This window comes from Ranitomeya variabilis, chromosome 3, assembly GCF_051348905.1.
Source record: "Ranitomeya variabilis isolate aRanVar5 chromosome 3, aRanVar5.hap1, whole genome shotgun sequence".
Classification (NCBI taxonomy): Eukaryota; Metazoa; Chordata; class Amphibia; order Anura; family Dendrobatidae; genus Ranitomeya; species Ranitomeya variabilis.
Window position 1 is genome coordinate 511,641,107 of NC_135234.1, and position 144,179 is coordinate 511,785,285.

Sequence of the window (144,179 nt, forward strand, 5' to 3'; positions counted from 1 at the left end):
CGATGCCAAGGTCCCGGGTAACCAGGGTAAACATCGGGTTACTAAGCGAAGGGCCGCGCTTAGTAACCCAATGTTTACCGTGGTTACCAGCGTAAAAGTAAAAAAAAAAAACCGTACATACTCACATTTCGGTGTCCTTCAGGTCCCTTGCCGTCTGCTTCCCGCTCTGAGTGCCGCCGTACAGTGAGAGCAGAGCGCAGCGGTGACGTCACTGCTGTGCTGTGCTCTCACTTTCCGGCCGGCAGACAGTCAGAGCGGGAAGCAGACGGCAAGGGACCTGAAGGACACCGAAATGTGAGTATGTACGGTTTTTTTTTTTTTACTTTTACGCTGGTAACCACGGTAAACATCGGGTTACTAAGCGTGGCCCTGCGCTTAGTAACCCGATGTTTACCCTGGTTACAAGCGAACGCATCGCTGGATCGCTGTCACAACGATCCAGCGATGACAGCGGGAGATCCAGCGACGAAAGAAAGTTCCAAACGATCTGCTACGACGTACGATTCTCAGCAGGGTCCCTGATCGCTGCTGCGTGTCAGACACAGCGATATCGTATGGATATCGCTGGAACGTCACGGATCGTACCGTCGTAGCGATCAAAGTGCCACTGTGAGACGGTACCCTAACTCTAATTCCAACCCTAACCCTAAGGCTATGTGCCCACTTTGCGGATTCGTGTGAGATTTTTCCGCACCATTTTTGAAAAATCCGCAGGTAAAAGGCACTGCGTTTTACCTACGGATTTACAGCGGATTTCCAGTGTTTTTTTGTGCGGATTTCACCTGTGGATTCCTATTGAGGAACAGGTGTAAAATGCTGCGGAATCCGCACAAAATTGACATGCTGCGGAAAATACAACACAGCGTTTCCGCACGGTATTTTCCGCACCATGGGCACAGCGGATTTGGTTTTCCATAGGTGTACATGGTACTGTAAACCTGATGGAAAACTGCTACGAATTCGCAGCGGCCAATCCGCTGCGGATCCGCGGCCAATCCGCTGCGGATCCGCGGCCAATCCGCTGCGGATTCGCAGCCAAATCCGCACTGTGTGCACATGCCCTAACCCTACCCCTAATTCTAACCCTAGTTCTAACCCTAACCCTAGTAGAAAAAAAAATAAAATATATTTTATTTATTTTTATTATTGTCCCTATGGGGGTAATAAAGGGGGGTCATTTACTATTTTTTTTATTTTGATCACTGTGATAGGCTATATCGCAGTGATCAAAATACATCTGAAACGAATCTGCCAGCCGATTCGGCGGGCGCAGTGCGCCCGCCATTTTGGAAGATGGCGGCGCCCATGGAGAAGCCGGACGGACACCGGGAGGCCCGGTAAGTATGAAAGGGGGGTGATCGGATCACGGGGGGGGGGACCGGAGCACAGGGAGGGGGGACCGGAGCACGGGGGGAGTGGACAGGAGGACAGAGGAGCAGACAGGACGACTTAGGGGGGCGGACCACGTAACGGAGCACTGGGGAGATCGGTGGGTGTGGGGGGGGGACAGATTAGGTTTTCCAGCCATGGCCGATGATATTGCAGCATCGGCCATGGCTGGATTGTAATATTTCACCGTTTTTTTGGGTGAAATATTACAAATCGCTCTGATTGGCAGTTTCACTTTCAACAGCCAATCAGAGCGATCGTAGCCACGAGGGGGTGAAGCCACCCCCCCCTGGGCTGAAGCACCACTCCCCCTGTTCCTGGAGATCGGGTGAAATTGGAGTTAACCCTTTCACCCGATCTGCAGGAGCGCGATCCCTCCATGACGCATACGCTGCGTCACAGGTCGGATTGGCACCGACTTTCATGACGCAGCGTATGCGTCAAAGGTCGGGAAGGGGTTAAGATTGTATAGTGTTGCAGCCATTTTCAGACATTCTCTTGATTGGATTTGGGCCCATACTAAATTTACCAACACCCCATTAGATGAAGCAATGTCTGGACTGATCAGTCTTCCTGCCTTACTCCATTTACAACAAAATAGAGTTCCTGCAGCAATCAGGGATAATGCTCTGCTTTGGTCCGTGGTATTGGCATGGCGTCATGCTAGAAGGATCAGCAGACTAGAGCCTTATACCTGTTTTCCTTCCCTTTCAAGGTAACCCTTTCTTTTTACAAGACAGACCACCCCCAATTTACCGAGTTCTGGGGAAGAGAGGGTGCAGACTGGTCTGCAATCTTCTGACAACTGTTCAATGTCTGGACGGTATTTTCTCCAAATATCCACTCTTTGTGGGTAATATTTTTAGTACTACTCAGATTAAGCATTACATTACATTGACTCGGTCTTCCGAGGCATACCAGACAGTGTCAGGACCTGTCCTCTCCATCTGATCTCCCTTGAGCTCATGCAGGAGTTTATTCCCTAAGTCTTATCTATTAATCAATCAAACCTTCTATTTCATGGTCAGATTCTTCACCAGGCCCGGACAGATGGGTATCACAACTATTTAATTATAGACTGACTGATCTTTTGAAAGCCACTCTACGTTTAAACTCTTTATTGCCATATGACAGGTACTCAACTATGGCCCTCATGATTTTCCATAAGGCTTACATTTCCCCGGAGGTCAAATCTAAGATGTCTCTATCGGCTAATCCCTCTTGTCCCAAATGTTTACACTCTCCAGCTGACATCTTTCATTGTCTCTGGGATTGTCCAATGATACAGGAGGTTTGGGATATGCTTCTTCGCCATCTCACCAACACCTTCAACATTCGCTTTACATTACCTCCGGAATGGACGTTATTTAATATTCTCCCACGGGATCAACTACTCGGACTCTCTGCTCAGCAACGACGTGTTTTAACTATTTGGGCGCCGGCTACCCGCAAGAGTATTCTGCCTTTTTGGGCACAGGACGCAACCCCTTCACTAAATCTAATTTCTTCAAGGTAACACATTTGTTTAAAATGGATTGGATCGAGTCCATACTTCATAAGGAAAGTCATACGGAACATTTTTTCCTCACATGGTCCTTCTTTATTGATCTGCAGCCACTATCGGTACGTCAAGCATTACATGGTTGCTTTCAATTAACTGATTGGTATATGAGAGCTTATATCTGGTAACACACCTAATAGGCTTCCCTGATTAAACCTGCGGGGTTTCAGATGTGCTTGGGGGGCGGGAGTTGGGGTCGGGCGTCTTCTTTTGAAGCTTCCAAGCTACACTTTCTGGATATTGTTTTATCCTTCTTTTTCTTTATATGCTATGTATGTTACTGATTCCTATTTTGTTTGCAGACGGTTATAGATATATAAAAAAAAACATCTGAGGCTAAGGAGCGGAGTGCTCAGTCAGAAAGCTAATGCATACAAATAACAAAAGACTGACCGTCACATCCAAACATAAATTGGGCCTGAACAGGTGCTTACCTAGAGTCGCCAACTCATAAAATCAAACAAAAAAACAGGATTGGCATTAGGTCCTGGCAATGAGAATCGCCTTAACGTTGCTACCAGGTGCAGTAGTGCAATTCAATTTCCACATTTCATGTTTGCCATAGTGCTACAGTGTGCTACTTTTTGTTTGATTTTATATGAGTTGGCGACTCTAGCTAAGCACTTGTTCAGACCTGACTTATGTTTAGATGTGACGGTCAATTTTTTTGATATTTGTATGTATTAGCCTTCTGACTGAGCACTCCACCCCTTAGCCTCAGGCTTTTAATTGGAACACGATCCTACCCCTCCATAGAGATAGATGTTGTGAATTCTGCTCTTGGGTTCCCTCCGGTGGTTGTTGGTAGTAATGCTGTTGTCCCTGGGTTGCAATCCTGGGCAGGTGTCCCTGCTGATTGCAGCTCTGACTGGGATATTTAGGTGTGCAGGATTCATTAGCCCTTGCCAGTTGTCCATTGTTCTTGGAGGTTTTGCATCTCTGTCTGGTTCCTCCTGCCCTGCTGCCAAATCAGCAAAGATAAGTGTCTGGTTTTGTTTCTACAGCACACATGCTGTGTGCTTTACAATTCAGTACTATTCAATGTTTTTTCTTGTCCAGCTTAGACTGTGTTTGGATATTTCAGTCAAGTTGGATTCTCAGGAGATGCAGATATACATTCCATGTCTTTAGTTAGATGGTGGAATTTTTGTATTATCTGCTGTGGATATTTTTAGGGTTTTAATACTGACCGCTTAGTATTCTGTCCTATCCTTTCCTATTTAGCTAGTGTGGCCTCTTTTGCTAAATCCTGATTTCTGCCTGCGTGTGTCTTTCCTCTAATTCTCACAGTCAATATTTGTGGGGGGGCTGCCTAACCTTTGGGGTTCTGCTCTGAGGCAAGATAGAATTCCCATTTCCATCTATAGGGGTATTTAGTCCTCCGGCTGTGTCGAGGTGTCTAGGATGTGTTAGGTACACCCCACGGCTACTTCTAGTTGCGGTGACAGTTTAGAGTTTGTGGTCAGTACAGGTTCCACCTACTCCTGAGAAAGTCTCATGCGGCTCCAAGGTCACCGGATCATAACAGATAGAGTTCAGTCCAAGAGAGGATTCATATCCCATAGAGATGTAGACTGTCTAAGAGAGAATCACCTTAACGTGGCTGCCAGGTACACACAAATTGGCCAATTTGTGCGCTAAGCTTTCTCAATTTTTCATATTTCTAGTGCAGTAGTGCAATTCAATTTCCATGTTTCATATTTTATGTTTGCCATAGCGCAACAGTGTGCTACTTTTTGTTTGATTTTATGAGTTGGCAACTCTAGGTAAGCACTTGTTCAGACCTGATTTATGTTTGGATGTGACGGTCAGTTTTATTGATATTTGTATTAACTTTCTGACTGAGCTCTCCACCTCTTAGCCTCAGGTGTTTTTATTTGCAGCAGAATCCTACTCCTCCATAGAGATATAGACTTCAGTCCAAGAGAGGATTCATATACCATAGAGATGAAGACTGTCTAAGAGAGGATTGGCATTAGTTCCTGGTAACAAGAATCGCCTTAACGTGGCTGCCAGGTACACATGAATTGGCCAATTTATGCACTAAGCATTCTCAAATTTTCATATTTCTAGTGCAGTAGTGCAATTCAATTTCCATATTTCATGTTTGCCATGGCGCTAGTGTGCTACTTTTTGTTTGACCTGAAACATTCATCATCATTGTTGTTTCTGGAGTAATTTTCTCTCCTTTAAGGCTATGTGCCCACAAAGCAGCGTATTTTCGTTGTGTTCTAATCACGCAGCTAAATCTGCATGTGTTCAGTGAACTATGCAGATTTACCCCATCTAGTGAATGGCTATGAGTGAAACTACGCAGTGGAGACTAGTGTCTCCACTGCAGATAGTTGACATGCTGCGGCTCGTAAACCCACACCACGGGTGAGTATACGCAGAGTTTAAATAGCTCAGTGAGCATGGGACTTCTATAAATCCCATCCACTGTGGCCAATGTAGAAAGCAGCATTTTGGACGCAGCGCAGGTGAGCTGCATCCAAAATCCTGCTCTTGCTGATCGTGGACACGTGTCTGTAACTTCTTTAGTATTTGCTCCTTATTTTCTATAAGTTCTCTGCCATTAAGTCTGTTCTGATTTTTCCACACCAACTTTGCCTATCCAGATGTTTTAGACTATTTCATGAAATGCAACTTTTAGTGTCCTTGCAAACAAGTGTCCGAGTTTCATCTAGAAAACTCGCCTTATTTTCACCCATCTGATTTACCGTATACGCTCGTCTGTGTAAGTCCAATGTAATTTTTTTTAGGGACCTATCTCACTATAGTCACTGCCTTGAGTAAAGTTTCTGGGTTTGTTTTTTCTCTATATATTTTTCACCTATGCCCAATTCTTCTTTTAATTTGCGCTTTGTTTTAAAGTTTATTTTATACCTGTTCGTCTGCTATTGTTTTTCTATATTTACGATTGTTGGCATACTTTATGATTTCCGGATGTTTTTAGCTGATTTATCAGTTGCAACTTTCGAAAAGTCACAACATTTGTTATAAGCATACTCCAGATCCCCCTGGGGCAATTTTATGTAAGCCTGGTATTTGGTTACAAATTTTGTGACTCTTTTCACTAAAAAGTCTCACAAAAAGGTTAAAGACGTAAGCAAAAACCATTTTTTGAGTTTGTGTAAAATTAATGAACCATGTGCACTACTTTGAAGAACTTAGGGCAAAAACAGTAACGAATACCACAATATAAAAAAGAACAGTAACTTAAAAATAGATGATTCTCAGTCAAAACATTGTTTTTATGCAAAATTCATGAACCATTTTGACGAAATTGGCACAAAATGCTCAGCCAATACCACAACACTACAAGAGGGACTTAATTCGAGACCACTAAAGGGAACCTGTCTCTAATGCTGTAGATAAGCCCCCGATGTATCCTGAAAGATGAGAAAAAGAGGTTAGATTATTCTCACCCAGGGGCGGTCCCGGCTCTGTTCTGGTCCAATGGGCGTCGCGGTTCGGGGCCTCCCATCTTCTTACGATCACGTCCTCTTCTTGTCTTCAGGCTCCGGCAGTGCGCTGGCGCCGGGAAAGGTCAGAGAGGCCCAGCACCTTCGCACTGCAGTACTTTGTTCTGCCCTCAACGGGGTAGACAAAGTACGCCTGCGCCAGAGCCTGAAGCCAGAAGAGGACGTCATCCTATGAAGATGGGAGGCACCGGACCACGACACCCATCGGACTGGACCAGAACCTGTGTGAGTATAATATAACCTCTTTTTGTCATCTTTCAGGATACATCGGGGGCTTATCTACAGCATTACAGAATGTTGTAGATAAGCCTCTGATGCTGGTGGGCTTAGCTCACCTTTGATTTTGGGTGTGACAGGTTCCCTTTAAATCAATGCAGATTTCAGCGCTGAACCGGGCAGAATTGCGAATGCAGCTCTGGACTATAAGTCAGGCGGTAAAATTGAGGCTAAGCACAAAATAGAAGTAGTTTTGCAGTAATGCTTAGAGAGCAGAGCTGGAAGCCTTATTAGAAAGTGCGAGCAGCCAGGCGTAGCAGTGAGTGTACTAGAAAGCGTCGCACCTGCCGCCATACAGATGGGCACTGATACAGGGCAGACACCCGAGCGCACAGCCGCAATCCCGGCGCATCCCTGCGTGCAGGGAGGGGAGGAAGGGATGGACACCAGGGAGGAAGTGGAAGAGGAGGAGCGGAGGAAGCCAGCGAGCAGTGTCAATACAATAGGCTTCTTGTGTGTGGATGTGTGCGCCTGCTGGGAGGACAGGCTGCAGCTCCTCAGCGCGGTGACCGGCCTGTCTGTGCTCTGGCGTCTGTATGGGCAGCGCTCAGGACTGACGGGGACGTGACACAATAAGGGCGGACGAGCGCCGGAGAAGGTGAGAGCCTGCTGCGCCCGTCCTGCAGGCCGTGCCTGCCCTCCATACATGCGGTGCTCTGCCTGTCCGTGTGCCGGCAGCTGGCGGCGGTGCAGTGCCGCTGTAGTGTGTGTCTGGTCAGGAGATGCGGTCCGCACACTGCCCGTCTGTCACCTCAGGCGGCGCCTCCTCCTCCGCGCGCACTCTCAGCAGCTTACACTGAAATTTGGCGCCAAGGCTACCTCAGGACAAGCGCTGTCAGGGACCCCGTCCTGTGACGTCAGCTCTGCCCCTCTGACCTGCACGGTGCCTTGTGTATGGCTCCTGTCAGCCAGAGTCTGGGCCTCCTCCCATCCTAAGCACTACTGTCCAGCAGGCAGTGCAGACATGTCCTTTGTGGCTGTTCAAAAAAATAGCATAAGCACCATGAATGTGTTAACCAAACAGAAGAGAAAAGGTCATGTCCATATAAGTGGGAGCTCCACAACCATATGTCAAAAAACTCAAGAAAATCAAAAAGGTAAGGCTTTTATTGATAAACAACACAGCAAATGACAATGCACACAGACAACACAATTAAAAACATTTAAAAGTGCAAAATGCAACACAGAAGAACACTGCAGTCATCTCCTAGTATAGGGAGGATGACCAACCACATCCCTACCCTCTCCAAAACTAATAAATATAAGGTGCAATAACTTGGACTGGAATAATAGAGCCAAGAGCACTTGATGATTGAGAATATATAAATCAATGTTACACTCTGAAAACATGACATGAGCAAAACCGAGGCACATGTGTACAGGGCCCCTTTGTATCACAGTACCACATTACCACTGGGTGTGCCAAAGCAAAGAAGGTATCAGCAGACATCTAATAGACAAAGATAAGCACAATGGTGGTCCGTGCCTGGGTAAAGGTGTGCATATGCCCCATAAATCCCCAAAAAGGCATAGCAGATGTTGGTCATGCAAACGCTACAATGAAAAAACAGAGCAACGGAGGAGAGGGGAAAGGATGTGGGGTGCAACCCACGCGTATCGCCGCAGCTGTGGCGGCTTCCTCAGGGACAAAAAATGCTACTTCAATCAAGTGCTCTTGGCTCGATTATTCCAGTCCAAGTTATTGCACCTTATATTTATTAGTTTTGGAGAGGGTAGGGATGTGGTTTGTCATCCTCCCTATACTAGGAGATGACTGCAGTGTTCTTCTGTGTTGCATTTTGCACTTTTACATGTTTTTAATTGTGTTGTCTGTGTGCATTGTTATTTGCTGTGTTGTTTATCAATAAAAGCCTTACCTTTTTGATTTTCTTGAATTTTTTGACATATGGTTGTGGTGCTCCCACTTATATGGACATGACCTTTTTTCTTCTGTTTGGTTATCTCCTAGTGCTTTACTGTCCATGGTGAGCCCCAATTTCTTATACTTTGGGGGTCCCCACCGCCTCCTTGAATTTACACCATGAATGTGTTACTTCATTGAAAAATTTTCCTTGTTTCTTTTGCCTCTGCCCCAATTGTTACATAGTTTTAAATATAACACAGGCTAAAGTATAACAGTGTGTGAGAGACGCTGCGAAAAGTCCAAACTAAGGCCGAACCTAAGAACAGGCCAGTCATGTCTGCAATACAGACTAAGGTGTGATTCATCGGGTTATGGTCGGCACAGAGACCTGAACGAGCCCTATAGCCGGGGTCAGACAGGTGTATTTCCCAGTCCATATCCGGACCGCAATGCCCAAAATGACAGTCTCAAAGCTGTGCGGTCCGTTCGGGTGCCGTGCGGTTAATTCGTACATTGTAGTTAGGATACAGGTAGTAAAATATGACTGTCTGAAGCAAGATTCTAGAGCAAGAGATTTTTTTAATTAAAATAGTTTCAGAATTTTTTTATAACAGGTGTACACAGCATGTCGTCACTGAGTCCAGCAGACAAAGGGTCGCCCCACACCCGATGCTTTAAGGCTACTTTCACACTAGCGTTGTGTGACGGACGTCGCAATGTGTCGTTTTGGAGAAAAAAACGCATCCTGCAAAGTTGCCTGCAGGATGCGTTTTTTCTCCATAGACTTGCATTAGCGACGTATGGCCACACGTCGCATCTGTCGTGCGACGGATGCGTCGTGTTTTGGCGGACCGTCGGCACAAAAAAAGTTCCATGTAACGTTTCTTTGTGCGTCACGTCCGTCATTTTCAACCGCACATGCATGGCCGAAACTCCGCCCCCTCCTCCCCGGACATTACAGTGGGGCAGCGGATGCGTTGAAAAACTGCATCCGCTGCCCCCGTTGTGCATTTATTTCACAACGTGCGTCGGTACGTCAGGCCGACGCATGGCGACGGCCCCGTACCGACGCTAGTGTGAAAGTAGCCTAAGACCCGGACCATACGTTGCATGACAATGGTGTACATTTTGTCCTTGATTTTCCAAAAATTCCACAGTTTCAGAAAAATGCAACAGAAAATGCAGTGTGTCCACATCATGTGAACCTGACAGATGATTCTTGCTACCCATGGTTCAGGCAGCAAGAATCAGACACTGGCTGGGTTATTGGCGTCAGGTATATTGTGCTTTGAAAACCTGGCCTGGATCATGCAGATGACTATCCCTGGTGACTTTTTCACTCCCTCTCTCCTAGACTGACAGGTCTTTCCTTAGGTATGGGTATAGTGAGAACATAGAAATGGTGAAAATGGAATCACAGGACCCGGTCCAGCGACCACGCCAGTAGTCTGTGTCCACTACACAGGAGCCTTGCAAGACACTTTCTATTTGCAAGCATACACAGCACTTCTTTTGATTAGCTGGCCTGATCTTATCTGTTAAATAGCCAATCCTTCTTTTGCGTACTGGTTCAGTTTCAAGGGGAACAAAATGGATGGCTATTTAACTGATGATTTTTCCTTAGACTTAAATGTAAAAAAAAAACAGATCCATTTGAAAAAAAAAATTTGAGCTGGACAAAAAAATTGTCTGTACAACTTTTTTGTTAATGAATTGTTGCTCTATCCATTCTAACCAATGATTACTGGACATATGAACGTAGCCTAACTTAAAATCCGTTTATCACATGGTCAGACCAGAGGCACAATACGACCGCCCATCTGTAAATTGTTACCTGTCAGCGGTCGTTTGAGTGCCTTTTTACACTGTCAGAACAAAGTAAACTGAGTAGGCTGTCATAATTCTCTGCAGTGTGAGTCAGTTTTACACAGATCGATGCAATGCCAAGAATTATGATTTTTGTGTTGCGTAAAAGGTGACCAGTTGATTCTTCTGGCGACTTGTGCTTGGAAGCTGCTGTTGTATTATGTGTAGTTTGTAAACAAAAATGCCACAAAGCACTCTGTCAGCATTTTCTTGAAGCTTCTAAGGCTACGTCCCCACGGTCAGTATTTTAGGCAGTTCTTTGGACGCAGCACATGTCCGCTCCGTCCAAAGCGCTGCCGGCTATTGAACACAGGTGGTTCTGCATGTGTTCATTGAACCATGCGGAATCACCTCGCCCAATATATTGTACGGGTGATCTTTATCTTGCGGAGACTGAGCGTCACCTCAAGATAAATTGACATGTTGCGGTCTGGAAAGACGCGCCGCATATCCGTCTCCGCAGGGAAGCCGGAGGCATCCGTGCACGCATAGTGGAGATGGGATTTCTTGAAATCCCATCCACTATGCTGTAACTTCTGGCCGCTGTGGGTTGGACGCTGTGGATGTACGCAGCGTCCAACCTGCAGCGTTTACTGACCGTGGGAACGGTTCCCTGAAAATTGCCCACATGGAAAATTGCCAATTGCAGCATCACAAAGTTTCAGATCTATGGTATTTGAGGTGAAAGGTGAGGATGTTCACATGATATGTGATCAACTTGTGATTTACAGCTGACCTATTGCAGAACTGCAAACATGCTGAAGATCTGTGGTTTGTAGTAGTCTGCCATTCTCAGCAATAGATAGATCTAGTCTGCTCTAATCTCTCACTGATTCTGCCTTACTCCTCCCACCAGCCCAGAACAGCAGCACATGCAGAACCAGCAGCAGTGTGATCCAGAGGAGCCATCACTGCTATCAGATAATACAAAAAAAATCACTGTATTATCTGTGGAGTTACATGGGACTGCAGGTCAGATCTAATACATTATCATCTCAGTGGGTGCCCACCAAAAGCAGGGTGCTGCTGGCTGAGATAGATGGTCCTGGAAGCCCAGAAGGCACAGGAGAAAAGTGAGATTCTGTTATTCTGTTAGAATCTGTCAGAAGAGCAGAAGTGCCATAGCAGCTCCGCTCTCCCATTGACTTCAGTGGCAGTGAATCTGGCGCCTGCACTTCCTTCCCTGTCCACTTATGACTACCAAGAGTAAGCGTGAACAGACCCTACCTAGTTATGTATCATACACATATACTGCAGGCGCAGGCAGGCATAGGATGGAAGGAAATGCAGAGTGGATTTGAATAAGGCTATGTTCACACGTAGAATGATCCTCTGTGGATTTTTTTTTTTGATAAATCCGCAGGGCAAAAACTGCGCGTTTTTCCTGCGGATTTACTGCGGAATTACCGCGGTTTTTCTGCGGATTCTACTGCGGTTTTACACCTGCGGTTTTCTATTATGGAGCAGGTGTAAAACCGCTGCGGATTCCGCACAAAGAATTAACATGCTGCGGAATGTAAACCGCTGCGTTTCCGCGCGTTTTTTTCCGCAGCATGTGCATTGTACAGTACACGCATGGGAAACGCTGCGGATTCGCAGCAAAATCCGCAGCGTGTGAACATAGCCTAAGGGTCTCTAGGCCCAGACACACCACAATGAGAGTAGAATTATTGTTAGCACAGTGGAATGACAACTCCTAAGAACAGAATCCGTACTCTGGGACTAGGGATGAGTGAACCGAACCTGTAGAACCTGGAGAAGTAAACTGGGCCCAGAGACCTTTGCTGAAATCCATTCGGCTTTTTCTTTGCTGCCTGTGTTGTGCTGTATTGTATTTCAATGGAGCCCATGGAAGTCCAGGACAATCACCCGGCAGCTAATTATTTGCAGGTGTGCAATGATTGTTTAATAAACTTAAGTTATTGTTGTTGTTAGAACTCCTTAATAAACTGTTCTTAATAAACTTGTTGGTAGTTTTTTATGTGGGCAATTTTTGCCGACATTCTTCTGTGCTGCAGAGCATCTCACCTATAATTCTATACTATTCTCTGTTCTGCAGCGCATCTCACGTATACCTGCATACTATCCCCCTGTCCTGCAGAGCATTTGACCTATGATCTTTGCTATTCTCTATCCTGCTGAGCAACTCACCTATAATTCTATATTATTCTTCTGCCCTTCAGAGCATCTCACGTATACCCGTATTATTTCCCCTTGACCTGCAGAGCATTTAACCTATATCTCTTTGCTATTCTCTGTCCTGCAGAGCATCTCGCCTATAATTCTATATTATTCTTCTGCCCTGCAGCGCATCTCATGTATACATGCATAATATCCCCCTGTCCTGCAGAGCATTTAACCTATATATCTTTGCTATTCTCTGTCCTGCAGAGCATCTCGCCTATAATTCTATATTATTCTTCTGCCCTGCAGAGCATCTCACGTATACCTGCATACTATCCCCCTGTCCTGCAGAGCATTTAGCCTATATCTCTTTGCTATTCTCTGTCCTGCAGAGCATCTCACCTATAATTCTATATTACTCTTCTGCCCTGCAGAGCATCTCGCGTATACCTGCATACTATTCCCCTGTCCTGCAGAGCATTTAACCTATAATTATATATTCTTCTGCCCTGCAGAGCATCTCATGTAAACATGCATATACTATCCCCCTGTCCTACAGAGCATTTAACCTATAATTCAGCCTGTGGGCTATTTTCTGTGGGCATTCTTCACCTTGCACCTCAAATATCATGGATCTGAAACTTTGTGATGCTGCAATTGGCAATTTTCCATGTGGGCAAATTTCCGTGTGGGCAAATTTCCGTGTGGGCAATTTTCCTGTGGTTATTTTTCCTGTGGGCATTTTTCTGGTCACCCGTGGGAACATACCTTTACAATGAAAACTATGCTGGTATGCCGTTATTGTGTACTGAGTAATTGCAGCAGATTTTTTACACCGAAAATCAAAGTTTTGACAGGAAAAACAATGCATAAAATATGCTTATTTTTTTCAACGTTTACATGTTTTTCACCATTGATTTTGATGGGTGTTAAAAAAATGCTGAAAGAATTGACATGCTGCAAGTTTTGAAAAATGCTTTGATTCAGAGCCACAAAAAAAAAAAATGCAGCGTGTGATTGCAGAAATCTCATTCTCTTAGCAGCTGCTGTAAAGTGAAACTAAAATTGGCCTACCCCTCCACAATACGCCATTTGGTATTTACACTAGGTTAATTAAAATAATCAGATAGCACTCTGAGGCATCCATGTGTCATCCTAAGGCCATGTGCACACGTTCAGTATTTTTCGCGAAAAAACGCTTACATATGCCTCCCATTATTTTCAGTGTATTCCGCATTTCTTGTGCAAATGTTGCATTTTTTTCCGCGAAAAAATCGCATAGCAGAAAAAAAAGCAATATGTTCATTAAATTTGCAGGATTGCAGGGATTTCGCACACCTAGGAATGCATTGATCTGCTTACTTTCCGCATGTGGCTATGCCCACCATGCGGGAAGTAAGCAGATCATGTGCGGTTGGTACCCACCGTGGATGAGAGGAGACTCTCCTCCACGGACTGGGCACCATATAATTGGTAAAAAAAAAAAAAGAATTAAAATAAAAAATAGTCATATACTCACCTTCGATGGCCCCCGGAGTCTTCCCGCCTCTCAGCGGTGCATGCTGCCGCTTCCTTTCCTATAGATGGTGTGTGAAGGACCTGCGATGACGTCTCGGTCACGTGACCGCGACGTCATCAAAGGTCCTGCACACACACACCATCTATAGGAACGGAAGCCGCTGAGGAGATCGGCTGTCTGCAGGTGAGTATAACCATTTTTTTTATTTTTTTTATTATTTTTAAACATTCTATCTTTTACTATTGATGCTGCATCTATAGTAAAAAGTTGGTCACACTTGTCAAACACTATGTTTGACAAGTGTGACCAACCTGTCAATCAGTTTTCCAAGCGATGCTACAGATCGCTTAGAAAACTTTAGCATTCTGCAAGCTAATTACGCTTGCAAAATGCTTAAAAAAACTGCGAAAAAAACGGGGGAAAAACGCAAAAAAAAAAAAAAAAATGCTGATTTCTTGCAGAAAATTTCCGGTTTTCTTCAGGAAATTTCTGCAAGAAATCCTGACGTGTGCACATACCCTAATAGTGTCTGCTTTTCACTAGCACTTGATAGAACAGTTGACTTTTTTCCATACAAGAATAGATGCTACATGGATAGTAAAAATTGATAAATGCATAAAAAAATACCATTATTACAAGTGAAACAGGAGAAATTGAACCATACAATTGTTTTGTGCAATTTCTCCTGAGTACGCCGATACCACGTGTGCAGAAAAACTACTGTTAGGGTGCACATCAGGGCTCGGAAGGGATGGAGCACAGTTTGACTTTTGGAGTGCAAAATTGGGTGGAATAGATATTGGATACCATGTCGTGTTTGCAGAGCCCCTGATGTGCCTAAACAGTGGAAACACCCCACTATTGACCCCCCAGCTTGTAAACTAAACCTCTAAAGGAATTTATTTAGATGTGTAGCGAGCACTTTGAACCTGCAGGTGCTTCACAGAATTTTTTTTTAAGTTGAGCCGTGAAAATAAATCAAAGTTTCCCCACAAAAATGTTGCTTTAGCCCCAAATTGTTCATTTTCACAAGGGTAACATGAGAAAATGGACCATACAATTTTTTTTTTTTGTGTGTGTGTGTGTGTGTGTGCAATTTGTCCTAGTTCGCCAATATCCTATATGTGATTGGAAATTACTTTTCAGGCACAGTGCAAAGCTCAGAAGGGAAGAAGTGCTATACTAAAATGCAAATTTTGCTGGAATGGTTTGCAGGTGTCATATCACATTGGCAGAGCACCTGAGGTGCTAGAACAGCAGACCCCCACAAAGGTGACCCCATTTGACAAACTGCAACCCTCAGTGAATGCATCTAGTTATACAGTGAGGTTATTGACACTACTGGTGTGTAGCAGAACTTTATGCCATTAGGCGGTGAAGTACTGATTATTACACTTTTATCTCTAAATTACTGGTTTAGCCCCAGATTTTTCATTTTCACAAGGGGAAATGGGTAAAAAGGCCCCATAAGTTGTCACACAATTTCTCCTGGCAATACACCATTTAAGGCTTTACAGTGCTGTTTATAAACATGGTAGGGATCAGGAGGGAAGGAGCGCTGGTTGACTTTTGCAGTGCTGATTTTTTGAATATAGTTAATGGACTCTAGTCACATCAGGGGCTATGCAAATTAAAAGTAGAAACCCTCCTGAAGTAAACCCTTAATAGATTAATTCAATGTTGTAATGGTGACTTGTGATTCTATGGGCGTTTTCCAGAAACATGCAGTGGAAGTGGCAGAGTGAAAATTGCAAATATGCCAGTGCAGTGCCCAGCTTGTGCATCTGGAGCCAGGCACCCCTAGCTAAGTGGGCTTTTCTCACTACATTAATGTCAAACAACTGGACGCTGGCTGTGGTTTAGGCACGTTGTGGGACTTGGAACCGGAGGTAGTCGGTAGAGGAAATGGGATATCGGGGGGCGCAGATTTCACTAGATTTCTTTTGGTGGGAGCCATGTCGTTTTTAAAGAACCTTTGTTCTACCAGTAACTTGGACACGCCTTATACTTCGGTTAACAGATAACAGTCCTGAGCTGGGACTTCTTGTTTTTTATAGGCTGAGTTAAAGCTTATTGGTGACAATTTGGGGCACTTAACATTTTTGTGTCAGTTCGTATTTATGCTGTGCTGTATGCTGAGCACTTTGGGGTTTCCATCTAAATATCTGAAAGACGTGATTCGGATGAAACCTCCGATGGATCCGTTCACTATAATTAGGCAGCAGAGTTACTCCACACTCCGTTTGGCCTCTGCTCAGCATTGTCCGGCTTTACATAGGTGCACAAAACTGTGGCTAACTGTGCTTTTGTGCACACTTAAAAAGATCCCTAAACAGATGGCTATCGCTTACTCATAGGCCAGACAGTCTGCAGTGTCTCCATCTGCCTCATTATAGGGAATCTTCCGTCCAGGGTATCTTCTGAATCGCATATTTCAGAGATTTACATGGAAACCACGATGTAAGCACTTAGCGTAAAGTGCAAATGTGCATCGAGCCTTATTGCTATCTTTGGGAGGCAGAATAAACAAATCAACAGCAGATGAAGAATTGGTGTTATTTATTTTGTACACCGGTACTCGTGCCGTATAAGTGATTAGACAACTTTATTTTTCTGGTGACAGATTTATTTTTTTGTTTTGCCACGATCGCGCTCTAGAATTTTTTTTTTTTTTTTAGAAAAGGTTTTGCATTTCCATATGAGAGGTATAATTTTTCTATATTTCTACTAACAGTCATGTGAGAGATTTGTTTTTTATGGGACGATTTGATGTTTCTATGGGTGCCATGTACAGGCACATATGTTTTGATCGCTTTCTATTTTTGGGAGGTAGAATGAACAAAAACAAGCAATTCAAGAATGTTTTATTTTACTTTTGTATTTAAGGACTTTAACTCCTTCACCCCCCCCCCCCCCCCCCCCCCCCCCCGGAGCTTTTTTGGTTTTGCGGTTTCGTTTTTTGCTCCCCTTCTTCCCAGAGCCATAACTTTTTATGTTTCTGTCAATATGGCCATGTGAGGGCTTGTTTTTTGCTGGACGAATTGTACTTTTGAACGACTCTATTAGTTTTACCATGTCATGTGCTAGAAAGCAGAGGAAAAAAAATAAGAGTGGTGAAATTGCAAAAAAGTGCAATTCTATACTTGTTTGTTTGGCTTTTTTACTAGGTTCTCTAAATGCTAAAACTGACCTGCCATTACTATTCTCCAGGTCATTACGAGTTTATAGACATCAAACATGTCTAGGTTCTTTTTATGTAAGTGGTGAAAAAAAATTCCAAACTTTCTTAAAAAAATAAGTAAAAAATTGCGCCATTTTCCAATACCCGTAGCGTCTCCATTTTTCGTGATCTCGGGTTAGTTGAGGGCTTATTTTTTGTGTGCCAAGATGACGTTTTTAACCCCTTTCTGTCATTAGACGTACTATCCCGTCGAGGTGGTCTGGGCCCCTATGACCACCGACGGGATAGTACGTCATAGGCGATCAGCCGTGCTCACGGGGGGAGCGCAGCCGATCACCGCCGGATGTCAGCTGATTAGTACAGCTGACATCCGGCACTATGTGCCAGGAGCGGTCACGGACCGCTCCTGGCACATTAACCCTCGGAACACTGCGATCAAACATGATCGCAGCATTCCGGCGGCATAGGGAAGCATTGCACAGGGAGGGGACTCCCTGCGTGCTTCCCTGAGACCCTCGGAACGACGCGATGCGATCGCATTGTTCTGAGTTGCTCCTCTCCTTCCGGGTCCTGCAGGGAGGTGGCTTTCAAGCGCCTGCTAAGAGCAAGCGCTGGCTAGCCTCCAGCACTGCCTAGTTCCAATAAATACATTTCTTTATGTAAATAAAAAAATAAAATAAAAGTACACATATTGTATTGCGACCCGACCTATAAAAGTGTCCCACTAGATAACACCTTCAGTGAATGCCGTAAAAAAAAAAAAGAGGCAAAAAACAATGCTTTATCATCAAACCGCTAAACAAAAAGTGGAATAACACGCAATCAAAAAGACGGATATAAATAAACATGGTACCGCCAAAAACGTCATCTTCTCCACAAAAATCGAGCTGCCATACAGCGTCATCAGCAAAAAAATTAAAAAGTTATCGCCCTCAGGATAAAGCGATGCAAAAATAATTATTTTTTCTATAAAATAGTAACTCAAAAAACATTTTTTGCAATAAAAAGCATCTTTTAGTGTGTGCCAGCAACCAAAGATAAAAACCCGCTATAAATAGTAAATCAAACCCCCCTTTATCACCACCTTAGTTAGGGAAAAATAATAAAATAAAAAAAATGTATTTATTTCCATTTTCCCATTAGGGTTGGGGTTAGGGTTTGGATTTACGGTTGGGTTAGGGGTGTGTCAGAGTTAGGCTGCCGTCACCCTAGCAGTATTTGGTCAGTATTTTACATCAGTATTTGTAAGGCAAAACCAGGAGTGGGTGATAAATGCAGAAGTGGTGCATATGTTTCTATTATACTTTTCCTCTAATTGTTCCACTCCTGGTTTTGGCTTACAAATACTGATGTAAAATACTGACAAAATACTGCTAGTGTGACGGCAGCCTTAGGGGTATGGTTAGGGTTGGGATTAGGGTTAGGGGTGTGTTGGGGTCAGGGGTGTGGTTAGGGTTGGGATTAGGGTTAGGGGTGTGTTGGGGTTAGGGTTGGAGTTAGAAATGGGGGGTTTCCACTGTTTAGGCATATCAGGGGCTCTGCAAACGCAACATGATGTCCGATCTCAATCCATACAATTCTGTGTTGAAAAAGTAAAACGGTGCTCCTTCCCTACTGAGCTCTGCCGTGCGCCCAAACAGTGGTTTACCCCCACATATGGGGTATCAGCGTACTCAGGACAAATTGGACAACAACTTTGGTGTCCAATTTCTCCTGTTACCCATGGGAAAATACAAAACTGGGGGCTAAAAAAATCATTTTTGTGGAATAAAAAAGATTTTTTATTTTCACAGCTCTACATTATAAACTTCTGTGAAGCACTTGGGGGTTCAAAGTGCTCACCACACATCTAGATAAGTTCCTTAGGGGGTCTACTTTCCAAAATGGTGTCACTTTTGAGGGGTTTCCACTGTTTAGGCACATCAGTGGCTCTCCAAACGAGACATGGCGTCCTATCTCAACTCCAGCCAATTTTGCATTGAAAAGTCAAATGGCGCTCCTTCCCTTCCGAGCTCTGCCATGCTCCCAAACAGTGGTTTACCCCCACATATGGGGTATCGGCGTACTCAGGACACATTGCACAACAACTTTTGGGGTCCAATTTCTCCTGTTACCCTTGATAAAATAAAACAAATTGGATCTGAAGTAAATTTTTTGTGAAAAAAATTAAATGTTCATTTTTATTTTTTTTAAACATTCCAAAAATTCCTGTGAAATACCTGAAGGGTTAATAAACTTCTTGAATGTGGTTTTGAGCACATTGAGGGGTGCAGTTTTTAGAATGGTGTCACACTTGGGTATTTTCTATCATATAGACCCCTCAAAATGACTTCAAATGAGATGTGGTCCCTAAAAAAAACATTGCAAAAAATGAGAAATTGCTGGTCAACTTTTAACCCTTATAACTCCCTAACAACAAAAAAAATGTAGGTTCTAAAATTGTGCTGATGTAAAGTAGGCATGAGGGAAATGTTACTTATTAAGTATTTTGTGTGACATATCTCCGTGATTTAAGGGCATGAAAATTCAAAGTTGGAAAATTGCGAAATTTTCGCCAAATTTCCATTTTTTTTTTTCACAAATAAACGCAAGTAATGTCAAAGAAATTTTTACCACTATCATGAAGTACAATATGTCACGAGAAAACAGTGTCAGAATCACCGGGATCCATGGAAGCATTCCAGAGTTATAACCTCATAAAGGGACAGTGGTCAGAATTGTAAAAATTGGCCCGGTCATTAACGTGCAAACCACCCTTGGGGGTAAAGAGGTTAATGATACCATTTTGGTGCAGATACGATCTTTTAATTGCCCGTTATTGCATTTTAATGCAATGTTGCGGCGACCAAAAACATAATTTTGGCATTTTGACTTTTTTTTTTCTCTCGCTACACCGTTTAGCGATCAGGTTAATCCTTTTTTTATTGATAGATTGGGCGATTCTGAACCTGGCAATACCAAATATGTGTAGGTTTGATTTTATTTTGAATGCGGCGAAAGGGGGGTGATTTGAACATATATATTTCAATTTTTTAATATTTTTAAACTTTTTTTAAAACTTTTGGCATGCTTCAATAGTCTCCATGTGAGACTATAAGCTGGCACAACTCGATCGGCTCTGCTCCATAGAGGCGATGGTCAGATCGCCTCTATGTAGTAGAATTGCTGACTTGCTATGAGCGCCGATCACTGGGTGGCACTCACAGCAATCCGGCACTGTCAACCATAGAGGTCTCCAGGAGACCTCGGGTTGTCATGCAGACACCGGTGACCCGCGATCATGTGACGCAGGTCACCGGTGTGCATATTTCCGGCGCGAATGCCGCTGTCAATTTGACAGCGGCATTTAACTAGTTAATATCCACATGTCAGCTGTTCAAAACGATATATATATAATGTGTGTGTGTATATATGTATATATGTGTGTGTGTGTATATATATATATATATATATATATATATATATATATATATATATATATATATATATATATATATACATATATATATATATACACAGTGCCTAAAAGTAGTATTCAACCCCCTGCAGATTTAGCAGGTTTTGAGTGCAAACCTCCTTCCATCAGCAAGGGCATTGAAGATGAAACGTTGCTGGGTCTTTCAACATGACAATGATCCAAAGCACACCGCCAGGGCAATGAAGGAGTGAAGCATTTCAAGGTCCTGGAGTGGCCTAGCCAGTCTCCAGATCTCAACCCTATAGAAAACCTTTGTAAGGAGTTGAAAGTCCGTGTTGCCAAGCGAAAAGCCAAAAACATCACTGCTCTAGAGGAGATCTGCATGGAGGAATGGGCCAACATACCAACAACAGTGTGTGGCAACCTTGTGAAGACTTACAGAAAACGTTTGACCTCTGTCATTGCCAACAAAGGATATATTACAAAGTATTGAGATGAAATTTTGTTTCTGACCAAATACTTATTTTCCACCATAATATGCAAATAAAATGATAAAAAAACAAACAATGTGATTTTCTGGATTTTTATTTCTCAGTTTGTCTCCCATAGTTGAGGTCTACCTATGATGTAAATTACAGACGCCTCTCATCTTTTTAAGTGGTGGAACTTGCACTATTGCTGAATGACTAAATACTTTTTTGCCCCACTGTATATAGATATATGTAGATATGTAGATATATAGATATATATCTCTCTATATCACGACGGGGGCAGGCTTTGTAGCCTTGAGAATCTCTCCCACCCCCCCCCCCTCATGTGCTCACTCACCTATCCACTCTGTCTATCCCCATGTGCTGACTTCTCCCGTCTGTGCTCTCCTCCTCCCGTCTGTGCTCTCCTCTTCTTTGACCTGTCTACCCCATGTGCTATCCCCCTTGTCTGCTGTCCTTCTCCTTCCTGTGCTTTGCTGTCCTGTTTGAGCTGTCTCCCCTCTGTGCTCTGTCTCTCAGCCCTGTACGCTTTCTCTCTTCCCCATCTGCTCTCTTCTCCTCTCATGTTATCTCTTCTTTGACCTGTGTACCCCATGTGCTCTCGTACACGGTCAGACACAGACAGTTTTTAAAACAAACTTTCGTTCGTGGGAATACCCCTTTAATGTGACCGGCTTCCTCTGCCTGTAGACACGTCGTGCATCTGCCGCTGGGATCAGCCGAATGATTCACTGCACCTGTGCGGAATTCACGCAGGCGCAGTAAATAAGACCGCCGTCATCTTTGTGCAGACAGATAGCGGCAGTCACATTAAAACTGCGCATGCGCTCCTGCTGTACCAAGATGGCGGCGGTCAGTGAATCATTCAACTGATCCCAGCAGCTGCGTGTTCGCAATGGTGTTCCGTTGGTGGTACCGTGCAAGAGGCTGCGTTCAGTGAATACAATGTGTGTGGTGCGTACGGCATATACAGTGTGTGTGTGGTGCGACTGTGTTCAGCTGGTTGTACCGCGCAAGAGGCTGGTACCACCAGCAGTTTCCATATTGAGACACCCATCACTTGGGTGTCCCAATATGGCGGTCGGTGAACCTCCGCCGTTTGGAATTCTGGAATCCAGACACATCTGTACGGAACAGGATGTGAAGACATTACAAGGTAAGTATATATTAAGATAGACGTCCAATTTTCTTTGAGAAAAAAATAGTTGGTACAGAGTCGTTTTATAGGTTACGAGGTAGTGTTTAAAAAAAAAAAAATGAACAGCGGTGCCATGTCAATTTTTAGCTAGTTCATTAGGGGGGGGTACTTTGCGGTGTTAGTGACGTCTGTTTATCTTTTAAAAAAAATAAGTTAGCGCCAAGTAACTTTTACAGGTAGAGCATCAGTGTCGTGAACGTCACTGTAATATTTTTATACAAACTTTTTTTTTTTTTTTTTTTTTAAGTCTGACTTTTCTTTTAGGCCGGGCTCACACTTGCAACTGCAGTTCGAGAAACTCGTGCGATTCTCTTGCCTCAATACCCGGCACTGCTGCTGGCACTTGGGACCGGAGTGTGCGGCTGCATGTATTGAGGCGATAGACTCGCGCAAGTTTCTCGCATTGCAGTTGCAAGTCTGACCCCGGCCTTATTTATGGTTCTTCTAAATTTTTCCTTTTTACTTTTCTTCCCAACTTTTTTTCTCTCTACTTTTTATGATAAATACCCTTTACACAAGCCCCACACAATACATGTGTGAAAAGACGACTTAAACACATATCTCCAGTGTTTTGCAGGGCTGTGTTTGAGTTAATATAAAATGGACCGACTCTGACTCCAAACATATATAATAAATTAGGTTCAGTAGTACAATGCAGGATGTGCTGTAAATGTTTTTCATAAGGATTTGTGAAGGTTCTGAAATATCCTATAAATGTCTGTTCTGTTCCTGATCTAATGACCTAGGCTTTTAGTTGAGATCAGTCTGTGCTACACTTTATGCACATGCTCAGTAGTGGCAGTGCTATGGAGTCTGAATCAGAGAAATTGAGGAGACGGAGGTTTGGCTTAGGCTTCTTTTACACTTACCTGTTTTTTTGCTGCCCGTTATTGCGGGCCGTATTGCTGCAATAACGGACCGCAAAAAACTTGCGGATCGCCGTTTTTTTGGGTTTCCAATAATATGGGAAAAGTACTGGAAAAAAACGGCGTTCCACAAAACCGGAAGTCACGGTGCACCGCAAAAACAATCTTCCATTGTTTTTGCAGCCCCATTGATTTTCAATGGGGGCCATGTCCGTAAGCCATGAAAAAGATCGAGCAGGCTCGATATTTTTTCACGGCTGTAAAGCGCTCCGTGGAGTTATTGCGGCCCGTTTTTGCAAAAACGGGACCCAAAACCACGGTAAGTGTAAAAGGAGCCTTACCGACTCCATAGCCCTGGTTTGAAGAATAAAATAAGAATGGCCCATTTGTCAAGAAGATGCTATTTACCAGAGGAGGCATTAGCTTTCCGTGAGTGAGAAAGATACCACATTTCTCTATTTCCCTTCCTCTGGTCACCCTCTGGTCACCCTAGGACCCTGGCAACCTCTTCAGCAATTGCCCCCCTGAAAATTATCAGCCTGTTATTCCAGAATTCATTAGCAGCTCAGGAATCCAATTTGACGCTACAGGCCTCACTGAAATTCTTTTTCAGCAAGGAAATAATCGATCTTATGGTGGCTCAGACGAATTTTGTATGGCCATCAATTTTTAACCCAAAATTCTACGTCCTCATACTCCAGATGGACCCCTGTAAATTCAGCAGAGACGATGACATTTTGGGGCATTGTGCTACATATGGGCACAGTCAGAAAACCAGAGCTTCTGCAATATTGGAGTACTGATATGCTTTACATCACACCGGTATTACCTATGGCCATGACAAGGATACGATTAGAAGCGATCCAAAACTTTTTGCATAATAGTGATAATGTACAGTGTCCTCCCTGTGATGATTCTAACTTTGATTGTCTATATAAAATTTGGCCAGTAGTTGACCACTTCAGCAGAAATTTGCTTAGGCGTACAACACCCAAAGGGACATAGCTATAGATGAACCTCTGGCTCTTCTCAAAGGGAGGCTAAAATTCTGCCAATACTTGCCCAGTGCGGAATTAAACTGTACTAGCTGTGTCGAGAGCACATCGGGGCACGCACACAGATTTGGGATCTACGAAGGCAAGGACACCCAGATTACCGCCCCCCCCCCCCCCTTCCCAAATGCACCCCTGTCCTGGGGGTGAGTGGGAAAATAGTGTAGGAGTTGCTGCACACAACTGCTGGATAAGGGTTATCGGCTCTATGTCGATAACTTTGATAACCTTTACACCAGCGTCCCACACTTCAAGATCCTCTCTGTCAGAGGTACAAGTTGCATGTTGCACTGAGTAAAAATATAATTAATTGGGTGACAGCAGATCCCAATGCATCGACAACATGCTGGTGGTCATGTATAAGGACAAGAGGGGATATCTTTGTCTTGACCACCATACACAGTGACAACTGCACCCTTGTCACTATCCGAGGTACCATAACACATGTCCCAAATCCAGATTGTATCCTGGATTATAATAAGTACATGGAGGGTGTAGGTCTCTCAGATCAGGTCCTCAAACCATACACTGCCATGCAAAAAGCTAAAGTATGGTACAACAAAAATTGGTCGTTCACATTGTACAGATGACACTGTACAATGCCTTTGTGCTGTTTTGATGTGCGCGCTCGTGAAGGTGAGGGTCCCAGTACTTCTGAAACTTATAGTGCCTGTATCGTACCAGGTCTACATTTTCCCAGAGAGGTTCCCCAAGCAGGGAAGATCACAAAAAACATGCAGAGTATGCTCCTAGAGGGGAATCCGGAAATAAACAAGTTACCATTGTGAAACCTAGCCTTTGCTGTAAGGATTGTTTCAAAGAGTACCACACATCCATAAATTAACCCCTTCCCGACCTGTGACGCCACGTAGGCGTCATGAAAGTCGGTGCCAATCCGACCTGTGACGCCTATGTGGCGTCATGGAGGGATCGCGTCCCTGCAGATCGGGTGAAAGGGGTTAACTCCAATTTCACACGATCTGCAGGGACAGGGGGAGTGGTACTTCAGCCCAGGGGGGGAGGCTTCACCCCCCCCCCCCCCCCGTGGCTACGATCGCTCTGATTGGCTGTTTCACTTTCAACAGCCAATCAGAGCGATTTGCAATATTTCGCCTATGAAAATGGTGAAATATTACAATCCAGCCATGGCCGATGCTGCAATATCATCGGCCATGGCTGGATACCCTGATCTGCTACCCCCCACAGCCACCGATCGCCTCCCCAGTCCTCCGTCCTGTGCTCCGCTCCACTCCCCCGTGCTCCGATCCCACCCCCCCGTGCTCTGATCCCCCCCTCATACTTACCGAGCCTCCCGGTGTCCGTCCGTCTGCTCCATGGGCGCCGCCATCTTCCAAAATGGCGAGCGCATGCGCCGGCTGATTCATTCCAGGTAGGTTTTATCACAGTGATCAAAATGTATCACAGTGATCAAAATAAAAAAAAAATAGTAAATGAACCCCCCCCTTTATCACCCCCATAGGTAGGGACAATAATAACAATAAAGAAAATATATTTACTTTTATTTTTCCACTAGGGTTAGGGTTAGAACTAGGGTTAGGGTTAGAACTAGGGTTAGGGTTAGAACTAGGGTTAGGGCTAGGGTCAGGGTTAGAATTAGGCTATGTGCACACGGTGCGGATTGGCCGCTGCGGATTCGTAGCAGTTTTCCATCAGGTTTACAGTACCATGTAAACCTATGGAAAATCAAATCCGCTGTGCCCATGGTGCGGAAAATACCGCGCAGCAATGCTGCATTGTATTTTCCGCAGCATGTCAATTCTTTGTGCGGATTCCGCAGAGTTTTACACCTGTTCCTCAATAGGAATCCGCAGGTGAAATCCACACAAAAAACACTGGAAATCCACGGTAAATCTGCAGGTAAAACGCAGTGCATTTTACCTGCGGATTTTTCAAAAATGGTGCGGAAAAATCTCACACGAATCCGCAACGTGGGCACACAGCCTTAGGTTTAGGGTTGGAATTAGGGCTAGGGTTGGAAATAGGGTTAAGATTAGGCTTGTGGTTAGGGTTATGGTTAGAGTTAGGGGTGGGTTGTAGTTAGGGTTGGGATTAGGGTTGGGTCTAGGGTTAGGGGTGTGTCGGGGTTAGGGGTGTGTCGGGGTTAGGGTTGTGATTAGGGTTATGGCTAGAGTTGTGATTAGGGTTAGGGGTGTGTTGGGGTTAGTGTTGGAGTTAGAATTGAGGGGTTTCCACTGTTTAGGCACATCAGGGGTCTCCAAACGCAACATGGCGCAACCATTGATTCCAGCCATTCTTGCGTTCAAAAAGTCAAATGGTGCTCCCTTCCTTCCGAGCCCTGATGTGCGCCCAAAGAGTGGTATACCCCCACATATGGGGTACCAGCATACTCAGGACAAACTGGGCAACAACTATTTGGGTCCAATTTCTCCTGTTACCCTTGCTAAAATAAAAAATTGCTTGCTAAAACATAATTTTCGAGGAAAGAAAAATATTTTTTTATTTTCACGGCTCTGCATTGTAAACTTCTGTGAAGCACTTGGGGGTTCAAAGTGCTCACCACATGTCTAGATAAGTTCCTTGGGGGGGTCTAGTTTCCAAAATGGGGTCACTTGTGGGGGAGCTCCAATGTTTAGGCACACAGGGGCTCTCCAAACACGACATGGTGTCCGCTAACGATTGGAGCTAATTTTTAATTCAAAAAGTCAAATGGCGCTCCTTCCCTTCCGAGCCCTGCCGTGTGCCCAAACAGTGGTTTACCCCCACATGTGAGGTATCCGTGTACTCAGGAGAAATTGCCCAATACATTTTAGGATCCATTTTATCATGTTGCCCATGTGGAAATAAACAAATTGAGGCTAAAATAAATTTTTTTAGGAAAAAAAAAGTACTTTTTCATTTTTACGGATCAATTTGTGAAGCACATGGGGGTTCAAAGTGCTCACTATGCATCTAGATAAGTTCCTTTAGGGGTCTAATTTCCAAAATGGGGTCACTTGTGGGGGAGCTCCAATGTTTAGGCACACAGGGGCTCTCCAAACGCGACATGGTGTCCGCTAAAGATTGGAGCCAATTTTTCATTGAAAAAGTCAAATGGCGCTTCTTCCCTTCCGAGCCCTGTCGTGCGCCCAAACAATGGTTTCCCCCCCCCCCATATGGGGTATCGGCGTACTCAGGACAAATTGTACAATAACTTTTGGGGTCCAGTTTCTCTTTTTACCTTTGGGAAAATAAAAACATTGTTGCTAAAAGATCATTTTTGTGACCAAAAAGTTAAATGTTCACGTTTTCCTTCCATGTTGCTTCTGCTGCTGTGAAGCACCTGAAGGGTTAATAAATTTTTTGAATGTGGTTTTGAGCACCTTGAGGGGTGCAGTTTTTAGAATGGTGTCACTTTTGGGTATTTTCAGCCATATAGACCCCTCAAACTGACTTCAAATGTGAGGTGGTCCCTAAAAAAAAAAAAATGGTTTTGTAAATTTCGTTGTAAAAATGAGAAATCGCTGGTCAAATTTTATAACTTCCTAGCAAAAAAAATTTTGTTTCCAAAATTGTGCTGATGTAAAGTAGACTTGAGGGTAATGTTATTTATTAACTATTTTGTGTCACAGAACGCTCTAATTTAACAGAATAAAAATTCAAAAGTAGAAAATTGCGAAATTTTCGCCAAATTTCCATTTTTTTCACAAATAAACGCAAAAATTATCGACCTAAATTTACCACTAACATGAAGTCCAATATGTCACGAAAAAACAATCTCAGAACCGCTAGGATCCGTTGAAGCGTTCCTGAGTTACCTCATAAATGGGACACTGGTCAGAATTGCAAAAAACGGCCAGGTCATTAAGGTCAAAATAGGCTGGGTCATGAAGACGTTAATAAAATTTGGTTTTACCCTGTTGACACAACACTTATAATCTGATGAACTCCGCACAACTTCCACATACCACACCACATTATAAATTCATACACCAATAAAACAAAAGCATTATAATCGTTACTATAACTATGCATCCAGATAAATTCCTTGAGGGGTGTAGTTTCCAAAATGGGGTCACTTATATGGAATTTCCACTGTTTAGGCACATCAGGGGCTCTCCAAACGCGACGTGGCGTGTGCGGACTATTTAATCAAAATCTGGGCTCCAAATAGTCACTCCTTCTCTTTTAAGACCTGCTGTGCTCCCAAACAGTAATTTTCCCCCACATACGGGGGTATAGACGTTCCCAGGAGAAGAAATTGAACACAATTATTGAAGTCCATTGTCTGAAAAAACATTTTTGTGGAAAAAAAGTGATTTTTCTTTTTTTGTTTCATAGCTCCACTTTATAAATTTGTGTGAAGCACATATATCAAACTGCTCATCATTCTTTCAGATACATTCCCTGAGGGGTCTAGTCTCCAAAATGGGGTCACTGGTGGGGATTTTCCACTGTTTAGGCACATCAGGGGCTCTCCAAAAGCGACATGGCGTTTGCTCTCGATTCCAGCCAATTTTCCTTTCAAAAAGTGAAACGGTGCTCCTTCCCTTCCGAGTCTGCCATGCGCCCAGACAGTATTTTCCTCCACATATGGAGTATCGTTGTACTCAGGAGAAATTGTGCGACACACTTAGGGGTGCATTTTCTCCTGTAACCCTTGTAGAAATAAAAAATGTGGCGCTAAAGTAAAAAAACAGTTTGTGAAAAATGGTAAAATGTTCATTAATGTTCAATATTGCATTAATTCCTGTGAAGCACCTGAAGGGTTAACAAACGTCTTTGAAATTTGGTTTTGAGCACTTTGAGGGGTGCAGTTTTTATAATGGTGTCACTTTTGGGTATTTTCTGTCATATAGGCCCCTCAAAGTCCTTAATATTGTGATGTGGCCCCTGAATGAAATGAATTCACAAGTAAACTACATGTGAAAGGGACATGCAGTGGTGGAAAAACCACAGTGTGTATAAGCGCAGCATTTGAACACCTTTTGCTTTTCTTACATTGACATTAATTTTTGTAGGAAATTGATTTGTGCGGATTTTAAGTCCATGACATGTAATTTCTTTGAATTTTCACCATGGATTTTTATTGTGTGCAATACTTAGGTGAAATCCTTTTAAAATCTACTTCAAGTTCTGCAATATTATTTCCACCACAGGTGATAGTAGCTGAACAGTGGCAGTAAGGGCTTTTATAATTGTTTTTAGTGTATTGTGTACATAGTACATTTTCTTTATATCAACACTGGAGAAGTCCCAAGATCCTTATAAGCCAATTTGTGTAATAGGCATGTAACGGATTTGTTTTCTGTTGGTCTATGGAAACATACTGTATTGTTTGGCTGTTAAGAAATATCAGTTATCTAAATTTCCCCCCCCCTTTTTGTAAGCACAGGTGGGAAATGCATTGCGTGTGCCAGGACGGTAAACTACCAGCAACATGAGCTCTGTCATTTGTTCAAATAAGGGTTGTAGATTTTATGCCTTCTTTTCAGACATTTCTCTTGTATTTTTTGTTGTTGTTTTTTTATATAAATGATTACTGACCTCTTTGGTGTGTGTGGTTTCCTGGGTGTTCTCTAGATGTTTCTGCTACCCTGAAATCCTCTTATCCCATACATTGCCTGCGTAACGTTATAATGACACACACTACAACAGTGCTATCCTTGGGCATTACCCGACAAGCCTGTTCTCAGATTTTCATCTACATTCATATTGTGACTTTCATTCTGCTCTGCTGTGGCCAGATCAGTCTATTTTAAGGGACAGCAGTTTCATCAGCTGTCATTTCAGTTTAGATTTGATGCTTATAGCAAACTGTCTGCATTCACTTGAGTGAGCCAGCTTTGTCCATTATACAATACAAAATCTATTGTACATTTATACACAACACAAAAAAAATTCTTTAATTATGTTTTCTAGTTTGTAACTGCGATTTGAAATTTAGACTGTAAAATATATATATTCAAATGAGAGAAGTCAGGTGGATGTGGTGATTAGGATGTCTCAGTAGTAGTAAGGCTGTGTGCACAAGTTCAGGATTTTTCGCGTTTTTTTGCTATAAAAATGCGATAAAACCGTGAAAAACGCTTACATTAAGCACCCTATTATTAGAATGCAATCCGCAATTTATGTGCACATGTTGCGTTTTTTTTTCCGCGGCGGAATCGCATTCCGGAAAAAAAACGTAGCATGTTCATTCTTTGTGCAGAATCGCGGGGATTCCGCACACATAGCAATGCATAGATCCACTTACTTTCCGCATGTGGCTATGTCCACCATGCGAGAAGTAAGCAGATCATGTGCGGATGGTACCCAGGGTGGGGGAGAGGAGACTCTCCTCCAGAACCTGGGAACCATATAATTGTTGAAGAAAAAAAAAAAAAGAATGAAAATAAAAAATTGTGATATTCTCACCTTCCGGCGTCCCCGGCAGCCATCCCGCTCCTCGTGATGCTTCCGTTCCCAGTAATGCTTTGCGGCAATGATCTCGCGATGCTACAGATCGCTTGGAAAACGCTAGCATTCTGCAAGCTAATTATGCTTGCAAAACGCTAGTGTTTAGCGTGAAAGCGCATACCAATTCCCCATGCATTTTACCCTTGGCACAGTTGCGAAATTGCCGCGGAAATTTCCGCGGCATTTCCGGACGTGTGCACATAGCCTTAAGCTCACATTACACCTCTATGGCCAAAACCGTAGTCCTGCCACAAAATCAAAGCAATTTAACCAACAGAATAAAAACTAAATAGGTGTGCTGCAATCTTGCATTTTACACAGCAGATTATGCTTAGTCTGTACTTTCCTAATATGAAAGTAGCGTTAAGCATTTCTTTTACTCTGGTTTCAAATTCTGCATGCTAGTGTTACAACATTTAAGCATGCACCACAATGAAGGCTAAACACTGGGAATAGGAGTCATTGGCAACGTCTGGGAATTGTTTAAAAACAGATTGTCACACTTCTCCATAGCAACGTTTCGCTCTCGCTCATAAGGACAATTACACTGTTATCTGACATGCACAATTACTAGAATATACCCGCAGTTGTCAACCTTATGCTGTGTTCAGCATTTTTGTTTTTTTTAGTCTTTCAAAGTTTGGCTCTAAGGAGCAGATATTAGACTGACATGTACTACACACTCACTTGTCTCTACCAGCAAAATACACTGAAAGTGCACCGTGTATGCTTGTGGCCACATGCCTGTCCTCAAAAATGCAGTTGTGGACCAGTCCCATACCAAACATTATACAGTACAGACCAAAAGTATGGACACACCTTCTCATTTAAAGATTTTTCTGTATTTTCATGACTAAGAAAATTGTTCATTCACACTGAAGGCATCAAAACTATGAATTAACACATGTGGAATTATATCCTTAACAAAAAAGTGTGAATCAACTGAAATTATGTCTTATATTCTAGGTTCTTCAAAGTAGCCACTATTTGCTTTGATGACTGCTTTGCACACTCTTGGCATTCTCTTGATGAGCTTCAAGAGGTAGTCACCGGGAATGGTTTTCTATTTACAGGTGTGCCCTGTCAGGTTTAATAAGTGGGATTTCTTGCCTTATAAATGGGGTTGGGACCATCAGTTGTGTTGTGCAGAAGTCTGGTGGATACACAGCTGATAGTCCTACTGAATATGCTGTTAGAATTTGTATTATGGCAAGAAAAAAGCAGCTAAGTAAAGAACAACGAGTGGCCATCATTACTTTAAGAAATGAAGGTCAGTCAGAAAAATTGGGCAAACTTTGAAAGTGTCCCCAAGTGCAGTGGCAAAAACAATCAGGCGCTACAAAGAAACTGGCTCACATGAGGACCGCCCCAGGAAAGGAAGACCAAGAGTCACCTCTGCTTCTGAGGATAAGTTTATCCGAGTCACCAGCCTCAGAAATCGCAGGTTAACAGCAGCTCAGAATAGAGACCAGGTCAATGCCACACAGAGTTCTAGCAGCAGACACATCTCTACAACAACTGTTAAGAGGAGACTTTGTGCAGCAGGCCTTCATGGTAAAATAGCTGCTAGGAAACCACTGCTAAGGACAGGCTACAAGCAGAAGAAACTTGTTTGGGCTAAAGAACATAAGGAATGAACATTAGACCAGTGGAAATGTGTGCTTTGGTCTTATGATTCCAAATTTGAAATCTTTGGTTCCAACCACCGTGTCTTTGTGCGACGCAGAAAAGGTGAACGGATGGACTCTACATGCCTGGTTCCCACCGTGAAGCATGGAGGAGGAGGAGTGATGGTGTGGGGGTGCTTTGCTGGTGGCACTGTTGAAGATTTATTCAAAATTGAAGGCATACTTAACCAGCATGGCTACCACAGTATCTTGCAGCGTCATGCTATTCCATCCAGTTTGCGTTTAGTTGGACCATCATTTATTTTTCAACAGGACAATGACCCCAAACACACCTTCAGGCTGTGTAAGGGCTATTTGACCAAGAAGGAGAGTGATGGGGTGCTACGCCAGATGACCTGGTCTCCACAGTCACCAGACCTGAACCCAATCGACATGGTTTGGGGTGAGCTGGACCGCAGAGTGAAGGCAAAAGGGCCAACAAGTGCTAAGCATCTCTGGGAACTCCTTCAAGATTGTTGGAAGAACATTCCCGGTGACTACCTCTTAAAACTCATCAAGAGAATGCCAAAAGTGTGCAAAGCAGTTATCAAAGCAAAAGGTGGCTACTTTGAAGAACCTAGAATATAAGACATAATTTCAGTTGTTTCACACTTTTTTGTTAAGTATATAATTCCACATGTGATAATTCATAGTTTTGATGCCTTCAGTGTGAACGTACAATTTTCATAGTCATGAAAATACAGAAAAATTTTTAAATGAGAAGGTGTGTCCAAACTTTTGGTCTGTACTGTATATGTATACAATCCACTGGCTGTATGATCTCAGCCAGGTATGTTTGACTTGCACACGCGTAGTGTTTCAATACCAACCAACATGGAAAAAGATCCATGAAAACATTTAAAAAGTGCGTAAGAGCACAAAACTATACAGACCTACCAAAACATCAGGATAAGTATTGGCGTAAAAAATAACCTCTATGGCATCATAGGCCACAATCACACAAAATGATTTTTTTTAATTACCGGTATATTAAGACATGCTTATTAATTTGTGTTTTACCCCTGAAGAAATTACATTTGTGACTATATGCGTGGGGTTACCTCATACCCCTTATTTTAACGCAGTTGTATAGTATATATAATATATCAAACGGTTGCAGAGGAAAGTCCCGTGAGTAAAAAATAACAGGGATTTTAAAAAAATAAAATAAAATCGTATATACATATATAAATTCAAATCACCCCACCACCTCCACCCCTCCTTTTCCCTCATTAAAAAAATAAAAAGAAAGTTGGTATAGCCCTCTCTGAAAAAGTCAGGTCTATCAATATACAATTGGGTGAAAATATTTGCCCCTTTTCTGATTTTTCTATTCTTTTGCATGTTTGTCACACTTAAAAGGAACCTGTCAACTGATTTTGCCGCTATAAGATGCGACCACTGCCTTTCAGGGCTTATCTACAGCATTCTATAATGCTGTAGAAAAGCCGCTGATCCGACCTGCAAGTGAAGAAAAATAAGTAATACTCACCCTTTGGGGCGGTCCGGTCCGATGGGTGTCTCTGACCTGTTGAGGGCAGAGTAAAGTACTGCAGTGCGCCGGGAAAGGTCAGAGAGGCCCAGCGCCTGCGCACTGCAGTACTTTACTCTGCCCTCAACAGGGCAGATAAGTCGGCCTGCGCAGGAGCGCCGATGCCAGGGAGCAATTAACAAGTCGGCGTCACAAGAAGATGGCAGGTGCCGGACCCGTGACACCCATCGGACTGAACCGCCCCCAGGGTGAGTATAATATAACTTATTTTTCTTCACTTGCAGGTCGGACCGGGGGCTTATCTACAGCGTTATAGACTGCTGTAGATAAGCCCTGAAGGGCAGTGATCACATCTTATAGCGGCAAAATCTGCTAACAGGTTCCCTTTAAATGTTTCAGATCACCAAACGAATGTAATGAAAGTCTTTATTATTAACGGAAAAAGAAATCCAAGCCTATAGAGTTCTGGGTGAAAAAAAGTGATTGCCCCCAAACCTTTCTTGACCTCCTCACCACCTGGTTACTTCGTTTCCTCTCTGCTGACATCCCCACTCTCATCATGGGTGACTTCAATATCCCCATTGACACTTCCACCTGAGCTGCCTCTAAACTTTTATCACTGACTGCCTCCTTTGGCCTCACTCAATGGTCCTCTGAGGCCACTCACAAAGATGGCCACACACTGCAACTCGTCTTCACCCGCCTCTGCTCCCTTACTAATCTCACTAACTCACCCCTCTCCCTGTCTGACCACAACCTACTGAAATCCTCTTCCCTTTCCTCTCCTAGTTGCAACCCCCTTCCACAAACTCACTCATCCTCGCAGAAATCTCAAACACCTCAATTTACAATCTCTCTGAGTCCCTTCTCCCTCTTACAGACATAGCTTCCCTTCATGACACAGATGCTGCTGCCACTTTTTATAACACCACAATAGCAGGTACACTTGATTTGGCCACCCCGTTCATTCATAGCAAAACTCGTACACTGAACAGGCAGCCCTGGCTGACCAGCCTGACCAAAGAACTGAGACGGGCTTCCAGGGTCGCTGAGCAGAGATGGAAGTGATCCCGCTGTGCTGACCACTTCACTGCATACAAGCAGTCCCTCGCCAGCTTCAAGTCCACACTCACTGTCGCAAAACAAACTTCTCATCTCTCATATCCTCCGTCTCACAACCCTACACAGCTTTTCAGCACTTTCAATTCTCTACTCCATCCCCCCGCACCCACTCTGTCCCCCCACACCCTCTCCCTCCCCTTTCTTTTCTGCTGAAGACTTTGCCTCTTTCTTTAAATAGAAGATTGATACGAACAGAGAAAGCTTTGGCCCACAGCGCCCATTATCCCTCTTAGCTGCTCAACCCTGTTCCTCCTAAACCAGCTTCTCCACCATGGCAGAAGATAAGCTCTCCGCTCTCCTGTCAAGATCACACCTCACCACTTGCACGCTTGACCCGCTCCCGTCCCACCTGATCCCTAACCTTGCCGCGGTCCTCATCCCAACCCTAACACACCTCTTCAACCTCTCACTCCCAACAGGTGTCTTCCCCTCATCCTTCAAACATGCCAAGATCACACCCATCCTCAAAAAGCCCTCCCTCTACACATCCTCTGTGTCTAGCTATCGCCCGATATCTCTTCTCCCTTATGCCTCAAAATTACTAGAACAACATGTCCATCTTGAACTGTCCTCCCACCTCTCCTCCTGCTCCCTCTTTGACTGGTTACAATCTGGCTTCCGACCCCATCACTCAACCTAAACTGCCCTAACTAAAGTCACCAATGACCTACTAACTGCCAAGAGCAAACAACACTACTTTGTCCTCCTCCTGGACCTGTCTTCTGCCTTTGACACTGTGGACCACTCCCTTCGCTACCGATCCTCTCATCTCTTGGCATCACAGACTTGGCCCTATCCTGGATATCGTCATATCTGGCAGACCGAACATTCAGTGTCTCCCTCCCCCACACCACCTCCTCACTCTGCCCCTTGTCCGTCGGTGTTCCTCAAGGCTGTGTTCTAGGACCCCTACTCGGCTCCATCTACACCTTCGGCCTAGGACAGCTCATAGAATTCCACGGTATGCAGTATCATCTCTACGCCTATGACGCGCAGATTTACCTATCCGGACCTGACCTCACCTCCTTACTTACCAAAATCCCACACTGTCTGTCTATCTCGGCCTTCTTTTCTGCTCGCTTTCTAAAACTGAACATAGACAAAACAGAATTCATCATCTTTCCCCCATCTCACTCTACCCCTCCACCAGACCTATCTATCAATGTCAATGGCTGCTCACTTTCCCCAGTCCCATACGCCCGGTGCCTCGGGGTGATCCTCGACTCTTCCCTCTCCTTCAAGCCACATATCCAAGCCCTTGCCGCCTCCTGCCGTTTTAAACTCAAAAATAGGTCCTGGATCCGCGCATTCCTTGACCGCGACACCACAAAAACACTAGTGCATGCCCTTATCTCCCGCCTTGACTACTGCAACCTCCTACTCTCTGGCCTCCCCTCTAGCACTCTGGCACCACTCCAATCCATCTTACACTCTGCTGCCCGACTAATCTACCTGTCTCCCCGCTAATCCTCAGCAACTCCCCTATGCCAAGCCCTTCACTGGCTTCCTATCACCCAGAGACTCCAGTTCAAAACCCTTACAATGACATATAAAGCCATCCACAACCTGTCTCCTCTATACATCTGTGCCCTCGTATCCCGGTACTTACCTACACACAACCTCCGATCCTCTCAAGACCTCCTTCTCTACTCCCTTCTCATCTTCTTCCCACAACCACATCCAAGACTTCTGCCGTGCTTCCCCATACTCTAGAACTCTCTACCGCAACACATCAGACTCTCGCCTACCATAGAAACCTTCAAAAAGAACCTGAAGACTCACCTCTAACGACAAGCCTGCAGTGATCCTCAACCTACTGAACTGCCGCACAACCAGCTCTACCCTCTCCTAGTGTATCCTTACCCATCCTCTGCAGACTGTGAGCCCTCACGGGCAGGGTCCTCCCTCCTTATGTACCTGTGTGCCTTGTTTTTTGCTCATGTTTAGGTGTATGTGGCTATATTTGCCCCCTTTTCACATGTAAAGCACCATGGAGTAAATGGCGCTATAAAAATGTACGATACTAATAATAAACCTAATAATTGGTTGGGCCACCCTTAGCAGCAACAACTGCAATCAAGAGTTTGCAATAACTCGCAGTGGGTATTTTACAAACTTCTTGAGGAATTTTGGCCCACTCATCTTTACAGAATTGTAATTCAGCCACATTTGGAGGGTTTCCGAGCCTGAACTGCCTTTTTAAATCATGGTACAGCATCTCAGATTAAGATTAAGGTCAGCACTTTGACTAGGCCACTACAAAGTCTTAATTTTGTTTTTCTTAAGCAATTCAGAGGTGGACTTGCTGGTGTGTTTTTGGTTCATTGTCCTGCTGCATAACCCAAGTGCACTTCAGCTTGAGGTCACGAACAGATGGCCGGACATTCTCTTTCAGGATTTTTTTGTAGGCGGCAGAATTTATGGTTCCATTTACTACAGCAAGTCTTCGTGGTCCTGAAGCCGCAAAACCGCTCCAGACCATCACACTTCCATCACCATATTTTACTGTTAGTATGATGTTCCTTTCCTGAAATGCTGTGTTACTTCTATGTAAGATGTAATGGGACAGACACCTTCCAAAAAGTTAAATTTTTGTCTCGTCAGTCAAGAGAGTATTTGCCATTTTCACACAGGGCCCTGTAGGTTTGGATTTCTTTTTTCCTTCAGTTAAAAATTGTATTTTGTGTTTACTTGTGCTATCTTTGTCAAATGTTTCAGATCAAACAACATTAAAATATTAAAGTGTGACAAACATGCAAAAGAATAGGAAATCAGGAAGGGGACAAATACTTTTTCACACAACTGCATAATTTTTAATCAACCCATAAGGTAAACAGAATAAGTAGAAAAATAAATTAAAGTGCCAGAATTACACCTTTTTGGTCACCGTTCCCTTTGTATCAAATGCAATAAAAGGAAATCAAAAATGTCATATGGATCCCAAAATAAAATAAATAAAAGCAGCTAACCATGCAACTAGCAAGCCCTTGGACAGCTCAATTGACAGAAAAATAAAAATGTTATTGGTCTGTGAAAATGGCAACACAAATTTGTATGCATGTTCTATATATACTTTTTTTTTATAAACATCTGAATATGAAAATATATACATATACTGCTCAAAAAAATAATTGGAACACTAAAATACCACTTCTTAGATATCACTGTATGAAATATTCCACTTGTAAATCTTTATTCGTTACAAAGTGGAATGCGTTGAGAACAAAAAACATAAAAATTATTACTTTAAATAAAACTTAATATCCAATGGAGGTCTAGGTTTGGAATGATACCAAAATCAAAGTGGAAAATCAAATTCCAGGCTGCTGCAACTTCAGTGGAAATGCCTCGAGACAAGGAAATGATGCTACGTAGTGTGTGTGGCCTTCATGTGCCTGTATGACCTCCCTACAACACCTGGGCATGGTCCTGATGAGGCGGCAGATGTTCTCCTGAGGGCTTTCCTCCCAGACCTGGACTAAAGCATCAGTCAACTCCTGGACAGTCTGTGGCGCAACGTGGCGTTCAAGGATGGAACGAGACATGATGTCCCAGATGTGCTTGATTGGATTTAGATCTGGTGAACGGGCAGACCAGTCCATAGCATCAATGCCTTCATCATGTAGGAACTGTTGATATGCTTCAGCCACATGAGGCCTAGCATTGTCATGCATCAGAAGGCACCCAGGACCCAATGCACCTGCATATGGTCTCACAATGGGTCTGAGGATCTCGTCAGGGAACCTCTGGCTAGCACATGGAGGACTGTATGGCCCTCCAAAGAAATGGCTCCCTACACCATTACTGACCCACTGCCAAAGCGGTCATGCTGGAGGATATTGCAGGCAGCAGAAAGTTCTCCATGGCGTCTACAGACTGTCACGTCCAGTCACATGCTCAGTGTGAACCTGTTCTCATCTGTGAAGAACACAGGGCGCCATTGTCGAACCTGTCAATCTTCATGTTCTCTGGCAAATGCCAGTCACCCTTCACGGTGTTGGGCTGTAAGCACAACACCCACATGTGGTCGTCAGGCCCTCATACTACCCTCATGGAGTCTGTTTCTGACCGTTTGAGCAGACACATGGATGTTGGTGGCCTGCTGGAGCTCATTTTGTAGGGCTCTGGCCCTGCTCCTATTGTTCCTATTTGCACAAAGGAGGAGATGATGTTCCTGCTGCTGGGTTGTTGTCCTCCTTATGGCCCTTTCCGCATCTCCTGGTATACTGGCCTGTCTCCTGGTATCTGATCCATGCTCTGGACACTGGTGACACACAGCTAGCCTTCTTGCCACAGCTCACACTTATGTGCCATCCTGGATGAGCCGCACTACCTGAGCAGAGCAACTGCTGTAGGTTGCTAGGGTTGAAAGTAATGACAAAATGCAAAAGTGATCAAATCAGCCAAAAGGGATGAGAACAGAGAAATGGTCTGTGGTAACCGCCTGCAGAACCACTCCTTTTATAGGGGTTGTCTTGCTGATTGCCTATCATTTCTACCTGTTGTCTGTTCCATTTGCACAACCGCAGGAGAAATTGTATCACAGCCAGTGTTGCTTCATAACTGGACAAGTTGATTTCACAGAAGTGTGATTGACTTGGAGTTACATTGTGTTTGTGTTCCCATTATTCTTTTGAGCAGTGTGTGTGTGTATATAAAAAAAAATGTGTATAATATATCTATATAATTTATTTTTATGCACATTTGGTATTTCCTTAATCGTACCGACAGGAAGAGTCATGCAGCCATATCATTTTTACCTTACAATGATTGTTGTAAAGGCACAACCCAAGAAATAGTGGTGACTTGCTTTTTTTTACCATTTTATCCCACTTCAATTTTTTTTTCTTCATAAAATGTTACAATATTGGCTGCAGCACTGATGTCATGTTAGCATCACAGCAGCCAATCGGTGAGCTCTGTGGCTGTGAGTGGGGCATTCTGACTACACAGGGAGTGCTGCTAGGGTGAGTGGCTGCAGCGCTGTTAAAGGGAATCTGTCACCCCAAAATTGGCCTATAAACTAAGGCCACTGGCATTGGGCTTATCTACAGCATTCTGTAGATCCAGCTGCGGTCCGATGGGCGTCGCGGTCCAGGTCCAGCGCCTCCCATCTTCATACGATGTCGTCCTCTTCTTGTCTTCCTGCCATGGCTCCTGCGCAGGCGTACTTTGTCTGCTCTGTTGAGGGCAGAGCAAAGTACTGCAGTGCGCAGTTGCTGGGCGTCTCTGACCTTTCCTGGCACTTGCACACTGCAGTACTTTGCTCTGCCCTCAACACGGCAGACAAAGTACGCCTGCGCAGGATCGGCGGCAGGAAGAAAAGAGGACGACATCATATGAAGATGGGAGGCGCCGGACTGCGACGCCCATCGGACCGAACCGCCATTAAGTGAGCATAACCTAACTTGTTTTTCTTATCTTTAAGGATACATCTGGGGGCTTATCTACAGCATTACAGAATGCTGATGCCGGTGGCCTTAGTTTATAGGCCAATTTTGGGGTGACAGATTCCCTTTAATACGATGTCAGCACTGCAGCCACTATCAGACATTGAGTTAAACATATTATTTTTATAACAAACTGCGCCTGAAGCTTGGGATTGTCAGAAAGACAGCAGTCCCGATTACAGTTTATAAAAAGAAAAAAGTGCAACTATCTTTTTATGTTTTCACTAATCAATAGCACACATGAAGATAAACTTTTTGCAATTGCACGGTGGCAACAGGAGGTCTAACAATGGCCTCTTGTTTTTGCCATTTCCCATAGCTAATCCAATCTCGCCAGGATGAGGGACTGATGGGCTAATTCAGTCTAACTGACAGGTTAGATAATGTATGGTGCAACATAGGTTGCACAGTGTATTATCGATGAGATCAAAAGATAGCATGTGCAAGTCCCCTTGTGGAACCAGAAATATTGCAAATAGACGAGAAACTGGTTTTAAGTGTTAAAAAAACAAACATATTTTCTATCAGCGCATACTTAACAACGTGTACTTTAAATCATTTTCATACCATATGGTGAACGTCGTAAAAAACTAAAATAAAACTAAAAATGTGTGTGTATATGTATATATGCGTGTGTATGTATATGTATACAGTTGTGGCCAAAAGTATTGACACCCCTGCAATTCTGTCAGATAATACTCAGTTTCTTCCTGAAAATGATTGCAATCACAAATTCTTTGGTATTATTATCTTCATTTAATTTGTCTTAAATGAAAAAACACAAAAGAGAATGGAGCAAAAAGCAAAACATTGATCATTTCACACAAAACTTCAAAAATTGCCCAGACAAAAGTATTGGCACCCTCAGCCTAATACTTGGTTGCACAACCTTTAGCCAAAATAACTTCTGTTAACCATCAATGAGTTTCTTACAATGCTCTGCTGGAATTTTAGACCATTCTTCTTTGGCAAACTGCTCCAGGTCCCTGATATTTGAAGGGTGCCTTCTCCAAACTGCCATTTTAACATCTCTCCACAGGTGTTCTATGGGATTCAGGTCTGGACTCATTGCTGGCCACCTTAGAAGTCTCCAGTGCTTTCTCTCAAACCACTTTCTAGTGCTTTTTGAAGTGTGTTTTGGGTCATTGTCCTGCTGGAATACCCATGACCTCTGAGGGAGACCCAGCTTTCTCACACTGGGCCTTATATTATGCTGCAAAATTTGTTGGTAGTCTTCAGACTTCATAATGCCATGCACACGGTCAAGCAGTCCAGTGCCAGAGGCAGCAAAGCAACCCCAAAACATCAGGGAACCTCCGCCATGTTTGACTGTAGGGACCGTGTTCTTTTCTTTGAATGCCTCTTTTTTTTCTCCTGTAAACTCTATGTTGATGCCTTTGCCCAAAAAGCTCTACTTTTGTCTCATCTGACCAGAGAACATTAACATTAACTAAATGTTTTAGGCTTTTTCCGGTAAGTTTTGGCAAACTCCAGCCTAGTTTTTTATGTCTCGGGGTAGGAAGTGGGGTCTTCCTGGGTCTCCTACCATACAGTCCCTTTTCATTCAGACGCCGACGGATAGTACGGGTTCACACTGTTGTACCCTCGGACTGCAGGGCAGCTTGAACTTGTTTGGATGTTAGTCGAGGTTCTTTATCCAACATCCACACAATCTTGCGTTGAAATCTCTTGTCAATTTTTCTTTTCCGTCCACATCTAGGGAGGTTAGCCACAGTGCCATGGGCTTTAAACTTCTTGATGACACTGCGCACGGTAGACACAGGAACATTCAGGTCTTTGGAGATGGACTTGTAGCCTTGAGATTGCTCATGCTTCCTCACAATTTGGTTTCTCAAGTCCTCAGACAGTTCTTTGGTCTTCTTTCTTTTCTCCATGCTCAATGTGGTACACACAAGGACACAGGACAGAGGTTGAGTCAACTTTAATCCATGTCAACTGGCTGCGTGATTTAGTTATTGCCAACACCTGTTAGGTGCCACAGGTAAGTTACAGGTGCTGTTAATTATACAAATTAGAGAAGCATCACATGATTTTTCCAACAGTCCCAATACTTTTGTCCACCCCCTTTTTATGTTTGGTGTGGAATGGAATTATATCCAATTTGGCTTGAGGACAATTCTTTTTGTATTTTTTCATTTAAGACAAATTAAATGAAGATAATAATAACAAATAATTTGTGTTTGCAATCATTTTCAGGAAGAAACTGAGTATTATCTGACAGAATTGTAGGGGTGTCAATACTTTTGGCCACAACTGTATATGTAGATAGATAGATAGATGCCAAAAGAAACACAAAAATCAGATTAATGTTTGCAAATGCACACAGGAACAAAGACCTTAATTTTTGGAGACATGTCCTGTGGTGTGAGGAAACTAAAATTGAACTTTTTGAGCATAATGACCATCGTTAAGTTTGGAGGAAAAGGGGAGAACCTTGGAAGTCTAAAAACACCATCCCAACTATGAAGCACAGGGGTGGCAGCATCATGTTGTGGGGTTGTTTTGCTGCAGGAGGGACTGGTGCGCTTTACAAAATAGATGGCATCTTGAAAAAAAATTATGTGGCAATTCTGAAGACCTATATCTCAAGACGTCAGCCAGGAAGTTAAATCTTGGGCGGAAATGGGTCTTCCAAATGGACAATGACCTGAAGCATACTGCCAAAATGGTAACAAAGTGGCTTAAGAATAACAAAGTCAATGTTTTGGAGAGGCCATCACAAAGCCCTGATCTTAATCCTATTGAAAATTTATGGGCAAAGCTGAAAAGGCAGGCGCGAGCAAGATGACCTACAAACCTAGACCAGTTACACCAGTTTTGTCAGGATGAATGGGCCCAAATTCTGACCAACTACTGTGAGAAGCTTGTGGAAGGGTATCCCAAACATTTGACCCAAGTCATTCAGTTTTAGGGCAATGGTACCAAATACTAATGAAATATATGTAAACTTTTGACTTTGTTTTAAAGCATTTTTATTACTTACTGCATTCTCATTCTTTCTCGTTCTCTTTCTTCTGGCATTTGGCAAATATTAATAATTATGGTAACCCTAATTGACCTCAAACTGGAAAGTTTTTTTCAGATTTCATGACACTGAGATGATCACTGTTTTTGGTAGAAAGCATGACCAAAAGCATTAAATCTGGAATTGGTTTTCCATTTTCAGTTTTATTGAGTGCATTATAATTGACATGTTAACTTTATTAAGTTATATGTACCCCATATACAACTCATCCCCCCAAAAAAAAACACAGTTATGGTAATGTTTTAAAAATATAGACAGCCATAAAGGGCAAAACTGGCTTTAATGCCACGTATGTTCACTAGAAGTAAACATACCAAAACCTCCCATATTCAAATAATATTTTAGTCATGGTCAACAAATGTCTTGATAAGGTGTGAGGAATTAATAAGTATTCATCTGTTCTCTTCTCTTTAGTAGTAGAAAAAAACGGAGACCTGATTTGGGTTAAGTTCACACAACAAGCATATGAAAAATCATCCATTTTTTACATCCATTTTTCACATCCACAATTAAGAAAATAATGAAATGTCTAATATACAACAATGTCTTAGGCTACTTTCACACATCCGTATTTTTGTTTCAGGCTAAATCCGGCTCTTTAGAGAAAAACCAGAACCGGAAAAAATAAAAACCGGAACCAGTTTTCCCCCCATTGACTTGTATTCGTGCCGGATCGCGCCGCGTGGCACAGCGTTCCTTCCGTTTTTTTCCGGATCCGGCTAAAATTCCGATTCCGGCGTCTGAAAAAAACCTGTACTGCAATTTTTTTTGTCTCTTCCGGCTGTTTGCTACAATGAAAGCCTATGGGAGCCGGAAGGTGCCGGATCCGGAAAAAGGCAGATCCGGCGGCCTGATCCGGTTTTTTAAACTGAGTTTGCTCCAAATTTTTTTTTATCCAATAATCTAGATAGGCTAGCCGGATCCGTAAAAAAAACACGGATCCATCGCATCAGTTTTTCAAAATCTGCACCAGATCCAGTTTTTCCAACATTCACCGGATTTAGCCTGGCACTGAAAACCTGATGTGTGAAAGTAGCTTTATTTAATCTTTGGATTGTCTCTTATGGTAATGTTCACACAGAAGTCATTCACTAGGACTTGCACTGGCCAAATGACCCTTTCTTAGTGAGACAAATTTTTCAATGAAAGCGATACACACAGGATGCTTCCGTTAAGAAATGTGTTATCACATTCTCTCTGTACAAATTCTGTATGGCTTGAATCTCCACCAGTAGTGAAGACGATGATGAAAAGCCGCCTTGTTACTATTCAGGATTTCCAGAACTAGAACACTGTTTGTTTTTCCTGGTTCATGTGTCTGCAGCTGCCATTTTTTCCAGTAGCTTTTAACATTGGTTTCTATTGCAGCCTATATTTTTCCAGCTTTCTATCAGGAAGTTCCTTCATAGTTACCTATTGGAATGAATGTGGAAGACATCACAGGAAACATCAGTTTCCTGCCAAGCTCTTCTTGGTTATAATCGAATTAACTGATACAGTAGAATACTTCACGGCCAAGTTTTATGTTGTACTACTGCTCTTTTGGCAACAATCGGGGAAGCATTTGGAATAAGAGAGATCCAGTTTATCTGTAAAATATATACTTGCCTATCAGTTGTACTGACTTATTTTTGAAATTGGGTGTTGCTGCCTAGGTCTCTTCCATTACCACACAGAACTGATATGGTGTGGGTATGTGCTCAAGTTTTTTGCTGTAGAAAAATCTGCAAATACTCAAATGTTTGTAGAAAAAAACACTTAAACATACACGCATTTGATGTGGTTTTGCTTTGTTTTTGATGCATTTTTTTTTACGTTTTTTTTTCCCCATTTGGGTGAAAAAATGCTGCTAAAACATTGAAAGAATTGACATGCTTCTGATTTGAAAAAACACTTAGCTGTTTTCAAAGATCTTACTTATTTTGCTGGTATTAAAAAAACAAAACTAAAAAAAATTGTGTGTGTGTGGGCGGGGGGGGTTCAGCCTAAAAAATGCAGCATATGAACAGGCCATAAGTGTCCTGTATGTTGGAGGCCCAGGTTGATTCCCCCCCATGTCCCTTCACAGTACAACACAGATTAACTATTGTGCAGAAACTTGAGCTAACTACTAATTCAGTGCAAGTCCTGAGTCCAACCTATTACCTAGTGGGTTTATCTAGACAAAAAACCCGAGGGGCAAATGCTGATTGCCCCATATTAGGGCAGAAATTCCTTCACGATTTCAGATATAGAAAACAATTCTTTCTCAGAATAAATGTCCAATTACATAATATTACATTTATCTAAAAAGGCCCTGTTTGAATTTGGCCAGTGAATCGACCATTACAACATCCTGCGGCAGAGAAAATGAACAATGCAATTGTGACAGTCCAAAAAAAAAGATATTCACAAAGGGTAAAAATCATTAAGAAAATGTATTTGTCAATTTTTATTGAAGTTTCCATTTGAAAGGCTCTTGTCCGCTATAATCTATACACAGCTGTAAAGTATTGCACTAAAGCCCTGATTCATCAAGACTGCCATTTTTACGTCAGTCTTGATGAACAGTGCACTAAAGTAAGATGCGGGATTGTCGTAAAAAAGACAAAAGTTACAAAAAGTAGCGGTGTTTCAAGCGGTTTTGGAAAGAACTGTTTGAGTTGAAGCCTTGGCGGTGACTGTTTGGTTTTCCCCCCATTACCGCTTTTTAAATTCTTTTTTATTTTTTGGACAGGATGCGTCAGGATGAAGCGACATAGGCACCTCAGCAGCAGCGACAGCTCAGACAATGAAAGTGAGTACTTAATAATTAGTGTGCTATATTACCCTAATCTTCACATAAGTATAAGATGGCTTCTAGGGTATATTTATATATGGAGCTTGTCATCCCAAGACAAATAGCTGTGCACCTTACTCCATTTTTCACATAAGAGAAGGAAAAAATTTGAGTAATCACCCAGATTATTCGTTCTTTGAACATAGATGTAAAATTAATAAAAATAAATGCAAAATTCTAGTGCGGAGGTAGTCTGCTAATTCTTGCCAGGCATATGCAACAGTTGGCAGTCTATGATGTACAAGTATTGTACTGATAAAACCTTAGTACATGTGAACATGGCTTAACCATGCTTCTGTCATATTTGTAGTTGTTTCTTACCGGAGACGTGAACCTCAACATTTAACTTTTTTTTGTTGTTAGGTCTTTTAAGAATTTGTTTGGCCACATTTCACTGAGTCCCAAAAAAGCTGTTAAATATCACACACGAGCATTGGCGATACTGCACATTGTCGCAGTGTGGCTATACCACCTATAGAATGTATCGTTACTAGTTGGAGTATTTTCAAGTTCACTTTGTACATTAAAAAGTGCTTTTTAGTGCATCACCAGTAATGTAGATTTGTTTTATTTACAGGTCCTTCCACTTCCTTTTCTTCCTGTTTTCAGTACACGAGTAAGGCTAAAATCACAACAGAGGATGAAAAGAAGTCTGCAGAGGTATTTGGAGACACTTGGGAATTAATAGTACTGTCATTGGTTACATGAATTTCGAAAAGGGGGGGATGGTGAAAATTCCAAGTAATTTATCTCTGTATGTTGAAAGCATTTCTAATCATGATTATTTTTATTGCAGAAGTGCTGGACATCTTCAGTACCTTCTTGTTGGGGCGATTTAAGATTTGCCATAATGAGAAGTTTTCATTGTTTAAAATGCACAATAAGTGTTGTGCATGTATGACATATTTTACTTAAAAGGGTTGTCCACTACCATTCCTGACGCTTGGCCCAGGTAAAATAAAAAAAATATATATACTCCCCTCCCGTGCTGGTGCCTTTTCTGCGCAGTCACGGGTCTCTCGTGCGGTTGTGATGGCCCCCGGCGCTGGTGTCCCTGTCCCCACCTTCTGTCGAATTGTACATGAAGAGGAAGTCCAAGATCAGCTGCAGCCCAGAATTCCTCTTCATGTTCAATTTGTCCAAAGGCGGAGACAATGAGGCCAACGCTGATTGGGCACCGGGGTCACAAGTCACAACAACCGCACGAGATCCCCAGGGAGAGTGAGTGCCGACACAGCGGGAACGGCACCAGCACGGAAGGGAGTATAGGCTTTTTTATTTTATCGGGTCCAAGCGTGGGGAATAATAAGGGGCTGTCCTAGTAAACAACCCCTTTAATCTCAACAATTGTAGCTGCACAACGTCTCTGCTGGCATTTTTCTATGTTTAAGGTTTTTAGCACCACTCTGGCATTGTTTTTTTGTTTCACCGCCAGAGTGGTATCATTAATTCATGCTCCCTGCCAATAGTAAAATACTTGCCAGCCACCATCTTCTGTTCTACTCGCTGCCACTTTGGTCCTGCTCCGCCATCCTGTGACACCGCTCCTGACTGGCCAGAAGTCATGGCTAACGAATCACAAGTTTTCAATGCAACTTTGTGAGACCCTCATTGTGGCTTTCATAGACTTTGGATTGAGAAGTGTCTTCCTGCTCTTCCAGCAAACATGTCAGTGGGCTATTTACGATCTACATACAGAGTATATGCTGTGCTCATAATTTTACACTATGACCTTTATAGTGCTATGTTTTGTAATGTCACAGAGCAACCACCATTTAACTACCTCTTGAACCATGATATGTGAATGTATGGACTGAGATGAGCAGCCTGGCTACAAATCCATTTGCCAGAATTTGACAGTCTCATGGGAAAATATGAGGCTGTTGAATTCGGGTCAGGAGACCGGCAGCCAGTCTGTGCCTAACTATCTGTTCTCTGACCATGTTACATGGATCTATGAAACAGTCCTAAATCCCTCCTTCTTGAAGTTTTGTAAGGTGGGGGCAGCGTACACAATGTGCTCTCCGTTTCCATTTTAGCACGTACTCTAGTTGTAACTGCACATGGTGTTCTGTGGAATCAAAAAGAAATATCTTCTGGATGATTTTGTGCTTGAGTATATTTAGATAGAGGCAAATTATAATCCACAGTTTTATTTACTACTGGTACACAGTGGCATGTCTAAGGCTACCTGCAAATGTGCCCGCAGGATGCGTTTTTTTCCCATAGACTTGTATAGCCAACGGATCGCGTCGTATGGTTATACGTCGCGATCCGTCGTGCAATGGATGCGTCGTGTTTTCGCGGACCGTCGTCACGAAAAAAACGTTCAAGGGAATGTTTCTTCGTACGTCTCATCCTGCACTTTGGAGTGCGCATGCACGGGCGGAGAGCTCTAGCGCCTCCCCAGGACATTAGAATGGGCAGCGGATGCGTTGAAAAACTGCATCTGCTGCCCACGTTGTGCCGAATTTTAACAACGTCCCTCGATACGTCGCACCAACGCTTAGCGACGGCCGCGTACCGACGGAAGTGTGAAAGAGTGACTCCAAGCCCCAGATAGCAAACTTCCTACAGTGTTGGTTTCTATAGTGCCCCCTGCTGCTGCTGTTATGAAAGAAGCCCTCACATGAAGGTGTTTTTTTTTTTTTTTTTTTTTTTTTTTTAAACAAATCTATGTGTATGTAAAGTAGTGACTGTTATAACCCCTTTACCCCCGAAGGTGGTTTGCACGTTAATTACCAGTCCGATTTTTACAATTCTGACCACTGTCCTTTTATGTTGTTATAGCTCTGAAACGCTTCAATGGATCCCGATGATTGAGATTGTGGTTTTTTTTTTTTCTTTTTCATGACATATTGTACTTCATGATAGTGGTAAAACGTCTTCAATATGTCTTGCGTTTATTTGTGAAAAAAACGTAAATTTGGCTAAAATTTGGGCAATTTTTAAACTTTAAATGTTCATGCCCGTAAATCACAGAGATATAGCATACAAAATAGTCAATAAATAACATGTTCCACGTCTACTTTACATCAGCACAATTTTGGAACCAACATATTTTTTTTTGTTAGGAAGTTATAAGGGTTACAAGTTGACCAGCGATTTTTTTTTTTTTTTTTTTTTTAATAAATTATCTTTTATTTATGTGTTTTTTCTCCATTTTTCCAATAAAATTTACAAAACCATTTTTTTTTAGGGATCACCTCACATTTGAAGTCACTTTGGTGTCACTTTTCGGTATTTTCTATCATACAGACCCCTCATTCTAAAAACTGCACCCCTCAAGGTGCTCAAAACCACATTCAAGAAGTTTATTAACCCTTCAGGTGCTTCACAGGAATTTTTGGAATGTGGGAAAAAAAATGAACATTTAATTTTTTTTCAGAACTTTAAATCCAAATTTTTTTATTTTTACAAGGGTAACAGGAAAAAATGGAACCCAATGTTTGTTGTGTAATTTCTCCTGAGTACAGCAGGGCTTGGAAGGGAAGGAGCGCCATTTGACTTTTTGAATGCAAAAATTGCTGGAACAATTGGCTGGCGCCATATCTCGTTTAGAGAGCCTCTGATGTGCCTAACCAGTGAAAATCCCCCACAAGTGACGCTATTTTGGAAACTAGACCCCTCACGGAACTGATCTAGATGTATGGTGAGCACATTGAACCCTCAGGTGCTTCACAGAAGTTTATTACTTTGAGCCGTATAAATAGAAAAAATCTAATTTTCTATATATGATGATAAAGCTGATAAAGCATTGTTTTTTTTTTCCTTTTTTTAGTTTTTTGTGGTGTTCACTAAAGGGGTTAACTAGTGGGACAGTTTTATAGGTCAGGTCGGTGCAGACGAGGCAATACCAAATGTGTACTTTTATTGTTAATATTTTTTTTTCATATAAATATATTTATAGATAAAATAGTTTGTTTATTTACAAAAATGTTTTTACCTTTTTTTTAAAAAAAAAATAATAATTTTTTACTTTGTCCCACTATGGGACTATCATTTTTTGCAGGCTGATCGCTTGTATAAACTGCATGCTGTATAAACTGTCAGCTCTGCACTGACAGAGAAACTTGCTGATCATGCACTTCACATGATCAACGATTTTCCTAGCTCTGGTGACCCGGATGTCGTCATGGCAACGATCTTAACTCCGCAGCTTGAAAAGGGGCTTTCAGTTCTCTGCCGGCTTTCAGAATGCTGCAATCCAGTTTGATTGCAGCTTTTTGGGGGGGTAAAGTGCCGTGAGTGGTGTGTGATCACTCCTGGCACTTAGTGCCGGGTGTCAGCTGTGGGAATCGGCTAACCCCGGTCAGATAGACCCAGGGCACAGAGACGTATCATTACGACAAATCTAAGAAGGGTAAATTTTTCTCTCTCTGCACAGGGTAAAAAAAAATATGCAGAAAAGTACGTGGGACGGGACCAACAAGCTAGATTTTACATTTGCTGACTATATAGTTAATGTTAATTAAAACTGTGTGCTAATTATCTCTTCTTGTACCAGAGGCACACAGCTAAACTCCTCCGTGGGTGGCAAATGTAAAAATAGAAGTTAGGAAACTAAAAACAGAGATCTTTATATAGTCAAACCATGAGCTTTCGTGAATTTGTGAAGTGCCTCCAATAAAAACATCAAGTGATACAGGATATCTTATCTCTTTTTACATAATTGTTAATTAGATCAGTTGACGATGTATATGTAACAATAATAATAAAAAAAAAGGAATGAGGATGTAATTTGCATAAATAAAATTCTTGTATATTGTTACAAAATGCAAGCAGAAGCCATGTGTCACGCCTACACAGAATAGAAGCATATGGCTTGGCTAATATTCTCTAAGCTTTCTTTCATTTTAATGTCATTACGTTTTAGTTTTCTGGCAGCGCAGTATTAGGGGAGGTCAGTATAACAAATTGCTGGGGAGCCATCTCTAAGCACCCTCAAAGATCAGCTGCGTGGAGTGGCAATGGTGCTTGTGCAAGCCCTGTAACCTATTGAATGCTTACACTACTTTATATATCTGCACTCAATCTACTTAGTTTCCTTGTCCTATTAGCGTAAATAGTAGATGATCTTAAAATGGTATTTCTAGACTTGAAAATTATCCCCTATACATTTGATAGGTGATAACTTCCTGATCATTGAGAGGTCAACCACTGGAAATCCTCAGCAGCTCCAAAAACAGCACTCTGCAGATCCCCATATTAACGGGAGTACTGGGGCGCATGCTTGATCTACGCATTCATTCACGATGGTACTGCCAGAGAAAGCGGAGTATATTGAGTATATTTTTTACTTGATGCTTTGGTTTGCTGTATTTGTTTTTATCTAATTTTACTGCTTTTTATACAAGCTTTAAACGACGCTTAGAAAGCAGTTGTATAAATTTACATCTATAGTTTGGATATGTGATAGCATGTCCAAACCCCAGTACTAACAGCTGATTCAATGGTCCTTTATAAACGATTGCCGAGGTCCCATTAAGACTTTAAAATTAGCGTATTTTTATCCTTTAAAGTGATGTCTTGGCAATATGCTATGTCAACACTTTTTGATTGTTGTGGGACTGGCCTTTGGGATCCCTGCCAATCCTCCTTGGGGGGCCTTCTTGCAATTGCATGTTTTCTTTGCTTAACTGGGTAGTCAGGGGCACTGCTGTGCAGGGTAAACTTAGGGTAAATAGAGCTGCACCATTTCTGTGGCACTTTTTACCCTGGCCAACCACTGTACAATGAAAGGAAAGAAGAACTAAACCAGTGCTGAGAACATTCATTATCCGAATTGGTGGTTGCACAGATGTCTTACCCTCTCCATTCATAAAGTGATGGCATATTTTTGTGATATACTATGTACTTTAGAAAATGGGAATTTTAAGTGATTGGGCTTGAGATCAAGATGAGCAAAAATACCAGGCACAGTGGAACTCCTACATTTCTTCATCTGGCGCACTACAGCTTATTTGATGGGTATTTTGATGAGTACCATGACCCGTTTGTTTTGCTGCTCAGAATGGTTTTGGGGGTAAAAAAATCGTAATCACACTGGTATGAAATCCTAGAAAGTCCCTTTTTTAGATTATTCCGTATAGGAAGGGGTTACCCAGAGTTCAGCAGTTTTTTTTTTGTTTTGTTTTTTTTTAATCTGTGCAGAACCTGTGCAAACTGGGGAAAAAACAAACCTATGTGCACATGTTGCGGATTTGACGCTGCGGATCCACAGCAGTTTTCCATGCGTTGTACAGTACCATGTAAACCTATGGAAAACCAAATCCGCAGTGAACATGCTGCGGAAAATTCCACGCAGAAACGCTGCATTGTATTTTCCGCAGCATGTCAATTCTTTGTGTGGATTCCGCAGCGTTTTACACTTACTCTATAATAGGAATCCGCAGGTGTACAAACGCAGGCGAAATCCGCACAAAAACTGCACAAAATCCGCAATGGAATCCGCAACGCACATACCCTTACTGTGCTTGTCTTCTGGATTTCTTCCGTCCTGTTCCGCTAATCTCCCCCTAGGCCTGAAAACTGTCCGCCATAGAGTACCTGTCACCCAGTGGCTGTGAGGCCATAGGGATTACGTCTTTTTCAGGCACTGCTTTGTCATCACGCAAGTTTGATGGAAAGTAAAGTTCTGAAAAGGAGAATTCTGATGGTCACAGACCAAGACGTATTTTATTATATAAATACTGTATTACTGAGGATTGCCTCATGAATGGAATTCCCTTGGCACTCCAATCTGAACATATGTAACATTTTAGTTTCACAAATCTCAAGGTTATATTGTGAATTACGAGGAAAACGACACCATGGTCTGTTGCTCCATAATGTCTCTCAAGTACTTTAAAGGGAAGGTGCCACCAGTTTTCTTGTAGTTTGTTTTTTTGTGAAATTAAGCTTAAAATAGTAAATAAAATGTATTAATGCAATGTTTGCACTGTTTGCAAACATTTCTATATGAAAAATATTATATATTTTCTTACAAATATATATATTGACCACCAGGGGGAGCATTTTCCGTTTTAGACCTCAAGAAGCTATAGTAAGACTTACCAGCTTTACTGTTAGCTGGAAAATCTGGGCAGTAACTGCTGACATCAGCATTTCCCTCCCCTTTTGGGTGGTCTAATATCCCTGGGGCAGAATGAAGAGCAGCATCACAGGGCAGAGCCATTTTGTGTGTGACTGCCCTGTGATCTGCTATCACCAGCAGTTACTGCATCAGAAGCACAGTTAGTTTATGTGGTGTGTATGGAGCAGCATTGTCTGTGCAGAGCTGTCTGTGACTCATCCCTCAGTAAGATAAGAAGGAGCTCCAGGTCTGCAGTGAATGGCCAGGCATTGTGGAGGGAGGGGAGAGATACATTGTATGGCAGAGAGAGGTGTCAGGTGTCACCTCTCTCTGCAGGCTGGGAATGAATGGAGCTCCTGTGATAGAGAGTAAGGGTACTGTCACACAGTACCATTTTGATCGCTACGACGGCACGATCCGTGACGTCGCAGCGATCGTATGAATATCGCTCCAGCGTCGTAGACTGCGGTCACACGTTGCAATCACGGCGCTGGAGCGATGCCGAAGTCCCCGGTAACCAGGGTAAACATCGGGTTACTAAGCGCAGGGCCGCGCTTAGTAACCCGATGTTTACCGTGGTTACCAGCGTAAACGTAAAAAAAACAAACAGTACATACTTACATTCCGGTGTCTGTCCCCGGCGTTCTCCTTCTCTCCACTGTGTAAAAGCGCCATAGCCGGCAAGCACAGCGGTGACGTCAGACGTCACCGCTGTGCTCGCTTTCCGGCTGGCAGACGCTCACACAGTGGAGAGAAGCTGAGACGCTGGAGGACAGACACCGGAATGTAAGTATGTACTGTTTGTTTTTTTACGTTTACGCTGGTAACCACGGTAAACATCGGGTTACTAAGCGCGGCCCTGCGCTTAGTTACCCGATGTTTACCCTGGTTACAAGCGAACACATCGCTGGATCGCTGTCACACACAACGATCCAGCGATGTCAGCGGGTGATCAAGCGACGAAAGAAAGTTCCACACGATCTGCTACGACGTACGATTCTCAGCAGGATCCCTGATCGCTGCTGCGTGTCAGACACTGCGATATCGTAACGATATCGCTAGAACGTCACGAATCGTACCGTCGTAGCGATCAAAATGGTACTGTGTGACAGTACCCTAAGTGGAGCTGGGCAGAGAGCACTGGGCTATAATAAAATGGCTGCTAGTCACACCTACAGCAGTGAGTTGTGCAGCCCACAGAGGCGTGCCCAGCTCACTGCTAACACCTCTCCAATGTTAAAGATAGGGTCAGCGCCGGTCTATTAGCTCCTATGTCCATGGGGTGCTGTAAAATGACACTGTTAGTGCCCTGCTACTGCTGCGAAACCAAGATGTCAGCCCCCAGTTCCTTCTTTAAACACATATAACACACGAAATCTGTTTCACATGCATTTAAAACTTGGTTATAGCAGCATATTATGCTACATTACAGTGATTTATTAATGATCTACAAACGCGGTACCTTACCTTTAAGATGAATTTTAGGCGGCATACTTGTGGATGGGTGATTTTCTACTTGTGTGAGACCTTATGTAGATACCGTATGTTGCAGATGACTGAATTACTAAGCCTTGTACACTGGTGCCCCGCTGAGTATTCTGCCACTGCAGCACCCTACATCACTCCAAGGATGTAAATGCCTTGCCAGGTCTGGGACATTTGCCAGGAGCAGCTGTTATGTCTCAGTAGATCTCTAGACACTTTGTTTCTGGTTTCAGAATTCAGTCAAGATAGCTTTTTATTTTTTGCTAAGGCCTCTTTCACATTTGAAGTCTTTTTGTTTCAGTCAAAATCTGTCGTTTTGTAAAAAAAAAAAAAAAAAAACGGATCCAGCGAATTTGCCTGCTGGATCAGTCTTTTTTTCACAAAAATGTATTTCACTTGTATTAGCGACGGATTACAACGGAGGGCCTCCACGTTTCGTCCATCGTGCGCTGGAACCGTCGGAATTTGTTTATCCGTCGTCTGGAGAGGACGGACAAAGTAACGTTTTTTTGTCTGCGTCGAAAAGTTGGATAGCGACGGATCCAGCGGCGTCTGTCGTTTGCTAGAATGGAAGCCTCTGGGCGCAGGATCTGTCACTGTCCGTCAAATGACGGAATCCAGCGACGGATTCCATTTTTTTACACTAAGCATGGTCCAAATCTGTATTTAGTAGCCAATTGGCCAGACAGCCCCAAATCTATATAAACCTGCCATGTGGCTTCATTCCTCAATGTGCCAGCAAGAAGCATACAAGCAAGAAGCCTGCCAGCAACCTGCCTGATGGATAAATGCATAGATGCTCACAATATTTGCTAGAACTCCTTCCATTTCTGCCACTTGCTCTACAAGCTCTCAAAGATGGGGTGTTAGAACACTCAATATATAGGTTTCCATTATTTTCCAGTAGCCAATCACGTTTGGGAGCCTCCCATTTGGAGATATGAAAAAAACTGAAGAAATGGATGAAAAAACGGATGCAGCGGATCCGGTTTTTCGACGGATCCGCTATACAGATCTGTTGAAAAACCGGATCTGTTGTGTCCGTTTTTCACTATTTTTGATCATTGCAACTATTAAGTTCTCTTTCTAAAATACTTAAAATATTAGCATTGTGCATGAGCTTTTGCAAATCACCCTGAACCCCACACATCACAAAAACTGTAGCTCTGAATCCCCTTTCTAATGGACTAGTAGTGGATATCGCTCACTGACACTACATTCCAAGTCTATGGCACTGATGGAGGTGGCACTGTACTCTAAGATAGCTGTCAGTCTCATAGACAATGAATGGAGCATCAGTGCCCACACTTTACTGCCACAATGGTGGAAAGATCCCCATTTTAATAACAGGTGTGGGCCCCAGTGGTGTGTCCCTGAACAATCTGATACTCATCACCTATCCTGTGGTTAAGAGATTGTGATTGGAGGATGACTATTGTGGGAAACTGATCTGTAATGACTTTAAGAAAAAAGCTTCTCATCTTCTCTAAGGCTATGTGCACACTTTGCAGCTTCTGACGCTGCGGATCCGGATCAGTTTTCCATGCGGTGTACAGTACCATGTTAACCTATGGAAAATAAAAACCTCTGTGCACATGCTGCGGAAAAAAACGCGCCGAAACGCTGTGGTTTATTTTCCGCAGCATGTCAATTCTTTGTGCAGAATCTGCAGCGGTTTAACACCTGCTCCATATTAAAAAACCGCAGGTGTAAAACCGCAGTAGAATCCGCACAAAAACTGCGGTAAAACCGCGATAAATCCGCCGGAAAAACGCAGTGTTTTTGCCCTGCGGACTTATCAAAATCAGTGTGGAAAAATCCGCACACCAGTCCCGCAGCGTGTGCACATACCCTAAAACTAAGGTGAATTAGTTTTGGCTACATGTTTTATTTTGCAGATCTGCTGACTTTCTACATTTCATCTGATCTTTCATTTGACATACTTACTCCTATCTTGGCGCATTTAGGTATTCCGGAAAGACCTAATCAGTGCCATGAAGATTCCAGATTCCCAACATGTCAGTATGGATGAATACTATCACTTTGCAGACACGTGGAAACAAGAGTGGGAAAAGGGAGTCCAAGTACCTGCTAATCCGGAGACCATCCCGCAGGCTTCTCTCAGGTACAAATGAAAGCATCGGCAATAACCTAATCTGTTTCATAAAATGTCTCTTCTGGCCGAACACCCCACATACATTCCTTTCTTATGCTTTATTAGATACAGGCTAGGCTTCTCTCAGGTACAAATGAAAGCATCGGCAATAACCTAATCTGTTTCATAAAATGTCTCTTCTGGCCGAACACCCCACATACATTCCTTTCTTATGCTTTATTAGATACAGGCTAGGCTTCTCTCAGGTACAAATGAAAGCATCGGCAATAACCTAATCTGTTTCATAAAATGTCTCTTCTGGCCGAACACCCCACATACATTCCTTTCTTATGCTTTATTAGATACAGGCTAGGCTTCTCTCAGGTACAAATGAAAGCATCGGCAATAACCTAATCTGTTTCATAAAATGTCTCTTCTGGCCGAACACCCCACATACATTCCTTTCTTATGCTTTATTAGATACAGGCTAGGCTTCTCTCAGGTACAAATGAAAGCATCGGCAATAACCTAATCTGTTTCATAAAATGTCTCTTCTGGCCGAACACCCCACATACATTCCTTTCTTATGCTTTATTAGATACAGGCTTTTTTTTAGTTAACAACTTGTACTGCTGAATTTTACTATTTTACTCTCATGGCACTTGTGTAATGTGAGGCTAGGGATTTTTTGTTTGTTTGTTTCTTCTAAAAAATGTAACAATAACATCCTATTTTTTTAAAATTTGTTTATTAATTGCAGATTAAATCATACAATACACACATTTGCATTTGTTTCTATCATTATCCATTATGACATACAGTGTGAATCGTTACAATGCATCATCACATCTGGAGTATTACAAGAGTAATAAACGGTGCATGTCAATCACAAATATCCTATTGTATAACCTTAACTACATCAACTACTAAAAGAACGCCGCCAAAAGAAAATTCCGTATAGATTTCACCCTGTAAGCAATGTCCCCAAAACCACAAACCCTACTTCCTACGTGTATATTAAATTGTTATAGATTATAGAGTATGATGGGAGGAGTTCCATTTACCCCATATTTTCTCAAATTTATCTGGATATCCTCTATTCTGATATAATGTCCGTTCATACGGGATAATTGAATTCACTAAATCCACCCAAGCTCTAAGAGATGGGCAAGACCCACTCATCCATCGTAGCGCCAGTACCTTTCGCGCCAGAAACAGTGTCTCTCGCAAAAAAATCCCAGTATGGTGGTCCCAAGCCTCCGCATCCCACACCCCAAATAAACAGGTCAATGGCTAAAGTGGTACAGGAATCAACAACACGATGTCAATAATGTCGTCACCTCTTTCCAATAATGAGAGATAACGGGACATTTCCATACCATATGAATAAAATCCGCATTACTTAAGTGACATCTCAGGCAATCTGACGAATGGAGACGACCCATTTTAAAAAGACGAGTCGGGGTCAGATAGGATTGATATACTGTATAATGTATAGCTGAGTCATCCTATTGTTAATTGATGGGGAAACCTTGGTTGGAGATTCCAAAATGTCGTCCCATTCTTCCCCCAGTGTATCTGGAAGAATCCCCTCCCACCTCCTCTTAATAGAATCTATAGTAGACCCCTCTCCTATGGATAATAGATAAGTGTATAAAGAGGAAATAAGTCCTTGAGGACCAGTAACATCCTATTTTTATACAGGTATTTTTTTCATAGTTACATTGTACTTTCTAACTAGGTTACCTGTTTCAAATCTTGAAGAAAGACAAATTTAACAGCATGCAGTAATGTGGTGTGGATGGGGCCAATATAAAAGGAAATGAAGTATGAAATTCTATTTGTTTTTAATTGTTTTTCCCTTGATTTTGGTTTAAAACAAAAATATAACCTGTTAAAGAATTTGTAAGGTCACTTTATTTTTTCAAGGAATGTGTGAAGGTCTACCTTTGTTACCACAGCCTTTTTTAGTTATAGCTATGATCACACCCTTTGAGAGTATCTGCTTTTCTAGTCCGCCTTCTGTCCTCTCGGGTGTAAAGGGAAGGTGCAGCTTTTTTTATTTAAAAAATATACACTGCTCAAAAAAGAGAACACTTAAGCAGAATATAACTCCAAGTAAATCAAACTTCTGTGAAATCAAACTGTCCACTTAGGAAGCAATACTGTTTGAGAATCAATTTCACATGCTGTTGTGCAAATGGAATAGACAACAGATTTAAATTATTGGCAATTATCAAGACACACTCAATAAAAGGAGTGGTTCTGCAGGTGGGGACCACAGACCACATCTCAGTACCAATGCTTTCTGGCTGATGTTTTGGTCACTTTTGAATGTTGGTTGTGCTTTCACACTCGTGGTAGCATGAGACGGACTCTACAACCCACACAAGTGGCTCAGGTAGGACAGCTCATCCAGGATGGCACATCATTGCGAGCTGTGGCAAGAAGGTTTGCTGTGTCTGTCAGTGTAGGGTCCAGAGGCTGGAGACGCTACCAGGAGACAGGCCAGTACACCAGGTGTCGTGGAGGGGGCCGTAGGAGGGCAACAACCCAGCAGCAGGACCGCTAACCGAGCCTTTGCAAGGAGGAACAGGAGGAGCACTGCCGGAGCCCTGCAAAATGACCTCCAGCAGACCACAAATGTGCATGTGTCTGTACAAACGGTTAGAAACCGACTCCATGAGGATGGTCTGAGTGCCTGACGTCCACAGATGGGGTTGTGCTCACAGCCCAACACCGTGCAGGATGCTTGGCATTTGCCACAGAACACCAGGATTGGCAAATTCGCCACTGGTGCCCTGTGCTCTTCACAGATGAAAGGTTCACACTGAGCACATGTGACAGATGTGACAGAGTCTGCAGACGCCGTGGAGAGCAATCTGCTGCCTGCAACATCCTTCAGCATGACCAGTTTGGCAGTGGGTTAGTAATGGTGTGGGGTGGTATGTGCTCGCCAGAGGTAGCTTGACTGCCATTAGGTACCGAGATGAGATCCTCAGACCCCTTGTGAGACCATATGCTGGTGCGGTTGGCCATGGGTTCCTCCTACTGCAGGACAATGCCAGACCTCATATGGCTGGAGTGTGTCAACAGTTCCTGCAAGATGAATGCATTGACGCGATGCACTGGCACGCCCGTTCCCCAGACCTGAATCCGATTAAACACATCTGGGACATCATGTCTCGCACCATCCACCAATGTCAGGTTGCACCACAGACTGTCCAGGAGTTGGCGGATGCTTTAGTCCAGGTCTGGGAGGAGATCCCTCAGAAGACCATCCACTGCCTCATCAGGAGCATGCCCAGGCGTTGTAGGGAGGTCATACAGGCACTTGGAGGCCACACACACTACTGAGCATCATTTCCTCGTCTTGAGGCATTTCCACTGAAGTTGGATCAGCCTGTAACTTCATTTTCCACTTTGATTTTGACCATCATTCCAACTCCAGACCTCCGTGGGATATTAGTTGTGATTTACCTTGATAATTTTTAGGTTTTATTGTTCTCAACGCATTCCACTATGTAATGAATAAAGATTTACAACAGGAATATTTCATTCAGTGATATCTAGGATGTGGGATTTTAGTGTTCCGTTTATTTTTTTGAGCAATGTGTTTTTGTTTTTTTTGTTTTTACATTATTTGTTGGTTTAACCTAAGTACCTAAACTTTCTTAAATTGTATTTTATTTTTTTAAATTTTTAATGCAGACACTGGGGGCTGGCATTTTACTCACACTGCTGCGGCCCTGATACTCGCACACCGCTGCGGCCCTGATACTCGCACACAGCTGCGGCCCAGATACTCGCACACCGCTGCGGCCCAGATACTCGCACACCGCTGTGGCCCAGATACTCGCACACCGCTGCGGCCGAGAGATGACATACGAGAAGGGGGAGAGATGGCATATGAAGATGAGGGGGGAGAGATGGCATATGAAGATGAAGGGGGAGAGATGGCATATGAAGATGAGGAGGGAGAGATGGCATATGAAGATGAGGGGGGAGAGATGGCATATTCCATGTCTCTCCCTCTCATATTCCATGTCTCCACCCTCTCATATTTTCTCTCTGCACAAAAGCACCATGCCTGGCCCTGATAAATACCAGTGGAAGAAGTCACCGCTGCTCCTCTCGTCACTGGTGCTCCTCCGGTCAGTGCTCTATTTTGTTTACTGCTCCTCTAACCACGCTGTGCCTCCGCTTTCATAGTACTTGTAGATCACAGTATGGCCACCATCAAAATGGGTCTGCACGGTGATACTAGTCTTTTTTTTTTTTTTTTTTCTGTATTGAGCACTATATGAGGTCATTATACTGTGGGGCACTATATGGGGCCATTATACTGTGGGGCACTAAATGGGGCCATTATAATGTGGAGCATCTTATGGGGTGCATTATAATGTGGAGCGCTATATGGGGCTTCGTCCACTTTTATGGAAGCAGTGATGTAATGTGTGGCCCCACTCTGTCTATTTCTATAGGAGTTTATAATGAACAGATCGGGGTCACACATTACATACATTAGATTCTGCATATCTATTCCCAACCTGTGTGATACACTCCGCTGAGCTCAATATCTAATCCATCATGTGATAATCTTCACTTTGATCTGTATCTAATCCAAGTTTCTGTTAGTGTAGCCATATCTAATAGCAGCACGTGAAACAGTCCACATAGCTAACCCCAGCTTAGGATACAGCGAGCAGCGCAAACTAACAGAATCAGAGCTGCCGGCCATCCGTCCTCGGTGCTACTGTCTACTTGTTAGTATCACTTTGCAGTCACCAGCAAAATGTCTCCTCATTGTGATCCTAAGCTTCATCCTTTCTTATCTTTTTGTAAACACCCAGAAGGGGAGAAGTGACATCACCCACGTGAGCAGACCCTGCCCACATTTGCTGCAGTCGTAATGTGAGCTACTTGTACACTAGGATTTCATGGCAAATTTCAGCATCTGCTCCCCATAGTGACGTGATTCAAATGGAACCCCCAAAGGATCTATTCACTATAATGAGGCAGCAGAGTTGCTCTGGAACCAGTCTGGCCTCTGTTCAGCAATGTCTTTCTTTTCAGAGGTGCACAAAACTGTGGCAGACTTTTATGCGTGCTTAAAAAGACTGACATCGCCGGATAATCAGACAGCATACACAGTGCCTTCATCTACCTCATTATAGGGAATCTTCCATCGGGGGTTCCGTCTGAATCACATATTTCCGAGATTTACATGGAAACACCTGTGTAAAAGCTCAGCTCAGAGTGCAGGATAAATGTGCGCCGAGACTTATTGCGATCTTTGGGAGGCAAAATGAACAAATCAACAGCAGGTGAATAATTGGTTTTATTTATTTTTTTATGCCGTTCCTCGTGCGGTTTAAGACGACCTTATTCTTCAGGTCGGTACGATTGCAGCAATGTCAGATTTATAGTCTTTTTATGTTTGGCTGCTGTAACACACTAAAAAAACGCTGTTTTTTGCTATATTTGAGAGCTATAAGTTTTCCATATTTCTTCCAACAGTCATGTGAGGTCTTGTTTTTTTGGTATGAATTGACGTTTTTATTGGTACCATTTTTGGATCTATGACCTTATTTGATCACCTTCTATTCTGATTTTTGGTAGGCAGAATTAACAAAAACAGTAATTGTTTTTTGGGTTTGTTTTTAATCCGCTCCGCGTGTGGTAAGATTGAGGCAGCTTTAGGCCATGTGCACACGTTCAGGATTTTTCGCGGTTTTTTTTGCGTTTTTTCGCTGTAAAAACGTGATAAAAACGTGAAAAAAACGCTTACATATGCCACCTATTATTTACAGGGTATTCCGCATTTTTTGTGCAAATGTTGCATTTTTTTCCGCAAAAAAATTGCATCGCGGAAAAAAAAGCAACATGTTCATTAAAAATGCGGAATTGCGGGGATTCCGCACACCTAGGAGTGCATTGATCTGCTTCCTTCCCGCACGGGGCTGTGCCCACCATGCGGGAAGTAAGCAGATTATGTGCGGTTGGTACCCAGGGTGGAGGAGAGGAGACTCTGCTCCACGGACTGGGCACCATATAATTGGTAAAAAAAAAAGAATTAAAATAAAAAATAGTGATATACTCACCCTCTGATGGCCCCCGAAGTGTTCCCGCCTCTCCCGTGCATGCTCTCTCTTCCGTTCCTATAGAATAGATGGTGTGGTTCAGGACCTGTGATGACGTCGCTGTCTTGTGATTGGTCGCGTGACCGCTCATGTGACTCACGCGACCAATCACAAGCCGCGACGTCATCGAAGGTCCTGAACCACACCGGCATCTATAGGAACGGACGCCGCTGAGATCGGCTGTCTGCAGAGGGTGAATATAACCATTTTTTTATTTTTTTTATTATTTTTAAACATTCTATCTTTTACTATAGATGCTGCTTATGCAAGTAAAAAGTTGGTCACACTTGTCAAACACTAAGTTTGACAAGTGTGACCAACTTGTCAGTCAGTTTTCCAAGCGATGCTACAGATCGCTTGGAAAACTTTAGCATTCTGCAAGCTAATTACGCTTGCAGAATGCTAAAAAAAATGCGAAAAAAACGCAAAAAAAAAAAAATGCGGATTTCTTGCAGAAAATTTCCGTTTTTCTTCAGGAAATTTCTGCAAGAAATCCGGACGTGTGCACATACCCTTACTCTTCGGGTTCAGTACGATTACAGCGATACCACATTTATATCTTTCTTTTTTTTGTGTGTTTGCGCTATAAAAACTATTTTATAGTAAAAATCATTATTTTTGCATCACTTCATTCTGAGAGCTGTAACTGTTATTTTTTTCTCTGATATAGCTGTATGACTTGATTTTTGCAGGACAAAATGATGTTTTTTAGCTATACTATTTATATGTATGTATGATATTTTTCATTATTTTGTGATTTATTTATTTTTAAATCTTTTTTTCTTCCTTTCTTTTACTTAATCCCACAATGGGACTTTCATATTTTTGCAGCCTGGTCACAGTTTTAAAGCATAGCAATACAGAAGCATTGCTATGTTTTATAACCGGTCAGATCATGTAGTGCACATGATCGAACCAACTTGCTAGAGCCTGGTAACCCGGATGTTGTCATGACTACATCGGGTCACCATGGCAACAATCGGGCCCCCACAATGACATCTCGGTTAGGGTTGTGGAGTCTGTATTAAATGGACCGACTCATAAAATATATTAAATTTGGTTCAGTAGTACAATGCAGGATGTGCTGTAAATGTTTTCATAAAAATTTAGGAAAGTCATGAAATTTCCTATAAATGTCTGTTCTGTTTCAGATCTAAGGATCTATGCTTTAAGTGAGGTGAATCTGTGCTGCACTTTATGTACATGCTCAGTAGTGACCAGTGCTGTGGAGTCAGAGTCAGGGAAATTGAGGAGTCTGAGGTTTGGCTTAGGCTACTTTCACACTAGCGTCGTGCACTGCACGTCGCTATGCGTCGTTTTGGAGAAAAAACATCCTGCAAAAGTACTTGCAGGTTGCGTTTTTTCTCCATAGACTTTTATTAATGACGCAGCGCGACGCATTGCCACACGTCGCAGCCGTCGTGCGACGGTTGCGTTTTGTTGCTTCGGACCATCGCCACCAAAAAACGTTGCTTGTAACGTTTTTTGGTGCGTCGTTTCCGTCTTTTCCGACCGCGCATGTGCGGCCGGAACTCCGCCTCCCCGCACCTCACAATGGGGCAGCGGATGCGTTGAAAAACAGCATCCGCTGCCCCCGTTGTGCGGCGCTTCCACAGCTAGCGTCGGTGCGCCGCCACGTCGCATAGCGACGTGCAGCGCACGACGCTAGTGTGAAAGTAGCCTTACCGACTCCACAACCCTTGTCGCGGGGACATCATGGTTGCGGGGGTGCCTGCTTTCTAAATTCTGCGATCGATATTTAGCATTTTAGGGGGTTAAAGGGAATTTGTCACCCCAAAAATCGTATATGAGCTAATGCCACCGGCATCAGGGGCTTATCTGCAGCATTCTGTAATGCTGTAGATAAGCCCCCGATGTAACCCGAAAGATAAGAAAAACAAGTTATATTATACTCACCCAGGGGTGGTCCTGCTGCTGTCTGGGTCCGATGGGTGTCGTGGTCCAGGTCCTGCGCCTCCCATCTTCATACGATGACATCCTCTTCTTGTCTTCCTGCCGCGGCTCCTGTGCAGGCGTACTTTGTCTTCCCTGTTTAGGGCAGATCAAAGTACTGCAGTGCGTAGGCATTTTTATGTTCTTTTACGATCAATACAGTCAAAACAAGTATGGCCCTCAGTGGGTATATGGTGTAAGTTGGTCATTGCTCTAGTTTATTCTAGACTTTATTTTATTTATTTTTTTTAGGGTAATCGCAGAGAAAGTGAAGGAGGTGCTCTATTCTCGTCCACGAAAGTACATCCATTGTTCAGGCCAAGAACCTACAGAGCCTGGTTATATTAACATTCTGGAATTGGCGGAGAGCATGTGTCGTTATGATCTAGATGATGTCGATCTCTTTTGGCTTCAAGAATGTAACCTTGAGTTAGCAGACATGGGTAATTATACACTACACGTTTATTACTGGGCCTTCATTTTTAGAAGTAGATATTTTAAACGGGTTATCTGGGACTTTGCTTAATTTTTCATATGAGGCTGAGCTGATACTGGCAGGTAGTTGCTTGTTCTGCCTGGTGATTATCTATGCTGGCTCAGGTGCTGATTCTCTTGCTTTCTTTGACCTTACATCAATAGAGCAGCTCTTCAGGTCTTCTGGTCTGTTCTGTAAATGAGGCGTCGCTGCCATTGTCATGCTGATCAACAATTACCTCCCCGCAGTTTGGCAGCTGATTGTCAATCAGGATGACATCGGCAGTGATTCGCATCGTCAGCAGAAGAAAAGAAACTGCTTTGTTGACGTGTCATCACCAGAAGCAAGAGAATCGCTGGCAGGAGTGGTCTATGGCTTCTATGAGCCGACAGAAATGATCGCTGGGCAGAACAGGAGGCAGTTGGCCTCATACCCAAAAATAAGCAAAGTGTAATAACACAGTGGATCAAATATTAGGACTTTTTAATGATAGAACACAATATATTTTTCAGTATTCTCTATTGCTGCAATACTTAGTTACATTGTTACCATAATTTCTTTCCCTCTTGATAGATAAATAATTTATTTTGGTGTCAATTTAACAATGTTCTTCCTTTTTGTAGGTTGTGCTCCTTTAGATGAAAGCACGATGGAAAAGACATTAGAAGTGCTGGAACGACAATGCCATGAAAACATGAGTCATGCCATAGAGACAGAAGAAGGCCTAGGTATCGAGTATGATGAGGATGTCATTTGTGATGTGTGTCGTTCACCTGACAGTGAGGAAGGCAATGACATGGTGTTCTGTGACCGATGCAACATCTGTGTTCACCAGGTGGGTTTCATGTTTTTAAGACGTTTTATTGCATAATTTGTGCCAAGAACCAACCCTTGTTAAATGGCTTCTGATGCACACGCCAGATCTGGCAGGTATAAAATAATGTCCTTATCTTTTCCAATGATGGGTATATGTCCATTATTTTAGCCGTTTCGATAATCTATAAGACAATGGATTATAGAGTTTGGATTTTGATAGTTATTTTTGAGTCTAGGCTAAATACTAATGGGTATAACTGCTGTTCAAAATGAGTTGTTGTAAGCTTTGTTGTTGTACTTTTTTTAAAATTCTAAACTGTATAGTGGGAAAAAAAGTGTATATTGACTGCAAAGATTGGTGCTGTGATTTTAATGAGAAATTATCTGCACTGAAGCTTGGACAAAAATACATGTTTGTTCTTTTCTTTTACATATTGGAAGGCATGTTATGGCATCCTAAAGGTTCCAGAAGGCAGTTGGCTGTGTCGCACCTGCGTGTTAGGTGTTCGTCCACAGTGTATTTTGTGCCCAAAGAGAGGAGGAGCCATGAAGCCCACAAGGACAGGAACAAAATGGGCTCATGTCAGCTGTGCACTATGGATACCAGAGGTACCTGTGATTTTTGTGATGTTAACGTGGCCTGTGACTTACACGAGTTTGGGGGCCACTGGGTTCTTTGTTTGCAGCCTTTCCATATTAACCTTTTGTTTTTGTTTTTTTCTTCAATCCAAATCTATTGATCTGTTCTGAAGTTGTCCCTTGTTGCCTTACTTTTATGTTTGATCATAATTGAGTATTTGATAGAAATTAAGTAAAAACACGTAAGATATACCTTTTATTATGCCGTAGACTTGATTGAAGCAGCATAGTATAGGTGCAGGTGAAAATACCGGTCATTTCTGTAAAGTGTTAATGAAAGCTACTGTGCTCAATTTTGAGTCCATTTTTTTTTCAAGACCTGCTTTTTGCTTTGACGCCAGCTGCTGTATTAGGCCAAGTTCAGATTACCGTATACAAAATCGTCCTGTTTTCATCCAGGATTAAAAACAGTTGATTTTCCTATTGCATTGTCGACTGTATGTCATCTGTATCCACAAATTACAGTCAATTCCTCATGTTGTGTTAATTGATAACCTCATAATTAGAATATGAAACCTATAGCGAAAAAGGAGGAAACATCCACTATGATAAAAAAAAATATTAATATTTTTTACACATTGAAAAAAATGGTTACAAATGGGTCCATATGAGGAAAGAGAGGAAGCACTAGATCAGAACAAATCATTGAACTGGTGTGGAGACAGTGAGAATCGGAGACTAAAAACCCCACATACAGTATCTCCTCATATTATATGATATAATACTGTCGGCTTTAAGAAAATAAGGTACAAAACTATGAATAATCCTAATGACACACACCTATGCATGTGTGGATGATCTTGTATATGACTTTTGTAGCAAATAAGTATTTGGTATAAAGTACACATATAGCAATGTGAACCAGTCACCTAAGGTATGTCACAATAGAGCATAGGACAGCTATTCCACATAGCATGGCATTGAGAGTTATGTAATAAATAATGAAAACCATCAATTAAATTATCAAAACATATTATAGTAACATATCCACTTTATTTAGAAGGACTTTTAGAATTTTTTACTTAATGAGAAGCAACATTAACATTTACCTGTTACTTGCATGAGTTTCTGTTCTTACTAACACAATGCTGTCATTGCACATACAGGTGAGCATTGCTTGCCCTGAAAGGATGGAGCCCATCACCAAGCTTTCTCATATACCTCCGAGCCGGTGGGCATTGGTCTGCAGTCTCTGCAAACTGAAGACCGGAGCCTGCATACAGGTACAGTACACGTCTATTTTTTATTTAAATCAAAGAATTGTCTTTTAATGATTTATCTTGATTTACATGTGTATGGTTCTTTGTTATTTTTTACAATCTGCTATGTTTAAAGGAGTCCAAGATCAATTCATATATGGTTTCCATTGTGTTTAAAAAGTTGGAATGGGGCTTCAGCTTTCACAATATAGATGGGATTCCCAACTGGAGGACTCTCCACAATGGTGAGATGTCATAGGTCTCCAGAAAAAAAAAACCTTTAACCATGGAGGATTGTAGGAACTATATACATGACTTCTTGAACTACAGGTGGAAAATTCTGTAGCAGACTGTACTGTAAGATGCCGTGTTACTGTAGACCTCTACCTGTGATTTCATGTCACTATTTCTCCATCCTTCTGATATCGCTACGCTTTCCAGCCTAGTTTACCATTGTGTAAGTATATTGCTGGTGTTCTGTGTCACTGACTATACTTTCTTTGTGTAGTGTTCAGTTAAGAGCTGTATCACAGCCTTTCACGTCACTTGTGCATTTGAGCACAGTCTGGACATGAAGACTGTACTAGATGAAGGGGATGAAGTAAAATTTAAGTCCTATTGTCTAAAGCACAGTACGAACAAGCACTGCTCAGCAGAACAGGATGAGCCTGAGAAGACTCCCATTGACAACAGACAGAGTGAGAGTGAAAAGATCAGCCTCCGAGCCCAGAAACTGAAGGAGCTGGAAGAAGACTTTTACACAATGGTGAATGTGGATGATGTGGCAGCTGAATTGGGATTGCCCAAGCTAACAGTGGACTTGATATATTCTTTCTGGATGTTGAAACGAAAAAGTAATTTTAACAGGCCGCTTGTGCCACCTAAAGAGGAAGAACAGAATGGCTTGATACAACCCAAAGAGGACAGTATTCATACCAGAATGAGAATGTTTATGCACCTAAGGCAGGATCTTGAAAGAGTAAGTCGGGTGCTGCATTTAATCAGTTTTGTTTTATTTGTTTTTAATCTAGAGAACTACATTTGTAGAAATCACATCTTGGTAAACTGTCATTTTAAGTAGTTATTTAGTAAAATTTAGTTTCCAAATGAATGGTGCCAGCTACCACCTAATGGGTTCAATGGGGTTTATCTAGACTTTCAGATAATGGTGAGAGGGGTGTAGTAGAGGGGTGGGATTCCAGTAGTACAATGATGTTAACCATTTGAACATGATGGCTATATTCCTCTTTTACATTGTAACTGTAAGGCTATGTGCACACGTTGCAGAATTGCCACGGAAATTCTTCAACTCCCTGCCGCAGGTATAACGCATGCGGAATTGGCATGCGTATTCCGACTAAACACTAGCGTTTTGCAAGCGTAATTAGCTTGCAGAATGCTAGCGTTTTTCAAGCGATCTGTAGCACCGCTTGGAAAAATGATTGACGGGTTGGTCACACTTGTCAAACATGGTGTTTTACAAGTGCGACCAACTTTTTACTATTGATGCTGCCTATGCAGCATTAATAGTAAAAAGGTATAATGTTAAAAAAAAATTAAAAAAATTGTGATATTCTCACCTTCCGGCGGCCCCCGCAGCCTTCCCACTCCTCGCGATGCTCCTGGCAGCTCCCGTTCCCAGTGATGCCTCACGACAATGACCCCAGATGACATAGCATCACGCAAGACCGCTACGTCATCACAGGTCATTGTCGCAAGGCATTACTGGGAAAGGGAGCTGCCGGGAGCATCGCCAAGGCCTGGACTGGATTCGGGGGCCGCCGGAAGGTGAGTATATAACTATTTTTTTATTTTAATCCTTTTTTTTTTTTTACCGGGATATGGTACCCAGGACCTGGAGGAGAGTCTCCTCTCCTCCACACCTGGGTACCATCCGCACATGATCTGCTTACTTCCTGCATGATGGGCATAGCCCCATGCGGGAAGTAAGCCTATCAATGCATTCCTATGTGTGCAGAATCACTGTGATTCCGCACAAAGAATGAGCATGCTGCGTATTTTTCCCATTGAACTCAATGGGCTGTGTTGTGTATGCGTTTTCGCGGTGAAAAAACGCATACAATCTGCAACGTGTGCACATAGCCTAAAGGGATTATGCTGTCAGAAAATGTTTCTCTATCAGAGGTTCCAATTGCCTCTTCAGAGAGGAATAGGACATGAACTCTAGTGCGACCTATTGCAAGGCTTATAAGCCTCCTCACATTGGCATGCCAGGCTAGGCATGTCACTATTCACAAGGAGAAACATTATCCATTAGCTCCCCATCCAAGGTAGGATGGCAGTGACTGGTAACAAACGCCTCTCTACTCAGATGATGACAAAGCAACCACCAATCACAATAAGTGATGTCACAGCTGACCCTGCACCTCCTTTCTTCACAATGACTTCGGTGCATGTTCATTAGATTCTTCACTACAAAAGATAGGGTTAGTCTCTTCATTGTGGCTAATGTGCATGTAGATTTCCTGAATTGGGAAGTATGAGTCTAAAAAATCTTCAGTGGCCAGTGTGAAAATCACAGGATTACTAATTTTTAGTTTTAATAAAGATTGTGTTTTGATCGACAAGTTTAGGAACATTCTAAAACATTGTGTTACTTATCTTGTGCTGGTTCTGTTGTCCAGAGCTGTATTCATAATTCTACAGACCACAAATCTCAGCACTCTGTTGATTGTCTCTACATTTAAAGAGGCTTTCATTTTAATCAATAGATCTTGGAATAATAATAATTTCCACAATTGGGTGTGTTTTAAATTACGGATTATAAGACACACCTGTTTATAAGATGCACCCAAATATTGGGGCGGAAAATAGTAAAAAAAAAAAAGTTTAAATAAAACGGTGCACATTAAAATCTGCTTTTGCGGTAGCTTACCTGGGGGACGACGGTGGTGGAGCGGGGTCCCAGGTAGCAAGGTCGCTGCTGGCAGAGGCGGGACTTGCTTCGGGCTCCAGGCTGGTAGGATGGGGTGTTCGGCGGCAGCAGGAGTTGGGCAATGGCTGTGGGCCCAAGGCTGGTACAGCGAGGTGCTGAGTGGTGCGGGGGCTCTGCCGAAATTTTGTGACAGCCCGGCGCCTTGCACCTTCATACTTTCTGGCCAATTGAAGATCTCAGGAAATGAGATCTCGGTGCCTAGAGCTTAATTTGCTTGTGCTCCACCTCCATGGAAAGTGCGAGGTTCCAGGCTGTCACAAAATGTCGGTTGGAGCCCCCACATCGCCGAACACCTTGTCATACCAGCCTGGGGCCCGCAGCCATCGCCCGACTCCTGCAGTCGCTAGAAGCTTTTGGCAGCAGCGACTGTGGGACCACGCTCCACCGCACCTACAATTCGGATTATAAGGCGCACCCCCATTCCCCTAAAAATTTGGGGAGGAAAAAAAAGTATGCAGACATAAGAGCATGAGATTACAGCAGGGGATCACAAATGATTCTTTCTTTGAGGTAAAATATTGCAATGTTTTGCCTCACAAAAAGAATCAGCTGCAATCCCCTGCTGTCCTGTCTGTATCCCCTTTTGCTTCCTCCCCCGCCCAGGAGCTGTGGTGTGATCAGACCATGTCCCTGTACGGTCAGACACCGCCATTACACAGTACACAGCAGGGGCACATTTATAGATTATCTCAGGACAGGAACATTTCATTTAATACATCCAATTGTTTTATTACAAGATTTATTGATTAAGATGAAACTTGTTAAAGGGAAAACCCCTTTAAGTCTTAGTCTCTACAATGATCACTTTATAGTAAACTGAGGTAGGAAAAATGATATCTTTCTACTTTTGTATGAGCTCAGATTAGCTGTTAGTTTTTCCTTGTATAGCAGATATGTTGCAAAGTTTCTGAGACTGAATAGCGCACTCCATATACAGTATCTGAATATAGAGTTTTTGCAGCCTGTACATTGATTTCACATGAGTAGGAAAGTTGCAGAAACTTCTGCTACTAATCTTCACATGTGAACATACAGCACCTTTATGCATTGGTCCCAAAGCTTGTATGTCAATGCTTTCAGATACAATGTTTGTGCTGGAATTCTTGTGATTTGGTTCTGACTCTAGTATGAAGTCCTAGAAATGATATTGCATCCCTTGTGCCACTTGTAGGAGCAACATGTGCCCCCCAACCTCCAGTTGTGGCAAATGCAATTAGAGCCCATCCTGTGGCTACAATCAAGCATTGGCAGCCTGCAACTGTCCAGACATGTTTAGAATTGTAGTTTTGCAATAGCTGGAGAGCCACAAGTTGACTAAGGCTAGGTTCACATTGCGTTCTGCACGTCCGTTAAACGGACTACATTACACCCCGGCATAACGCAGTGTAACGTAGTCCGTTAACGCCGCCATTGAATGCAATGTCGGACGCATCGCTAGCGATGTGCCATCATTGAGTGACGGACCCTGAGACGCAGGCTGCAGTGTTTCCGGCACCGCTAGTGCAGATAGAGCTAGCAGATGCTCTATCTGCGCTAGCGGACAGCCATACCGGTACTTGCGTTAACAGCAGCCCGTTAACGTATGTGTTGAACGGGCTGCTGTTAACGCAATGTGAACCCAGCCTTACACTCCTCATGAAGGAATGGATGTGACTACAAACTGCTTCTAATGATGATAATTAGTTTTGAGCGAATATCTTCGGATAACTCCTTATCTGAATAGCTATAGCGCTTACCGAATAGCTGCCTAGACGGCCGTTTAATTAAAAAAAAAAAAAAATGTGTTAGTGACGTACGTTGCATCACTAACAACGCACTGGGGACAGTTTACATTCTAAAAAGAATATGACAGGTTCCCTTTAAAGAGGACCTGTCATAAAGTCAAAAATGCCCAGTTATTGCTTATTTTAATCCCTCTACTCCCGAATATAATGTGCTTTGTTTCTTTTTAATTCACCATATATTTCCAGAGATATGTTCCTTTTTATTTATTACTCATTTTTCTGGTTCTTTACCAAGAGGGCATTACTCACAGGATCTCTGGGGGTCTGTCTTTAGGCAGCTCTGCATTATTTCCCTGTGAGCACCGCTCCCTTGGTAAAGACCATAAAAATCAGCACTATATAAAAAGGCCCGTATCTCTGGAACCGTATGCTGGAATTAATAAAATAAAATGGAATATTAAGGGGAGCATGAGAGAAATTAAAAGCAAAACCTGCACACACTTCATGACATGCATGCGCAGAGAAAATCTGAATATTTTTTTGTTTTTAAAATGACTCCTACAAATTCCATACAGTGGCATTTATCAACCTTTAGCGTTTCTTGTCAAAGTTCTCATTCTATAGTGGCCAGTCAGAGGCCAAAAAGATGCTCTATTCTCTCCTGTCAAGTGCTTCCCCAGCATGCTAAATATTCTGACTGGTCCCATCAATAAACTTTATGCTGGGAAAACCTCTGTTAATGTAGCAAAATGTTAAAACATTTGTGAGATGTCTCTATATTTTCATTAAACAGGTAAGAAACTTGTGCTACATGGTCAACAGAAGAGAGAAGCTCAAACTGTCCCATAGTAAACTCCACGAGCAAATCTTCAATCTACAAGTCCAGCTTGTCAATCAAGAGATGGCAGCAGGTAACCTACATTTCCTTGGCGTCTGTGAGAGACATGACCATTCAGAGCTGCATGGATTTTAGAATAGATTGTGTCTATATCCGCATTGCATGTTATACATAAATCACATTCACTTATATTCTGTTTGACTTATCATTTTAAAAAAAAGTACAATTGGGGGAATCTACTGCATGCATTTTTTACGTAATTTCATGCATTTAAGCCTGAGTATCTGCTTTATTTTATTGTTTTGGGGTTTTTGGACCACTCTGTGCTTCATATGAGACTTGTTGCAAATTTCAGAGATATGTCTGTTACTGAAATATGGGAAGGAAATTGCACAACTGTTCTCCGAAACGGAACATGGGAGAAAACTTTATGCAGAGAACTTCTTTTCTATGGGCTTCTTGTTCTACTTTTTGTGAGACGTATCCGATACTAGCCAGGGCCAGATGCTCCAGTGGATATTCACAGCGCTTGGCACTTCCATAGTGAATATCCTGTGACGGCACAAGACTTGGCTGCCGCATGAGCTATATGAAGCCAATTAATATTCTTAGCACATTGTGAGCTACGGACAGTCCTTCTGTCTTGGCAAATAGAAACATTCCTAAACATTGCCCCTATATGTAGATGAAATTACTTAAAAAGTTGGATATTAGTGTGTTAATGTCTGAAAAATTTAAGCACAATTTCTAACCTAGTAGTTTCTGTTTTCTCTTCTGTATTTAGTTAACTCTTTTGGGACAGTCCTCAGGATGTGGCATGCATGGGCAGCCAGGTGCTCAGGGTTATTCCTAGATGGCCTCATGTGAATGAAAGCATCCTTTGTAATGTGGCACAGAATCAGTTTCTCTAGTAAAGTCAGTCTTTTATTTAGATAATGGCTAATCACCATATATCAGTCCAAAAATTCATGCATATTCTGGTTAAAGGGATCTTCCAAGTTTCAGAAATAAAATGACTTTGTTTTAGTGACAAATAAGTTTGAAAATTTTACAATGTCCAGTCTCCTTACATTTCTCTCAGTATCCTAGATCTTTGCTTTCAGATTTGCAGAGCTCAAGTCCACAGTAATTTACTGTGCAGTGGATTTAGAAACCCCCATCCACATGTAGCAAAATTAAAAAAAAAAAAAAAAGAAGCAAAAACCTTACAAATCTATAGCATGGTAGTAATTGATGTGGGTTTCCTCACTTTAATGTGATGGGGTGACATTCTTATTGAGCACAATGTGTTGTGTTGTTTTGACACCCAGCATATCCACAGCAGGATTTACTCACCAAGTGTGGGCAAACAGGAGGAAGAGTTGTAGATTTATGTTTCCATAATCAGATGGATGCTAGTAAGTGACTGCAAATAGAACTCTTGAAAAATCTGAGCTTGCAAAGAATAGCACTTACCTGCTAAAACTGGAATACCCCTTTAATACTGAGGTGAAATAAAAATTCTGTTGCCAAGCAAGGACTGTAAGGATTTCTGATCTTATACTACACAACCACTCTATTACAATGAGAATATTGAACAGTTAGATAATTTTTACTGCCATATATAAAACTCTCCATTAGCCCCCTTCACATGTCCTGATGATTCCGGTACTGGAAAAAAACAGTAGCGGTGTTATCCGTGTACGTCTGTGCTGTCCGTGTGCACCATTCGATTGACGTGTACTGTAATAGAATGCAGAAGAGAAATGACAGATGGTTAGATGTGTAAAGCCATAGATTGATAGTTATCCGTGAGATATATAATTGGCGATTTGCATGTGTAGTTTACTGTACAATGTATATAGCTAGAAAAAAATGACGTGGGGTACCCCCTATTTTTGATAACCAGCAAAGGTAACGCAGGAAGCTGTGAGCTGATATGATCAGGCTGGGAAGATCCACAGATATTGGGCCCCTCCCAGCCTAAAAATACAAGCCCACAGCCGTCTCAGACTTCGAGACATCCATTAGATGCGCCAATTCTGGTGTTTTGCCCTGGCGCGGTGGCAATTAGGGTAATAGTAGTTTGGGTTGATATGAGGTGTGATTTTTTTCAAAAATTACAGCTGGCATCAAGCCCTGGGGTTAGTAATGAAGAGGTGTGTCACCCCCATTACTAATCCAGTAATAAAAAATAAAAACACATACAAAAAAAACTATCCATGGTTCACTAATTTGTGGGGGGAAAAAACCCACGCAGCTTCACAGTAGTCCTGGGAATCCAATGTAGTCCATAAATGGATACCTGAGAAACATGAAATGAGAGAAATAAACACGAGATTGTACCTTGTTGACAAATTTATTTTTAAAATGTTCCAATGAAGCTCTGACGTAGTTCACGTTCCCCGAATCTGGCTCCGATGTCTGTGAATAGTAGTAAAGTTATAGCTACAGTGGGTACGGAAAGTTTTCAGACCCCTTTAAATTTTTCATTCTTTGTTTCAGTGCAGCCATTTGATAAATTCAAAAAAGTTCATTTTATTCAGTCGCCATGACAGCACAACGAGAGAGGGGAATCCGCCCTTCAGGGACAGGAAACCTCAGACATAAAAGGGCGGCCCCTCACTCCGCCGCCAGTTGGTTTCCTGTCCCTGACGGGGAACCTCTTCAGACAGACCCGATGAAGAGGGTTGAAGATTAATGAAGATGTCCCACTTCTGACAGACCGACGCAGGTAGCGGGGGTCCCCTACCTCGGCCTGGTCAGGTTGTGGAAGCACCACACGGCAGGGGTACTGTCGGTGTCGGTGACAGCAGCGAGAAGCGGCCCCTGGTGGTGGCCGACTTCTATTGTGGGCCGCGTGCGCGTACCTGGTGAGTATTCGGGGCCTGCTTGCGGGAGCGCGTCTCCTGATGCGTCCGGGACTCTGTGCACTGCCCGGGGCGGGCGCGTTGATGCCGGGCGGTGCTGCGTCTCCCTACACGTGTCGGCCGGCATCGCCGTAGTCGCAGCCGGAAGTGACGTTTCCGGATGTTGCGGCGCGGCTTAGTGACGCGGCTTAGTGACGCGGTGGGGCATGCGCAGTAGCACCGCCCTGGTCAATGGCGGCGCCCTGTAGTCCGGGTGGTGCTAGATCTCGGCGATGGACGGGGGTGCGGCCCTGGGGAGCGGGCCCTATCAGCGGATAGTACGGACCGCACCACAGGGAGTTCCTGCTGTCCCCCCCATCCGGGGGGTGGTACCATGGGGGTATATTAAGGAGGCTAATAGCGGCTGCAGACTGCTCCTGATCCCTTATTATAATGGATTCGTCAGAGGGAGCTTCGCAGAGAAATCTACAGCAGCAGCAGCAACAATTGCAAGAGTTGGAAGAGCCTCAGGTCGGTTCCCAGCGGCGGTCTAGTGGCAGTAGTCGCGCTGGTGGAGCCAGGGCGGCTCAGAAATCAACCAGATCCTCAGGCCGTAAAGAGACTCAGGCCAAGAAGGACCCCCCGATCACGGTACCATTCGCTGCAGGGATGGGTAAGTGAGCTACGTGAAAGTATGCTTCCTGATTGCTGTCCCTCCTTGTATTCCCTCTCTCCTTGTTAGGGGAGAAAATGTGACTCCAAGTCCAAGCATAGGGAGTGTGCCGTGTGTACAGAGCCACTTCCGGATGGACATAAAAAGAAGCTGTGCAAAGCCTGCATACAGCGTTTAATCGAGGAGGAGGCCCCTGATCTATCGTCTACTCTTAGGGACATGGTTAGACAGGAGGTCAGAGATTCCATGATGTCCAGGTCTCACAAGACAGTTGCCAAAAAGAGGAAGGAAATTTCATCCCCGGTGTCAGATGTGGATTCGGAGTCGGGTGGTGTGAGTTCGGGATCCATTCCGTCATCATCATCCTCAGAGGATATGGAGTCCAGCCGAGCCTGTCTGTCTCTAGATAGGGTTAATCACCTAGTGAAAGCTGTCAACAACACCATGGGGATTGAAGAGACCCAGTCAGAATGTTCTATTCAGGACATCATGTTCAAGGGCATTGACCGCAAAACCCGTAGGGTTTTTCCGGTAGTAGAAAAAAATCAAGTCATTGATTACGAAGGAATGGAAGAAGCCCGAGAGGAAGGGGTCACTTCCACCAGCTTTTAAAAGGAGGTATCCTTTCGAGGAAGAGGCTTCGTCTTCTTGGGACAAGGTCCCGAAACTGGATGCAGCAGTGGCCAAAGCATGCAGGAAATCTTCTCTCCCTTTTGAAGACTTGGGTAACCTGAAGGACCCACTTGATAGGAAGGCTGATGTGTTCCTTAAAGGGACTTGGGAGACATCTGCGGGATCCCTGAGGCCGGCAATTGCGGCCACTTGCACAGCCCGATCATTGATGGTGTGGCTAGGGCACCTGGAGGACCAACTTAAGGATAAGGTTCCTAGAAGTGAGATCCTATCGTCTATGTCTGTAATTCAAGATGCTGCAGCCTTCCTTTCTGATGCGTCAGCGGATTCTGTCAGGCTGGCCGCAAGATCCTCAGCTTTATCCAATGCAGCCCGCAGGGCACTCTGGTTGAAATGTTGGCCTGGAGATTTGCAGGCCAGATCAAAATTATGTGGCATCCCCTGTGAAGGGGTTCATTTGTTTGGTCCAGTGCTAGATGAGCTGCTTGAAAAAGCAGGGGACAGTAAAAAACGGTTCCCTCTATTGAGAAAACCCTTTTATAGGCGGGATTACTACAGAGGAGGATCTTATCGCCGAAGATTTGATAGAGATCCGAATAGAGATTCGACCAGATATAATAGCAGCAGACGAAGAGGTAGAGGATATATGTTCAACTCCTCTCGAGACTCTAAAAAACCCCAATGACTGGCGGGCCAGGTGGGGGGTAGGCTTTTGGCCTTCTACCCAGCCTGGTTGAGGATTACCAATAGTCCGTGGATTCTTAGTATCTTTAAGGAGGGCCTAAAGTTCCAGTTCCATCATATACCTCAGGACAAATTTAAATTAACTGCTATCCGTTCTTCTCCCGCAGATCAATTGGCATTGGAGTCAGAGGTTCATGATCTCCAACATAAGGGGGTGTTGATTAAAGTACCCACGGAAGAACAAGGTAAGGGGTTTTATTCCCCTTTATTCCTGATAAAAAAAAGCCTGATGGGTCATATCGTACCATCATCAATCTTAAAGGCCTGAATGAATTCTTGCTGATCCCATCCTTTAAAATGGAATCTGTGAAAACAGCAATAAAACTTCTTTTTCACGGTTGCTTCATGGTCGTCTTAGATCTGAAAGACGCCTATTACCATGTCCCAATACATGTGAATCATCAGCGCTTTCTCAGGGTGGCGGTTTCTCTTGCCGGCACAGTGGAGCACTTTCAGTATCGGGCACTCCCTTTTGGTGTTGCGGTTGCACCTCGAGTTTTCACTAAGATCATGGTAGAAGTTATGGCACACCTTCACGAACAAAACATACTAATAATTCCCTACCTAGATGATTTATTAATTGTGGGACGTTCAGAGTCACACTGTAAAGACCAGTTGAATAAGGTAATGGCGGCACTACATAACTTAGGATGGGTTGTTAATCTCAAGAAATCGCGTCTTCAACCATTAACATCACAGGAATTTTTGGGTCTTATTATAGATTCGAGTCAGCAGGAATGCCGCCTGCCGGACTCAAAGGTGAATGGTATTCACCGGCTGGTCACCACGGCGATAAATAATCCCGTAATCTCCTTAAGAGAAGCAATGTCACTTTTGGGTTCTCTTACTTCTTGTTTTCCAGCAGTGCTCTGGGCACAGTTTCACTCCAGGTCCTTGCAGTGGGAGGTTCTGCATAATTTTCGAAGGCTGGGCGGTAACCTCGATAGCAAATTTTCTCTATCTATTGAAACCACTGATTCACTAATTTGGTGGACGCACATTCCGAATCTTCGTAGAGGGGTACCCTGGTCAAATCCAATATCGCGTGTGATTACAACTGATGCCAGCCCTACGGGTTGGGGGGCTCATTGGGAAGATGATTGCATTCAGGGGTTATGGTTCCAGTCTGAACAGAACACATCCTCTAATTTTAAGGAATTATTGGCGGTAGAACGGGCTTTGGAAGGTTTCCTTGTACATCTACAGGGTAGACATGTCGGACTACTCTGTGACAACCAGGTGACTGTTGCCTATATTAACCACCAAGGTGGTATGCGATCTAGGTTGTTAATGGACGTTGCGAATCGTATTTTTCAGATGGCCGAGAACCACCTACTCTCCCTTACAGCTCTTCATATAAAGGGAAAACTAAATACCATGGCCGATCATTTAAGCCGCAACGAACTCAAACAAGGGGACTGGTCTCTAAAACTGACTGTCTTCAATCAGATCATACGCTTGTGGGGCTGTCCAGAGATAGATCTCTTTGCCAGTCGAGGAAACAGAAAACTACATCAATTCTGTTCCCCAAGTCCAAGGGACATCCCGTATGCAGTCGACGCTCTCTCAATTTCTTGGAACTTCAGTCTCGCCTATGCCTTTCCTCCTCTAAATCTAATTCCTATAGTTCTGAGGAAAATTCGGGAAGCCAGGGCTCGAGTGATACTGATAGCCCCGTTCTGGCCCAAGAGGTCGTGGTTCCCATGGCTGAGAGACATGTCCATTTCCCAGCCATGGATCCTCCCAGAATTACCAGACCTCCTCTCCCAGGGTCCAATCTTGCATCCACGAGTAGCCAACTTACACCTAACAGCGTGGAATTTGAGAGGTCGCTACTAAAAGGGAAGGGATTTTCTCAAAATCTTATAAATACGCTGCTTAAAAGTAGGAAAACCTCCACCACAAACATCTATGTCAGGGTTTGGAGGAAATTCCTATCGAGTTCTGGGGCACAAATTGATCAAAGACCTGATGTTACTCAAATCTTAGAATTTTTACAGAAGGGCCTAGAGATGGGCTTAGCCACCAGCACTCTCAGAGTTCAGGTTTCAGCTCTGGGGGCGCTATATAATGCTAACTTAGCCAGTAATCACTGGATATCTAGATTCTTTAAGGCGGTTACCAGATCCAGGCCAGTTATTAAACAAAAAATAGTCCCATGGGACCTAAATCTTGTGCAGTCGGCCCTAACACAAGCCCCGTTCGAGCCTATTGATAATGTTCCAATCAAGATCTTATCGGTTAAAACGGCCCTCTTAGTTGCCCTCAAATCCGCGAGGAGGGTTAGTGATCTACAAGCATTGTCTAGACAACCTCCATATATGCAGTTCAGGGAAGATAGAGTGGTCATGAGACCTGATCCCCTTTATCTTCCAAAGGTTGCTTCAAAATTTCATAGGTCCCAGGAGGTGGTCCTACCTTCATTCTGTTCTAATCCCTCTAATGAAAAGGAATATAAATTTCATTGTTTGGACGTACGAAGGTGTCTCCTTAAGTACATTTCAGTAACAGACACTTGGAAAAAAGATCACTCCTTATTTTTATCCTACCAGGGGGTTAGGAAAGGGCTTAGAGTATCAAAAAATACACTAGCTAGATGGATTAGGGAGGCGATATCTCTCGCTTATACCGCAGGTGGCGTGGAAGTTCCGGATGGTATAAAGGCTCATTCCACTCGTGCGGTAGCCACGTCCTGGGCTGAGAGAGCAGAAGTGTCGATTTAAGACATTTGTAAGGCGGCTACATGGTCTTCTCCGTCTACCTTTCTTAAGCACTATAGATTAGATCTAGGTGGCTCCTCCGACCTCACGTTTGGGAGAAGGGTGCTGGAGGCAATAATCCCTCCCTAGTTACTTTTCACTTCTCTGAAAGTCTCTCGTTGTGCTGTCATGGCGACTGAATAAATACGTAAGCTACTTACCTGGTAGCAGTGTTTTTTCAGGAGCCATGACAGCACCCTTATACTCCCCACCCTCTTTTTCTATTGGGATCGGCACCTCCTTTAGTGTAATTCCTAAGTTTATGCACGTGGTGAATTGTACCATATTTTAATATTGTTTATGTGCTACTAACCTAGAAGGTCCTTTCGTTCTCTGTAAACCAACTGGCGGGGGAGTGAGGGGCCGCCCTTTTATGTCTGAGGTTTCCTGTCCCTGAAGGGCGGATTCCCCTCTCTCATTGTGCTGTCATGGCTCCTGAAAAAACACTGCTACCAGGTAAGTAGCGTACGTATTTTTCTCATTAATGTACACTCTGCACCCCTATCTTGACTGAAAACCCCCAGAAATGTAGACATTTTTGCAAATTTATTTAAAAAGAAAAACTGAAGTATCACATGGTCATAAGTATTCAGACCCTTTGCTCAGTAATGAGTAGAAGCACCCTTTTGAGCTAGTACAGCCATGAGTCTTCTTGGGAATGATGCAATAAGTTTTTCACACCTGGATTAGGGGATCCTCTGCCATTCTTCCTTGCAGATCCTCTCCAGTTCCGTCAGGTTGGATGGTGAACGTTGGTGGACAGCCATTTTCAGGTGTCTCCAAAGATGCTCAGTTGGGTTTAGGTCAGGGCTCTGGCTGGGCCAGTCAAGAATGGTCACAGAGTTGTTCTGAAGCCACTCCTTATTTTAGCTGTTTGCTTAGGGTCATTGTCTTATTGGAAGGTGAACCTTCGGCTAAGTCTGAGGTCCAGAGCACTTTGAAAGAGGTTTTCATTCAGGATATCTCTGTACTTCGCCACATTCATGTTTCCTTCAATGACAACTAGTCATCCTGCCCTTGCAGCTGAAAAACACCCCCATAGCATGATGCTGCCACCACCATGTTTCACTGTTGGGATTGTATTGGGCAGATGATGAGCAGTGCCACACATACCGCTTAGACTTTTTTGGTGATAATTCTATCTTCGTCTTATCAGACCAAAGAATCTTATTTCTCATAGTCTGGAGTTCTTCATGTGTTTGATTTAGTAAACTCTATGCAGGCTTTCATATGTCTTGCACTAAGGAGAGGCTTCCGTCGGGCCACTCTGCCATTAAGGCCCGACTGGTGGAGGGTTGCAGTGATAGCTGACTTTATGGAACTTTCTCCCATCTCCCTACTGCATCTCTGGAGCTCAGCCACAGTGATCTTGGGGTTCTTCTTTACCTCTCTCACCAAGGCTCTCCCCCCCCCCCCCCCCCCCCCCCCAAAATTGCACAGTTTGGCTGGACGGCCAGGTCTAGGAAGACTTCTGATGGTCCCAAACTTCTTCCATTTAAGGATTATGGTGGCCAATGTGCTCGTAGGAACCTTGAGTACTGCAGAAATTCTGTTGTAACCTTGGCCAGATCTGTGCCTTGCCACAATTCTGTCTCTGAGCTCCTTGGCCAGTTCCTTTGACCTCATGATTCTCATTTGGTCTGACATGCACTGTGAGCTGTGAGGTCTTATATAGACAGGTGTTTGCCTTTCCAAATCAAGTCCTATCAGTTTAGTTAAACACAGCTGGCCTCCAATGAAGGAGTAGAACCATCTCAAGGAGGATCACAAGGAAATGGACAGCATGTGACTTAAATATGAGTGTCTGAGCAAAGTGTCTGAATACTTATGACCTTGTGATATTTAGTTTATTAAAGTTTTTCTTTAATAAATATGCAAAAATGTCTACTTTTTTTTTTTTGTCAAGATGGGGTGCAGAGTGTACATTAATGAGAAAAAAATGAACTTTTTGGAATTTACCAAATGGCTGCAATGAACAAAGAATGAAAAATTTAAAGGGGTCTGAATACTTTCTGTACCCTCTGTATTCACAGGTGTCACCGGGTAATGACGACAACGATTCTCACTGTCACTGGGTCTTGCTGAGCGCAACGAGATCCATCAGCTCTGAATGTTCAAGAAAGACCAACCACCAGAGCTCTAGATAAACCATGAAAATCCGGACAAGATAATATAGTACAAGATACAGTATATATCTTTAATAGCAACAGTAATATTTAAAATGAAAAGTGTGCACGTATCAGGACATTTAATACAAACATTATACATGAAAAATAATATAAAAACAATTGTAATGAATAGTGGACCTACAGGATAGAAATGAATGGCCTCCTAGTTAGGATATTCGGGATCTCCAAAATTTCTTTAAGTGAAACAAACCTTAATAAAAAAAACTTTTAATCAATTGTTGAATCCCATTGAAAGTGTACTAAGGTAAAATTAAATAAATAATATAATAACCTTGGCAAATGCCAACGTGCAGCAGTGTCACATAATAAACGCCCAAACCTCCATGTGATCTTTTTAAAGTGCATTGTGCATAGTGCAAAAAATAAATAATGGAGATCAATACCTTGAGGTGCCACCTGGTCCTAGAGACGCACACACCCCGACATGCATTTCTGAACGAGGTTCCGTCTTCCCTGAAGGTTATTATATTATTTATTTAATTTTACCTTCGTACACTTTCAATGGGATTCAACAATTGATTCAAAGTTTTTTTTATTAAGTTTTACTTGGGTTTGTTTCACTTAAAGAAATTTTGGAGATCCATAATATCCTAACTAGGAGGCCATTCATTTCTATCCTGTAGGTCCACTATTAATTACAATTGTTTTTATATTATTCTTTATATATAATGTTTGTATTAAATGTCCTGATACGTGCACACATTTCATTTTAAATATTACTGTTGCTATTAAATAAAGATATACCGTATATACTCGAGTATAAGCCGAGATTTTCAGCCCATTTTTTAAGGCTGAAAGTGCTCCTCTCGGCTTATACTAGAGTCATTGTCCCAGGGGGTTGGCGAGGGAGGGGGAGCGGCGGCTGTGACATACTCACCTGCTCCTGGCATGGTCCCTGCATCTCCGATCTCCGGCGGGCACTGACAGCTTCTTCCAGCGTTGAGCGGTCACATGGTACCGCTCATTCCAGTAATAAATATGGACCCGACTCCACTCCCATAGGGGGTGGAGCCGCATATTCATTACTGTAATGAGCGGTAACGGCGACCTCTCAACGCTGGAAGAAGCTGTCAGCGTCCAGAGATGCAGGGACCGTGCGAGGAGCAGGTGAGTATAATGGGGAGGGGGAGCACTGCTCGATATTTACCTTTCCTCTTTCCGGGCGCAGCTGTGTCTTCCGCGTCCTCTGCTGTGACGCTCAGGTCAGAGGGCGCAATGACGTGGTTAGTCCGTGCCCTCTACCTGAACGTTAGTGCAGAGGACGCGGAAGACACAGTGGCGCCGGAACGAGGACTGGCGAGTATTGCAAGTGTCAGGGGCCTGAGCGACGAGAGGCGAGTGTCTTTTTTTTTTTTTTTATCGCAGCAACCGCATATGGGGCAAATATCTCTATGGAGCATCTTATGGGGCCATATTCAACGTTTGTGCAGCATTATATGGGGCAAATATGTATATGGAGCATCTTATGGGGCCGTATTCAACATTTGTGCAGCATTATATGAGGCAAATATCTATATGGAGCATCTTATGGGGCCATATTCAACGTTTGTGCAGCATTATATGGGGCAAATATCTCTATGGAGAATTTTATGGGGCCATATTCAACGTCTGCAGCATTATATGGGGGCAAATATCTCTATGGAGCATCTTATGAGGCCATAATCAACATTTGTGCAGCATTATATTGGGCAAACGTTTTGTATGGAGCATCTTGTGGGGCCCTTATTAACCTTTATGCAGCATTATATGGGGCATATTTTAGTATGGAGCATCTTATGGGGCCCATCATGAACTGTATAGAGCATCTTATGGGGCCCATCAGGAACTGTATGGAGCATTATATGGGGCGTATTTTGTATGGAGCATCTTATGGGGCCCATCATGAACTGTATAGAGCATCTTATGGGGCCCATCAGGAACTGTATGGAGCATTATATGGGGCGTATTTTGTATGGAGCATCTTATGGGGCCCATCATGAACTGTTTGGAGTATTATATGGGGCTCCTGATTTAATATGGATATTCAAAAACACTTAACATACTGATATCTCAATTAATTTTACTTTTATTGGTACCTATTTTTATTTTTGAAATTTACCGGTAGCTGCTGCATTTTCCACCCTAGGCTCATACTGGAATCACTAAGTTGTCCCAGTTTTTTGTGGCAAAATTAGGGGGTCGGCTTATACTTGGGTCGGCTTATACTCGAGTATATACAGTATATCTTGTACTATATTATCTTAAACACCAAACAAATGTCCCAGATATCAGTAGAAAGGACCAAAAAACTCCAAATAGCATAATCACAACATTAGGTGGGAATACACACGCCAAAACTGAGTATAATCCAAAAATATTAATTTTATTGCACAGAAATAATGACTAAATAACAGACACAATAAAAAAGAACCACTGGAAACCAATATACAGGACACAAAATGACCAGCACACTGAGCCAATAATAGCGATAAGGATAAGTAGAAATTCAATGCCCCATGGATTAATAATAGAATAGAGCTAAACTAACTGTCAAATGCAAATGTTTTGCAGCTAGGAAATCACATAATTTGAAAAAAGTGCACAGTGCATAAAGCGTAAAGGGCCTAAACAGACCATATGAGCACAAAATCAAACTGAAAATGACGGCATGATATACTTACTAAATGAAAGAAGGCTGAGTGCTGGCAACAAATTGGTCCCTGCCGTAAAGGGTCTGTTTAGTGATGTTTTTGGGCCTGTCTCTGGGCAACACGGGATTGAGATCTGGAGACTGGCTAGGTCACTCCAGGACCTTCATATGCTTCTTACGATGCCACTCCTTCGTTGCCCTGGTGGTGTACTTGGGATCATTATCATGCTGAAAGACCCATCCAAGTTTCATCTTCGATGCCATTGCTGATGGAAGGCTGTTTGCACTCAAAATCTCACGATACATGGCCCCATTAATTCTTTCTTGTACATGGATCAGTCGTCCTGGTCCCTTTGCAGAGAAACAGCCCCAAAACATGATGTTGCCATCTCAATGCTTCACAGTAGATATGGTGTTCTTTGGATGCAACTCAGCATTCTGTCTCCTCCAAACACGACGAGTTTTGTTTCTACCAAACAGTTCTACTTTGGTTTCATCAGACCATATGACATTCTCTCAATACTCTTCTGGATAATCCAAATGCTCTGTAGCAAACTTCAGACGGGCCCAGACATGTACTGGCTTAAGCAGGGGGATACGTCTGGCACTGCAGGATCTGAGTCCCTGGCGGTGTAGTGTATTACTGATGGCAGCCTTTGTTACAGTGGTCCCAGCTCTATACAGGTAATTCACTAGGTCCCCCTGTGTGGTCCTGGGATTTTTGCTCACCGTTCTTGTGGTCATCTTGATCCCACGGGATGAGATCTTGCGTGGAGCCCCAGATGGAGGGAGATTATCTGTGGTCTTGTATGTCTTCCATTTTCTTATTATTGCTCCCACAGTTGATTTCATCACTGTAAGCTACAATTTTGTTTCTGGTGTCCTTCGACAGCCCTTTGGTCTTCACCATACTGGAGTTTGGAGTATTACTGTTTGAGGTTGTGGGCAGGTGTCTTTTATACTGATAACAAGTTCAAACAGGTGGATGACAGAGGAGCCTCTTAAAGAAGAAGTTACAGGTCTATGAGAGCCAGAAATCTTGCGTGTTTTTAGGTGACCAAATACTTATTTTCCACCATAATTTGCAAAATAAATCTTGCCAAATCAGACAAGGTGATTTTCTGGATTTGTTTTCTCATTTTGACTCTCATATTTGTGGTCTAGCTATGATGTCAATTACAGGCCTCTCATCTTTTTAAGTGGGAGAACTTGAACAATTGGTGGCTGACTAAATACTTTTGTCCCCACTGTATCCATTTCTGGACTACAACAGATTCAGTGGATTACGGCTGACCTGCGTGGGATTTTTTTTCAATACATTGTTGAACGAGGGGGAGTCTTTATTCTTTATAAAGTTATTTTTTATGTGTGAGATTTTACTTTTAATTACTGTATTAGTAACACCTCTCCATTAGTAACCCCAAGGCTTGATGGCAGCTGTGATTTTTGACAAATCACAGCTGTGATCAACCCCAACTATCATTACCGCGATTGCCACCGCACCAGGGCAATCTGGAAGAGCTTTGCAAAGCACCAGAAATGGTGCATCTAATGTCATGCGCCACTTCTGGGGCGGCCGCGGACTGGTATTTTTAGGCTGGGAAGGGCCCAATAATCATGGATCTTCCCAGCCTGATATTATCAGCCCACCGCTGTCTGCTTTACATTGGCTGGTCATCAAAAATAGGGGAGGCCCCACTTTGTTTTTTTTTTTTTTTTTTAAATTTATTAGCTAAATACAAGTTCAGTTAACTTCACACGCACGGCGTGAACTTTATATCTCAAGGATATCTATTTATCTATCTATATACACCTGTATCTATTTATATTTTTGCACATATAACTCCTAAACATATGTAATTTATATTCTATTCCCGTACATGTCACACGGACGTCACACCATCGTCATCCGTGTGCACGTGTTTTTTTTTTTTATTGACCTTAAAAAAAAATTAACATATCTACGAGTTTGTCCCACTGTCCATATGAAATAATGAATATGTGCGCTGCCCCATAGATTATAATGGGTGTGCGTGTCTACATGTTCGGTACCTGTGAAAATGTACGTGGGAAGGGGGCTTAGACAGATTAACAGATTTGCTATTTGTTGTTTTGGCTGTTCATAGGAATGTTGCGTTTGCTTCTTCTGTCACATGAAAGACTGCAGAAATTTAGCAATGTATTGAAATAATTGGAACCATGTGTCCGCTATATTCCAATATCATTAAAATAAGATTATATTGGTCCCAATCACACCCTGTACTCAAAACCTTTTTACGCCTTATTTATTTTTTTTTTTATTCAGACACAATTAACACGAACGACTAGTGATGAGCGAACGTGTTAGGATAAGGTGTTAATCAGAGCATGCTTGGGTGCTAACTCAGCTGTTTGACAGCTGCAACACATGCAGGGACTGCCTAACAAACAGGACATGCAGCTACAGTTACTCAAACATATTATTCGAGCACGCCGAAGACACTCAGTTAGCACCAGCGTTTGCTCGGATAACACCTTATCGGCCGAGCATGTTCGCTCATCACTAACAACTATGGTTTTACGCATCCAGCATTCACAGTCCAGGTATGGACTTTGATGCACAGACCCGCCACAGGGCTCCGGACTAGAACTACGCTACAGCCTAATAAGCTCATATAAGGTTACGTTTGGTTCAGAAAACATACTACCTGTACTTACTCTGACTGTGTATATTGCAAATGTATAGCCGGCCTCCATTTTATCATGACCTAGCGTTCCTTTCTTCCATGTCTGTGCCAGACTATCTTTTTAATATATTTTGCTTGTTTTGTGTCTCTAGGACAACCGTTATCAAGTGCGCTGGAGAATACATTATTTTACCCTCCTCCAAGAATAACTTTGAAGTTAAAAATGCCAAAACCCACAGTTGCAGACTGTAAAAACAGTTCAGTGAAAACTGGGAAACGCTCAGGCCTTCTTAATAAGAAAAGTAGATCACATCATGGCCGGGAACTGCAGAAATCTTCGGAGGTCCTCACTAAACACTACTCGCACTTTGCCTCTGAACAAAGAAGGAATGGATTACTAGAGAGTAGAAATCCCCGGATTGAAATTCAGGAACCAGTGACTCAGCAAACATCACGATATAGGAGCTCAGGTAAACCATTGTCTCTACAAGCTGTAATCCATGGACACTCTTCAAATGGAAGTGGGAAAGTTCAGCATGAACATCTCAAGTCAAGCAAGTCTAATGGGATCTTACGTTCTAGTGCCGACAGAATCCAAAGGGAGAGCTTAAGCCAAACATCTCATGAGCAGGAATCTTTAATCACAACACATCTGCCCAATCCGGGCAATTTTAGGAAGTCCAAGATTGAGCATTATAGTCGATCAATCAAAGAAACCACAAATAGCTTGGTAAGGACCACAGAAGATCAGCGAAGCTGTGAAAAAACACAAAAAAGGCAGCCTGCGAGAGAGCGAATGTGGAGCAAACAGATTGTCGAATGTCAGTCTTCTGGGACTCCGTATCAGGACAATGATGGCTATTGTCCGGACTTAGAATTAAGTGACTCCGAAGCTGAAAGTGATGAAAATAAGGACCACATGCGACTGAGGAGAGGCAGTTCAAGTCGGGAAAGCCCTAATAGAGACTCTAATAGAAACAGTCGTAACAGAAGCAAAAAGAGTGTGATTCCACACAGTTCAGGACAGAGGTGATGGTTCATGACTCCTCTCAATCCTGTTTATTTTATGCTTGTGCATATTGAAATGCCAAAAAAAGTCTACATTTCCAAAAATCCAGTAATAAATGGGAATTATTTTCTTCAATGCTGGGTTTTTAGCCGCAATGCCATTCTTAGAATGGGAAGTAGAGATGAGCGAATCTTTTGAAATGTGAATTCCCCAGCTTTGTCAAATTTTGGCAAAAAAAATTGAGTTGCAATGAATCTGAAAACTCATGTGAACCTACTGAGATCTCTATCAAACACTTTTTTCAAGCTATTTAAAGCAAATACAGCCTTTGCAATGTCCAAGTGACCTCAACACATATGGTTATGGCTAACGGATGGTAGTTGTTTATCACTGATCTCCTGTCACACACTATCTGTTATGATTATTCAGTGTTTTAAAGCTTTCCCACCTTATAACTAGTGCTAAGCTGTGGGCGGTGAGTTCTCACTATTCTGATTCACTACTAAATATCTGCATTCCTTGCCTCAGCTTTTATACAGGATATCATATTCCCTTCTGATTTGCTGTATTATACGCTATGACGAGATGGTTGCAAAGCATCATTAGGCCGCCTGCTTGGCATCTCCTGAGGCCATATAAGCCTTCTCAAGCTCACACAATCTTACGCTTTGTGAACAAGTGGTGTTTTGCATTTTTTGGTGCGGTGGGGCACAGTTTGCACAAGTCAGATAGCAAATTTTTCAAATTCGCTGGGTCCAACAAATTTTCTGAAAATTTTACATGAATTTGATTTGCATCTAATCAATTCGCTCATCTCTAATCTGAAGTCAATAATACTCTAGAAGAATGCACAAGTGGCAGCATTGCGTTTTGTCAAGTACAACCGGAAGTAATATGCACAATGACATTTTTATATTGTTTGTAACACAAATTTTTTTTTAATATAAAATGCGAACAAATTTAATTAATTTATGTGGAGACAAAGCTCTGTAACATAGTTTAATATGCTTTTAAATATCTTTCCTAACAAGTGAAAGTCTTACATTGTGTAAATACTTTGTTTTAAAGGCAGTATACAGGAATCGCTGGCTGTGCAATGCATTTAATGTACATTTTTGCCTGTATAACGGCGAGATGCCAATGCGTGAATATTGTTTACAAAGAGAAATGGTAGATTTACATGATTTATCATCATTCTGTTTCAGTCACACTGAAAAAATAAGCTGAGCATGGGGCATATGCATGAAGAATCATTTAGATGATCTGCAGAATTTATCCATGGCAGCTTGGGAAATTAGCACTGAGAATTTACAACAAAACGCACTACTTTCAGTCTACCCAAACAGGCCTTTCCAAGCTGGTGCAATACGTACAATGTGTGAACTCAGTCAATAGTTATATAGCTTTGTTTTTTGTTTTGTTTTTTTATTATGGGGCCTAAACTGTCCATTTATGGGGAACACTATATTTTAAAATTGGCAACATTAGTATAATTAGATCACTGCTGTATTGATTGCAGATGAGCAAATATTTTAGTGGAATTGATTTCTACTTAAATATTACAAAAAATGGTGCCAGCTGTCTGCCATTTATCTCAACCATAAAGTGTCATTGAGCGGTTTAACAAAAAAAACTATACTATCTATACTCGCCTTAGCGCTCTCCTCTAGCACCTGCTTTCCTCACGGTCACCTGTAAGTTCTTGTTTCATCCTGTTACCTCCACCGAGCACTGAATCCTCTGGCCTCTCCGGGACGGTTTTGTGCATGCATCTGCCAAGTCACAGTGCATGCCATGACCTTGCACGCACTTGCACAGAACAGTACCAGATCTCATCAGCGTGGAGAATCCTGGAGATTCGGGACTTGCAGTGGGGATTAGAAGATGTGCCAAGGACTGGACAGGTGACAGTGAGGAGTGGAGAGTTATCAGTGAGGAGAGTATAAAAATGTATTAATTTATATTCAAGGTTTATTATGCGCATGAGTATGGAGAAACCACAGAGCATAAAAAGGAACATTCAATATGCTGATCTGCTCATCTCTGGAATTGGTCATCAAGTTTTAGGCTCAATTCCTTGTAAATCATGGTCCGTACCTGGATCTCACCTGTAACTCAGCTTATTTATGCCAATGAGGAAGTTGGCTCAGATTAGAGAGACCCACTGTTGGCACTGGGTATTGTGGTCCGTGTTCGATGGGCATAAACATTTTTGGATATCGTACTGTGCAAAAGATTTAGGCAGGTATGGGGAAACATGCTGCAATGTAAGAATGCTTTAAAAACTAAACCAACAAAAGAAAAATCGAAATCATATCAGTATTTGTTGTGACCGCCCTTTGCCTTAAAAACCGCATCAAAGCATCAATTTTTCTAGGTACATTTGCACATCCTTTTTTTAAAGGAACTACCGTATGTAAGGAGAATGTTCCAAACATCTTGGAGAATTAACCACAAATCTTCTGTGGATGTAGACTTTTACCAGTTCTTCTCTCTTTGTGTAATCGCAGACAGATTCCATGATGATATCAGGGCCCTTTTGGGGCCATATCATAGTTTCCAGGTTTCCTTGTTTTTGATGCTGAAGATAGTTCCTAATGACATTGGCTGTATGTTTAAAGTCATGAGCTCCAAATTTATTTTGCAGCAGGACTATCAGTCCTCTCCCTGATGGTATCGCTTGATGGAACTTTGCAAATGCCCGTCATGCCAAACTTTTGCACAGTACTGTATTTTATAAGCGGAGTTTAGTAAGGCTGGTGTTGCCTGCTGGTGTAAGATACAATAATTGTGTTAGGAAGGGAACGCCTCTTAATAAATGTGCCACATCTTGGGCTGAGCATGCATGCGCCACAGAATCCGGTCTACACCGACATCTTTTACATTTTAAATACGCATTTCCATATAAATAGAAGCTGGCCATAGTACATACGTTTTTCTCCTGCCTCAAAGTACATTGTTACATGTGATGCATGATGTGTGATCTGTCACGTATGCGCTTTTACATGATTCTGTGCTGTCCTGCAGTTTACTATGACATTTTTTAAGGAACGATTAAAATTGTGTTTAATAGCACTCTTTGTAGATAAGAGAGATCACATTCAGTTATCACAAAAACAATCTTAACAGGGTTGTAATTTTGAGGCTGCGACATTGCCAGAAAAATATTTTATTTATATAAATGCATTTCTGATTTTTATTTAACTCCGACAAATTCATTTTGTGAGCATACAATTCATAACCATAGAGCCCTAGCCTAAGAAGTTTTTGGATCCATAGTCATAACATTGCTACAATAGAGTTTTGATTACTTGCGACACCAGCTTAACTCTTTATCTACATGTACCATTTTAGGGGGAAAACAAGTCCTAATGTAGGTTTATTCATCGCTGCCAATTTTTGCAACCAATTAATGTGTTATACAAATATCAGTATTAGTATATGTACTCTGTGCAGATTTAACACTAGGCATATCAGGTTTCATGTTTCAAAACAATTGCTTGGGAAAAAGTGCCCTCCTCAATAGTTGGTGTTTAGTTGTGACAAGACCACGGTTTCTCTGAGACCTTTTTGATGCATGACTCCAAATGTATACGTATGGATTGATAAAACCGTTGGTGGAGCTTTCCAGACAACAGAGAAATTGACATTCTAAAGTCAAGAATGATGTCACTTACATTTGTGGACCAGAGACCTCTCTTAGGTTTTTAGTTTGTAAGTTCAACGGCAAATGCTATAAAATAACATCTTACAAACATTTACTTGTCCTAATTTAACATTTATCCACTGAATACAATCTATGCATTTTACTACCAATAATTACTGTAACTTATTTATTTAAGATTGTTTTATGTTTCTTCCTACACAGTGCAAAATACTAGTTACGGTAACTTTTTTCTGGAAACAGCAAATTTATATCAGTCTTGACTTAATCGATTGCTCCAACTAGATAGAATCTTTCCTTAATAAGCCTATATTTGGCTTTCAATTGATGCCAGGATATAAGCACTGGGTGCAGAGTTTGGTGGGAGTGATGGTTCTTGTTTAGTCGGGGAGAAGATGCAGTTTTATCTTATTGCTGTCTGTGGGATAGAGAGCTCATTACTTTCATCTCTTCACTTGTACCTCCACTTGATAGATTTAGGGTTTTTGTTTTCTCTGAAGGTGCTTAGACACATTAGACTAAGGGCTCACACTCACTGGCGTAAATAAAATCGCTCCGATATTGATCTAGAAAAGTAGGATGAGGAAACGGATACCATACGGATGGTCTGTGTGCTGTCCGTTTTCTTTCTCACACCTCTTGATTTGTATTTGCCACTCGCAGCATGCGGCAATTTTTTTTTTCTCATCCAGATTCCAGCTGAGAAGAAAACAGCAGATCAGCACTAACTCATTGAATAACATTGGCACAAGTGCAATACGATTTTTTTTTTTTATCGTATTGCACGGGTCCGATTTAAACGCAGATAAATATGAGCCCTTAGGGTAATGAAACTGGACAATTTTCTAACTGTACTGAATATTTGTTGAAAGTGAACAAAGAACATCAGCCTACTCATTGTGACAGTCATTGTCTGGAACAAAGTCAGACACCATTTAAAAAAAAATTCCAATACGTGCATTAAAAATCTCTTGGTAGGAAACTTCTTTTCTTCCCTTGATCAGATCAATCATGCTTTGTCTTCATTGCAAATGTATGGCCAGTTAAAACAACCGTAAGTGCCAAATGTCTACGGCGCTCAGGGTGAAATGACACTTCAGCATACAGTCAGTCTGGTGATGGTTGCTTAACCTTCAGTCTACTTATGTCTAATTTGTAGGGCCATCTTAAGGGTTCGACCACACTGGTGTATAACACAGCCAAGTGCTATGTGATGTTTTATCGGACAGCACTCGACTGAATGTTATACCATATGCTAGTGCAGATTTGCGATTTTCTCATCCCAAAAACAATCGGAGCATGCTGCTTGTGGCTCTGATATTTGGATCACCCACAGCCATACAAGTCTATGGGTGTGTGAAACATTGGACTGCACTTGGCATGTGAGTGCAGTCCAATGTACTGTACGTGAACGTTAACAACTTAATTTCTCCATCTTCTCCATTGTCTATCTTCTCAACTGCCGATCCCAGCCCCCTCTTCCGTTAGTGATACATATTAGCTTTCTCCACTTCTGAGAAAACAATCTCATAAACAAGAAAATAACTACTCGTACAAGGGTATGGGAGATCATGTCAGTCATGTTTGCATCACTTCATTGGGCCAGAGATGGGCATTCTTTTTCAATATTAAAAAAGGGGATATTCATAAAACAGTATAAGGCCATGTTCACACTTTGCGGTGTGCTCTGCAGGTTTATCCCGCAGCGGAATTGATAAATCTGCAGGGCAAAACCGCTGCGGTTATCCCTGCAGATTTATCGCGGTTTGTTCCGCGGTTTCCGCTGCGGGATTACTCCTGTACTATTGATGCTGCATATGCAGCAATATGCAGCATCAATAGTAATGGTAAAAATAATAAAAATTGGTTATACTCACCCTCCGATGTCCGGATCTCCTGGGTGCTGCACCCGGCGCTCCGGTTCCAAAGATACTGTGCCGAGAAGGACCTTCGTGACATCACGGTCATGTGACCACGGCGTCATCACGGTCATGTGACCGCGACGTCACCGCAGGTCCTGCTCGCACAGCAAACCGAAGACCGGACGGCCGCGTGCAGCGCTGAAAGGTGAGTATAGCATCATTTTTTATTTTAATTCTTTTTTTTTTTACACTATTTATGGTTCCCAGGGCCTGGAGGAGAATCTCCTCTCCTCCACCCCGGGTACCACCCGCACATTAACCGCTTACTTCCCGCAACGTGGGCACAGCCCCATGCGGGAAGTAAGCGGTTCAATGCATTCCTATGGGTGCAGAATCGCAGCGATTCTGCACAAAGAAGTGACATGCTGCGGGTTTTAAACCGCTGCGTTTCGGCGCGTTTTTTCCCGCAGCATGTGCACAGCGGTTTGCGGTTTCCATAGGGTTTACATGTAAATGTAAACGCTATGGAAACTGCTGCGGACGCGCAGCATCAAAATCGCCGCGGATCCGCGGTAAAAACTGCAAAGTGTGAACATGGCCTAAGATCGCTAACCAGATGCAGTGGAGCAATCCCCGACTCATTGAAACCATAAGGCCTCTTGTTTCGCAATTATATGTCCAATGATGAATACCTTTCTTCATTGAAATAAGCCATATAACGTTGGTTTTATTTGTGTATGGTATAAGTTTAAAAAATTGACCTGAATCCTTTTTCAGTAAGTGTTAAATCGAATGTAAACCAGAAAATGAACGTTTTGTTAAATAGGTTTTTATGTTAAATATATTTATTAATATCTGTTTTATATAGTGAAATAAAGAAAATCTTGCTATTTTCACTCTGATCTTTAATATCAATACTAGACTCATCCTTCCTATTCATTCAGTAGCCACATGGACATAAGCTGCAGTAGACTGGCTCTGATGCATTGACTGCTACACTACTGTGTATAGAGGCGTTATGCCATTGTGATCCTGCCTATAATGATGATGATGACAGCAGGAACAGGAAGTGTGAATCTAGTATTAGACTTGGAAAAGAAAAAAGGATCCAAGTAGCTGTGTGAATAAAAGTACAAATCTTTATGCGGTTTATAAAGGAGAGTTGCCAAGTCAGTTAAAAGGCCATGTTCATTCTGATATGTTGCTGGCCGATTATATTGAGTTAAAAATTATATATTTGAAATAAAAACTTTAACATAGAAACCTTATTTATACAAGGTATTTATTACAAATCCACTTTTAAAACACTGACTTAATTTTAATTGAAATGGCTGTCCCAGAATTTTTTTTTACCATTTCAGACTTGACATGATTCTGATAGGATTCAGCTGGCAGTCTGTGGAGATGATGCTCTAATGGGAATTTTAGTATCTGAGTGCCCTAACTTGCCGTAATTCCTGTGTTCTCCTCAGTGCATTGCTGACTATTCACTAAATCGATAAATGTACTGGCAGCTAGACCACCACCGAACAGAACTGTGTGTAGTGCAGCAATGGGGCTCATTCAGACTTTCCTGCATATCTGTCGGAGATCGGACTGCAATACACGGACTGAGCACAGCTCTTCCCTCTGCAGCTTATTCGGTAAGCGCTATAGCTTGCCGAATAAGCAGGGACCCAAACAAATTCGCTCAACTTTACACTAACAAGTCCGTATATGAGCTGTCCGATCTCGGACCGATGTGCACAGACATCTGAATGAGCCCTTATTTGGGACTACCACTATGTTAGTGCTTTATAAATGGAAAGTAACCCAATACAGTAGTCCCAAAATACAATAATAATTGATTTATAGATTATGGTTTAATCCAAACTTAGATCTTCCGACAGTATTACATTGGTGCTAAGCTATTGCTGTCTCTTGAAAACTGAGAATACAAACTGGTCAATAACTAGTATAGCCAACATATGAAGGAGCATAATAAAATGGTTTTCTCATCTGCAGATCTGTTTTTTCCTGATAGATTTGTAAATCCTCATTTCTTTTTTTTTTTCGTTTGTCTTTAAATCTATATAAATATGTATATATTCAATTTTCAAAAAAAGGGACTGAGCCTTTTCTGATGTCTCTGATGTTTTACAAGTACTTTTTCATTAAATTATGTATTTGCCAACGTGATATTGTCTGATTTCTTTGATGTACATGTTTTTTTTTTTCATTCCAGTTAACTGATGTAGCAAAACTGTTGTTAAAATCATGTTTGAACCATTTAATTCATAATCTTCAGATCTCCTGTAATCCGTAACCATTTTGGATCATAAAAGTAGTTGGGAATTAGGAAAACTTTTCTATTGTGAAAGCTTCCCTTTTTTCTTAATTTGAACATATTCCTACAGGTGTAGCCATGGTTAACAGAACAGAAAAGTGCAATCTGCACCTAACTTAAGATCAGTCAATGACTTTTGCAATGTTGATGGCTTATTTGTGTAGTTCAGTTTGGCTACATATTTAATTATACCACAGATACAGCCATGAAGGTAAACCTTTTAAAGGGGTTGTCCACTGCTCAGTCAACCCTTTTCTCAGTCTCTACATTTCCCTTATAAAGTAACAGCTATACTCGTTTGCTGTGCTAGCACTGTTCCAGCAGTGTCGGCACTGGTTCTCCTGGGGCTCGCATGACATAATGCCACGTGATCCCTGCAGCTGATCATCTGCCGCTTCACTCTTCCCTCCTTCAGACAAATCAGACATCTGGAGGAAATGAAAGCAGCTGCAGCTCTCCCTCCAGATGTCTGTTATGTCTGAAGAAGGGGGCAATGAAGTGGCCGCAGGAATCGCGTGATAAAATGTCATGCAAGCCCTGGGAGAGCCAGAGCCAATGGAAAGGTAAGTGCCCCAAAGGTGAGTATAGGTGTTATTATTTTAGGAGGGGAACATAATGATTGAGAAAGGTATCTGAGTAGTGGACAACCACTTTAAGATTTCATTTCCATACAAGTTTTGGTAACCTTTTGAGTATAATAAAATTACCTTCTATAGATTCTTTGGACATTCTAGATTTGGAAATAAAATGAACATATACCCTGCTATAATTAAAAAGCATTAGTTCATATAAATAACATGCGGTACTTAGTAAACACCATTTTTCATGAAAAAAAAAACATAAAAGCCATTCCACCAGTGCCAAGGTGTACCCTGTAAGGACGGCCCTAACCTCTAGTATTAAAAGGAATCCGTCACCAAATTTGACCTACAGTTGAAACTAAAAGTTTACAAACACTATATAAAAAGACACAAATGCATGTTTTTCCTCAATATCTGACATGAAATCAGAATAAACCTTTCCTGTTTTAGCAACAAACAGTAAGGTTGCACCATAATATACAAGGAAGGATTACTCTAGAACACTGAAACTGTATTGCAGCCGTGGGTTTTTTTGGTGGGTGCCTATTCACACTAGTTTAGATGTGCTGGTCCTTTTCTTCTATTGAATATAGTTTTGGACATGTGCACCCCCACTCCCATTAGCCACAGGTGATTTTAAGCAGATTAGCTGGTCCATTCCTGCCCCATAAATTGTAGGCTTTTTTGCCCAGGAGAGGTGACTTATCAGGACAGGGACTTGATTTACAAAAGACGCCTTGACATGGCAAATATATTGGTCAATCTATGCGCGAAGTACCTTCCTTTTTTCATAGCAATTTTGCAGATAAATATTTTGTGTACATTATATAGCGCTTTTTCCTATGGCAGCAATGCAGTTTCAATGTTCTATAGAGTAATCCTTCCTTGTATATTATGGTGCAACCTTACTATTTGTTGCTTACAGTTGTGGCCAAAAGTATTGACACCCCTGCAATTCTGTCAAATAATACTCCGTTTCTTCCTGAAAATTATTGCAAAAACAAATTCTTTGTTATTATTATCTTCATTTAATTTGTCTTAAATGAAAAAAACACAAAAAGAATTGTCCTAAAGCCAAATTGGATATAATTCCACACCAAACATAAAAAAGTGGGTGGACAAAAGTATTGGCACTGTTCGAAAAATCATGTGATGCTTCTCTAATTTGTGAAATTAACAGCACCTGTAACTTAAGGTACCGTCACATTAAGCAATATAGACAACTATGCCGATCGCTGCAGCGTCGCTGTTTCGTCGTTGTGTGGTCGCTGGAGAGCTGTCACACAGACAGCTCTCCAGCGACCAACGATGCCGAAGTCCCCGGGTAACCAGGGTAAACATCGGGTTACTAAGCGCAGGGCCGCGCTTAGTAACCCGATGTTTACCCTGGTTACCAGTGTAAATGTAAAAAAAAAAAACACACTACATACTCATATTCTGGTCTCTGTCACGTTCCCCGGCGTCCGCTTCCCTGCACTGTGTAAGCGCCGGCCCTAAAGCAGAGCAGTGACGTCACCGCTGTGCTCTGCTTTACGGCCGGCCGGCGCTGACACAGTGCAGGGAAGCGGGCGCCGGGGGACGCGACAGACACCGGAATGTAAGTATGTATTGTTTGGGGTTTTTTACATTTACAATGGTAACCAGGGTAAATATCGGGTTACTAAGCACGGCCCTGCGCTTAGTAACCCGATGTTTACCCTGGTTACCAGTGAAGACATCGCTGAATCCGCGTCACACACACCGATTCAGCGATGTCAGCGGGTGATCCAGCGACGAAATAAGGTGCTGGCCTTCTAGCTCCAACCAACGATGTCACAGCAGGATCCTGATCGCTGCTGCGTGTCAAACAACGATATCGCTATCCAGGACGCTGCAACATCACGGATCGCTATCGTTATCGTTGTTAAGTTGTTCAGTGTGAAGGTACCTTTACCTGTGGCACCTAACAGGTGCTGGCAATAACTAAATCACACTTGCAGCCAGTTGACGTGGATTAAAGTTGACTCAACCTGTGTCCTTGTGTGTACCACATTGAGCATGGAGAAAAGAAAGAAGACCAAAGAACTGTCTGAGGACTTGAGAAACCAAATTGTGAGGAAGCATGAGCAATCTTAAAGGGAACCTGTCACCTGAATTTGGCGGGACCAGTTTTGGGTCATATGGGCGGGGTTTGGGGTGTTTGATTCACCCTTTCCTTACCCGCTGGCTGCATGCTGGCCGCAATATTGGATTGAAGTTCATTCTCTGTCCTCCGGAGTACACGCTAGCGCAAGGCAATATTTCCTTGCTCTGGCGTGTACTCCGGAGGACAGAGAATGAACTTCAATATTGCAGCCAGCATGCAGCCAGCGGGTAAGGAAAGGGTGAATCAAACACCCCAAAACTCTGCCCATATGACCCAAAACTGGTCCCGCCAAATTCAGGTGACAGGTTCCCTTTAAGGCTACAAGTCCATCTCCAAAGACCTGAGTGTTCCTGTGTCTACCGTGCGCAGTGTCATCAAGAAGTTTAAAGCCCATGGCACTGTGGCTAACCTCCCTAGATGTGGACGGAAAAGAAAAATTGACAAGAGATTTCAACACAAGATTGTGCAGATGTTGGATGAGAACCTCGACTAACATTCAAACAAGTTCAAGCTGCCCTGCAGTCCGAGGGTACAACAGTGTCAACCCATACTATCCGTCGGCGTCTGAATGAAAAGACTGTATGGTAGGAGACCCAGGAAGAGCCCACTTACCCCGAGACATAAAAAAGCCAGGCTGGAGTTTGCCAAAACTTACCTGAAAAAGCCTAAAACGTTTTGGAAGAATGTTCTCTGGCCAGATGAGACAAAAGTAGAGCTTTTTGGGCAAAGGCATCAACATAGAGTTTACAGGAGAAAAAAGGCATTCAAAGAAAAGAACACGGTCCCTACAGTCAAACATGGCAGAGATTTCCTGATGTTTTGGGGTTGCTTTGCTGCCTCTGGCACTGGACTGCTTGACCGTGTGCATGGCATTATGAAGTCTGAAGTCTACCAACAAATTTTGCAGCATAATGTAGGGCCCAGTGTGAGAAAGCTGGGTCTCCCTCAGAGGTCATGGGTCTTCCAGCAGGACAATGACCCAAAACACACTTCAAAAAGCACTAGAAAATGGTTTGAGAGAAAGCACTGGAGACTTCTAAGGTGGCCAGCAATGAGTCCAGACCTGAATCCCATAGAACACCTGTGGAGAGATCTAAAAATGGCAGTTTGGAGAAGGCACCCTTCAAATATCAGGGACCTGGAGCAGTTTGCCAAAGAAGAATGGTCTAAAATTCCAGCAGAGCATTGTAAGAAACTCATTGATGGTTACCGGAAGCGGTTGGTCGCAGTTATTTTGGCTAAAGGTTGTGCAACCAAGTATTAGACTGAGGGTGCCAATACTTTTGTCTGGCCCATTTTTGGAGTTTTGTGTGAAATGATCAATGTTTTGCTTTTTGCTTCATTCTCTTTTGTGTTTTTTTTCATTTAAGACAAATTAAATGAAGATGATAATACCAAAGAATTTGTGATTGCAATCATTTTCAGGAAGAAACTGAGTATTATCTGACAGAATTGCAGGGGTGTCAATACTTTTGGCCACAAATGTATATACTTTTTTGCTTGGCGCCTAGTCACTCTAGTCTAGATGTGCTGGTCCTTTTTTTTTTCTATTGAATCATTTCCTGTTTTAGGTCAATTAGGATTACCATAATTATTATTTGCCATATGCCAGAATAAGGAGAGAGCGAGAATGTTTTAAGGCATTTTTATTACTTACTGCTAAGTTAACATACACTAAGATTACTATGCCTTTAATCAATTCTCGACTGCCCATATCTCGTTTCAACTTAGTGAGCTATTAATATGGGCATACAGGTTATAGAATGCTGAAAACAGTCCCACCTGTGTGTCTCTGCAGTGAGATCAGGAGAGCAAACAGCCATTACTTATCACACTAGTAACTTGCCCTTAAAGTAAAATAAGCTCTAGAGGCTTAAGCCCCCGTCACAGTAAGCGAGGTCGCTAGCGAGATCGCTGCTGAGTCACAAGTTTTGTGACGCAACAGCGACCTCAGTAGCGATCTCGCTATGTTTGACACGTAGCAGCGACCAGGCCCCTGCTGTGAGATCGCTGGTCGTGTCGGAATGGCCTGGACCTTTTTTTGATCGTTGAGGTCCCGCTGACATCGCTGAATCGGTGTGTGTGACACAGATTCAGCGATGTCTTCACTGGTAACCAGGGTAAACATCGGGTTACGAAGCGCAGGGCCGCGCTTAGTAACCCAATGTTTACCCTGGTTACCATCGTAAATGTAAAAAAAAAAAAACACTACATACTCACATTCCGGTGTCCGTCAGGTCCCCCGCCGTCTGCTTCCCGCACTGACTGACTGCCGGCCGGAAAGTGAAAGCACAGCACAGCGGTGACGTCACCGCTCTGCTGTTAGGGCCGGCGCTCAGTCAGTGCAGGAAGCGGATGCCGGGGGACGCGAAGGTGAGTATGTACTGTTTGTTTTTTAACATTTTACACTGGTAACCAGGGTAAACATCGGGTTACTAAGCGCGGCCCTGCGCTTAGCAACCCGATGTTTACCCTGGTTACCCAGGGACCTCGGCATCGTTGGTCGCTGGAGAGCTGTCTGTGTGACAGCTCCCCAGCGACCACACAGCGACTAAACAGCGACGCTGCAGCGATCGGCATCTTTGTCTGTATCGCTGCAGCGTCGCTAATGTGACGGGGGCTTTAACCCCTTAACGACCGCCGATACGCCTTTTAACGGCGGCCGCTAAGGGTACTTAAACCACAGCGCCGTTAATTAACGGCGCTGTGGAAAAAGTGAATAGCGCCCCCCAGAGTCGGATTTTCTCTGGGGTCTCGGTTGCTGGGGGTAGCCGAGACCCCAGAGAACATGATTCGGGGGTTTTTTACCGACCCCCGAGTTGCGATCGCCGGTAATTAACCGTTTACCGGCGGTCGCAACAAAAAAAAAAAAAACGCGATTTGCCATTTAATTTCTCTGTCCTCCGATGTGATCGCACATCGGAGGACAGAGAAATGTGGTCCCCGATAACCCCCGATAGCCCCCCAATACTCACCTACCTCCCCCGGTGCTCCTCGTGGCTCCCGATGGGCGCCGCCATCTTTTTCCGGGGAAATAATGGGCGCATGCGCAGTGCGCCCGGCACCCGGATGTTCTTTGAGGTCTCGGCTGCCGGGGGTAGCCGAGACCCCAAAGAACATGATCGGGGTTGGTTTTTACTGACCCCTGTTTTGCGATCGCCGGTAATTAACTGTTTACCGGCGACCGCAAAAAAAAAAAAAAAAGCGATGTCATTCTCTGTCCTCTGATGTGATCGCACATCAGAGGACAGAGAAATAGGGGGATTCGGGGACCCTGTTATACTTACCGGTGTCCCTGGGTCCTCCTGCTTCTTCTGCTGGCCACCGGCTCCTTGCTCCGGTAAGAAAATGGTGGGCGCATGCGCAGTGCGCCCGCCATGATCTGCCGGCCGGCAAAAGAAAATTCTTCCTCTTTTTTTATTTTGGTCACTGTGAGATCCTATCACAGTGATCAAAATAAAAAAAATAGTAAATAACCCCCCCCCCTTTATCACCCCCTTAGTAAGAAAAAAATAATAAAATAAAAAAAATGTATGAATTTCTATTTTCCAAATAGGGGTAGGGTTAGGGGTAGGGCTAGGATATGTGCACACATAGAATGGTTCTCTGCGAATCTTTCCGCAGCGGATTTGCTAAATCCGCAGGACCAAAACGCTGCGTTTTTCCTGCGGATTTATCGCGGATGTACCGCGGTTTTCGTGCGGATTCCACTGCGGTTTTACACCTGCGGTTTTCTATTATGGAGCAGGTGTAAAACCGCTGCGGAATCAGCAGAAAGAATTGACATGCGGAATGTAAACCGCTGCGTTTCCGTGTGTTTTTTTCCGCAGCATGGGCACAGCGTTTTATGTTTCCCATTGGTTTACATTGTACTGTAAACTCATGGGAAACTGCTGCGGACCCACAGCTGCGGAAACGCTGCGGATCCGCAGCAAAATCCGCAACATGTGCACATAGCCTTAGGGTTAGGGCTTGGGTTAGGGTTAGAGCTAGGATTAGGGTTAGAGCTAGGGTTAGGGCTAGGGTTGGGGCTAAAGTTAGGGTTTAGTGTTGGGGCTAGGTTTAGGGCTAAAGTTAGGGTTTGGGCTAAAGTTAGGGCTAGGGTTGTGTTGTGAATTAGACTTTTTGGCTCCCTCTTGTGGTTACTAGTGTTATGACTCTGGGATTGTCTTTCCTCAGTTTGGCACCCACCTGGGTCGTTAGTCCAGGGGTGTTGCTATATAAACTTCCTGGATCCTTAGTCCAGTGCCTGGCATCGTTGTAATCAGATCCTTTCTGTTTGCTCCTGTCTGATGGTCCTGGTTCGTGCATATTTAAGCTAAGTCCTGCTTCTTTGTTTTTTGGTTATTTGCTTTGCTCTTATTTTTGGTCCAGCTTGTACTAAATGTGATTCCTGACTTTGCTGGAAGCTCTAGGGGGCTGGTGTTCTCCCCCCGGGCCGTTAGACGGTTCGGGGGTTCTTGAATATCCAGCGTGGATATTTTGATAGGGTTTTTGCTGACCATATAAGTCATCTTACTATATTCTGCTATTGGCTAGTGGGCCTCTCTTTGCTAAATACCTAGCTCATTCTTACGTTTGTCTTTTCCTCTTACCTCACCGTTATTATTTGTTGGGGGCTTGTATCCAACTTTTGGGGTCTTTTCTCTGGAGGCAAGAAAGGTCTTTCTTTTCCCTTCTAGGGTTAGTTAGTTCTCCGGCTGGCGCAACACGTCTAGAACCAACGTAGGCACGTTCCCCAGCTGCTGCTATTTGTGGTGCTAGGTGTTGTGAATTTGGATTCTGGGCTCCCCCGGTGGCCGCTTGTGGAATTGGACTTGTCATCCTCTTTCCTGTTTCACCTGATTCCATCAGTAGTGGGTGTCGCTATTTAAGCTCATTTCTCTGGTGGTTTCTTGCCGGTCAACAATGTTATCTGATGCCTCTCAGTGCTTGTTCCTGCTTCTAGACAACTACTGATAAGTTGGACTTTTGTCCATGTTTTGTTTTGCCTATTTGTTCCAGTTCGCAGCTGAAGTTTTGTTACTGTGTCTGGAAAGCTCTCGTCGATCAGGGATTGCTACTCTGGCGTTATGAGTTAATGCCAGAGTTTAAGGTAATCTCTGGATGGTGTTTTGTTAGTATTTTTCTGCTGACCATGAAAGTATACTATCTGTCTTCTGCTATCTAGTAAGCGGACCTCAAATTTGCTAAGACTATTTTCCTGCTGCGTTTGTTGTTTCATCTGAACTCACCGTCATTATATGTGGGGGGCTACTGTCTTCTTTGGAATATTTCTCTAGAGGTGAGCCAGGTCTTATATTTCCCTCTGCTAGCTATTTAGGTCTTAGGCCAGAGCTGGGCATCTAGCGATTATTAGGAAATGCTACCTGGCTATTTCTAGTTGCGCGGCAGGCTTAGTTCATGGTCAGTATAGTTCCATCTTCCGAGAGCTTGTCCCTCTATAGGCTTGCTATGATCTCTGCCTGCAGAGATCATGACAGTTTGACCGGCCAATAAAGTGTTAAAGACCCAGGTTGAGAAAGGAGAGTTATAAGAAGTCTGCTGGAATTTTTTTTTTTTTTTTTTTTTTTCCTCCAGTCTGCCTTGCTGCAGTCTTTTTTCTCTCTCTCCTCCTAATCTCTGTATGCTCTGTGTGCACCTGACAATAATGGATCTCCAGAGTGTAACTGCGGGTTTGAATAATCTCATCACGAAAGTACAAAATTTACAAGATTTTGTAGTACATGCTCCGGTATCTGAGCCGAGAATTCCTTTGCCGGAGTTCTTCACAGAGAATAGAGCTAGCTTCCAGAATTTCCGAAATAATTGTAAGCTTTATTTGTCCCTGGAGTCTCGTTCAGCTGGAGACCCTGCTCAGCAGGTTAGGATTGTGATTTCCTTGCTCAGGGGTGACCCTCAAGATTGGGCCTTCTCATTGCCAGCAGGGGATCCTGCGTTACGCGATGTGGATGCGTTTTTTCTGGCCTTGGGCTTGCTTTATGAGGAACCTCATTTGGAACTTCAGGCAGAAAAAACTTTGATGGCACTATCTCAGGGGCAAGACGAAGCTGAAGTTTTCTGCCAAAAATTCCGTAAATGGTCTGTGCTTACTCAGTGGAATGAGTGCGCCTTGGCGGCAACTTTCAGAGAAGGTCTCTCTGATGCCGTTAAGGATGTTATGGTGGGGTTCCCTTTGCCTGCAGGTCTGAATGAGTCCATGACAATGGCTATTCAGATTGATAGGCGTCTGCGGGAGCGCAAACCGATGCACCATCTGGCGGTGTCTATGGAAAAGACGCCAGAAAGTATGCAGTGTGATAGAATTCTGTCCAGGAGCGAGCGACAGAATTTTAGACGGAAGAATGGATTGTGTTTCTATTGTGGGGATTCTACTCATGTTATATCGGCATGCTCTAGGCGTACAAAGAAGCTTGATAAGTCTGTTTCCATTGGCACCATTCAGTCTAAGTTTATTTTGTCTGTAACCCTGATTTGCTCTTTGTCATCCATTGCCACGGACGCCTATGTTGACTCTGGCGCCGCTCTGAGTCTTATGGATTGGTCCTTTGCCAATCGTTGTGGTTTTGATTTAGAGCCTTTGGAGACTCTTATTCCTCTGAAGGGGATTGACTCCACCCCATTGGCTAATAATAAACCACAATACTGGACACAAGTAACCATGCGTATCAATCCGGATCACCAGGAGATTATTCGTTTCCTGGTGCTGTATAATTTACATGACGATTTGGTACTGGGATTGCCATGGTTGCAGTCTCACAACCCAGTCTTGGACTGGAGAGCTATGTCTGTGTTGAGCTGGGGATGTAAGGGTATTCATGGGGACGTACCTTTGGTTTCTATTTCGTCGTCCATTCCCTCTGAAGTCCCTGAGTTCCTCTCTGATTATCAAGACGTCTTTGACGAACCCAAGCTTGGGTCGTTACCTCCGCACCGAGAGTGCGATTGTGCCATAGATTTGATACCGGGTTGTAAATATCCAAAGGGTCGTTTGTTTAATTTGTCTGTGCCGGAACATGCTGCTATGCGGGAATATATAAAGGAGTCTTTGGAAAAGGGACATATTCGTCCATCTTCTTCTCCCTTGGGAGCTAGGTTTTTCTTTGTCTCAAAAAAAGACGGCTCTTTGAGACCATGTATTGATTATCGGCTTTTGAATAAGATCACTGTTAAGTATCAATACCCATTGCCATTGCTTACTGATTTGTTTGCTCGTATAGAGGGTGCTAAGTGGTTCTCTAAAATTGATCTTCGTGGGGCGTATAATTTGGTGCGGATCAGGCAGGGGGATGAGTGGAAGACCGCATTTAATACGCCCGAGGGCCACTTTGAGTATTTGGTCATGCCTTTTGGTCTTTCTAATGCCCCTTCAGTTTTCCAGTCTTTTATGCATGATATTTTCCGCGATTTTCTGGATAAATTTATGATAATATATCTGGATGATATTCTGATTTTTTCTGATGACTGGGACTCTCATGTCCAGCAGGTCAGGAGAGTTTTTCAGGTTCTGCGGTCTAATTCTTTATGTGTGAAGGGGTCTAAGTGCGTTTTTGGGGTCCAGAAAATTTCCTTTTTGGGGTATATTTTTTCTCCCTCTTCCATTGAGATGGATCCCGTCAAGGTGCAAGCTATTTGTGACTGGACTCAGCCCTCCTCTCTTAAGGGTCTTCAGAGATTTTTGGGCTTTGCCAACTTTTACCGCCGATTTATTGCTGGTTTTTCGGATGTCGTTAAACCACTGACTGATTTGACCAGACAAGGCGCTGATGTTGCTAATTGGTCCCCTCATGCTGTAGAGGCCTTTCAGGAGCTTAAGCGCCGTTTTGCCTCTGCCCCTGTGTTGCGTCAGCCTGATGTGAATCTGCCTTTTCAGGTTGAGGTTGACGCTTCGGAGATCGGAGCTGGGGCAGTGTTGTCGCAGAAAGGTTCCGACTGCTCCGTCATTAGGCCTTGTGCCTTCTTTTCTCGCAAATTTTCGCCCGCAGAGCGGAATTATGATGTTGGGAATCGGGAGCTTTTGGCCATGAAGTGGGCGTTTGAGGAGTGGCGCCATTGGCTCGAGGGGGCTAGGCATCAGGTGGTGGTATTGACTGACCACAAAAATTTGATTTATCTTGAGACTGCCAGACGCCTGAATCCTAGACAGGCGCGCTGGTCTTTATTTTTTTCTCGCTTTAATTTTGTGGTGTCATACCTACCGGGTTCTAAGAATGTTAAGGCAGATGCCCTTTCTAGGAGTTTTGACCCGGACTCTCCTGGTAATTCTGAACCCACAGGTATCCTTAGGGAGGGAGTAATTTTGTCGGCCGTTTCTCCTGATCTGCGGCGGTCCTTGCAAGAGTTTCAGGCGGATAGACCGGATCGTTGTCCGCCTGATAGACTGTTTGTTCCGGATGATTGGACCAGCAGAGTCATCTCTGAGGTACATTCTTCTGCATTGGCAGGTCATCCCGGAATTTTTGGTACCAGGGATTTGGTGGCAAGATCCTTCTGGTGGCCTTCTCTGTCACGAGATGTGCGAGTCTTTGTGCAGTCATGTGACGTTTGTGCTCGGGCCAAGTCTTGTAGTTCTCGGGCTAGCGGACTGCTGTTGCCCTTGCCTATTCCTAAGAGGCCTTGGACACACATCTCGATGGATTTTATTTCAGATCTGCCTGTTTCCCAGAAGATGTCTGTCATCTGGGTGGTCTGTGACCGTTTCTCTAAAATGGTCCATTTGGTTCCTCTGCCCAAGTTGCCTTCTTCTTCTGAGTTGGTTCCTCTGTTTTTTCAGAATGTTGTCCGATTGCACGGTATTCCTGAGAATATTGTTTCTGACAGAGGTACCCAATTTGTGTCTAGATTTTGGCGGGCATTCTGTGCTAGGATGGGCATAGATTTGTCTTTTTCATCTGCTTTTCACCCTCAGACTAATGGCCAGACCGAGCGGACTAATCAGACCCTTGAGACATATCTGAGGTGTTTTGTCTCTGCTGACCAGGATGATTGGGTTGCTTTTTTGCCATTGGCAGAGTTCGCCCTCAATAATCGGGCCAGTTCTTCCACCTTGGTGTCCCCGTTTTTCTGTAATTCGGGGTTTCACCCTCGATTTTCCTCCGGTCAGGTGGAATCCTCGGATTGTCCTGGAGTGGATGCGGTGGTGGAGAGATTGCATCACATCTGGGGGCAGGTTATGGACAATTTGAAGTTGTCACAGGAGAAGACTCAGCGTTTTGCCAACCGTCATCGTCGTGTTGGTTCTCGGCTTTGTGTTGGAGATTTAGTGTGGCTGTCTTCTCGTTTTGTCCCTATGAGGGTCTCTTCTCCTAAGTTTAAACCTCGGTTCATCGGCCCTTATAGAATATTGGAGATTCTTAATCCTGTTTCTTTCCGTTTGGACCTCCCTGCGTCCTTTTCCATTCATAACGTTTTTCATCGGTCGTTATTGCGCAGGTATGAGGTACCTGTTGTACCTTCTGTTGAGCCTCCTGCTCCGGTGTTGGTTGAGGGTGAGTTGGAGTACGTTGTGGAGAAAATTTTGGACTCTCGTGTTTCCAGACGGAAACTCCAGTATCTGGTCAACTGGAAGGGTTACGGCCAGGAGGATAATTCTTGGGTCAATGCATCTGATGTTCATGCTTCTGATCTTGTTCGTGCCTTCCATAGGGCTCATCCTGGTCGCCCTGGTGGATCTGGTGAGGGTTCGGTGCCCCCTCCTTGAGGGGGGGGTACTGTTGTGAATTTGGATTCTGGGCTCCCCCGGTGGCCGCTTGTGGAATTGGACTTGTCATCCTCTTTCCTGTTTCACCTGATTCCATCAGTAGTGGGTGTCGCTATTTAAGCTCATTTCTCTGGTGGTTTCTTGCCGGTCAACAATGTTATCTGATGCCTCTCAGTGCTTGTTCCTGCTTCTAGACAACTACTGATAAGTTGGACTTTTGTCCATGTTTTGTTTTGCCTATTTGTTCCAGTTCGCAGCTGAAGTTTTGTTACTGTGTCTGGAAAGCTCTCGTCGATCAGGGATTGCTACTCTGGCGTTATGAGTTAATGCCAGAGTTTAAGGTAATCTCTGGATGGTGTTTTGTTAGTATTTTTCTGCTGACCATGAAAGTATACTATCTGTCTTCTGCTATCTAGTAAGCGGACCTCAAATTTGCTAAGACTATTTTCCTGCTGCGTTTGTTGTTTCATCTGAACTCACCGTCATTATATGTGGGGGGCTACTGTCTTCTTTGGAATATTTCTCTAGAGGTGAGCCAGGTCTTATATTTCCCTCTGCTAGCTATTTAGGTCTTAGGCCAGAGCTGGGCATCTAGCGATTATTAGGAAATGCTACCTGGCTATTTCTAGTTGCGCGGCAGGCTTAGTTCATGGTCAGTATAGTTCCATCTTCCGAGAGCTTGTCCCTCTATAGGCTTGCTATGATCTCTGCCTGCAGAGATCATGACAGCTAGGATTAGATATATGGTCAGTTCAGTTACCACTGCCCTATGAGCTGGTTTTTTGTGTTTGCAGACTTAGTAATTATTTCTGAGACCCTCTGCCATTGGGGTCATAACAGTATGCCAGGCCCACATTGAATGTTTAATGCATTGCAGAAGTGGGATAATAAGAAAGGAAATTCTGAGTTTTTTTTTTTTTTTTCCTCTCTTCCTCCCCTTTACCTCTGAGTGGCTTGTGCTTGCTGCAGACATGAATGTCCAGACCTTGATTACAAGTGTAGACCAGCTTGCTGCTCGTGTGCAGGGCATACAAGATTTTGTTACCAGTAGTCCAATGTCTGAACCTAAAATACCTATTCCTGAACTGTTTTCTGGAGACCGATTTAAGTTTAGGAATTTCAGGAATAATTGTAAATTGTTTCTATCTCTGAGACCCCGTTCATCTGGAGATTCAGCTCAGCAAGTTAAAATTGTTATCTCTTTTTTACGGGGCGACCCTCAGGATTGGGCTTTCTCGCTAGCGCCAGGAGATCCGGCATTGGCAAATATTGATGCGTTTTTTCTGGCGCTCGGATTGCTTTACGAGGAACCCAATCTTGAAGTTCAGGCAGAAAAAGCCTTGCTGGCTATTTCTCAGGGCCAGGATGAAGCTGAAGTGTATTGCCAAAAATTTCGGAAATGGTCCGTGCTTACTCAGTGGAATGAGTGTGCTCTGGCCGCAAATTTCAGAAATGGCCTTTCTGAAGCCATTAAGAATGTGATGGTGGGTTTCCCCATTCCTACAAGTCTGAATGATTCCATGGCGCTGGCTATTCAAATTGACCGGCGTTTGCGGGAGCGCAAAACCGCTAATCCTCTGGTGGTGTTGTCTGAACAAACACCTGATTTAATGCAATGTGATAGAATTCAGACTAGAAATGAGCGGAAAAATCATAGACGTCAGAATGGGTTGTGTTTTTACTGTGGTGATTCTACACATGTTATATCAGCATGCTCTAAACGCCTAACAAGGGTTGTTAGTCCTGTCGCCATTGGTAATTTGCAACCTAAATTTATTTTGTCTGTGACTTTAATTTGCTCATTGTCTTCTTACCCTGTTATGGCGTTTGTGGATTCAGGTGCTGCCCTGAGTCTTATGGATCTGTCATTTGCCAAGCGCTGTGGTTTTGTTCTTGAACCGTTGGTAAATCCTATTCCTCTTAGAGGTATTGATGCTACGCCATTGGCGGAAAATAAACCGCAGTTTTGGAAGCAGGTAACCATGTGCATGACTCCTGAACATCGGGAGGTGATTCGTTTTCTTGTTCTGCATAAAATGCATGATTTGGTCGTTTTGGGTCTGCCATGGTTACAGACCCACAATCCAGTCTTGGATTGGAAGGCAATGTCTGTGTCAAGTTGGGGCTGTCAGGGAATTCATGCTGATTCCCCGCCGGTGTCTATTGCTTCCTCTACTCCTTCGGAAGTTCCTGAGTATTTGTCTGATTATCAGGATGTATTCAGCGAGTCCAGGTCCAGTGCTCTGCCTCCTCATAGGGACTGTGACTGCGCCATAGATTTGATTCCAGGTAGTAAATTTCCTAAGGGAAGACTATTTAATCTGTCTGTACCTGAGCATGCCGCAATGCGTTCGTATATCAAGGAGTCTCTGGAGAAGGGGCATATCCGTCCATCCTCTTCCCCTCTTGGTGCGGGATTCTTTTTTGTGGCCAAGAAGTACAGATCTTTGAGACCTTGTATTGACTATCGGCTTCTGAATAAAATCACTGTTAAATTTCAGTATCCTTTGCCTCTGTTGTCGGACTTGTTTGCCCGGATTAAAGGTGCCAAGTGGTTCACCAAGATAGATCTTCGTGGTGCGTACAACCTTGTGCGCATTAAGCAAGGAGATGAATGGAAGACAGCATTTAATACGCCCGAAGGTCATTTTGAGTACTTGGTGATGCCTTTTGGGCTCTCTAATGCTCCCTCAGTGTTTCAGTCCTTTATGCATGATATTTTCCGGAAGTATCTGGATAAATTTATGATTGTTTATCTGGATGATATTCTGGTTTTCTCTGAAGATTGGGACTCACATGTGGAGCAGGTCAGGATGGTGTTTCAGGTTTTGCGTGAGAATGCTTTGTTTGTTAAGGGCTCAAAGTGTCTCTTTGTAGTACAGAAGGTTCCCTTTTTAGGGTTTATTTTTTCCCCTTCTGCTGTGGAGATGGACCCAGTCAAGGTCCGAGCTATTCATGATTGGACTCAACCCACGTCAGTTAAGAGTCTTCAGAAGTTCTTGGGTTTTGCTAACTTCTACCGTCGTTTTATCGCTAATTTTTCTAGCGTTGTTAAACCTTTGACGGATATGACCAAGAAAGGTTCTGATGTTGCTAACTGGGCTCCTGCAGCCGTGGAGGCGTTCCAAGAGTTGAAGCGCCGGTTTACTTCGGCGCCTGTTTTGTGCCAGCCTGATGTCTCACTTCCCTTTCAGGTCGAAGTGGATGCTTCTGAGATTGGGGCAGGGGCCGTTTTGTCGCAGAGAGGCCCTGGTTGCTCGGTAATGAGACCATGTGCTTTCTTCTCTAGGAAGTTTTCGCCTGCTGAGCGGAATTATGATGTTGGCAATCGGGAGTTGCTGGCCATGAAGTGGGCATTTGAGGAGTGGCGTCATTGGCTCGAGGGTGCTAAGCATCATGTGGTGGTCTTGACTGATCACAAAAATTTGATGTATCTCGAGTCTGCTAAACGCCTGAATCCTAGACAGGCCCGCTGGTCATTGTTTTTCTCCCGTTTTGACTTTGTGGTCTCGTATTTACCAGGTTCAAAGAATGTGAAGGCTGATGCTCTTTCAAGGAGCTTTGTGCCTGACTTTCCTGGAGTCACAGAACCAGTTGGTATTCTTAAAGAGGGAGTTATCTTGTCGGCCATTTCTCCTGATTTGCGACGTGTGTTGCAGAGATTTCAGGCTGGTAGACCTGACTCTTGTCCACCTGACAGACTGTTTGTTCCTGATAAGTGGACCAGCAGAGTCATTTCCGAGGTTCATTCCTCGGTGTTGGCAGGGCATCCGGGAATTTTTGGCACCAGAGATCTGGTGGCTAGGTCCTTTTGGTGGCCTTCCTTGTCACGGGATGTGCGGTCATTTGTGCAGTCCTGTGGGACTTGTGCTCGAGCTAAGCCTTGCTGTTCTCGTGCCAGCGGGTTGCTCTTGCCCTTGCCTGTCCCGAAGAGGCCTTGGACACACATTTCCATGGATTTCATTTCAGATCTCCCGGTGTCTCAGGACATGTCTGTCATCTGGGTGGTATGTGATCGCTTTTCTAAAATGGTCCATTTGGTGCCTTTGCCTAAGCTGCCTTCCTCTTCCGATCTGGTTCCTGTGTTCTTTCAGAATGTAGTTCGTTTACACGGCATTCCAGAGAATATTGTATCTGACAGAGGATCCCAGTTTGTTTCCAGGTTCTGGCGATCCTTTTGTGCTAGGATGGGCATTGATTTGTCGTTTTCGTCTGCCTTTCATCCTCAGACTAATGGACAAACGGAGCAAACTAATCAGACTCTGGAGGCTTATTTGAGGTGTTTTGTTTCGGCAGATCAGGATGATTGGGTGACCTTCTTGCCGTTGGCTGAGTTTGCCCTTAATAATCGGGCTAGTTCCGCTACTTTGGTTTCGCCATTTTTCTGCAACTCTGCTTTCCATCCTCGTTTTTCCTCGGGACATGTGGAGCCTTCTGACTGTCCTGGGGTAGATTCTGTGGTGGATAGGTTGCAGCAGATCTGGAATCATGTGGTGGACAACTTAAAGTTGTCACAGGAGAAGGCTCAGCGTTTTGCCAACCGCCGCCGCGGTGTGGGTCCCCGACTTCGTGTTGGGGATTTGGTATGGCTGTCTTCTCGATTTGTTCCTATGAAGGTCTCCTCTCCTAAATTTAAGCCTCGCTTCATCGGTCCTTACAAGATATTGGAAATCCTTAATCCTGTGTCCTTTCGCTTGGATCTTCCGGTGTCGTTTGCCATTCACAACGTGTTCCATAGGTCTTTGTTGCGGCGGTACGTTGTACCTGTGGTTCCTTCTGTTGAGCCTCCTGCTCCGGTGTTGGTTGAGGGCGAGTTGGAGTACGTGGTGGAGAAGATCTTGGATTCTCGTCTCTCCAGACGGAGGCTTCAGTATCTGGTCAAGTGGAAGGGCTATGGTCAGGAAGATAATTCCTGGGTGGTTGCTTCTGATGTGCATGCGGCCGATTTAGTTCGTGCCTTTCACGCTGCTCATCCTGATCGCCCTGGTGGTCTTGGTGAGGGTTCGGTGACCCCTCCTTAAGGGGGGGTACTGTTGTGAATTAGACTTTTTGGCTCCCTCTTGTGGTTACTAGTGTTATGACTCTGGGATTGTCTTTCCTCAGTTTGGCACCCACCTGGGTCGTTAGTCCAGGGGTGTTGCTATATAAACTTCCTGGATCCTTAGTCCAGTGCCTGGCATCGTTGTAATCAGATCCTTTCTGTTTGCTCCTGTCTGATGGTCCTGGTTCGTGCATATTTAAGCTAAGTCCTGCTTCTTTGTTTTTTGGTTATTTGCTTTGCTCTTATTTTTGGTCCAGCTTGTACTAAATGTGATTCCTGACTTTGCTGGAAGCTCTAGGGGGCTGGTGTTCTCCCCCCGGGCCGTTAGATGGTTCGGGGGTTCTTGAATATCCAGCGTGGATATTTTGATAGGGTTTTTGCTGACCATATAAGTCATCTTACTATATTCTGCTATTGGCTAGTGGGCCTCTCTTTGCTAAATACCTAGCTCATTCTTACGTTTGTCTTTTCCTCTTACCTCACCATTATTATTTGTTGGGGGCTTGTATCCAACTTTTGGGGTCTTTTCTCTGGAGGCAAGAAAGGTCTTTCTTTTCCCTTCTAGGGTTAGTTAGTTCTCCGGCTGGCGCGACACGTCTAGAACCAACGTAGGCACGTTCCCCGGCTGCTGCTATTTGTGGTGCTAGGATTAGATATATGGTCAGTTCAGTTACCACTGCCCTATGAGCTGGTTTTTTGTGTTTGCAGACTTAGTAATTATTTCTGAGACCCTCTGCCATTGGGGTCATAACAGGGTTGGGGCTAAAGTTAGGGTTAGAGTTGGGATTAGGATTTGGATTAGGGTTGGCATTGGTTACATTTGGGATTAGGGTTAGGTTTGGGATTAGGGTTAAGGCTAGGGTTGGGATTAAGGATAGGGGTGTATTGGGATTAGGGTTAGGTTTTGAGGTTAGGGTTGAGATTAGGATTAGGGGGGTGTTGGGTTTAGGGTTTTGATTAGGGTTATGGTTAGCTTTGGGATTAGGGTTAGGGGTGTTTTGGGGGTTAGGGTTGTGATTAGGATTATGGATCAGGTTGGGATTAGGGTTAGGGGTGTGTTGGGGTTAGGGTTGGAGTTAGAATTGGGGGGTTTCCACTGTTTAGGTACATCAGGGGGTCTCAACGCCACAGCCAATTTTGTGCTCAAAAAGTAAAATGGTGCTCCCTACCTTCTGAGCTCTGCCGTGCGCCCAAACAGTGGTTTACCCCCACATATGGGGCATCAGCGTACTTGGACAACAACTTTTGGGGTCCAATTTCTCCTGATACCCTTGTGAAAATAAAAACTTGGGGGCTAAAAAATCTTTTTTTGTGGAAAAAAAAATATTTTTTATTTTCACGACTCTGCATTATAAACTTCTGTGAAGCACTTGGGCATTCAAAGTTCTCACCACACATCTCAAAGTTCTCACCACACATCTAGATAAGTTCCTTGGGGGGTCTAGTTTCCAAAATGGGGTCACTTCTGGGGGGTCTCTACTGTTTAGGTATATCTGGGGCTCTGCAAATGCAACATAACGCCCGCAGACCATTCTATCAAAGTCTGCATTCCAAAACGGTACTCCTTCCCTTCCGAGCTCAGCCATGCACCTAAACAGTGGTCCCCCCCCACACATGGGGTATCAGTGTACTCAGGACAAATTGGACAACAACTTTTGGGGTCCAATTTCTCTTGTTATCTTTGTGAAAATAAAAATTGGGGGGCTAAAAAAATCTTTTTTGTGAAAAAAATATTTTTTTTTGTTTTCACGACTCTGCATTATAAACTTTTGTGAAGCACTTGGGCATTCAAAGTTCTCACAACACATCTAGATAAGTTCCTTGGGGGGGTCTAGTTTCCAAAATGAGGTCACTTGTGGGGGGTTTCTACTGTTTAGGTACATCGGGGGCTCTGCAAACGCAACATAATGCCTGCAGACCATTCTATCAAAGTCTGCATTCCAAAACGGCGCTCCTTCCCTTCCAAGCTCTGTCATGCGCCCAAACAGTGGTTTATCCCCCACATATGGGGTATCAGCCTACTCAGCATAAATTGCACAATAAATTTTGGGGTCCAATTTCTCTTGTTACCCTTGTGAAAGTAAAAATTTGGGGGTGAAAAGATCATTTTTGTGGAAAAAATGATTTTTTTTTTTATTTTCATGGCTCTACATTATAAAGTTCTGTGAAGCAGATGGGGGTTCCTAGTGCTCACCACACATCTAGATAAGCTCTTTGGGGGGTCTAGTTTCCAAAATGGAGTCACTTGTGGGGGGTTTCTACTGTTTAGGTACATCAGGATCTCTGCAAATGCAACATGACACCTGCAGACCATCCCATCAAAGTCTGCATTCCAAGCGGCGCTCCTTCCCTTCCGAGCCCTGATGGGTGCCCAAACAGTGCCCTCCCCCCACATATGGGGTATCAGCGTACTCAGGACAAACTGATCAACAGATTTTGTGGTCCAATGTCTCCTGTTACCCTTGATAAAATAAAAAATTGCAGGCTAAAAAATCATTTTTGAGTGAAAAAAAAGGATTTTTTTATTTTCACGGCTGTACGTTATAAACTTCCGTGAAGCACCTGGGGGTTTAAAGTGCTCACCACACATCTAGATAAGTTTCTTAAGGGGTCTAGTTTCCAAAATGGTGTCATTTGTGGGGTGTTTCCACTGTTTAGGCACATCAGGGGCTCTCCAAACGCGACATGGCATCCGATCTCAATTCCAGCCAATTCTACATTGAAAAAGTAAAACGGCACTCCTTCTCTTCCAAGCTCTGCAGTGCGCCCAAACAGTGGTTTACCCCCCACATATGGGGTATCGACGTACTCAGGAGAAATTGCACAACCACTTTTGTGGTCTAATTTCTCCTGTTACCCTTGTGAAAATAAGAATTTGTGGGCGAAAATATCATTTTTGTGTAAACAAATGCGATTTTTTATTTTCACGGCTCTACGTTATAAACTTCTGTGAAGCACTTGGGGGCTCAAAGTGCTCACCACACATCTAGTTAAGTTCCTTAAGGGGTCTAGTTTCCAAAATGGTGTCACTTGTAGAGCGTTTCCACTGTTTAGGCACATCAGGGGCTCTCCAAACGTGACATGGCATCCGATCTCATTTCCAGCCAATTCTGCATTGAAAAAGTCAAACGGCGCTCCTTCTCTTCCAAGCTCTGCGGTGCGCCCAAACAGTGGTTTACCCCCACATATGGGGTATCAGCGTATTCAGGAGAAATTGCACAACAAAATGTATGGTTAAATTTCTGTTTTTACACTTGTGAAAATAAAAAAATATGGTTCTGAATTAAAGTGTTTGCAAAAAAAGTTAAATGTTAATTTTTTCCTTCCACATTGTTTGAGTTCCTGTGAAGCACGTAAAGGGTTAATAAACTTCTTGAATGTGGTTTTAAGTACCTTGAGGGGTGCAGTTTTTAGAATGGTGTCACACTTGGTTATTTTCTATCATATAGACCCCTCAAAATGACTTCAAATGTGATGTGGTCCCTAAAAAAAAATGGTGTTGTAAAAATGAGAAATTGCTGGTCAAATTTTAACCCTTATAACTCCCTAACAAAAAAAAATTTTGTTTCCAAAATTGTGCTGATGTAAAGTAGACATGTCGGAAATGTTATTTATTAACTATTTTGTGTGACATATCTCTCTGATTTAAGGGCATAAAAGTACAAAATTTGAAAATTGCTAAATTTTAAAAATTTTCACCATATTTCCATTTTTTTCATAACTAATCGCAAGTAATATCGAAGAAATGTTACCACTAGCATGAAGTACAACATGTCACGAAAAAACAGTCTCAGAATCAGCAGGATCCGTTAAAGCGTTCCAGAGTTATAACCTCATAAAGTGACAGTGGTCAGAATTGTAAAAATTGGCTCGGTCATTAAGTACCAAATTGGCTCTGTCACTAAGGGGTTAAGAAGCAGAGGAACAAACCAGACTCGGGGCCCAATAATAAGTAGGCCAGAGGGGAGGTAAAAAAGGGGAAACAGGGTTTCATCTCTTAGATTGCAATCAAGATGAGATTGGAGAAAGCAAAGCTGAATTCTGCGGTTTACAAACCAGGCTGTGAAACTAAAACAGGAAAATTGTGTTTGAGAAGAGGATGATACTGGAAAAAAGATATGGAAAACTAAGAAAGCAGACTGCCTCTGCGCTGGCATAGGGTGGAAGAGAAAAGCGTGAGGATGTGAGTCCAGGAGACCACAAAAGAGTTGGAAAACAACTGCTGAGTCATGGGATCTGAAAGACCCTGTTAGGCTACGTTATCATTTGCGTTGTTGGGCGCAGCGTCGTTGACGCATACCGACGCATGCGTCATGCGCCCCTATCTTTAACATGGGCACATAGACATGCGCCGGTATGCGTTGTACTGCGTTTTACGACGCATGCGTCATATAGACGCACAAGACGGTGCAGGGGATGCTACTTGTAGCATTTTCCCTGCGCCGAAAGTCCCGATCTGTAGGATCTTATGACCACGCATGTGTCGCAGAACGCTGCGTTGTGTATATGCGTTGTTGGTTGCGTCGCATTGCCGACGCTGTGCCCAACAACGCAAATGTGAACGTAGCCTAAAGCACCCTGAAAATTTTTGGATCGATTTTTGGATATGATGAGACAACCAGGAAGAGCGCTGTCTGATGGAACAACCCGGAAATCCGACTCCTGGGACAAGCCCTCTCCAATCGAAGGCCTATCGCAGGTTAGGAAAACAGTAGAACATGCCTAACTGTGGACGAGTGAACAGCAGAAAACACCAGTAGACTTTGTTTAGTTCATGACCATATACCTCTGCCGAGGTTGATCAGAATAAAGTTCCACCTTGGAAAGAAAAAGTGAATCCTAGGATTTCATTAAAAGGAACCCCACACTCTGGGTTCCAGATGAAAAAGGGATAGGGGCTTACCTAGCCTATGGGTGATCCTGAAATGTGCGACCTGGAATAAAGTTTCTAACTGAGAAAAAAAGGACGTCCGTGATCACAAACTTCCTTCAATCTGGAAGGGTCCCTTGTGATAAGAGAAGGACACCGCTACTAGGCTGAGAATAAGAGTATTACTTCAATATGTGCAAAAACAGTATTGTTCGGCACTTCAATATTGATCAAACACTATATTCTATTACGGCAATAGTTGTCAGACATGAAGAGATTCTATACTATGCATGGACAAGAGGATCATGGAAAGTAAGGTCAGAGCGATTGAGTTCCAAGAAGAAGAGTTGTGAACTCTACTGCAAGGAGAGAAGGGCTGTAGGTGTGGATCAAAACAGCATGCCCTGAAGACTAGGGACTAGGTTGAGATAAGAGATGACTTTGACCTATTGAAGGTCGATCTCGAATGGAAAGTGTGCTCCAAGAAATGTGTAAAAAAAATAAATCAGCATGTAGCAAAGGGAAGCCTTGAACCATGAGTGAGATTCGAAAGGACATTAGAGAGGAGGCTAAGCCAAATGTTAGCGCCAAGCGTTGGCAGAGACCCTTGCCAGTCCGAAAGTAGATGAACTGAGGCAAAATTCAGGTGCCCTGGGTGGATGAATATCGGTGATTCCATGGGTTTATCTGTGGAAAAGGGGGCTCCATTCTGGAGGGCGTTAAAGAACACAGTACATAAGCCAGAGGTCCAGATTGGAAAGCAAGGTACCATCCTACCACTGAACCAGAATAAAATTTAAAACTGAGTGGCTGGAATAAAGGCCATGCAAACATAGGAAAAGACCTACAAACTTCTTGGAGGTCTGAACCTAGGACCCAAGCGCTGAGGAACACAGAATCACATTGAGAGCCAGAAAACACCTGGTTGGTGAAAAGGACAACACTGAGTACTCTAATTGCTAGGAGGAGAACTTGTCCAGCCTATGGAATCAAGTACTGCTAACCTAAGACTTCTTGGGTACCTCTTGTCCGACTTGGAACATTGAAAGGAAGGGGGAAAGGATCCACACATGTGGAGCCACTTAACTTGACATGAGCCATAACATGACAAAATCGATATGCAGGTAGAGAATGTCATCAGCTATAAGAAAAGCAAACCACGGCACTCTATTCAGCGAGGTCCAACTAGGGACGCCGGAATGATGCCTTGTGTAGGTAACAGGAGAGGTGGACACAGACTCACTGACACAAACAGTTGGGCATGAGTGTGGGCCGAGGGTCAGGCTTAGCCAGGTATTCCATAAGCTGTAATGGCTGTCGGCACTGGACCTGCGTGTCATAAAACTGGATACAATTCTTGCCAGAGGGGAGAACTAGTTCACGTCATGTTCAGAAACTGAATCCAGGGGTGAATAGACTCTTGTACTCTTGGCTGTAGCTTGCAAAGGATGAGGTTTTATCAGACTTCTGTAAGAAAAATAGGGTAAGTACCCATAAACAGACAAAAGGGTGAGGTGATTAGATCACTTGGGGCCCCTTGGACCGCACTACGATCACCTGTGAGAATCATGGTATATCTAGGATCTAACGCACTGTATACAGAGCACTAGGCACACTGTTGCTATCAGCCATGTGGGTCGCATTGTAGGTCTAACTTCAACTGGATAGTGGGCAGTGCATCTAGACCTCTCTGTATACAGCAATGTGGTTCACTGTCAATGGAGGTCCTGACTTATTGGATAGTTCGTGTTAAATGTGACTCAACGGATGACGGACAAGGCACTTGGGGCGAAACAATAACCAGGGAGTGTTGCGTGGTAGAAAAGTGGGTCTGATTCGCTGGATAGCAGACAGAGTACTTGGACCGCTACTGCAAACGATCATATGGAATATGATAGATGGTGTGTCTGACTTACCGAATAGCAGAAAGGGTACTTTCATTGCTACTGCAATCAACCATGAGGTATGTGGTAGAAGGTGTGTCTGACTCACTGGATAGTGGACAGGAAACATGGACCGCTGCTGTAATCGTCAATGAGGTACATGGAGAATGCTTTCGTCTGATTTACTGGATAGTGGTCAGAAAGCGTGGACCGCTGCCGCAATCGACCAAAAGGTACATAGTCTGTCTCACTGGATATCGAACAGAACATTCTGTTGCGGTCGAGTTCTGATACCTGACTGAATTAAACTGAATAGTTGCCCCAGGAAGAAGAAACATACTTTATAGAGAGCTGTGGGAGAACCACAGCTTTAAGATGACTGCATAGACTAAAGACAAAGTCTGTCTAAATTAAAAAAAAACGTTATTGGGCCTAGACCAACGTCAGGCTGTCCTGGAGAGGTCCTATCCTACTATTTTTATTTATTATAATTTTATTTATTTTTTATATGGGGGATAATTGATGGTGAGCACAGAGCGTTTAGATAGCTGGGGACCGACCCACACACTGTGGTAGAGCCGCTCTGGGTGCAGCTCACATCTCCTATGTAATTCCAGCAAAAGGGGAAAGAAGCTGGGGGGCAACAGCTTGCTATGTTTCTGCGCGTTTAGGGACGCAGCAAGATTGATTGGCGGGTGGGGGGTGTCCTGGCCGCAGGAGCAGGCCCCAAACATGGCCAGGGACTAAATTTAGAAACCCGGCCTCCAGGAAGAAGCAGGGTGGCGTCTGGACTGTAAAATTAGGTAAAAAAGACTCTAGCTGCCTATGCCCCCAGAATTTCAACTCCACTCCCTAGTAAGGAGACCCATGTCAGCATTTAATAAATATATATATATATAAAAAAAAAAAAGCTGCATTACGCTTTTATAAAAAAAATACTGCATTACTATTTATAGAGAAAACAGAAAGGATATTGCCAGCTCACCGTTGAAGTTTATAGGAGTCCAGCGTGAACGAAACCACGAGCCGACCACTCATGTAGCAACTGCAAAAAGAAGAAAAAATGTTGCAGCTTCTGGTAAAAATTTTCAGAGTAATCTTTATTCCATCAAAGAAAAAAAACAATTTAAACAATGGTGGACAAGAGCAAGCGACTCGTTTCGAACACAGTTGTTCTTTATCAAGCTTACTTAAAAATGACCAAACACCAGTCTTAAATACACAGGTGCAATTAAACAACACACGAAAAATAATTGATTAATTAAAAGTAACACACTGTGGAAGGAAGAGAACCTAAACGTTGTTGTGCAATTTCTCCTGAGTATGCCAATACCCCATATGTGGGGGAAATCTACTGTTTGGGTGCACGGCAGGGATCGGAAAGGGAAGAAGCACCTTTTGACTTTTTAAACGCAAAAATGGCTGGAATCGATAGCGGACGCCATGTCGCATTTGGATAACCCGTGATGTGCCTAAACAGTAGAAACCCCCCCACAAGTGACACCATTTTGGAAACTAGACCCCTCAAGGAATGTATCTAGATGAGTGGTGAGCACCTTGAACCCCCATGTGCTTCACAGAAGTTTATAACGTAGAGCTTTGAAAAAAAAAAAAAAAAACACATTCTACCCACAAAAATGTATTTTTAGCCCCCAATTTTTTTTATTTTCACAATGGTAACAGGAGTTATTTCACAACACATTTTGAAGTCCATTTTCTTCTAAGTACGTTGATACCCCATATGTGGCGGAATACTACTATTTGTGCATACGGCAAGTCTCGGAAGGGAAGGAGTGACGTTTTGGAACACAGACTTTGATGTGCCTAAGCAGTGAAAAAAACACAAGTTACCCCATTTTGGAAACTACACCTCTCGAGGATTTTATCCAGGGGTATAGTGAGCATTTTGAACCCACCATTTCTACGCATAATTTGATAACATTAGGTCGTCATTAGTGTTGAGCATTCCGATACCGCAAGTATCGGGTATCGGCTGATATTTGCGGTATCGGAATTCCGATACCGAGTTCCGATATTTTTGCGATATCGGGATCGGGATGCATATTCATGTGTAAAATAAAGAATAAAAATAAAAAATAGGGATATACTCACCCTCTGACGCGCCCTGGTTGTAACCGCTGCAACCGGCAGCCTCCGTTCCTAAGAATGAGCGAGTGAAGGACCTGCGACGACATCGCGGTCTTGTGATTGGTCACGTGACCGCTCACGCGACCAATCACAAGCCTCGACATCATCGAAGGTCCTTCACTCGCTCATTCTTAGGAACGGAGGCTGCCGGTTGCAGCGGTTACAACCAGGGCGCGTCAGAGGGTGAGTACATCCCTATTTTTTATTATTATTCTTTATTTTACACATGAATATGGATCCCAGGGCCTGAAGGAGAGTTTCCTCTCCTTCAGACCCTGGGAACCATCCAGGATCACTTCCGATATTTGTGTCCCATTGACTTGTATTGGTATCGGGTATCGGTATCGGCGATATCCGATATTTTTCGGATATCGGCCGATACATTCCGATACCGATACTTTCAAATATCGGAAGGTATCGCTCAACACTAGTCGTCATATTGAGAGCTGGGCACATGGTAGGGCTAGGAAAGGCCATTTACCTGAGATAAATTGTGAATGCTAAGTCACATTTGAAGAACCCCTGCCATGTGAAAACAGCAGAAACCCCCCCACAAGTATCTTCATTTTGGAAACTAGACTAGGAATTCATTTAGGGGTGTAGTGAGTATTTTGAACCCATACAGTTGTGGCCAAAAGTATTGACACCCCTGCAATTCTGTCAGATAATACTCAGTTTCTTCCTGAAAATGATTGCAAACAAAATCTTTGTTATTATTATCTTAATTTAATTTGTCTAAAATGAAAAAACACAAAAAGAATTGTCCTAAAGCCAAATTGGATATAATTCCACACCAAACATAAAAAAGGGGGTGGACAAAAGTATTGGCACTGTTCCAAAAATCATGTGATGCTTCTCTAATTTGTGCAATTAACAGCACCTGTAACTTAGGGTACCGTCTCACAGTGGCACTTTGGTCGCTACGACGGCACGATCCGTGACGTTCCAGTGATATAGTTACGATCTCGCTGTGTCTGACACGCTACTGCGATCAGGGACCCCGCTGAGAATCGTACATCGTAGCAGATCATTTGAAACTTTATTTCGTCGCTGGATCACCCGCTGACATCGCTGCATCGGCGTGTGTGATGCCGATGCAGCGATGTCTTCACTGGTAACCAGGGTAAATATCGGGTTACTAAGAGCAGGGCCACGCTTAGTAACCCGATGTTTACCTTGGTTACCATTGTAAATGTAAAAAAAAAAAACACTACATACTTACATTCCGGTGCCTGTCACATCCCCGGGCGTCCGCTTCCCTGCACTCCTCCTGCATCCTGTGTCAGCGCCGGCCGGCCATACATCAGAGCACAGCGGTGACGTCACCGCTCTGCTTTACAGCCGCGCTTACACAGGATGCAGGAGGAGTGCAGGGAAGCAGACGCCCGGGGACGTGACAGGCACCGGAATGTGAGTATGTGTTTTTTTTTTTTTACATTTACAATGGTAACCAGGGTAAACATCGAGTTACTAAGCGCGGCCCTGCGCTTAGTAACCCGATGTTTACCATTGTTACCCCGGGACTTCGGCATCGTTGGTCACTGGAGAGCTGTCTGTGTGACAGCTCTCCAGCGACCACACAACGACTTTCCAACGATCACGGCCAGGTCGAATCGCTGGTCGTGATCGTTGGAAAGTTGCTGAGTGTGACGGTACCCTTACCTGTGGCACCTAACAGGTGTTGGCAAATCACACTTGCAGCCAGTTGACATGGATTAAAGTTGACTCAACCTCTGTCCTGTGTCCTTGTGTGTACCACATTGAGCATGGAGAAAATAAAGAAGATCAAAGAACTGTCTGAGGACTTGAGAAACCAAATTGTGAGGAAGCATGAGCAATCTCAAGGCTACAAGTCCATCTCCGAAGACCTGAATGTTCCTGTGTCTACCGTGCGCAGTGTCATCAAGAAGTTTAAAGCCCATGGCACTGTGGCTAACCTCTCTAGATGTGGATGGAAAAGAAAAATTGACAAGAGATTTCAACACAAGATTGTGCGGATGTTGGATAAAGAACCTCGACTATCATCCAAACAAGTTCAAGCTGCCCTGCAGTCCGAGGGTACAACAGTGTCAACCCGTACTATCCGTCTGCATCTGAATGAAAAGGGACTGTATGGTAGGAGACCCAGGAAGACCCCACTTCTTACCCCGAGACATAAAAAAGCTAGGCTGGAGTTTGCCAAAAATTACCTGAAAAGCCTAAAACATTTTGGAAGAATGTTCTCTGGCCAGATGAGACAAACGTAGAGCTTTTTGGGCAAAGGCATCAACATAGAGTTTACAGGAGAAAAAAAGAGGCATTCAAAGAAAAGAACACGGTCCCTACAGTCAAACATGGCGGAGGTTGCCTGATGTTTTGGGGTTGCTTTGCTGTCTCTGGCACTGGACTGATTGACCGTGAGCATGGCATTATGAAGTATGAAGACTACCAACAAATTTTGGAGCATAATGTAGGGCCCAGTGTGAGAAAGCTGGGTCTCCCTCAGAGGTCATGGGTCTTCCAGCAGGACAATGACCCAAAACACACTTCAAAAAGCACTAGAAAATGGTTTGAGAGAAAGCACTGGAGACTTCTAAGGTGGCCAGCAATGAGTCCAGACCTGAATCCCTTAGAACACCTGTGGAGAGATCTAAAAATGGCAGTTTGGAGAAGGTACCCTTCAAATATCAGGGTCCTGGAGCAGTTTGCCAAAGAAGAATGGTCTAAAATTCCAGCAGAGCATTGTAAGAAACTCATTGATGGTTACCGGAAGCGGTTGGTCGCAGATATTTTGGCTAAAGGTTGTGCAACCAAGTATTAGGCTGAGGGTGCTGTTATGATCCTTAGTGGTTGAGGATCACAAATTACTCCAGCTAAGTAACAACATAGGACAAGCTCTAGGGAGGTGGCAAACGGGACTGACCGCAAATCTGAACCTATCCAAACACACTAGAAGTAGCCGGTGAACGTGCCTAAAAATCCTAGACGTCCCGAGCCAGCCTGAGGAACTAACTACCCCTAGAGAGAAAGAAAAGACCTCTCTTGCCTCCAGAGAAATAATCCCCAAAGATATAGAAGCCCCCAACAGATAATAACGGTGAGGTAAGAGGAAGGCACATACACAGGGGTGAAAGCAGATTCAGCAAATGAGGCCCACTAATACTAGACAGCAGAACATAGAAAAGGGAATCTATGCGGTCAGTAAAAAACCCTTACAAAATATCCACTCTGAGATTTCAAGAACCCCCACACCAACTAACGGTGTGGGGGGAGAAACTCAGTCCCCTAGAGCAACCAGCAAGCGAGGAAATCACATTTTAGCGAGCTGGACTAAAAACATAATGAACACTGATAATCAAAAAATGATCAAACAAAAACTTAGCTTGTCTTGGAGAGACTGGAAGCAAGGTAGACACAAGGAATCTGAAGAGCACTGAATACATTGATAGCAGGCAAGGAACTGAGTCTCCAGGTGAGCTAAATAGGAAACCAACCAAGGATAACGAACCAGCTGATGCAGCCAACCTGCAGAAAGACAACACTACACAGTACCGCTTGTGACCACTAGAGGGAGCCCAAAAATAGAATTCACAACAGGGTGCCAATACTTTTGTCTGGCCCATTTTTGGAGTTTTGTGTGAAATGATCAATGTTTTGCTTTTTTGCTTCATTCTCTTTTTTGTTTTTTTCATTTAAGACAAATTAAATGAAGATAATAATACCAAAGAATTTGTGATAATACTCAGTTTCTTCCTGAAAATGATTGCAATCTGACAGAATTGCAGGGGTGTCAATACTTTTGGCCAGAACTGTAGGTGACTCACAGAACTTTATAACCTTGAGACATGGAAATATGAGATTTTACTGGTAAAAATGTAATTTTTGTATTTGCTGCAAATTAATCAAGTAAACAAGGGTTAATAGGTGAAACCCACAGTTTATTGCGCAATTTCTCCTGAACGACGTGCTGCCCCTTATATTGTCAGAAATTACTGTTAGGCCACAAGTCAGGGCTGAAAAGGAAGCACAGATTTTGCTACAATAGTTTGAGGGCAACATTTGCGGAGTCCCGAAGGTGCTAGAACAGCAGAAAAACCCCAAAAGTGACCCCATTTTAGAAATTGTACCTCTTAATGAATTCGTCTACAGCTACAGTGACACTTGTAAAACCCACTGTGGTGAAATATATATATATATATATATATATATATATATATATGTGCAGTGACCTTATGTATAGGTATTGTGTGAATAGGAACATCTGTCCTGAAGGCTGCAGGTTCGCACCCAGGTGTTAATATGTATTTTCCTGGGAAAAGCAGAATTCTGTCTCCAATCTCACCAGGGGGTCCTGCTGGAAGCCAAGAAGAAAGGTAACATTTGCCACCTCTTAGCTCTTGGAAGAGAGATGTTAATTACGGCCTGATAGTATCTCTGTGGGAGCTTTTACACAAAGGATCTCAAGAGAAAAGGTCAGGGTTTTTCCTCCACAAATTACTAAACTTATGGTTACCAAAAGAGGACCTCTCCTTCCACCTCTATTGAAGTCCGAAATTAACTATTATCGCCAAGCTTGGCTAATAATAATTAATATCCACTAAATATGCCTCAGCGTTGTCTTTTCCTTATACTATATACAAACTGAGACAAAACAGTGTAACAATAAAGGATGTTTATTACACACACACACAAGTCTGCAGTCTATAGCATACATACATATTTATACCCAAGCTGGCGACTATAAATATATATATATATATATATATATATATATATACGGATATTACAACTCTAATACAGTAATATCACTACAGTATACAGTGATATCCCAACAGTATCACACAGTAATACCCCACAATATCACAACAATATAAAAACCCACAATTAACTGCCCGATTACACAAATCACATACAATATCAGCCCTCCCAATCTATAGCTTACTAACCCTAAGGCCTAAGAGGTTACAGGGCCTAGTAAGAAAAGGGAATAGAGAGTATACTTATCCACCATGTGGTTCCATGATCATTCCAGCCAAAACCAAAGAGAGCCTCCACGCACATGTGTTGTCCCTTTTATGTCCAGTCAAGAAGAGGTGTGTTCAGTCCCAGGTGTGTGGGGATGAGGTCACAAGTTTATTGTCCACTGGCAAAGGTACATCCGTTCAATAACCTGTCTTACCAGCTCATGGCAGACCTACTTTGCAATACTGCAGGCTGGAGGATGGGCTTCACTCCTCCATGTGGGGGTGTATATACACAAAACATGCATTAAACACATCTCAATATAAAGATATACATTTTTGGGCACTTCCCTTCTACATTCACCTTGTTGTCGAGAACACGACAATGAAATTTGAGGGAAGTGTTGTGCTGGGATTTATTTGTCTACTCAACCTCATTTATCCAGAAAAATGGTGCGCTGAATCCATATAATGAAAATATATAAACTTTATTAGATAGATGACTAAAAACAACAAAGGAAACTGACAGTGGGGGATAAAATTACCAATAACCACCGTGGACCACAGAGAGACACGAAACCACACTCCTCATATAATGCAATGCACCAACAAATGCCCAATATATGTCCAACAACAATGTGTGGAGATAGTGGTAACTACATTATCTAGGTACAAAGGGGTTAACAAAAATGTACATGTGCAGCATATAAATACATAACCAATAAAGAGGGAATCATACCCGGGTTGTCACAGAGGGGAAGAAACGGCTCCTGTACAGGAGCCGTTTCTTCCCCTCTGTGACAACCCGGGTATGATTCCCTCTTTATTGGTTATGTATTTATATGCTGCACATGTACATTTTTGTTAACCCCTTTGTACCTAGATAATGTAGTTACCACTATCTCCACACATTGTTGTTGGACATATATTGGGCATTTGTTGGTGCATTGCATTATATGAGGAGTGTGGTTTCGTGTCTCTCTGTGGTCCACGGTGGTTATTGGTAATTTTATCCCCCACTGTCAGTTTCCTTTGTTGTTTTTAGTCATCTATCTAATAAAGTTTATATATTTTCATTATATGGATTCAGCGCACCATTTTTCTGTGTTGGTTGTTTTCTGCTGTCTCAGCATTGGTGTTTCCTCGTTACATCCATAGTAGCAGGCTCCCATTCACATTTTCATTTCTATTATTATTATGATTATATGGTTTCAATTATTCTGCCTGCTTTGCATTCCTTGTGTTTATCAACCTCATTTATAACTAGTGACAGTTCAGGATGGAATGAAGTATAATTCTGTACTTAGGTACCTAGACATCATCCACACGGCCGTCAGCTCTTCCCTGCCGTTCACTGTAACTCACATCTCTATCCACAGAGTACACCTTCTTTCTTGGATCTTAATCAAAGTCTTATTGTTGTCAAAGTCTTTTCTTGTCAATCTTCAGGTATCCGCCTATCCCAAAGCCATCTTTCTCCAGTTGTGACTGGTCAGACTCTGGAACGGCTTCACCCTCGCAGTCCATAGGTCATTCAACATCATCCTGTGTGCACCCGTCACCTTGCCAGACTTCACGTTACTCTACTATAGCTTGATTCAGCAGGATTTTGAGTATGTCTGGCATGATGAGACTGCTGGATGTCACAGGGTTTTTTTTTCTTCTCTGGGCCTCGCGGACTCAGGCACTGGAAACGACTGGACTCAGGCACTGGAAACGACTTTCACCAGACATGCATCAGACACGACTTCCATCAGGCACTTCCCCTGTAATCTTGATTGAAGATCATTGATGAGGTTCCTCCGTAGATAGATACGCAGATCTTTACTAGGCAGGTCAGAATTTCTGGAGTAGGGAGTGATGTCACAGTACCTAAGTTGACTGCGGGAAGAACACCGTCTAATTCTAACCGACATTGAATCCATCCCTTATGAACTTCACCATTGCTAGGGTTAAAGTGGCAAATAACTTAGAAGCTGAGAGGACATGTCCCTAGATAACCTTAATCTTTTTCCCCATTCACACAAAACATATATATTACAATTCCATAATGCATGTAGAGACCTAAGCTAAAATAGCATGGCTGCTAATGATCCACAATGCACATGCAGATCATTGATCCATGTGGAGTTGGAGTTATCTACTGGCTGTAAATACGTGAACACCTTCACATGAACACACTTACTGAGTATGTCCATGTACAGGTAGTCCTGGACTTACACCTAAAGTGTCTTTATGCACACATGGAATTTACTACACAGTAACACGACAATGAATATAACATCATTATTATACACAATATATATATATATATATATATATATATATATATATATATATATATATATATATATATATATAATATATATATTGGATTCAGGGTTAAGGACTGGATTTTTCTTATGTCCTTAACCCCCTTCACCGGCTGAGTTAATGGTGCTCAGCCTGACTTCCGTGCAGTTGGGTGTCCAGTCTTTTGGTCCTCCTGCAGATCATAAACAGTCCAATATATATAAAATAATGACCAGGAGGAAAATGACAGGACGAAGTGGCGTTGGGTTTTATTACAGTCTCCTCCTCATGGCTGAAATCTGAGAGATGTTTCAGCTCTGCACCAAATGTAAGAGGGGTGTTCTGGAGTGTCTCAGGGGCATCTGGGCAAAGGTCAAGACTTCTTCTCTGGAGTGATAGGTGCTTTTCTACATAGATACCTAAAATGGGACAAAAGGAACAATACGCTCTGGGAGATCTCCCAGTGCAGTTAATAAACATCCTTATTTGATGCTTCCCTGTCCCCCCAAACTCACTCATTCTTTATACTTTTACTTCAGGGTGACCTCCCCCTGTTAACCTTTCTTGAGCTGCCCAGTAATTAGCTAATGCCTTAACTCTCCTGAACCCAACAAAATTAATGCAATTTTCTTATTGTATGATCCTAGTCAATTGCCTCTGTTTCCTATACAGACACCCCTACCAGTTTTCCACAATTCAAAAGAGTAACATACAACCCTCACAGCTACTTAACACCCTAGGAAGACTAAACACCCTAGGAAGACTAAACATATAACTAAGGTACACTGACTTTAGTTTTATCCTGCATCAGGTCTTAAACAAAACCATGTTATCTGTTGTGAATTAGACTTTTTGGCTCCCTCTTGTGGTTACTTGTGATATGACTCTGGGATTGTCTTTCCTCAGTTTGGCACCCACCTGGGTCGTTAGTCCAGGGGTGTGGCTATATAAACTTCCTGGATCCTTAGTCCAGTGCCTGGCATCGTTGTATTCAGATCCTTTCTGTTTGCTCCTGTCTGCTGGTCCGGTTCGTGCAAAATTAAGCTAAGTCCTGCTTCTTTGTTTTTTTGGTTATTTGCTTTGCTCTTATTTTTGTCCAGCTTGTACTAAATGTGATTCCTGACTTTGCTGGAAGCTCTAGGGGGCTGGTGTTCTCCCCCCGGGCCGTTAGACGGTTCGGGGGTTCTTGAATATCCAGCGTGGATATTTTGATAGGGTTTTTGCTGACCATATAAGTAATCTTACTATATTCTGCTATTAGCTAGTGGGCCTCTCTTTGCTAAATACCTAGCTCATTCTTACGTTTGTCTTTTCCTCTTACCTCACCGTTATTATTTGTTGGAGGCGCCCTCTGGTGGATGTTCTCATGAACTGCAGCCTGGGAACTTTTTCCCACGCTCCAGGTCATATGAGGACATCCACCAGGGGGCGCATCACCGCGACTGAAGGAAATGTAGGTCAATGACCTACATTTCATTCATTCGCCGGGGAATTACAAGCAGGAGCACACCGCTGCATTTAGCAGGGCTCCTGCCTGTAATATTAGTTAACCCCTTCAGATGGATTACTTCGTGGGACGAGACGGTTCACCAGAAGGTATGTATCTTGTGCGTTTATTATTTTTCCAAGCGAGGGTGTTCCTGATGGATTGAGAGAACAATAAATTATTACAACAACCGCTGTGTTTATTTCATTAAACTACTTTTAAATCATGTGTGTGTGTGTTTTTTAACCCTTTCCAATAATTGGATTAATAATGGATAGGTGTCATAATTGACGCCTCTCCATTATTAATCTGGCTTAATGTCACCTTCCAATAGCAAGGTGGCATTAACCCTTCATTACCCCATATCCCACCGCTACAGGGAGTGGGAAGAGAGTGGCCAAGTGCCAGAATAGGCGCATCTTCCAGATGTGCCTTTTCTGGGGTGGCTGGGGGCAGATGTTTTTAGCCACGGGGGGGCCAATAACAATGGACCCTCTCCTGGCTATTAATATCTGCCCTCAGTCACTGGCTTTACCATTCTGGAGCCCACGCCAATTTTTTCCGCAATTTAACCCTTTATTTCAGCAGCTACAGCGCTGAAATTTTGCACATACACACTACTAACATTAGTAGTGTGGAATATGCAAAAAAAAAGGGGATATGAGATGGTTTACTGTATGTAAACCATGTCTCATATCCTGTCGGGTTTGGGAAGGAGAAATGAAAAGCCGGCAATTGAATTACCGGCTGTTCACAGATATCGCGCTGAATAAAATCTACAGAATATATATATATGTGTCTCAATGACATATATATATATATATATACTGTATATATGTTTTCCCGAACATTTGAGCACATAAATCCATTAGATGTCGGTTTTGCAAGCCTGCGCGAAAATCTCGCAGTACGGATGCCATACGGATTACATACGGAGGATGCCATGCGCAAAATACGCTGACACACCCTGACTACGGATCAATATTTTGGGAACATTTCTCCGTATTACGGCCGTAGTACGGACGTATAATACGTGGCGTATTGTCTTACGCCAAGTGTGAGGCCGGCCTTACTCTTATCATTATGAATTCTATGGAAAATTGGAGCTAAAAATACAAGAACCAGCAAATACACCTCATTTACTTCACAGGGGGTCTGATAGAAAACAGCAAACAACCAACAACTAACAATTCCTGTTATCATTGCAATCACAATGAAGCTAAGGCCATGTGCACACGTTCAGGATTTTTCACGTTTTTTTCGCGTTTTTTTGCTACAAAAACGTGATAAAAACGCGAAAAAAACGCTAACCTATGCCTCCTATTATTTACAGTGTATTCCGCATTTTTTGTGCAAATGTTGCGATTTTTTCCGCGAAAAAATCGCATCGCGGGAAGAAAAAGCAACATGTTCATTAAAAATGCAGAATTGCGGGGATTCCGCACACCTAGGAGTCCATTGATCTGCTTACTTCCCGCACGGGGCTGTGCACACCATGCGGAAAGTAAGCAGATTATGTGTGGCTGGTACCCAGGGTGGAGGAGAGGAGACTCTCTTCCACGGACTGGGCACCATATAAGTGGTAAAAAAAAAAAGAATTAAAATAAAAAATAGTGATATACTCACCTTTGATGTCTTCCCGCCTCTCAGGTGCATGCTGCCGCTTCGGTTCCTGTAGCTGGTGTGCGGTGAAGGACCTGCGATGACGTCACGGTCCTGTGATTGGTCGAGACCGGTCATGTGACCGCTCACGTGACCGCGACGTCATGGAAGGTCCTGCGCGCACACACCATCTATACGGAACGGACGCCGCTGAGGTCTGCAGGTGAGTATAAGCATTTTTTTTATTTTTTTTATTATTTTTAAACATTCTATCTTTTACTATAGATGCTGCATAAGCTGCATCTATAGTAAAAAGTTGGTCACACTTGTCAAACAGTGTGTTTGACAAGTGTGACCAACCTGTCAGTCAGTTTTCCAAGCGATGCTACAGATCGCTTGGAAAACTTTAGCATTCTGCAAGCTAATTACGCTTGCAGAATGCTAAAAAAAACGCGAAAAAAACGGAAAAAAAACGCAAAAAAAAATATGCGGATTTCTTGCAGAAAATTTCCGGTTTTCTTCAGGAAATTTCTGCAAGAAATCCGGACGTGTGCACATACCCTAAGATAAAGCCCTTCTGCCTCCTGTCTAAACCTCACTGGTCTAACAATACATTTCAATGACAAAAGAGCAAACTTAGCAAATAGAAGAAAAATAAAAGAAACTAAAACAAAACAATCAGAAAGATTAGAGGCCAGATAGAAACTCTTATAAGCTGAGTTTACATCAAGGCCTCACTAGCCTCCATGGTTGTAATCAGCCATTTTGAGGAGTCAACCCATGGTTGGGCACATGACACAGAGAAAATGCCATTATGTGTGTGAAAATGCCTGTGCTCCTTGACAATATTGCTAGGGCCCTCACAATTACTTGTGCAATAACAGTTCCTTGCAATATGTCCAAAGTGACCACATTTAAAACATTTCACAGAATGATATTTCCTCTCCATCACTGTACCCAGCCATTTGCAGTACCTGGCAATATGGCCGGAGCCAGTACAAGCATAACATCTAACACATGCCATGCCTGATTTAGGGGCCCTGACAGAACATACTTCCTTCTGTCTGGAACTTTTAAACTCTTCCATTACTAAGGATGCACTCTTAACAATATTACGTTTGCACTTTCTTTGTAATTTAGACAGAACATATCTGTCATTACTTTTAGTTATTGGATCAAAATTTGATAAAATAGTTGATCCCTCACCTGTTCCTTCACTCCCCCCTTTTTGCCCTGCACAGGGCACAATTGGCCTGGGATCGGACCTTGTTTTCAGAGACAAAGAGAAGTCCGGCACTACATTTGAAAAATCATTGATGATATTTTTCAGACTAGTAATCAGTTGGGAACTAGTATCCAGCTCCACACTGCACTGATTAATAATGGCATCACTAGCTGCTGCCATTTCTTTCACAGCTTTGATCTCAGCCCCAGACTGAGTCAGCTGTGCTTCCATATCAACACAATGATTTTTCATTTTCTGCAGTTGTGATTCAAGGCTGGCAATCTGCTTTTCTCTGTCCACATTATACTGTTCGTTCTCTGCCAGTTGTGTCTTTAAGGCACACACTCTCTGCACATTAGTCACACAACACTGGCAGTGGAAATTTGGGGAATCTGCATTACACAGGGATTCCTCATACACACAGATCAGTTTGGCTAACTTTTGTAGTCGTTTACTTGATTTATTCAAGACCGACCGTCTCTCTATGCACATGCTGTCATGCCCACATGCTTGTTCCAATAGGGTAGACCACGGCAATTCTGCAGATTTGGGTATAGTGGGGGTTACTGGGTGAAATTTACTGTGCTTTGCTAATCTTTTAAGGGTTGATAAGTCCATACTAACTCTTTCTGAAGCCATCTTGGTCATCCTCCTTGTCCCTTCTCTGCTGCTTGAAAAGGTCCTTTTACCGCTGGAACACCTTTTCCTGACCAGCTGGACTTTTACCTTGAAACAACTATGACTCTTTGGAAGATTGGACTGGTAAAGATGACCCCAAACTCTCAAAGATGACCAAGCAAAGGAAAAATAAAAAATGTTAAAAAATCAGAAGACTGGGTTCTCTGTTATTGATTTTGTTCCGTGTATAGCTTGTATTGAAAATCTGCATCACCCGTCTGAACTATCAGCACTTTGAACGCACAGAATTACACAACAGTTCACCCTGTATCAATGTAATCTGTCCACGTCCCTCCGGCCTGATCAGTTCACAGACGATGACCAGAAATTCAAACAGCAAAACATGTTAAACAAAATCTAAACAGTGGGCCTGTAGCTCACCATTGTAAAAGGTCAGGGTTTTTCCTCCACAAATTACTAAACTTATGGTTACCAAAAAAGGACCTCTCCTTCCACCTCTATTGAAGTCCGATATTAACTATTATCGCCGAGCTTGGCTAATAATAATTAATATCCACTAAATATGCCTCAACGTTATCTTTTCCTTATACTATATGCAAACTGAGACAAAACAGTGTAACAATAAAGGATATTTATTACACACACAAGTGTGCAGTCTATAACATACATATATATTTATTCCCAAGCTGGCGACTATAAATATATATATATATATATATATATATATATATACAAATATACGGATATTACAACTCTAATACAGTAATATCACTACAGTATACAGTGATATCCCAACAGTATCACACAATATCCAGTAATATCACAACAATATCACCACAATATAAAAACCCACAATTAACTGCCCAATTACCCAATTCACACATACAATATCAGCCCTCCCAATCTATAGCTTACTAACCCTAAAGCCTAAGAGGTTACAAGGCCTAGTAAGAAAAGGGGATATGTTATGACCTGGTGGGTACGGAGCGGTACTGAGATGACCTGGTGGGCAAAACCAATCATGAACTCGCTAAGGAGCAGCACTGAAATGACCTGGTGGGTAAAACAAAAATAGGACTAGCTCTGAGGAGGTGGTAACTTTACTGACCGCAATCCCTACTCCTAACACCAACACTAGAAATAGCCGTGGAGCGTTCCTATCTCTGCCTAGATGCCTCTGCACAGCCTAAGAACTAGCTACCCCTGAAGATGGAAACGGAAAGCTATCTCGCCTCAGAGAAACCTGCAAAGGAAGATAGCCCCCCACAAATATTGACGGTGAGTGGAGAGGGAAAATGACAAACTCAGAAATGAAACTAGATTTTTTAGCAAAGGAGGCCAATACTACCTAAATAGACAGAGATAGAAAAGGCTACTGTGCGGTCAGTATAAAAACTAAAAGTCCACGCAGAGTTTACAAAAATAACCACCACACCGACTCACGGTGTGGAGGGGCAAATCTGCGACCCCAGAGCTTCCAACTAGCCGGAATATTTCATAATGACAAGCTGGACAAAAGAGACATAAATTGAACTGAACAGAAGGTCATAAGCAGGGAAACACCCAAAAAGTAGCAGACTTATCTTAAGCTGAAAATGGACTGGCCAACAGAGAACTTCCAGGAAAGGACTGTCCATAACTACTGGAGAATATTATTGAATCGCAGCATGCTATATGCCAATTGCATTATGCTGGTACATGGGCAATTTTGTGTTGCTGCGACTATACTCCAATTTTGTGCTATATAAATAAATTACACTTTGTTAGTACAATTTGATGGACATGTTTGGTGATAATCTAGTGTGAAATATGATACTTAACCCTCACACATATATAGAGAAGTATTTATTTAACCAGTCCTCTCCCACCTTTTTTATGTATATAGAGAGACATGATATGTCCACTTTCTATGCGTGATAATTGGATATAATATGGCCTGGACTGGCTACAAAACTTACCATCATTGGTCTTTGTGAGGCTTGGCACTTTTTTCCACTTGTTTTTGCTTCCCCTTTTATATATGTTATATGGTAATTTATGATTGTTAATAAAGAAACTTTTTTCATAATTTTTTTGAGTTGTGCATTATGTTGTAGGTTCAGTTTAATTGTGTAAATGCACGCTATATACTTAAATTTGTATGTATGTGTATTCATAATGACAAGCTGGACAAAAGAGACATAAATTGAACTGAACAGAAGGTCATAAGCAGGGAAACACCCAAAAAGTAGCAGACTTATCTTAAGCTGAAAATGGACTGGCCAACAGAGAACTTCCAGGAAAGGACTGAATCCACAGGAAATACATTGACAGCTGGCATCCACTAAAGCCAAAAGCCCAGTTAAATAACAAGGCCAGGAAACCGATTAGTGAACGCAGCTGCTAAGTTCCACTTGAAACCACCAGAGGGAGCCCAAGAGCAGAACTCCCAAAAATACCATTTGCAACCACAGGATGGAGCCCAAGAACGGAATTCACAACAGTACCCCCCCCTTGAGGAGGGGTCACCGAACCCTCACCAGAGCCCCCAGGCCGATCGGGATGAGCCAAATGAAAAGCACGTACCAAATCGGCAGCATGGACATCGGAGGCAAAGACCCAAGAGTTATCCTCCTGGCCATAACCCTTCCACTTAACCAGATACTGAAGTTTCCACCTTGAACGACGAGAATCCAAAATCTTCTCCACCACATATTCCAGCTCCCCCTCAACCAACACCGGAGCAGGAGGGTCAACGGAGGGAACCATGGGCACCACATATCTCCGCAACAAAGATCTATGGAACACATTATGAATGGAAAATGAAGCTGGAAGGGCCAAACGAAAAGACACCGGATTGATAATTTCTGAAATCCTATAAGGACCAATAAAACGAGGTTTGAACTTAGGGGAAGAGACCTTCATAGGAACATGACGAGAAGACAACCAGACCAAATCCCCAACCCGAAGCCGGGGACCAACGCACCGACGGCGGTTAGCAAAACGTTGAGCCTTTTCCTGAGACAATGTTAAATTGTCCACCACATGAGTCCAAATCCGCTGCAACTTGTCCACCACAGAATCCACCCCAGGACAGTCCGAAGGCTCAACCTGCCCTGAAGAAAAACGAGGATGAAAACCGAAATTGCAAAAAAAAGGCGAAACCAAACTAGCCGAACTAGCACGATTATTAAGGGCAAACTCGGCCAACGGCAAGAAGGTAACCCAATCATCCTGATCAGCAGACACAAAGCATCTCAAGTAGGTTTCCAAGGTCTGATTGGTTCGCTCCGTCTGTCCATTTGTCTGAGGGTGAAACGCCGAAGAAAAAGACAAATTAATGCCCATTCTACCACAAAAGGACCGCCAAAACCTAGAAACAAACTGGGTACCTCTGTCAGACACAATATTCTCCGGAATACCATGCAAACGAACCACATGCTGGAAAAACAAAGGAACCAAATCAGAGGAGGAAGGCAACTTAGGCAAAGGTACCAAATGGACCATTTTAGAAAACGGGTCACAAACCACCCAGATGACAGACATCCTTTGAGACACAGGAAGATCGGAAATAAAATCCATGGAAATATGCGTCCAGGGCCTCTCAGGGATAGGCAAGGGCAAAAGCAACCCACTAGCACGAGAACAGCAGGGCTTAGCCCGAGCACAAATCCCACAGGACTGCACGAAGGAACGCACATCCCGTGACAAAGAAGGCCACCAAAAGGACCTGGCAACCAAATCTCTGGTTCCAAAGATCCCAGGATGACCAGCCAACACCGAACAATGGATCTCAGAAATCACCTTATTAGTCCATCTATCAGGAACAAACAATTTCCCCACAGGACAGCTGTCGGGTCTATCAGCCTCAGCCTGAAACTCCTGAAGCACCCGCCGCAAATCAGGGGAGATAGCAGAAAGAATCACCCCCTCCTTGAGAATACCAGCCAGCTCACGGACTCCAGGAGAATCAGGCAAAAAACTCCTAGACAAGGCATCAGCTTTCACATTCTTAGATCCCGGAAGATACGAGACCACAAAATCAAAACGGGAGAAAAACAAAGACCACCGAGCCTGTCTAGGATTCAAGCGCTTGGCCGACTCAAGGTAAATCAGATTCTTATGGTCGGTCAAGACCACAACACGATGCTTGGCTCCCTCAAGCCAATGTCGCCACTCCTCGAATGCCCACTTCATAGCCAACAACTCCCGATTGCCGACATCATAATTACGCTCAGCAGGTGAAAACTTTCTGGAGAAGAAAGCACACGGCTTCAACACAGAGCCATCAGAGCTTCTCTGAGACAGAACAGCTCCTGCCCCAATCTCAGAAGTGTCAACCTCAACCTGAAAAGGGAGAGAAACATCTGGCTGACGCAACACAGGGGCAGAAGTAAAACGACGCTTAAGCTCCTGAAAGGCCTCCACAGCCGCAGAGGACCAATTCACCACATCTGCACCTTTCTTGGTCAAATCGGTCAGAGGTTTAACCACAGTAGAAAAATTAGCAATGAAGCGGCGATAAAAATTAGCAAAGGCCAAAAATTTCTGAAGGCTCTTCACAGATGTGGGCTGAGTCCAATCATAAATAGCCTGGACCTTAACAGGGTCCATTTCAATAGCCGAGGGAGAAAAAATGAACCCCAGAAAATAAACCTTCTGAACTCCAAAAAGGCACTTAGACCCCTTCACAAACAGTGTATTAGCACGAAGAATCTGAAATACCATCCTGACCTGCTTCACATGAGTCTCCCAATCATTGGAAAAAAACAAAATATCATCCAAATATACAATCATAAATTTATCCAAATACTCCCGGAAAATATCATGCATAAAGGACTGAAACACAGATGGAGCATTAGAGAGCCCGAAAGGCATCACAAGATATTCAAAATGGCCTTCGGGCATATTAAATGCTGTTTTCCATTCATCACCCTGTTTGATGCGGACCAGATTATACGCCCCTCGAAGGTCAATCTTGGTAAACCAGCTAGCCCCTTTGATCCGAGCAAACAAATCAGAAAGCAAAGGCAAAGGGTACTGGAATTTGACCGTGATCTTATTGAGAAGGCGATAATCTATACAGGGCCTCAAGGAGCCATCCTTCTTGGCAACAAAAAAGAACCCCGCTCCCAACGGTGACGAAGACGGGCGAATATGCCCCTTCTCCAAGGACTCTTTTACATAAGTCCGCATAGCGGTATGCTCTGGCACAGACAGATTGAAAAGTCGACCCTTAGGGAACTTACAGCCAGGAATCAAATTAATAGCGCAATCACAGTCCCTATGAGGAGGCAGAGGACTGGATTTAGGCTCCTCAAATATATCCTGGAAATCCGACAAAAACTCAGGAACTTCAGAAGAAGGGGACGAGGAAATTGACATCAGAGGAATGTCACTATGTATCCCCTGACAACCCCAACTAGTCACGGACATAGATTTCCAATCCAGCACTGGATTATGTACCTGTAACCATGGAAACCCCAGCACAACCACATCATGCAAATTATGCAACACCAAAAAGCGAATATTTTCCTGATGTGCTGGAGCCATGTTCATGGCTAACTGTGTCCAGTACTGAGGTTTATTCTTGGCCAATGGCGTAGCATCAATCCCCCTCAAGGGAATAGGACTCTGCAACGGCTCCAAGGAAAAACCACAGCGCTTGGCAAATTCCAGGTCCATTAAGTTCAGGAACCACATAAAAGAAAACGATGAAATAACGGTCCAACTCAAAATATACACATATATAAACTTTATTGATACTCAATATGACCAAAGTGCAAGGAGGGAAAGTGACACTAACAAAATAATGCTGGAAAAAGCAGGAGGCGCGTGCCCAGGACCATGTCTACAAAACAATTATTACCTAATACATAGGTTTTTGCCATGAAAAAACTAAGAAAAAAATGCAAAATAACCAATAAAAAATAAAGAAACACAACGCAAAAACCGAGTACTGATTAGTACAAATGTAGTGCGGCAATGAAACAGATGGTCTGCAGCAATCAATAGACCATCATAATTATGATGATACACAGAGGCGGCTGAATGTAATGCAAAAAATAATGATAGCTGGCCATGTATACGGCACTTTTAACCATACAATCCTTCCTGTAACATGCCAACAACTGTGATCACTAAGATAACTTACCGCACTTAGAGACAATGGTACCTGGGACCGCGCCTCCGCCCCAACGCGCGTTTCGGCAGGAACACCTTCGTCAGGGGGCAGAGATGAGGTGTGCACAACAAGTTTAAAAAGCGCTGACACCGGAAATGATGATTGCCGGTACCCGGAAGTGACGATGCGGTAACCAGGAGACCCGAGCGCCAGCCGCGCCCGAGTATGGCCGAGGAACTCCGAGATCACAGGGGCCCCATGTGACCCGGAGCACCCAACAGCGACAACAGGGGCGCGCAGGCGCACAAAGACCCTGCGGCACCCGCACCAGTACTGAACCGGTAAATGTAAGAGGAAGACGGAGCGTTTATTAATACAAGCAGAACCTTTAACTGATCAAAATGATGCGATGGAGAACCATGCACCTTATATTAAAAACACAAAATTATGAAAATTCATACAAAACAATAATTAACCCATAAATAGTTCTCTTGCATATGCTAACAGCACAATACTCATTCATAAAATAATAAATCAAATAAAATAAATAAATATATTAAGCTATACTAGCATTATGCTTACAAGTGGGCCAAGGTATGACATGTATAGAAATATAATATAATATAATATAATATAATACAAGGCTGCACAAAAGGAACAAAATAAAGTCATATGATTATGTAATCCACATTATCATTAATACACCATCACACAGTGATCTTCTTAGAAAGAATGTCTTTACAGGCTCAAATCTGATTAAACCGCTCTTCCCACGCCCATCTTCATATTGGCAGAAAGGTGCAATCTTGATGAAGAAAGGAAGATGGCAAGCTTCCAGATACAGCATTCCGGTGCCATAAAGTGCTAAACAAATAATTTTAAAAAATGATTAAAACCACAATAAAAACAACCAGCATAGTCGTGGTAATGTCACGGCCAGGCCAATACCAGCAGAATGATGGAAAAGGACGGAAAGACGTTCATTTACACAGTTACAGAAATCATTAGAGAATCATTAAAGAAAGGGGGCATAGCTAATATTCTCATTTAATCCAGCAGGCTGGACCGTACCCAAGGTCCAGATCCACTTGGACTCAATACGGGCCAGCCGCTGGAATGTGCCCCCCCCACGAATCCCAACCTCCAAAAGATCAATGCCCCTGGCTCTAAGAAGACCGGCATTACAGTCATGAAACATCCTAAAATGTCGTGGAAGTGTTTTCAGGGTGGAGATGTCCTCAACTGTCGCCGCCGCGTCAATGCCCAGAACATGTTCACGAATTCGCGTTTTTAAATAGCGAGTTGTCATGCCCACATACATCTTGGCACATGGGCATTAAGTTCAGGGCAGCGCCAGAATCCACAAATGCCATTACAGAAAAGGATGACAATGAGCAAATCAGGGTAATAGACAAGAGAAATTTAGGCTGTAAAGTACTGATGGTAACCGACTTAGCAACCCTCTTAGTTCGCTTCGGGCAGTCAGAGATAGCATGAGTAGCGTCACCACAGTAAAAACACAGCCCATTCTGACGTCTGAACTCCTGCCGTTCTGCTCTCGTCAAAACTCTATCGCATTGCATAGGCTCAGAACTCTGCCCAGAGGACACCGCCATATGGTGCACCACCTTATGTTCACGTAAGCGCCGATCAATCTGAATGGCCAGAGACATTGATTCGTTCAAACCAGCAGGTGTGGGAAACCCCACCATAACATCTTTAAGAGCTTCAGAAAGACCCTTTCTGAAAATAGCCGCCAGGGCATCCTCATTCCATTTTGTAAGCACAGACCACTTTCTAAATTTCTGACAATATATCTCTACTGCTTCCTGACCCTGACACAGAGCCAGCAAAATGTTTTC

General features: G+C 43.1%; 1 protein-coding gene across 1 annotated transcript; it reads left to right on the forward strand.

The window, feature by feature from the left end:
* The first annotated feature begins 7,110 nt into the window (after positions 1 to 7,110).
* Positions 7,111 to 92,110, forward strand: JADE3 (jade family PHD finger 3). Its single transcript, XM_077296899.1, has 11 exons — positions 7,111 to 7,309; positions 46,201 to 46,260; positions 46,880 to 46,962; positions 56,830 to 56,987; positions 65,306 to 65,496; positions 66,152 to 66,363; positions 66,786 to 66,953; positions 68,090 to 68,206; positions 68,691 to 69,161; positions 73,656 to 73,773; positions 88,974 to 92,110. The coding sequence occupies exons 2-11, from the start codon at positions 46,212 to 46,214 to the stop codon at positions 89,852 to 89,854; spliced, it is 2,448 nt and encodes an 815-aa protein (XP_077153014.1). The 5' UTR covers positions 7,111 to 7,309; positions 46,201 to 46,211; the 3' UTR covers positions 89,855 to 92,110.
* Positions 92,111 to 144,179: the final 52,069 nt, after the last annotated feature.

Bases quoted from the DNA above. Each gene is read 5' to 3' on its own strand.
- JADE3 (XM_077296899.1), top strand. From the start codon at position 46,212: ATGAAGCGACATAGGCACCTCAGCAGCAGCGACAGCTCAGACAATGAA. The intron at 66,364-66,785 runs GTGGGTTTCATG...ACATATTGGAAG, and splicing joins GCAACATCTGTGTTCACCAG to GCATGTTATGGCATCCTAAA. The intron at 73,774-88,973 runs GTAACCTACATT...TTGTGTCTCTAG, and splicing joins CAATCAAGAGATGGCAGCAG to GACAACCGTTATCAAGTGCG.